Source organism: Anopheles ziemanni, chromosome 2, assembly GCF_943734765.1.
Source record: "Anopheles ziemanni chromosome 2, idAnoZiCoDA_A2_x.2, whole genome shotgun sequence".
In the NCBI taxonomy this organism is placed as follows: Eukaryota; Metazoa; Arthropoda; class Insecta; order Diptera; family Culicidae; genus Anopheles; species Anopheles ziemanni.
Window position 1 is genome coordinate 56,121,697 of NC_080705.1, and position 140,074 is coordinate 56,261,770.

Sequence of the window (140,074 nt, forward strand, 5' to 3'; positions counted from 1 at the left end):
AAGCCTATGGAGGAATCGTGGAGATTTATGACAGATCCATGAAAGATTCATGACGATTCATTAAGGTTTGAAGATTCGAAGGTAAAAAAATCATATGAAAGAATCTAGCCAAAAGATTCTTTAAGCATAACACTAGCTTATTGTAGTACTTTTTCCCCCCTGTTTCAAACATTCACGTTAAAGCACTTTTGCATTTCTCGTCTCATAGACCCTGAAGAAATTTTACTTATAACATTCTTTTATAGAACAAAACAAACAACAACCACAAAGCTCAACTGTCCGCGAGGAAATGCACTAAAAATGTAAATCCCAGCTGGGTGATGATGCAAACTGAGTTAATATTCATGAAACCGGAATTGATCACCCCGTCGGGGATGATTAAATAATTTTCCATGCAAATCGGGCCAGCCGCTGCTAACTGGCGCGATCCTTCCGCGTGGACCGTAGGAAGGGAACGATGAGTTCCTCTCCAAAAGCTCGCACGGATAAACCAACGATCGAATGCGGGCTGCACCATTAATAGACCATCGTACGCAGCGTCTCGTAGCCCCGTTTGTAAATCAGAACGCCATTGCATAACACGGTGTATCGTGTTCGTACGTCATGAGAACCTTTAGTTAGTCGTGGCTGACAAAGTTCGTTACGAGATGCTGGACACACTTACCTATAAGGGCCGTAGAATAGGTTGAAATGCTTTTTCTGATTCTTACTATCGAATCAAATTGTTGAAAGTTGTTTTGTTGAATAATTTCATCCCTACTAACGAAAACACCAACTTCTGAGTCACAACGAATTGTCGCTTGATGTAACAACACGACGAGCGTTTACTCTGCAGCTCCTGTAGAATAATTGCGTGTCACCTCTCGCTCGATGGGGAAACAAGCTTAATCTTCCACTGCTGTTAGGTTTTGTCGATGCAAAATTTATCACGCAAAGGATGGTAGTTAACCTGAAATTATTATTCATTTCACCATCCAACGGTGAATTCGTTGAAAACAATTCATTTCACTTCACACGAGACTACGAGATGAGAAACATTCCAAACAAAAACAAACTTTTTCTTGCACTACGGACACAAGACAAGTTGGAAAAATAATGCTGTTTTTCTTTCAGCCTATTTATCATGAGATAACCGTTGCTAGTCGATAATCGACAGGCTGTTTTGCAAATCCACTCAACCCATTGGATGGGCGTACACTTTTCTTCACCAACTTTTACTTTTTTTACACCAACTTATAACTATTTCTTCATATTTTGTATAATTGAACGTTGGAAAAAAAATCTTAGCAAAAAAACATACTCTATCTCGCGATTCTAGTGAAACTGCGTCACTTATTATTTATGCGACTAATCAACGATGAAGCGAACTCTAGAACTGAAAAAGGTGTGTCGAGTAGTTCCTTTCTAATCATAGCCGTTTTTTTATTTTATACATTTATTGTTTATGTCGTTTCACTTTACACGCCAATAAAACCGAGCCACAGTTGGTCAGTTAGTAATTCTAAACCGCTTGTTATCGTCAGCAGTTTGCATCCATTCATACAGGGAACGCCACATCTCTGCAATGGAATGTGCAGAGTTTCAAGTTCAAGTTTACCGAATGCCAAGGTGCCGCGACATGCGTGTCACGCGAGAAGGTGGTCGGATTTGTAGGTTAATGTCAAGCGCACAACACACGCCTCGACGTTTCGAGCTTTTCACCAACGCAGCACTTATTGCAATTTTCACCCTTTACCGGATAGATAGAAAACGGCCCATCGTAGTCGGATTATTTAGCGCCATCAGGTGACATCGGATGACGACAGAAACGGCACCCACATCCGCGTACACGATCAGTGGTATTGTGGTGTCCACAGCCCGCGACCGACGACGAGGCAATCAACCGACATCAAAACACGGCCAACGAAGCGAGTTTCGCGCGGAAACTAAACTGCCGCTTTTATCAGTCCTAAGCCAACGGACCAGCCCTAGAGAAACACTATCAACGGCAAACTGCACTCGAGAACCAGCCTCTCTATCTGTGTGTTCGTTACGATCACGCTGGGAGTGTGGGGTTCAATGAGTCTAACCAGGCGGATTTCACTAAACACCCACAGGCAAGGGAAAATTATTGATCCATTCAATTATCATGGACTATAGAGGTAATTCTAAATAGTAAAATAAAACTAGCGAGATATATGCACGAAGCGTCAATCCAAAGCCACATCAGGTCGGAATGAGAAAAATAGTCGGAATAGCAGAAATATGTATACATATTGTTGAGAAGGTTTTTAACGTAAACCGATCATCAACACAACAACAGCACGTTCACGAGATACGGAACAGTTGCACGTGGCAGTCGGGTTTTAAATTATAAAATAACGCGACGTTTTCTTTGCCATGTAATAGAAACACATTCTGAGGAAAGGAACTAACACTTTCCATAGCTTATGCTTTGTAGCACATTTTACGTATTGTAAGAGTGTTGTTGAGTTTTTAAAAATTTCAAAGTAGTACTAATAACATTATTGTCTTCTTCTTGGCGCAACGAACAGCTTGGTCATGCCTGCCCGTTAAGGGCTTACTAGAATTTTTCAAACGTTATCAACTGATAGAGTCTATAACGCCTCAGTCTCTCGATCGTGAATAGGCTGAATTGTAATTGCTCGAGCTTAGACAACTAGTAGTACATTGAATTTTTTTATGTATGCCAGTCATCTTTCTACGACTACTATCAAATCAAACAAGCTCTACCCGTCGTAGTCGTCGATCTCGCGCTTGTCCAGTATGGCGCATGGTAGGCACACTGCACTCCTCCTATCCGTTCCCCATGAAACGTTAACTATCGCCGAAGGTCGCACACACTTACTCTGCGGCTTGGCTCGGTAGTCACGGTCATCACCGTCAACGTCATCTCGACATGCATTAGGTGCAACGGGACAGCCTTCAACTTCAAAAACACCCATAGCGCATCCCAGCAAGCTCTCGGGATGAAATGGGGAATCGTAGGAAACAGAAACAGACACTGACGTTTCCTCAAAAATATTAGCCGGTGTTCGAGATGTTGAAAAATTTATCTTCATGTTTCAATTGTGATCAGATCTAATTCCGACCTCGAATGACTTAGTTTGTAACCACAAAATAGCCCACAATCTCATGCAACACCACAACCGCAAACGCTTTACGTTTAGCGGGTTTCCGTAAACATGTCATAGCAAACATTTACTTCCTGTTTTGATAACATTTTCATTTTCTCTCTACAATTGCATCTCGTCGTGCGATGCAGTTTTAGCGCACGCATACACTAACCCTTTCCCACCAATATTCTTCGATAGCGCCCTCGGAACACGTTCTCGCAAGGCCATATCGTTTGAATAGCCCTTGCACGTGTGCTCATAATAATGAAGGTTACGGTTAGATAAAAAAAAACACTCACATACAAATCCACTAGCATTCTACATAGATATCGTACTACAATTACATTGCAGCATTGACCAGTATGCAGCCGCTTATCATTACGGCCACTTATAAACCGTAGGATGCATCATTTGTTCATTGCCATGTGCTCCTTACGACCAATGGCAACGATGGCGGATTGGACCGTTCCCAGCAAGGGTGCTTGACCGGAATGATATAATTCCGTGGAAGCTAATGCAGATGACCTCAAATTGGCTTTAGTTTTCCATTAGCCAAGCATAACTGTTTTTAATTTAAATTTTCTATTGGAGTGGGATTGAATATCTCGTAAAACGGGCAACCAATAAGTAATTCCATTCTCAATTTAAGGTAAGATTAAGGTAAGAAATTTCTTTACCACAAGTCCACAACAATTAAAACTGCTTCATCGTTTGCTAGTGATTGATTCATAGTATTTTATTTAAATTTTCCAGGTAAAATAATTGGGTTATATTAAACACGTATTAGCTAAACTTGTAGACATGGTTTCTGCTCTTTTGCTTCCAATTTTTCGTTCGTGGTGGCGAATCCCGTTCCACCCTGTTGGGAAAAATATAATTCGCTATCAATAAAATGCATGTTATAAGCGATGGGCTAGGAAATTACCCGTTGCAGGGGAATGATATCTGCTTCGGTGAGTTTTTCATTTGTTAGAGGGTGTATCATGTCCTTCTTAATGATCTTTTCGATACACTCCATAGTGACGACATCTCCTCTGAAAGATACATAAATACACAAATATATTACCAAATGTATATTCAATATACGTTATCGTCGATATTGATCGTACGTTGGTTTCAACACCGCACATGGCACGGCGTTGTTCAGGATGTCATGTGTCACGGCGCACATGTATCGGTTTTCCTTCGCTATCAGTGACTTTTTGTCTGATGGATCCTTCACCAGCGTGAACTTCACCTCGATCAGATCCTTCGCTTTCAACGGCTTATTCGAGACGGGACAGTACACTTTACTGTCCGGTTTCTCGATACGGGATACCTTTGCAGCCGGAGCTTGCGAAGGCAACCAGAAGCTGGGAAGTTCCTTTCGCTTGCCGAGCGACACGTTAGAGATCGCTCCACTGGTGCTCGGTTGTTCGGCTGCAATAACATAAAAAGTGAATGAGAGAAACAATTCACGCCTGACCCAAACGTTCGTTGAATGTCGCTGTGGTCCATACCAATCGTGCTTGCAGTGGCAGTACTGACAATGTTCTTTTCGGTACAGATGAACTTGTGTAGTTTCTTCTGCTCTTCTGCGTTAGCTTTGGCGGCCTGATCATCCTCGTCCTGTTTTACCTGCTTCTCGTACTCCTTCATTTTGCGAGTGTATTCATTTTTCTTCGCAATGATGTATGTCAAAATAGCTTCCTTGTCGAAGAGAAAGCCATCTTTACTGCAATGGAAAGAACAATCGTGTTTATTGCCACAAGCCTATACTGCTATGCGTCGGGAACTTACGTTATGACCGGGTTTCGACAGGGCTGCAAAGTAAGCGAACAGCAGTCGAAGCTTTTCACCGAATCTTTACCGATACGGCGTGATGTCGTTCCAAAACCGGAATTCGCTGCATCTTTCTTCTTTTCGTGGTACGTATATACTGCTCCTGCGGTACAATTTCTGGCGTGGCGAGTCATTTTTCAACGATTTTTTAACAAATTTTGCGATCGGGAGCGTAAAACACAGCAGTGCTTCTAGAACTTTGTTTACAAACAGATGTCACTTCACAGCTGGCAGTGCTGCCAAATTTACTGAAATAAAATCAAATAACAATTTAGATCGTATTAGATTCCAAGGGAAGCTTCTACCTTTTTCGCCTGGTTAATCTTTACCTGTGTTACATACGCAAACGTTCAACCAACTTACCCAGGTAGCCCATACAATTTGTATGGGAGATTCTGTTTTCCTGTACTTCAGACCAAATATCTTTTTATTGAAAAGTTCATGATTATGACAATCTGTGCCATTGAAGCCCTAACTGCGGCCGATAATGCGGTAATAGCTGCCTCTTTTCGCCAAACGTAGCTATAGACATGCGATGCAATGCACTCTTTCTAGCACACCGTTTTCTCAGACATTTGGCAGGCATATTTGAATACCCCCAATGGTATGCAATGGATCGAACACTGGATAATTTTACAGTCTTTTCTCAGTTCACTCGGTACCAGTGTTCGATCAATTGCATAACTTTGGGAGTATTCCGATATGCTTGCAAATGCCTGAAGATATGCAGTGTTAGAAAAAGAGCATCGACACTGATTTTTAAAGCCACTTCTGCGGAAAAGAAGCAGCTATTACCGCATTACCCGCCGCAGTTAGGGCTTCAAAGGAAGAAGGCGCGGGCTGGATACTTTAAACGATGCTTTAATGTTTTCAAACCCTTTGTAATGGAGAGAGGAACTTTCTAAATAGCAATGTTACATAAAAAGTGGGAAAAGATAAAGTATTTAAAATGTTATCGATAAACATATAACAGGAACACCTCGTTAAACAATTTTCATCTTCATTGTTGGGAAGAAAACAAACCTGGCAAATCCGATAAAAATTGGGATGGGTTTTTTTGTATGAAGCACTAAAATATTCTTACGGGCCGGATAAAATCATTTGGTGAGCCGGATTTGGCCCGCGGGCCGCACTTTGCCGACCCCTGGAATAGACTGCTATAATCATGGCACATCTTCTCGTGTGCCGAGGCAAACGTTGTAAATGGGGGTTTGCTTTTATGAAGTTTTGTTAGTCAATAGACATTTGTAAAAAAATACACTGATTTAATTTTTCATGAAATACGTTTTTTATAAAAATTGAACATTTCTAAAAAGAATATGGTAGATAAACAAATTATAAAAAAATTGTTAAAAATTGATTTAAAAAATTGTTTTATGTACAAAAGTCATATACATAAAGATCACCATCGCATAATTCCTTCCATTATATACCCGGTTACAAAATAATAATAATAATAATGAGCAGGAAATCATAACCAACACAATTTACACCAGCATTCAGAGAAGGGTCGCCTGGAACAAAGTTACGCTAGCACACCATCTTAAACTGGTCGCGAAATATGAAGAAAGGATTCTTGAGCCTCTTAGAAGGCATACGAACGTATAAGAAAGGGGGAACTGATGCACAAACGAGCAAACATGTACTGCTACCATGTGCTTTTGTGCCATTGCCAGACAATTTCTTTTATTATGCTTTTGCTTTTGTTTGCGAAGCGTTATGCTAGGCGCTTCATCAAATCCTTTTCCATTGTCCATATGATGGCATAGAAAATGCTAAAATTTCTTATTTCTAAATTAATTTTCTTCTGGTCTTTTCACTTCTAAAAAATTTTCTATCAAAAATCCACGTTCAAACGGAAGCTAACCATCAAACCTCCATATAAATCTCAACATTCCAATCCAAAATCTCCAACCATGGGAAAAAAGAGAGTCTTAATAGAAAGAAAAATCCGTCTCCTCATATCAGTCTCATGCTGGATGGCCACTCTTGTCCAGACGGAGAAGAAATAGATGCTTCCGATTTAAATTGAACAACAAAAGCCTGCTCAAATGATAAGAAATGCTCACGACTTGGACCAAGATTGCCCACCGTTTGCACCGCTGCCAAAAAAGAAAAAAAAAAATGCTACAGATTTAATCGGTCAGCATAACTCATTCAACCTTAGTCAATTACCGTTTCCTCCGAGATGATGGACAGATTCAGTCGGAGATGCGGAATACTTCCACCGGCGGGACATTTAACCACGCAAAAAAAAATGTTCGCCGTTGTGAATGAAGAAGTTTTCGCTCTAGAGCAATTTCCTCTCCTGGAATCAGCCTCTTCATATCGCACATGTTCCATCGCGTACCAGAGGGTCGTAAGGCGCAATTGCCGCAGTATCAAGCTGACCCTCACCGGAGGTGGATCGCTCAGCGAGAAGTAAGGCCGTTACCATCGAGCCAATCGACAGATTGATGCCATCTGCCCAACACCGGGAAGTAAGAACCGCTCGGAAGTCAAGCCCTCCGCGGGTTTAGGTACATTAGACGAAATAAAAACCGCTATTATTCCTGCATTACCGAACTGAGGACATTAGTGTAGAAAAAACCAAAACGGACTGTTCGAAGATTATGCCAAACGACGAGGGTTCACATGTCAGCGATCGTTAATGAAAGTGTTATCAGTGCCCAATTTACACGCAAACAATTCGAAGCAAAAACGATCGAAAAATGTTAAATCTTCAATGAAGGCCGATAGGCTCTATCAGTATTTCGGACCTATCACTATTTGATGGAGTACATTATAATGCCCAGCTGCAGTATGGAAATTTCCTGTTTCATAGCTTCTTCTTCAGCGAACAACCATATTTGCGTGTAATGTCAATTCTAGCAGAAGTGCAAATTACATCGAAATTGGAAACCTTGTGTTTGTACTAAAATAAATGAAGTGCAACAGGCATTGACTACTTTCGTATACAGTGTGGTTCTCAATAGGAAATTGATTCCAATCTAATCCCATTAAACCGGGATAGTGCCAACAAAAAGAGTCGGAATACAGTACGAACGGGTGCTTTGCACGTGTTCCTAGCCTACCGGCGGCAATGGCGGACTCCACTTCACTAAAGCCGGCGTTTGATACATTTAAACGATTTCAACTCTACCACCCCGGTCGAATTCAATTACGTTCCTGTCCCTACGCTGTGGTCCGCGGAGTAGCGGGACGGAATAAAATCAATATCAGTGTATGGTTGTCGTCATCGAACTCTCCTCCATCTTGCCGACCGGCAGCCCCGGCCAACGGTGTTATCTTGCTACTAGTCTTGCCAAAAGGCCCCCGGAATGTGACTGATTCAATGCCATAAGCAGGTCAATGTGAACGAACACATGTCACGGATTGACCCGAAGCAAACGCAGGAATGATGGACTATGGCAATTTGGCTGAATTAATGATTACCCAGGCTAACAGTCCTGGCTGTGGTCTGATCGAGCAGGACAAGGCACTCGTCCGTCGCTTATCGTATCCGACAAGAGACGGCAATGCAAATGCCACGAGCCAAAACTCTTAGCACTAACAAGAAACTCGTTAGCACCTTTCTGTTTGCATATGACCATCCTATTTTATTTTCGACTAAAAAGCGTATGAAAGCAGGAAAAATAAATGTTTCTACACAAACTGGCATTGGCCTATTATGAGGTTGACTGGTTGAAGTCCATTCCAAAAGTGTGCCCATGAAGTTTACTTACTGTTGATTCTAATGAAAAAACTAACACTTAGGCTGGAGCCTCACCATATTGGGAGTTACTGGATAAAACGGATTCCTGAAGATCTTCTTTATTGTATGGTTTATGCATTTAACGATTTGAACTCCATTAATGAACGAATTGATATACAATCATTAAGCAATTGTTGTATGATACAACATTTTCTTCCATGGTTCAACGATGTTAAATGAAATGGCTTTACCGAATGACGACATAACACCGCAATGACGAGCGCATTAAGCCCAGACAGACTGAGTATCTGTTAGGCGCTAGGTGTTAGTAGATAGTGCAAACGAACAGGTAGTAGAGTAGGTTGGGTGGGAAAAGTTCTTTGATTATCCATCGGTATACCGTCAAAATCCGTATGAATGGCAAACATGGATAAATTAACACCTTGCGGTCGTTAGGTGTGCCAGTTTTCCCCCGACCATTACTACAAACATAATGGTGTCTTCACCATGCTGAATCGTAATGAAGCTAATCGTGTGGAACATTGCCTAGCGGCTAATAAGTGGACAGATGCAAATACCACGAGGAATGTTGTTGTTGTTGTTGTTGACTGATTGGAAGCGACAAGGAGAGGCAAAACAGGAAAAGCTGATTGATTTGGCCTCAGATTGAATTTGAAGCTATGTTTCACTCTCCAGTCGAACATTAGAGAAGATCATAATTCCGATATTCAAAAAAGTGAACTCTTTTGCGACGGCAAATAAGGTTTTTCTTGTGATTATCAAATCAAAATTGAGTAATGAAAGCGTATAATGTTAAATTTGGTGTCTGTATAGCGGTTCTTCTTCAATAACATGAGTCCTACACCAGCATGCCTCCTACATTCGTTCAGCTGATATAAACAATCCAATGAAGATAAGCACGTGGGCCATTTAACCCTCAAACAATCGATCAAAGCCAATCGCCTATCATCTACGGCATCGACCTCCAAAAATTTGACGTTAAAGATACAGCAATTCGTAGTCCCGGATTGTCCTCAGATAACGCGTTTAAGAAATGTATACGTATTTGAATGGTACAGGAAATCCTTTCAGTGTGCTGGAAACGGAGAGTATTCACCGCATCTAACCCGATAAGAGGGTACTCGAGAGCAGAGAATCTTGGCGATAAGCATTTCAAAAAGGTTTGTTGCCATTGGTTCGATTGGTTATTGGTCCGAACTCGATGCTGCAGCCCGATGCATTCGCTTCCTCTGTGACGCAGTGATGTGGTAGCACGTGGGAAAAGATGATAAGAGGATTCCCTAGGTTAAGGACTCCATTAAGTTAAGGCGTCATCTGGATGTCACTGTTGTCAACGTGTCATCGCTCGGTATTCGTCTCATATACAATGAGTCTACAGACACTCCGAGTGATAGCGGGAGCACATGCACTTTGAATGTGATAACAAACATGCCTCATTGTTCCATTTCTGCAGATCTGCTTCGTGTTTTCCTCTACTGCGGCACGGCACCCCCCACACCGTGGAAGCGATGTACCAGCAGCCATCTGGCATGTGCACGACCGTCTGAGCGAAGTACCCTATTGAAGTAGTTCTGTTTCCGCCCATTGTCCGATAACGTCCACCGCACGGTGAAAGTAATCCATCCCGGAGGACCCAGTGATCCGTTGCCAAAATGACGGCTATAGCGGAACCGAAGGCCGGCGGCTTGAAGCGCGAGATGGGCCTCATGTCGGCCATCAATGTGATCATCAGCGTCATGATCGGCTCGGGCATATTCGTGTCACCCACGGCAGCCCTCAAGTATTCCGGCAGTGTCGGCTTCTGTCTGGTCGTGTGGACCGTTTGCGGTGGCATCTCGCTGCTGGGAGCGCTCTGTTTCGCCGAGCTGGGCACGGTGGTGCCACGGTCCGGCGCCGAGTATGCTTACCTGATCGAGGCGTTCAAAAAGTCACACTCCTTCTGGGGCCCGCTGCCGTCGTTCATCTGCGCCTGGGTGTACGTGATGATTCTGCGGCCGGCCGAAATTGCCGTCATCATCTTGACATTCGCCGAATACTCAATACTTCCCTTCCGGCATTTGCTGGGCCTGGAGAATCTACCGGCGGACGATCTACACCTGCTGATTAAGCTTATCGGCATCCTAGGGTTAGGTAAGCAGTGCATTAACAGATTTGTCTCAGCGACGAGAAGCGCCTCATTAAGCATGGAATAATACAGACCGTTGCCCTCGACCCTAGGCATAATCACGTACATCAATCTCAGCAGCGTGAAGCTGTACGTCACGATCAACAATGTATTTGGGTTCTGCAAAGTGTTCGCATGTCTGGTGGTCATCTTCGGTGGGATCTACCAGTTGGCGATTGGCAACACGGAGAACTTGGCCGGAGGGTTCGAGGGAACCCATAGCAGTCCCGGTTACATTGCGCTCGCCTTCTACAACGGTCTCTGGGCGTACGACGGCTGGTCAAGCGTGACCACCATTACGGAGGAGATCAAGAATCCGGAGGTGTAAGTTTACGACCCGAGGCAAGCCGCTCGAATTCGAGTATAACGCTCTCAATTCATCCACAGTAACATTCCCCGCTCGATCATGATCGCCGTACCGATCATCACCGGGCTGTATGTTTTCATGAACCTCGCCTACATGACCGTTCTCTCGATGGGTGAGATGATCGCCTCGGAGGCGGTCGGAATCGACTTTGGGGATCGCGCACTTGGTTCGTTCTCCTTCCTGATCCCACTCGGGGTAGCGCTGGCTACGTTCGGCTGTGCCCTCAGCATCCAGTTCGGTGTGACACGACTCTGCTACGTCGCCAGCCAGGAGGGTCAGATGTTGGAACCGTTGTCGTACATTCACGTGCGTCGCGCAACGCCGGCTCCAGCCGTTGCCATGCAGGGCGTACTAGCACTCGCCTTCATCCTGGTCGGCAACATCGAGACGTTGATCGAGTTTGCTTCGTTTCTGATCTGGTTCTTCTACGGAGCGGCCGTCGTGGCGCTGCTCGCCCTGCGCCGTTTCCAACCTAACGTGCACCGACCGTACAAAGTGCCACTGATCGTGCCGTACATCACGTTAGCCGTATCCGTCTTTCTGTCGATCGTGCCGGTCGTCAGCGACCCGTCACCCAAGTACCTGTTCGCGGTGGGCTTCATCCTCAGCGGAGTGCTGGTCTACACGCCGTTCGTTTATTACAAAGTGCGGCCCTCGTGGATTAGTAAGTATTTGGCGCGAAAATTGGATTCTGCGGGAGAAGCTTTGTGCAAGACTAAATGTCAATTTCTCTCTCTTCTTTTAGATAAACTAACTTACCTCATTCAAGTGCTCTTCGAAGTTGTGCCTTCTTCCAGTAAAGTAGATTAATGATTTTTTTTTAAATAAAAAGGAAACGTTTTGCAATTGTTGTGATTGTTTTTTCAGGCACATGAAAGAAATATTTTATATTGATATTGAAACTGAAAAGTTGCACAGCGAGAGCTAATAAAACACGACAAAAAAAGAATTCAAAGAAGCAAAAATAAAACTGATTTTAGCAATAACTAATCTAAGAAACAAACTAATAAGTTGCAATAAGTAATAAGGGGAATCTGTTTATCTGATAAAAACACATGGGGGTGAAAAGGGTCTAGTTTCTCAAGATTGGTAATAAATGTACCGGGTTTACCAAGGGATATTTCAATGGTATATTTTGCTCAAATTAAACACCCTTTTATTGCAGGCTAAAACGAACCACACTCCGGTCCAAAGTCCCCAAATGATTCAGGAAAATTGGTCCACGGTACAATCAAGTACATACACATCTAGTGTAAGGTGAAGGAGCTCTAGTTTCATTTAGTTTGACAATGCGAGAGAATCCAATATTCTAATCTATTTTGTTTGAATTACGCTTGTTATTCTCTATGGATTACTAGAAAAATTCACAGTAATTTTAATTAGGTTTTTTTTATTTTTTGTTCAAAATGAAAACGAAATTCGGAGCGTTCTTTCTTTGCGCTCAAACACTGACCCATAAATTGTACGAGAGATACACATTTTAAACACTCTATACACATTAGCCGTTTCCGTTTTGTTTTACTTGGTTTGTATGAGTTCTATACATCACCAATAATGAATTCAAGACATGCACATAGTGGTTGGGTTTAACACTGTGCTTTACATTTTTATCGTTTTCTTTTCTTTTTCTAAAAGTCTCTTAATATGAAACATACAGATAGTAAAACATCTCTACGTATTCTGTATATTGAATAATTTCCTACGCTCTATTTCTTGGATCAGCTTTTTATCGGTTCTTTTCAATTCATTTGTTAGTACCTGCAAAGAGAAAATTTACTGGTGACATACTTTTTCTTATATACACTTTTAAAATCGCCCATGCGCAATTCTTAAATCTGTTTATATAAATTTTTGTTTTGTTAAATTGTGGAATTTGATAAGCTATTCTGCTTTGTGTCTTAAACTAGACAGTATTTCAAATCAGAATCGTGGGAGGGTGGTGAAACGCACAAATGATTTTTTTGTTCTTATCTTCACATTTGTTGCTTTACTGTTCGATTTTCTGTCTACGAACCATTGAGCAGTTATTCTGTTGTAATAAACTTTTTAATAAAGTATAACTAATTTATTGGGTGCGCCGCCCCATAGATCATTTAAATTCTCCATAAAATAAGCCTACGGGAATTGTGCCTAATAACTCATCCTGGCGTCAGACGATTCGCATTATTTGTCAGAAAAGGGGATGGTGGAAGGAGGAATAGTTTGTTACACGAGACCAACGGAACATTTCGAAAGCTTTGCGCCTTCAAACGTTTTCTAAATAAAGCCTGCACATCTAACATCCCACTTCCAATCTAAACTACCCTCTGTTTTCCATTCGCATACGAACCGGGAGTTATAAATAAAGGAATACTCTTACATCAATCATGTGTAGAAGAAAAACAAAACAAAATATATCACGCATATTTGAATCCATGGTGCACTTATTTAGACAGGCGATTTGCATGCGCCAGTGGATGTGATCCATATCCAGGCTGCATCGCTGTTCTAATGCTAGAATGCTGTCCCGCCGAGGCACGCGTGCCACGGTCGTTACCTGTTTTGGTGGATCTCTAAATTAAACGCATCTTAAAATAAAACACGCAGCGGCTAAAAGACAACCTACGTCATAAGAAGTTTGTTAGTTCGAATTGAAGATCGAATGTTTTAGTAATTCTAATGTTTATAATGTGAAACGAGCCTTTCATAGTGGATAGATGTGAATCAATAATATAAAATGAAATGTCTAAATGAAGCTGTTAGCTACGAACATGGAAGGGGCGGCTGGGTGTGTACGACGCTGTGAGCTTAGTTGAGCACAACTTGCGGTGGAGGGTACGCGAAAGCAGGGGTGGCTCCGTTCGCCGCATACTGGTATGCGGCGGCCGCGACAGCTGCTGCCGCTGCCGACGACGTAGGGATTCCACTGCCTGGTTGCGATCTCGCGGCCGTATAGCCGGCGCTACTACCGTACAGATGGGCGGCTTCACTGCCTGCCGACGGTGGTTTGTAGGAGGAAGCGGCCGCTCCGTACGCAGCCGCAGCAGGACCTCCGGCGGACGGGTGCGCTCCCACTAGACCGGCAGCCCCACCCGCATACTTGCCTTGCTGGTGATAGCTGGAGACAAATGCAGCCGCCGCAGCGGCAGCAGCTACCGATGCCGGGGTTACGGGTGCAGAGAAGCGACTCTGTCTCTGGCCGACACCACCAGCCGCACCCGCCGCTCCATTCATGCCAGGTGGTTTTGCTCCACCCATAGCGACCGCCATGCCACCAAGCGACTGGGGCGGCATGCCTGCGCCGTACATCGCCGCCATTCCACGGTTGTCGGCACCGCCGCGTGGAGGACCGTACTTGTCACCACCCTCGACCCGGTTCATGCTGCCATACTTAGGTGCACCGCCGTCAGCACGCTGGCCTCCGAATCGTCCCCCACCGTCATGCCGGGGTCCGCCGCCATACGGACCATCCCGGGGAGGACGGTTTTGCTGTCCACCGAAGCGATTGTTATTGTACCGCTGGCGACCCTTGCCCATGTTCGGCTTGGCAAGCTCAACGAGACGGGGATTAATAACCTGCGAACAATGCGAAAAACGTAAGAAGAAGCAAATCAAAATTAATGCTGTACACTCTAAAATGCAGCCAATCTGAAACAAGAAACATCGTTCATGTGCCGTGCCGTTACTTACCTGATTTGCTTCGCGCAACACGTTGATCAGGTCGTTAGCTTTGTTGGCGTTTGAGTTGGTGAACAGAGTGTAGGCGGTGCCGGTATTATTCGAACGTCCCGTTCGGCCAATCCGGTGCACGTAATCTTCCGAATTCGACGGATAGTCGTAATTGATTACGAACTTTACGTCTTCCACATCTGGAGGCATGTGACACACGGGGAAGCTTGTGTTATTGCTTATTGGTTTCAAGTAGTTTTAATGGTGGAAAGAACGTGGGTTGGTCAAAAGGAGACATTTTCGCCATCTCTCACATACACGAAGAGTAGTGTACAACAACACACAATCGTAAAAGCTGATACTGAGTTCAAAAATAAGTTATTTTATCTCAAACAGAAACTATGGGAGAATCATCAATGGATAACGGAAAAGTGAAGTTTGGGTGGTGAAGGAGGAAAAGAGACTATAGAGGGGTTGGCTGCTCAACCTGCAGTTCATTGTAACTGCCATAGACCAGAGGATGGTATCCTCGAGTCATAAGAGCGCATCAACTGAGGCAAAAGTAAACCACGTATGGGAAAACAAGTTTTTAACGGAAGAATGTAGCAACGTGGGATAACATTATTCTTTTTCTTCAGTCAACATCTCACAAATCATCCATTGCATCTGCACGAACGGGAGTTTGGTTGGTTGGTTGGTGTGCAGAGGACAAACAACGATAAACCACAGATGTTCATAGCACACAGGTTCGATGATAAAATGTACAACAGTACTAGGTAACATCTTATCAAACACCACACGCAGCACTTTCGTTAGGAGAAATCTGAAGTAATCGTAATAGTTTGTTCCTGTCCGCAACCCAACGAAGGTAATTTGAAAAAGTCTTGTATTAATTTTCTTAACAATTTGTCCTTGTAACACCAATCTAATCAACACAATTTTGAAACACTTGGAAGCATGCTAATTGTTATGCTTACTTAGGCGTATCGCATGAGAAAGTAAAATACCATCCAAATGCTTTGAATAATATTTCGTCGTTTCGCACAAGTACACAAAAAACCGATTTCATCCTTTGTACAGTCAAACCAATGGCGGCCAGAAGATCACACTTGTATTGAAATGTAGTTCCTAATCTAATCGCGATTCACTCACGCAAATAAAAACAAAGCTATTGTCTTCTAGGTAATATAAATTGCACAGCATACTTGAAGGTGCTGGACATGTAAGATGATGTTATACAACGCTTTGCGAACAAAACAAGACAGAATACAGGTTCATTATTTTTGAGGTGCATGAAACAATCACATATTGGAGAAGTTACCTGGTGACAGACTTCTGACCGAACTTTAGAACAGAAAATCAATTAGGATAACTTCACTTGACTATTTATTTCCTCTGAAGATAGTATACCGTACTTAGACCGGATTTATTACTTGAAAATAGGTACATTAACGCAGGACAATAGCAACAACGTTTTAATTAAAAATGTTAAAATAACGAACAAATAACTAGTTAAAAGTAGCTAATTGCATCGGTACGAGTACGGAGCTTATTTTGCATATTATAAAATTGCAATTCTTTCCCTATGTCACCATAACCATATCGTAGCATCTTGAAAAGATGTAATTAGAGCTTATCTGGTGAGTGAAGAAATATCCATTAATATAGCAATAAAAATAAATTATAACTAAGGTTTCAGCAGAGTGGCCAGGTTAGTTTTACAAGCGCAATCGAGTCTCTTCCCCGGATCCCCTATCGGACCGCAAATGACACAACGACAACGATAAAGGACGGGTATGAGAAAACCGATATAACGCAACTGAATGAGGGAACCAAAGACAAACATTAATACACGTTCATATGTCCATCGATACCTCAGATGGGGAAGACTAGTGCCATAGCTACACCTCGCTAAAGTTTCCGCAAAATCTACCGACATAATTGCCGACAGACCTTGACACACACACATCGCTGTGTTTCACGCATTAGGAAATGGTAAGTGAGGACGCTATATCATAGATGAGAGTCCATTCCCGACCCTATGAGCTTATGATATATCGAATCTTAAAGCCTAGTGAATTTTAATTTAAAAAAAAGCAAAGCACACTGCTCGCGTTCAACTGCATCCATATTTGTTTCGCCTACTATTTTTAAGGTTTTGGCTACACCATGCACGCGAAGCCGCGTGATAGTATTTTCGGCCCTAAACCGTCATCTAGATGAACCGCCAAGAACCATGCGAATTTAAACGGACTTAATTTTATATTTTTCCTGGTATTCACGATTATGATAAGTAGAAATTATTAATGTTAATTTACCCGAACCTCGCTCCAAATGCTTCCACAGTGCAACTGCATTGAACCAAGCTGAGCGGAACAATGGGAAGTAACTGCAAGAAATATTGTTTAGAGCACCCATAAAAGCATACTTACCTGCTCCAACGATGACGATCGGCGCTCTGGGAGATAGACGCTGTACTGAATACGCGTACTGATTGCTGTAAATCTTACGTTTAAGGGATTGGTATCGTGATTGGGTTGTGAATACAGGAAATACATAAAACCGTATCTTTGGATTTTCTCCTCCTATCCCACTCCTTGGACGGAACAACGAACGGAAACAAATGCTCTAAACAAATACAGAAGAATATCCCTATAAGCAGGTGTGACTTGCCGCGTGCGTGCTTATCTTGTGACACACTCTTCAGCTGCTGCGCCACAACTAAGAGAATCTTTTTGTCACGGAGATAGCACATCATTACATTTTTAAATGTCTGTTTTGGCTCCACCACTTCATTACCTAACCATAATGCACTCTTAATTTTTCCATCATGTTTTGAACGTATCGTAACTACTGCTGTTAAATATAGAGATCTCGGCCAGTTATCAATTGACTGACAAGGTTTGCCATTCGCTTTTTCGCTCATCCAATGTTCGCCTCTCTTTCGATTTGTTTATTTTTTTTGTGGGTTTTTAGCGTTTACAACGCACGTATGCCCATTAGTATTGCGCTTTGTAAGATATTTAGTTGAAGAAGGTGATGCATGACAAACAATTGCAGATGATGTAAGATTGCTAGCGAGAAATAGAGTGGTCCATTGCCAATGCAAGGCGTTGAACGCAGAATAACTATCCCAACAGTACAGATGTATTGTACGAATAATGTAGAACAACAAATTCGGAACGTGTGTTTTGGTGTGAGGTTTGAAACAGAATTTATCAATTACTATTAACAGATCTAACTGGTAAACATGCAGACTGACATCTCGGTGGCCCGGTTCGCAGCATAAGCATCGAAATCGGCAAGGTGATACTATTAATCACTCTTTTAACAGTAACTACTACATAGAGAATGTGTCCCTAATTGAATGCTTACGATCTTACTTGACTTGAAAAGAAATGATTCAACTTTTGCTCAAATAACATCTCAACAACTTCCATTTTAACTGTTGTATCCTGGAAATTAGACAATTGAAACGTTTGGATGTGAGAATTCGATTCCTTCTTAATCGATGCCAAATCCTTCCTTAATCGATGCCAAATCCTTCCTATTTTTTGCTCTAATATGGCTGCATGCGTGCATTCCGGGGCAAACCCTGTATCCAATACAGGACAGCAGACTAGACGTCGGTCTCTACATTTACCATTTGTTATGTTTTGGAGCATCTTTTTTTCTCGCTTTTAACCATTGTTAATTTGTAACGACATATTCTTGGAGGGTGAAAGTAGATCATCGGATACCTGGTGAAATATAATGCCGGTCGTTACCGGAGCGTAAACACTTACCCAAGCCTCGCGCAGCAACGTCCGTGGCCACCAGGATACCCTGGCGCCCGTTGCGGAAGGTGCTAAGCACGTAATCCCGTTCCTGTTGCGATTTGTCCCCATGAATGGCCACCGCACGCCATCCGTTGCGGTTCACAACGCGTGTAATGTCGTCCACGCGACGCTTCGTTTCCACGAAGATGATTGTCTTGGTGTCGGGCTCCGCTGAAATCTCAGTCAGAAGCTTCATCAACTTCTGATCCTTTTCGTAGTCCTCGCACACATCCACAATCTGCAGGATGTTGTGGTTTGCCGACAGGTTCAGCGAGCCGATATTAATCTGTATGTAGTCGGTCAAAAACTCCTCGGCCAGATTGCGCACCTCCTTCGGCCAGGTGGCGGACCACATCAGCACCTGCCGATCGGGACGGATCTGCCCCATAATCTTGCGAATCTGCGGCTCGAATCCCATGTCTAGCATACGATCCGCTTCGTCAAGCACCAAATAGGTGCAGCGGCGCAGATTAGTAATACCACGCTCGAGAAAATCAATCAATCGTCCTGGGGTGGCAATCACAATTTCGGCACCTCGCTCGAGATCCCGAATTTGTGGTCCCTTCGGGGCACCACCAAAAACGCAAGTATTGTTCGCACTGACGCGCGAACCAAAGTCGGTCGCCACTTGCTGGATCTGCTGAGCCAGCTCGCGAGTGGGTGCGAGAATAAGCGCGATCGGTCCATCGCCTCGCCGAATGCTCGTCTGGTGCTGAATGTGCACCAGCGACGGCACAACGTACGCTAGCGTTTTGCCCGAGCCGGTTTGAGCAATTCCCACCATGTCGCGGCCACTCAATGCAATCGGCATGCCCTGGGCCTGGATGGCCGTGGGCTTGCTGAAGCCTTGTCGCTTCAGTTCTTCCATGATGTAGACCGGTAGACCGCCGTCCTCAAAATCTATGCTGGGACGCGGCACCTCACGACCCTTCAGGGTGACCTGGTGCTTGTTCAAATAACCTTCAATCTCCGACGTGGCCATGCCTACAAGCGCAGCGGAGGGTTGGTAAAAATTCTTCTCGAACGGCGTAAGATCCTCCGGTTCCCATTTCAGTGTTCGAAGGTTCTTGCCATTCTGGGACTGACGGTCGAACGATCCCCCGTTGCCTCCACCGTATCCAGCAGCTCCACCCTCACGACGGAATCCACCACCCATCGGACCACCTGGACGGCCACCCTGCATTCCACCACGGCTGTATCCACCGCTTCCAATTTGTGGGCGATTTCCGTACCTGCGCGAACGTGAAAAAGCTAATTAGCAAGAGTCGAACAGTGAAACACAAACTCCAATCATAGTGCGCCGACTCATTCTCAAACAAAAAAATTTCAGCAAGCCAGGTTGCTATGGCATGTTGAAAAAAAAAAAATCAATACATCATAATGCACTTGAACTATTCAGAATTTCTTTTAAATTCTTCTATATGAGGGTTGAAAATAAGAAGTTTCCTTAAAATAGGGAGATATTTCAATACAAATAGCCAATGAAAACTATCGTCCATAATTAGGGTTAGGCAAACGCAAAAGAAACTAGTTTTTTCTATCGCCGCCATCTTGGAAATTACTTTGCGGAGCCCCCACCGAATGATGAAATTTTCAATGCCATTTAAAAAGATGAATAACTCGTTTCGTGCGTGTTGTGTGATGTAAAAAGGTTAAAAAGCTAAGTTACTTACATTATAAACAAGCACTGAAGGTTTCTGTTGCTGATAACGAAGCAAAATCGGGCTAATAAAATTCGTGATGCGATAAGCACGAACTTTCACTTCACAAGTATTGGCTTCGACTGAAAATTTTCAGAACTAGTGTTGCACGAATCGGGATTCCGAAGATTTCAAGATTCATTTCCTTGACGAATTCCAAAGGATCCAAATCTCATTTTTCGTGCAACACTAGATTGGAATCAGTTTTGATGCTCTTTGGATTTGAATCAGTTTTTTTCTGTTTCTGACATAATTTGGTTCAGATTTGATTTGAATCTATTTAAATTTAATATGACCCAATTCAGACTCGAGGTGAGTGAAATAAGTAATGTGGTGAGTCGATATGATTGATGATGATTCAGTTTACTCGAAACGAACGCTGGATAGCGTAGTTTCAGATTCTGACTAAAACCTGATTCACATTTTAACCGTATTTTTATTAAAAGTAAGACTCTACATTGAGAAAGTTATTTGGACACTATTACAAATCACTGTCTCCGGTCATCATGATGCATGTTTCCAAGTTAGTTGGGCTTCATTACGAAATAAAAACGAGCCACACATTTCCGAAGTGAGAACTACGTACAACGCTTATCCTCACTTCGGAAATGTGCGGCTCGTTTTTATTACGGAAAAAGCAAGTTATCAGTTGTGGTTTGATCGGAATTCAAAACTGGATATTCAATTACTAGACCGGCATAGGTTGGTTTACATCGTCTCGCGACTGTTTGATTGAATGGGAATCGGATTTGGCGATTCGAGTGCGTAGTAGGAATTCGAACTTTTCATCACTAGTCTGGACTGAGATTGTTGTGAAACGGTTTTTTACCGTCAATAACCGCAAATAACCGGTTGACGATTTGACATATTTACTAGTGGTGGTTAAAAGATGTGCACTGCCGAATTCATAATTTTTATCTCAGATTGCATAATTCACCAATAAAATCATAATTTTGAAGCTTAAAAATATTCTGAAATCATTTACTACATTCCCGTTTTGTTCGTAATTAAATCTATCATTCCTTTGGATAATTTTCTCGTTTTAGATAGACGGAGTCGGAGTCGATTCGTAAATCCTTTCCTGCGTTTTCACCACTAAACGCTTCGTTTGTAGGTTGTCAAAACACCAACCAACAATTTAGCATGGTGTTGTGAAATTTTCAAAACAAAACAACAGAATTTAGAATCCCCATTTCTAATTTTCTCTTCCAGTTGATAATGTGCAGTATTGTAGAGGATGATTTTGGTGATGATGGCGGAGAGCACGCTATGAAGGAAAACACCCCTCAACTCGAGTTGGCAGGGAACGAGATATGCCGGAAGTGCAATTCAGAACCTGCGGTTTTAAAGCTGAATTTGAAGGATCCACAGTGCCGGCAATGCTTTCTCAACTATGTGCGACACAAATTCCGAGCATCGCTGGGCTCATCGAAGATAGTCCGTCGAGGATCGCGTGTACTTGTGATATATACCGGGACGGCGGAAAATGTTACGCTTCTGGATATGATAAGGTTTGGTTTGGAGCAGGATTCGTTCAAGCAGCTTCGCATAGTGCCGGTGCTGCTTTTTGTGGACGACAGCTTCGTGACCCAAACACCGGAACGAAGGCAAGAACAATTATCGAGGCGGTTAAGCGTTCTAAGGCAATTCAACTTCCCATCATATTACACCACAAGTGGATCCGGAAAGTACATTGAATTGCCACAGAATGATAGCTTTTCCTCAACTGATTTCGACCAGGAGGAAGCACAACTTATACACACTATCAACGCAGTTCGCTCTGTTACATCGAAACAGGATCTTCTACAACAAATACGTATGCAAACGTATAGAAAAATAGCTAAAGAGCTTAGCTGCGCCTACGTGTTTCTATCGGACATTGGAGTCGATTTGGCGAAAACTCTTCTCTCGAACGTGGTGCTGGGACGCGGCTGTACCCTGGCTCAAGACGTTGCCTTTTGTGATGATCGTGATGATACGGTTAAGATCATACGACCAGTACGTGACATCAATCCCGATGAAATCCAAAACTATTTGCAGTACAGCGAAATGAAGTTGGATTATCTTCCGAACGTGGATCATTTTGGAGATAAGCCAAGCCTGCAAAACCTAACCGCTGCGTTCATTGATAACCTACAGCAAAGTTTTCCATCGACCGTCTCAACCGTGTTTCGCACTGGCGATAAACTTGATGCTCCCAAATCATCAGACGGTTCGAATAACCGAATGTTAAACGATAGCTTTCTGGCATTGTTTGACAAAAACCTAACCATACAAGAGCAGGATCATGTTCATGGTAAATGTTGTTTCTGTGGAGCTTTACTCGACTACCGTGGATCGAAAACTTTGTTCGCAACGGAATACTCGCGGCTTGTGTCGTCGAGAATAAATGCTTCCTGTAACCATGATGAAATATTAGAAAAGTCCAAACGGATGGAGGTCGACGCAGAGCGTGCCGTTAATGGCGAGGCGGGAGAGAAGCATGATGATCTAATGAAAAATTTGTGCCACGGTTGTCGTAATATATTTGTAGATATTGACAAATAAATGGAATATTTTCATGCATGCATAGCTGTTTGGTTTAAAATTATGTGAAATAACTTCTGGCCTTCTTGGCAATTCCTCTAATTTGTATTTACTCCTTTGTTGACCGTTGATGTTTGAAGCTTCTCGGATGACAACTCAGATGACAACCGTTTACGTCAGAGACGCATGCCGGGAGAGTGTTTAATTGTAAACAGTACAATGTTGTTTCGAGTTTTCCATCGCAAGCTGCACCGTTCATTACGCCTTCTTGGCACGGACGCTAAAATACCACCAGTATCAAGTGGGAGCGAAAAAGTGAAGGAACTGCTAGACAATGCCGCCACATTCGAAGACATCCAATCTCCAAGCGATGCCAACGATTGGGCAACTCTCCCGTACGTTGCCGGCACATATATCACGCGCGACCAGTCGAAAAAAGCTGTACGGCCAAAGATCGATCCTAGGGAAACGAATGTTATCCTGTTCCCCGGACAAGGTGCCCAGTACGTGGGAATGGGCTCGAAACTACTGAAGTTCCCAGGGGCACGCGATATTTTTGCCCTCGCTAACGAAGTGCTGGGGTACGATCTGCTGAAGATCTGCATCGAAGGCCCCAAGAGTAAGCTCGACCAGACAAAGTACTGCCAACCGGCCGTAATGGTCACATCCCTGGCCGCGTTGGAGCAGCTGCGCGAAGAAAGACCAAATGCGATCGAAAACTGCTTCGCAACGGCCGGCTTCAGTTTAGGGGAGCTGACGGCACTCGTTTTCGCCGGTGCCATTCCCTTCGACAAGGGTCTTCGATTGGTGCAGATTCGCGCGGAAGCGATGCAGCTGGCGAGCCAGCAAACGAAAAGTGGAATGGCCACGGTCCTCTTCGGGGCGGACGGACGTATCGGGGATGCGTGCAAGGAGGCGAAAAATTGGTGCATCGAAAAAGGAATCGAAAATCCAGACTGCCGGGTTGCGAACTATCTCTACCCAGGCTGTAAGGTGTTGGCGGGGAATGAGGAAGCGCTACGGTTTCTGGAAGCGAATGCGAAACGTTTCAACATTCGGCGCCTCAAGCGGTTGCCCGTCAGTGGGGCTTTTCATACCGAACTCATGCAATCGGCTGTGGAACCTTTTGCTACCGCCCTGCGCAAGATTAAGGTGGAGGATCCCATCATCAGCGTGCACTCGAATGTCGATGGTAAGACGTACAAAAATGCTGGTCACATCGTAGGCCAGCTGCCGAAACAGATTGTTCGGCCGGTCAAGTGGGAGCAGTTGCTGCACATTATGTACGAAAGGAAACAGGGGGAGTATTTTCCTCGGACATTCGAATGTGGTCCCGGTAAGGGTCTAAAAGCTATCTTAAAACAGGTTAATGCAAAGGCGTGGGACTCTGCGTTGAATGTGGAAGCGTAGAAGTGTTGTTCTTAAAACGGGGCAATGAAAGTAGAATAAGATGTTAGGCGAATAAATTCTTTAACCAACAAATAATATTTTGCTTCCCGAATGTAAATAAAACTAATCCGAATTTGCATACGAAAGGGATGACTATAAATATTTTCTTTTTTTTTAGATCACATACATCAAATGACAATTCATAACTCACTTATAATTAAATTTAATTATTTTTAGTTTATTTAAGCAAAGTGTGTAAAAGTAATCGAGTTATAATGAATCTCTTATTAGAAAATTTTCATAACAAAACACTACACATGCACATGATTTGAAACGAATCTTTATTATCTATAATGCTATTTTTTGTGTGATTCCTTCTTATTGCTTTGATTGAAAATAGCTATACATGAAGGTTCCACATGGTTATTGGGCCGCCAGCAGAACTATCCTATGACTTTCCGATGCGTGATAAGCGATACAACGTCTCTTAGCAAGCTTATAAGATAATTATCATGAAATATATAATGTGTTCTCAACTAAAGTACAGGAGGGTAACAGTATTAGACTACATTAGGTAACTTTTTCCAAGTAACTGTTGTGTTATTCCATCATGTTATATGTTAGTCTGCTTGTTTGTTTAGAGCTTTGCTATGGGAAAAAGGTTGGATTTTTACATTGATTTAAGGCTGCTACAGTATTTTTCCTCACACCAGGTCGTTTCATTAGGCGTGGCTTCTCTTGATAGCAGTCGATAACCAGCAGGCGAAAAATACCCCCAAGAGTTGGAAAATGGCAATTGCGAACCCAACGGCAATCAAAACTACTGCATTTTTGTGGAAATGATCTTCCAGTTTCATGAGACAGCCATCCTGTAGTGAAATTTATACAAGGTTATTTCCATCCAAGCTCCTCTCCAGTTTGTCTAAGTACCTGATAGTAACGATCCATGAATAGTGGTGGTGCATTTTTGCAATCGTTTGTTTCCGGTTCGATCAGGTCTGGTTTGCAGCAGCTGGCGGGCATAGTTTTGTTGAGGTTGTCGTACCAATCCTTCGGTCCCTGGATACCGCAGCACATCATCTGCTTGTGGACGCTGTCCCAGGCCGCCATGTCAGCACTGTTGTGGCGAGCGATCGATTTGTCCAACTGTTTGCGAAGTGCATCCTGCAGATCGGCCTTGAAAGCGATCGCCGCCACCGCCACGGCCACCTCGATCAAGAACACTATCAACAGGAAGACGGCAAACGCATTCAACAGCTTTGGAGACTCTTTGATTGCGCCATAGCAACCGAGGGAAGCAACCAGAAACACGAAGGATCCAACCACGATCAAGACCACAGGTGGGGCCATTAGGCGGTCCTGCACGAAATGCTGATAGTCGTTGACATCTACCAGCACGATGATGCCTGCCACAAGCAGGATCAGTCCAGAAATCTACATTTGAAAATGCCATGAAGTAAAAGAATTAGTCATTAGATGCCACGGAACATGTAAATGGATGTCTAATCGATCTAAACATGAAGCCCTATAACGCACTTCCGGTCGACCAAACGCCTTTCATTCATTATGCATGGCGCTGACGTGAAGGCCAAAAAGAGCTCTTGTTCGGTAACTTTCGCCGTTCGATTTTTTTTGGAAATAAAGGCTTCAAGCTACAACGTACTTGAAGTACTTGTTAGCGTGGGGTCCTGTTACCTATTAATACGGGCTCCTCGACAAGCCATTATCTATTGATCGTTGTAAATGGACACAAACCTACGATGGCTATTTTACCTTCTAACATCATTCTTTGCACGGTAACGTTAAGGTAATCCTTGTTTCTTGCCTATTTCAGATTATATAATATTGCATTTCAAAGAATTTGATTAAATAAGCAATTCAAAGTGTACAATCATATTTCAATTAATTAATTTGATATAACTTTTCTTTTCAGTTTTATCCAAACGCTAAGTTTTATCCATGTTTAAAGCTGATAAATTAACAAATAAAAGGAAGGTAAGTTTTTCAAGCTCAGTTTAAATAAAGCTAAGCTAAGTAAACTTATTCCATTGAAGCAAAATTTTATGGACGCCGTTCCAGCAAATTAACTCAGAATGAGTATCATAATGCAAATAGAAACAATTGTAAACATTTTCTATCAATATACTTATGCTATCAATTAAATTCTCTAAAATACACTTTCATCGTTTATTTGGTTTATTCTTACTAGTTTATTTCCACAAAGATCGAAAACAAGAATATATCTTTTGATATTATACCAATTTGTTTTATATGATTTGTGTTAGATATGCATTTTATTAAATGTTCTGATACTGTCATTTAACATTTTTTAAATCAATTGCTATAGAACTGAGAGAACCTGATAAACATACACCGTGGGCTCTTGCGACCCGCGTGTTGGCTAACCACGTGTTAATCAATCTCCGTCAAAATAATGGGATATAGCTTTTTGATGAACATTAAAACAAATAAAATAGTTGACTTTGTCACAAACAGCATAACATTTAATTTTGTTTTTTTAACAAAACTTAAGAATGCGATAGGCGATCAATCTTAAAGGTTAGTGAGTGCTAAAGGTTGCCCGGGCGCTGAGGTTACTCATTCTGACCTATTTTATTATCTCATTCACCTACTTTATGCACTTTACGACAATTGAATTGCTAATCGTAACCCCTTTCCTGGTAGGTCGAATGCCATATCACCGCAAAGTGGTAACAAAGCATATTTTTATCAACCACTGAGAATCAAGGACCAATCCCAGCCCGACCATACAATTATACAACATCACTTATTATTGGGGTTTAGCATGCGATAAACAAAATACTTCGGAAAACGGTTATAATATTATTCTGTGCTTTCTTTGAAGCAATGACCCCCACAAACGTACGCACAAACACATAAAATACATAGCCTCGCGTGGTCCTTCACGTTTTTGTAGAACAAACCACATTTGAGAGTCCTCGAGGTTTAAAATTGCGTATGAGAAACACTGGAGCACGTTAAGAACTTACCGCAAAAATTAGATTAAACACAAATAGTAAATATTTGATAGTCTTGGTCCCACAGGAATCCAATCGCTCGCGAATGTTGTCCATCAGCTTGGATTTCATCGTGGAAAGTAGAAAAACGTCTTTAAGAAACTCTTAAAACTTCTTGTAGTTGGTAACTTTCGGACGCAAATCCAAGAACTGGACAGCGATTTAAGAAACTGAAATTTTTATATCCTTTTATCCTTTAATCACTGTACACTGTGAATTCGGTTTGGATACAGGCTTCCTTGCTCGTAAAGGGTGTGATTTTTCCCAGGAGAATGTGCTTTGGCCAACAAATCCTTTCGACCGCCAGAACGATACTGACCCGACGGTGGCCCGTGGTCATTAGAATATAGCTGTTTACTTCGGGCCCTATGTACACTCGGTTCCGTTTGTCCCGAAGGGCCCTACAGCACGCACGTTCCTAGTGGCGTGTGCCACTTTCAACGTGCAAGCACAAAAACACAGCAACGTCAATTACACTGTTGTGGTCAGCTATACTGGGGCGGCTAGCGGGCGACAAAATAGGACCCACACTAATACACACGGAGGGTCCTTATTTACTAGTGACTGTGCTTCCTAACCCCAGCAGGACACCGCGGGTCACACCATCGGATTCGCAGGTGACGAATGAGTTTAAATTTGGGGTCAAAGAACAAGCATTGCTGCAGTGAAGAGCCCAACAACCAACATACATACCTAGGCTCCTAACTCCGAACATAGACATCGACCGCTTTCAGTGGAGTGGCATCTGCGGAAGGAATAATTACTTCGAAACGATGCCTTTTATGCTCACTCATTGAGTTTTGTTGTTGTTTCGGAACAGTTTCTGGACTACACGTGAAGGTCCCAGACCAGCAACCATTCCACACTTTCCAGACACATAAATTATACTCCTTATTGGAAGTGATTCCCGGTGACATTGAATTATATGAAAACTCTTTTTTTCTAACTCTGGAAAACTTGGCCACTCGTTCGTGTCGGTTTCGGTTATTTAAAAAGTAAAAAAAAGATTTTCTGGGCGGTTTCGCTTCCAATTTACATCTGGTGTTCATGAACCCGTTCGAGGTCGAAAGATTTTGTTCAAGATAATCAGATTGCTAAAGGATTATGCAAAATTTGTGTTTGCTTTTCATTTTCAATTTTTTTCGATTTTCAATTAAATTTACTTAATGTAACTAAAGTTATATGTTGCTAGAAAACTGTTTATTGAAATGATATGGAACATTGTATTACTACGAATCTTTCAAGATGATGCAGAATTATTTGGAATAGAGGTCTACAAGGTTTGAGGTTTTTAAGAGTACAAAAAAATATCGATGAAGTTCTGAAATATTTATAAACATCTTTACGAGAGTTAAGACTTATTGTTACTGACCTTGTTTATGGAATTGTTGTGACGAAGTTGTTTAATAGCAAAATTTATACAGAGAAGTGTAATTATACCCAACATCTTTTACTGAAACTTTGTGATAAGTTTAAAATAATGATCTTGTAGGTAATTACCTAAACCAGGAGTTGGCAAAGTCGGGCCCGCCGGCCAAATCCAGCTCGCCAACTGATTTTATCCGGCCCGTTAGAAAATGTTAGTGCTTTGTACAAAAAATCTTAATTTTTATCGGATTAGTTCACGATGTCATCACGATTGATCAATAGCAGTTGGCTTCCTCGTAAACTTTTTATTAGACTTTTTCTAACGTACTTGCATTATTGATCGTTCTTAAATTTTCTAGTCTCGAGACTCACGAGTCCAAAATCCAGCGGCAACACTCGTTTACTTTGCACCTTTGCACAAAATAGCTACATTCAAGGAAAACAGTTTTTATACTCATTACGATATAAAATAAGGCTCGCAATATTGAAATCTTCTCGTAGCTGAGTAATTTTCACTACTGAGAGAACGCCAGTTCAGCCTAAATACTTTAAAATAATTTGAGTACAGAATTAATATCAAGTATATTTAAATAAATTAATCAACAGTACAACGTACCAAAATGTATTTGTTAAAAAAGATCGAAATTCAACGAAAGTATGAAATTATAAAAAAAATGTTTAATATGTCTCTATTCAAAAGGGTTGAGCATTACTTTGAAAACATTTAACCACCATTTAAGGTATGCGGCCCGTGATTTTGGTTTCTTTTTTATCATCTGGCCCTTTTTTTGAAATGTAAATGCCGACCCCTGATCTAAACGTTTATATTCGCCTGATCTTTCTTCTTCTTGGCGTAACGACCTCTTGGTCATGCCTGCCCGTTAAGGGCTTACGAGACTTGTTTCCCTGTTGTACGTGGATAGTCAGTCCTCTCGTACAGGGGAGGGTCCGGTCTCGGTTGGGATTCGAACCCACGCCGTCGAAGTGGCGAGCCCCGACGCTCATGGGCCGATTTTCTAACCGGCGCTACCGCTCGGCTGTCGCGGACCCCCTGATCGCCTGATCTTTATCAAACATGATTTATGGTCTTTTTTCTAGAAGAGCATACATAATATCAATAAAAATGATAATAATGAAAACGGTTGTTAATTTCTGAAATAAGAGAGTTTTGAAGAAATGTGCTTGCAACTGACTTCATTAAAGAGGACATTTAGTATTTTTCTACCTGTAGATTCATGTGTTTAGTATTATCGACGTAAAATTATTAGGGTGTTAAAAAACTATTTTATTTTATTTGTTATTTATTTGTTTATTTATTTATTTATTTATTTATTTATTTATTTATTTATTTATTTATTTATTTGAGTATGGTGGACATTGCCGTATTGTTAGTGCCCCGATGCACTAACTGACTTTTTGTTTTACAGGGAATTTCATCTTTACTGATAATCCAACTTAATCTTAACTTAATTATTTGAATACCAACCAATTTAATCAGGCCCCCGGGTGTATTATAAACCACCCAAGCAGGTACGATATCTGAATCATCGATAGAATAAGAAAGATAAATTGCTTGCTTCCCAGCATAGGGTGTCCTTGAAGTTGAACTACCAACATTGTTGCCATTTGAAACGGCAACTCTGGTGGGTTGCCAGGGACAACAAGGGACGAAGAAACATTCATTATCTGATTTCGTCCAGACGGTTGTCCATTAAATCCTCGACAGTCATCTTACCGCCGACGGTTAGATATTATGATGGCGGAAACCACGGAACCCCAGCGTGGAAGGATATCCTTCCGGAGCTACGGAGTCCAGCGGAAAAACTACTAACACTGGGAGGAGCTTGAAAACTCCTTAGGTAATTCTGGGGTGTACAAACGCTTTGAATGCGAAACAAAAACCAATACCACCCACGGGGTGACCATTGTCTCGAACCATGTGACGCTTGACTTTGACCGGTGAGAGATGGCGGGTAGAACCGCTTTATTTACACAAAAACGCACTTAACAAACTAAAAAATATGTATAAATAAATAGTAACATAACAAAGGTTCACGGCTCGAGGATCGAGTGACCAAGAGGTCACTCAGGATGATGCTAACTGGTTGGTACGAGCGAAAAACCACGTTCCCACGCGAAGAACTACTTAAGGCAGGTGGATTTTTTTTGTGGCGGAAACTAAGGGGGCAACAATTTTCCTCATTTTCGTGAGCTTTGATGTGGCCACCAATTGAAGGGGTATTATGTACAGATTTTCCAAAAACAAAGGATGTGTCGGTATTCCCCGTAACAGAAAAACACTCCTATAGAGCATATAGCGATGAAAAAACTCTTCTAACGTTCGAGAAAACTCTTCTTTCTTACGTCCATGGGCCTTTCGTGCTGGTTCTGGCGATTGAAGTAGAACATGGTGGCCCGCCGGATCTGGGTGGCAAATGAAAAGTGAGAGTTCGGTGAACTTTGCCTCACGCACCAACGGCGGACTCGTCCTAGGCGAAGGTTTTTGTTATTACGCGTCCACTAGAACGGCACGCACCGTCTTAGATTATCGTTGCAAAAAATAGTCCATAATTAATCGATGTTTCACGTACACACCATTTAAGGTAACGCCAGCATGTTTTGTCCCGCCTCTACTAGATTAACATACGCGCTGCCAAAAGCGACATCAACAACGTGAACGCTGGCAACAGGACCTGCTGGCCGCTGCTGCACTCCTCAGCTGGCTCCGCGAAGGGTTCACTAAAAAAATGGACGAAAGGTGTAAGAGTTGGTTAACCAGTTAAATCGTCAAAGTGTGGTCCGATTAATCTTCACAGTGCACACCGAAGCACAACACCGACACAAACACACGTGATTATGAAGCGAATGGACAGGGTTAAGGTACGTATCGATTGTAAGCAACAAGTAATTTCATTGATTCCGGTTTGAAATTATTACTACTAGTAGGTAACTCTCCCCTGAAACAAGGACTTTAGGACAAAAAAGAAACAAGTTTGGATGGTACACTAGGGACAATTGTTACTCGTTATTTTATGATGTTTCATATTGCTTAATTCCTCAAAGCATGTAATTACCTGTCGATAAAGGATCCATTGGGGGGTGCCCATGGCGCAGCGGTAGCGCGAGGAAACACCACGCCACAGGTGTGGGATCGAATCTCGAGTCCGGCACCCCCCGGTATTACGAACGGCTGACCACCGATCTATAATATACCGTCTTTCGGTCACAAAAACTCTCTTCGGAGAGAGGCTTTGTTCCACTAGGGGATGTCGTGCCAACCAAAAAAAAAAAAAAAGGATCCATTGAACTCTCTGGTGTGAAGCGGAATTATAACTATGTCAAACTTATTATTTAATTCAGATACAATCCAAACAATTAGGGCACCTGATGGAGTACGCCATAACAACATTGCTGATGACTTTTATAACTCATGAACCACATTTGCCGGTTAAAGCCGGTTCGAAAAGGTTCCACAAAGTCACATAGAAAACCTTCCAGTCTAGTATGATTAATAGATTTCCTTATTTATCTGTTCGCCTCGACGCCATTAAGCCATTGGACAAGTGACTTCAATTATGTCACCAAGCCTTCAAACTTTAGGTGAACTCGAATCGTTAACCACTGTCCATGTTGCCTTTTCTACCAATGACCTTGGCGCATGCTTGGTTCAAGGAGTTAGCATTAAAAGTGCTTTTGAAACTTGAAGCTCCTCGTAAATATGTTGATCAACTTCCAGGACCAGTTTTTTAAAGCCAACGTTCGACCAAGCAACGTGAGTATTTTTTTTTATTGACGTCTTGCTCGCAAAAAAAAAACAAACTGGTTTACTACGTCTTTGCAATCCGAGCCAGTCGTTACTATTTTCAGGCATAAAAGACGTCCAGTAATTCTCCTCCTGAGTTTAAATAAACGCACATCGTGTAGCGATCGCGGGAAATTTCAGCGGGAGACAATGCACAACACAACCTTATCGACCTTGTCACTTCAAGGATAACCACTTAGTGGTTACTGTGTGATGGGATCATTAATTAAATCGCGAAACAGGATCGTTATGGTGGTGCTCTAGTGATGTTATAGTGCAACATTGCTACGCCGAACGAAAGGCCTTCGGGAAACTTCCTATGCATATTGAATGGTTTTTAGGTGATCTTAAAATCGAGAAAGCAATTTTACCGCTGTGCCGTAACAATGAGGTCGATATTTCTGGATGAATCAAAACAAAATACAAGCATAAAAGTGTTATGTGTAGAGAATTGTACTTGATGTATAGATTTATGGTTATGTTATGGTACGCGGCACCCAACAAAACAACACACATAAGCATAAGAAAACGAAGAAGCGGCGGGTTTTGGCCGATATTTACAGAATTCCGATCACTCCGCAAGCCACACGACCGCCTGCGTTTCCGGTTTTTTGCGAGTCCGGATGGTTGGTCTTTCCTAGATCGTCCACCTCGGCGTGGATGACGATGGCGCGACCGATAACGCTACGGGCTCCATAGAGCGAAACGACCGTGTCCGAGTACGACGTCTTTGCGTTACCGTCCTCGTCCGCAACGATGTTGCCCAGGTCTCCAACGTGACGCACCTGATCGTTCGGGGCACCATGGCTGACCTGTGGGAGAGACAAACAACCATCAAAAGTGAAGGGCAGGTTTCAAATCAAATAAATGTTGCGTCACGAGCCCGAACCATACCTTGTCCGGATTGTAGTGGCCACCGGTGCTGGCACATCCGTCAGTCAGGTCTCCCTTTTCGTGAATGTGGAATCCATGCTTGCCTGGCGTCAGTCTAATAACGTTGATTTCAATGAAGACCGGTTCGGTACAAGAGGACTGCGAGATCGTCACGTTACCAGTGACACCCGTGGAACCCTCCAAGTGGACGATCGCTTTTCTCGGTTGATCCTGCATTAAACGAAGGTAAAAGCATGGTTTGATAACCGGTTTTACTTTGTAAAATAATCACGAATTGTTCAGTAGTCTTAAAGACTTTATGTACGGTGTGAATAATGAAGCCAAAACAAAATTTGGAAAAAAAAGAATTCAATCTAATCAAATGTTACATACAGATCTCCTATAATATCTCTACAGTAATTGATTCGAAAAGTAACTTTTAGCAGAAGTAATGTGTCAGCAAAGGAGATTTCTTTTTTTTTTTGCAGAAAAAGTATGATTATGTCAATTTGTGAATCGTCATTTTGATACCACAAAATCTGCTACCCTGTGCATTTCGTCTCGGCAAGGACATAATTTCACCATGTGCATTAAGCAAACGATTGCACAAATTCCAAACTGTCAGTTGCATAATTCGAGAACGCAAAGAGCAAAACAAAAAGAAGCACGAGGCGTGCATCTAGAGCTACCAGAATGAGTCAAATATTGTACCAAACGTCATCACTTTGGAACCACACACTGGCCACATTTGTTTACACAGGTCGTTAATAGAGCTAAATTGCTGCTGATAACGTCAGGCGCTCCCCCACACGAAACACAGGCCGTTTATCAGCTGTATCACGGGGACAGATTGGCGTGCCGAGATTAGGTTCCCGTGTCTCATACGGGACCGGCAGAGGTTGGGTTGGGTGAGAGGGTCTACCTTCCGCCATCTTCAGTCATCAGTTCAGCTGATTGTTATCTGTCTATGGCATCATCCTTGACGTGTATGTATTTTTCTGTTGCTCCACCATCTCCAGAATATTTTTTTAGGGAGGCAGACAAGCCACTTTGGTGTAGTCTGACCGAAAATTAACTAACTAACGAGAACTTTTGATTTGAAAATGGCCGTAACAGTTCAGCTTTCTCACCTTTGCCAACACGCTGCACAGCACTGCCGATAGAATAATTAGCACCTTCATACTGTTAATGTTTTCACACCTTGCACTAACGCGAATAAGTTACTTAAGCTATACAGCAAGCCTAAAACAAAAATACACTGTAGGGAACCGAGAGCTCCTGAAGTACTTCAACTGAACACCTTCGAATCTCGACCACGAATGAATACAGCCGACAGCGATGCGAGCTTCAACACTGTCTACGCGCTGCCGTGTGGTATAGAGTTAAAATTGAATTTAAATTGTCTCCCAGCAGTAGGAGCAACAGCATCACCACCACTAATTCTGGTTACACTACACACTTGCAGCTAGATTTGCACACAATCGCCGTACTCTGTCTATCTGTCCATCTTGCGCCTCCCGACCTCACGGTGAGACAAGAGCAGATTACTTGGACGTGACTCCGCGATCAGACACTCTAAATCCACCGGTGGTGGAACCTGTCCGCGCCCGGCTGAGCTCGGTAAAACGAGAGCTGTAAGCGCCGCGTATTTTCCAATCTCGAACCGGTCTTCCCACCCGATCACTGGTGCATGCTAGTGGCTCTCCGACACATACCTCCAGGCCTCGGGCAAACTAAGCCTTTTTCCACATGTTCTCGAACTGCGACTGAACTCGTATCCATCATCAATGTCGCAGCGAGCTGTCGGCAGCGGGTCGAAAAAATAACAAGCAGCCAAACATCACACATCGGTTACCTGTCCACATATTGCCATGCCATAGGCACCGGAATTAGATGGTGGACGCGAAGCAACATGCGACATGGAAGCCCTTTTCGTCACAAGAGTGAGAACGTTCGGTCGATTGTGACCACACACATATTTTTACTATAATTGGATAGTCTTCAATGTAGACAGACATCTCTGAAATATGCTTTATGTGGCATCCTGGGTTTCGGGTTACACGGATAGAGGGTAGTCAGTATGGATCGGACTTTGAATAGAGACGGTCGTGTGTGGCGACCGATGCCCGTTGACTCGCGGCGTTTGCGTTGATACAGCAATATACGAGCTTGGTGGATATCACATTGGCGATCCTGCCATGATAACGAAGTGGAAAATTGATAACCGGTAGTGATGAAGAAAGGAGGACGCGTATGTGAGTTTTTGGGAAGAAAGTTGAGTCGGGTTCGGCCCATGACCAACAAAGGGGCATTTGATAATATTTTCGCAGACACCACTGAGTCGGGTTCGGCCCATGGCCAGTGAGCGAGAGTGCGACGGTTGAGTCGGGTTCGGCCCATGACCAACAGGAAGGCAAAATCGGAGACACCACTGAGTCGGGTTCGGCCCATGGCCAGTGAGAAAGAGTGCGACAGTTGAGTCGGGTTCGGCCCATGACCAACAGAAAGGCAAAATCGGAGACACCACTGAGTCGGGTTCGGCCCATGGCCAGTGAGAAAGAGTGCGACAGTTGAGTCGGGTTCGGCCCATGACCAACAGAAAGGCAAAATCGGAGACACCACTGAGTCGGGTTCGGCCCATGGCCAGTGAGAGAGAGTGCGACAGTTGAGTCGGGTTCGGCCCATGACCAACAGAAAGGCAAAATCGGAGACACCACTGAGTCGGGTTCGGCCCATGGCCAGTAAGAGAGAGTGCGACAGTTGAGTCGGGTTCGGCCCATGACCAACAGAGAGGTAATATCGGAGACACCACTGAGTCGGGTTCGGCCCATGGCCAGTGAGAGAGAGAGTACGAAAGTTGAGTCGGGTTCGGCCCATGACCAACAGAGCGGTGCGGTGATCGCGAACGTCACTGAGTCGGGTTCGGCCCATGACCAGTGCAGAAAAGCGTTGAGTTTTGTTTTGTTTTGTTTGTTTTTGTTTTAGACTGCTTGAAGGGCAAACGGTAGCCCATATGCACGAGTAAAGAAACAGGATGAAACATGAATATTAGGCCGGTGGCACGGAACAGCGGTTTGGTATTGGTGAGTAAGGTGAAAATCAAGCTGGTGCTGATTGCCGGTGAAATCAAATAGATGATCACCGGGTGCCCTATGACTCCGCAGTTGGATTCCAATAGCGATGGGGATCCCCGGTTGGTACATTGCGTGCTTGTTCTGAGAGGTTCACATTCCTAATCGACTCCGGGGCCACGGTAAATACCATCACGACCCAGGGGTGGCAAATAATAAGACAAAAGTTCCACACTATTGGCCAGGATTTGACGGTGCATCCAGAAGAGGTATTAAAAGGGTATGCGAATCAAACGGTAACTGTAGCTAGGCTGAAAAAAAAAACAGAATTGGAAGGATGTTTTGGCTGACTATGGGGTTGCATACAACTCATGGCCGCAATCACGTGACAAAAATTCCTCCAGCACAATTGATTGTTTGGTAGAGCAGTGAGGAATCTGCTCCCCAATATTAAGGTTGATTCAGCACGTCCTCAAGACGAGGAGTTGAGGGATCGGGACCAAGTTGCCAAATTTTGACCGTAATGCGAGGGAAGATAGGAAGAGTCATTCAAAGAGAATCCGAGGTCTGAAGGGCGTAGCGGTAGGAAAATAAGACCACCGAAGCGGTACTTTGAACATGGGTGTAGAGAGTAGAGAATTGTGGGAATAGGTAACGCTTTATTTTTGCCAAAGGGAGGATGTGGCATCCTGGGTTTCGGGTTACACGGATAGAGGGTAGTCAGTATGGATCGGACTTTGAATAGAGACGGTCGTGTGTGGCGACCGATGCCCGTTGACTCGCGGCGTTTGCGTTGATACAGCAATATACGAGCTTGGTGGATATCACACTTTACTATTCCCTATCGCTTGTAGGACTAGACACATGATTAATGAAGCTTAAAACATTAATGAACATTGTTCATTTCTTCCAAATTTGTTCTGGATTATAGCGTGTTCTTGAGCACTCCCTGGAAATAGGGACTACCAACGTTCTTTTGATATTTGCACAATGCTCTCTTAAAACTAAATTTGGCAAACTGGTTTTGTCTTGAAAAAAAAAATAAATAAAAAATAAAATGAACAACCTGCCTTGACTTTGTCGAGATCATGTCTGATGACGCAATAGCTGCGCTAAGCTAATCGGTATGCATACATTGTAGAAGCAATCATTAGTAAACACAGCAAAATAGACTCACGATTATCCGCATTGCGAGATACCTACTATTGTTTAAATTTTGCTTTTTGTTTTATCAAATTGCTTAAAGAAACACCGGTTTTTTAAAAGGTGTTTCAATTAAACATTTAACGGATTATATCTAAAATTGTCTTCTAGGCGATGCCACCGTTATTGCAAACTAGGGAGAATTTGCTGTTTTAATTTGATTTATATTAACGCACTTTACTACTGTTACTCGTGACTTACTTCGTGTTTTAGAATAAATACATTTTAAAGGTTTGATATTATATTATATGTTAAATATGAGTTGAAGTATTACGAGGTATAATTGAATTTAATGAAATAAAATTACTTTGCACAGAACTACAGAAATCTTAGAACGGTTCTTTGAAAACAATGCTTTATATGATCAAATGCAGTCGACCGCAATGGTCATTTCAATAATGTTTTACATCATTGGAAACATGTTTAATTATTAGTATGAATCAATTTGTTTTTCTTCATTTTAGTCCATGTTTACTATGCTATGAAATTCAGGGCAAGTAAGAGGTTGCCTACGGCATCTTTTGACCTCCCAATAACATTGACTTTGAGCAGACTTAGGTGAGCCTTTCACACGCACTACTCGTGCTTATAACGTGCTTTAAACACTGTGGAAGGAGCTACCGTGAACGATACTCGTTCGTTCGGAACAAAGGTAATCATTGTTATTTGGTCCTTTTCGGTCCATGTCTGAAACATGCGAAACACTAAGCGATCATTTTTTGTGTCATCGATTTATGACAACTCATAATTTGTCCCGAAGAGCAGTGGAACCTGTAACCCGGTCTGCCGGATCTTTCACACCGATAGCGATGGGACGATAGCGTCCGCAACGTTACACCTATTGGAGGTCCTAGTTCTTGGTAGTTGCGCCTACTACACTAATCGGAACTCGCTGGCTTGCGCTTCCGGTTGGAGGAGCGCACATACCCCCCGCGATGCTTGAACACGGAAACGGCAATGACCTTACGCGAGAGCGTAGTGCGGACGTGCCGGAAAGTAAACCATAAAGGTCATCTAGCGAATGGCGAACGGCAAAATCGCTCTATAACGATCAAAGCTATTAGCATCGAGTTGGCGTCATCGTGGGAGCCTTTGCATAGAAGGCTTGTAACTCTACCCAGAATCTACAAAGCTTATAGTTACCGAATGGGCTGTGCAAACTATCTACGGGTATCTAGCCTGCGAGTGGCAACCGTTGTCCTAATGTGTTGTGCTAGTTTCAGCAGGAAAATGGGGCCATACTACTCCCAACGGGCAAATGACCAATTGTTTGTGTCTCGCGATCAATAAATGTTTTCTAAAGCCAAGCTCGAGAGCGAAAGTTCTAGGTTCGTGCGAAAAACAATAAAAAAGCCGTAAAATCCGACATTCTTGTATACCCACTATGGGTTTTCCAGTATCTTTTTTCAATTTAGGTCATGAGCAATCGGAAAAATGAAGAGTAAAACAGGGAAATATCGTACTAAATGCATGGAATAGATTGGTGAAAACCTTGTATTTGGTATCAAGTAAATACTGACAACACATTCTAATACTCTATTTTATGTTTTTAAAAATATTTCCAACATAGCCCTCAACAGTCTTACGATTTATAAAAGCGGTTCATTGCCAATCACACCGTATCACCGTATTAGAAATCTTAACTCTGATGTTTGTTAATTATACCTTTTGCGGACTTGTTGGGCTCTTGTTTTATTGTTTCGGTATATATCAACAAGATATATTTTAGTCGAACTCATATGGTTATTATAGAGGGTTCGTGGGCGAAAATGCCCATGCTGCAATTAGTTTTTAAGATTTAGGTTAAGAATGTAAGATAAGGAATGTTGAAGAAATTTTCTTATCATAGACTGAAATATCATCACTGAAAAACATTTAGCTGGGGTTTTTCCTTCGTCGTGAGTAATCAAAAGAACAGCCGATAAAAGAGTAAATGAGGCCCCATCCGCCATGTTTTCGATCGTGGCTACACCACCTGCAACACCATATTTTTTTATTTCATTTATTTAATCTTTTCAATTTTAAATCCAATGAGTTTTTGAGAACTGCCGTTGGAGCAACAGACATGCTGTTTGAATTTTGAATATTCAAAATGGCTTATTTTCCGCTTCAGCGCTCTCTAGCGGTCGGTATACCACGTGTTTTGATTTGAAACTAGACGACCGCAACGGCTTTTCATTTGCCGTTGATACAATTAAAGAAAATTCATGTTTGCCAAAATGTCTAGTTTTGCTCCTGGACTATAATTTTCATTAAAGTGGTGCATCTGGTAGTAATTCTAGTAGCTTTTAATTCTTCAGGTAAAAAATTATCGCCGGGAATGCATCAGATTTGAAATAAATTGATTCTCAATCTACCAAACGCGGTGCGAAAATTATTGTTGCGTTTATTGAATCGCAATCGAGAGAGGCGAATATAATCCCTGCGTTGAAAAACGGTAATTCTGCATCAAGACACAATACGATATTGCTTGCTGAACGACTAGTATTTTTGTCTGAGATCATAGATGGAGATTATACCGGTAAAAGAATTTGTTGCATGTTAGGTCCGGCGATGAACGAGCTTATCAAAACGTACCTTTATGCAGATCTACGAGGGGGACATCATTTGAGAACTAAAATTTACTACATAAAACATTAAAGGCGGATTTAAATAACCTTGAACTGTCCTATAAAGAAGAAATGTGCTCCTTAACATCGATACTATCGATCTGGGTATCAGTCCCAGGAGATTGGCAGTCCCCATTTCGTTCTTATATCCCTTGGGACTGGGGCAGACAAAATTAGCTTTCTATGGGTTTTGTTCGCTAGATGCTTGCACCTCGCTGCTCCAAGTGTTTACCACACGTTCTTATAAGTAAAGGTATGGTTTAGTACAGATTTTGTTATTACTTCATACGAAAAACATCTTTATTACACATAGTTACATACATAAATAAGATAGATTATCACACCCGAACGACGCATGTCAGTTATGCTTCGTTTCGCCGGTCATTGTTGGTGGTGGCATAGTTTGCATTCATGTACGCATCGAATCGGGACACGGCACTGGTTGAGCTGCGCGCACTGCGTCGATCGTTGCCGTAGCTTCCACCAGGGAAGCCGCCATCATCCAACCGATCCATCGAAAAAGTGCGCGTGGCTAGCAACGTCCCCACGGCGGATGTCGTCCGCGTGATGTTGCTTTGTGATGGAAACTTCCCAACGCATGTGCACATGGCGCTGGTAGGCAGGACGGTCTTTTCGTTTTCTCGCTGCTCTCCGCTCGTCTCGTTACTGTTGCGGGTCGTCTGATGAAAGCCCGGCGCGCCCGTGATGCGCCCATTGCAATGTGCACAGTATGTAGGTCCTGATGTAGCAGGGATAGCAGCTTGCTGGAGCGTAGCGCTACGACCCATCGATTGCCCTCGACAAGCAGGACAATGTTTGCTGATCATCTCGTAGCTTAGAACGGAGGATGCTGGTGCAGGGGACGTAACTGCATGGCCCTGGGGATTGCTTAGTGCCCTCCTGAGCGACTGGCAGAGACAGACGGTCGGAGGAAACGATCCAGTCGTGGACACTGTTAGCTGCGTTAGGGAAGTTCGGTTGGAGTTGATCGTTTCTTGACTGCTGACGGAAGATCTAAAAAAAAATAAAGTCAAAAATGGTCAGGTAAATCGTAAGAAATTTACACAATTGTTTACAATACTTACACTCCATTGTCCTCCGACGTTGCATTACCATATCCAAGAAGATAGGTATCGATCTCCTGCATCTGATCAAAGTCCAATGAGTTGTAAGATGTCTGCGTCGTTGCAAGTGGTGCAGGGACTTGTCTTTGCATAGACCTATGGTCATCTAAGCTTCCTCCAAACATTTGCCACGGACGCTCTGTCTGGGTTGACTCGTTCCAAGTGACCGTAGGATGCATGTTACTACTTGACGTGATAATGGCATTGCTGTTCGCTAACACAGTGCTAGTGCAAATAATGTTTCCGTTCGAATACTCCGTTGATGTGCTCAAAGTCTGGTTGATAGTAGCTGACATCGGAGTGTTTGTGGACGGTGGTGCAGGTGCTGATGTTAACGTTGATATTTCCACGGGACGTGTGATGACCGAGCACGAAGGCAAGCTGACAACGGTGGTGCTGGGATGGAAACTTATTCCGAGTGTGATCGGGACAGCGTCTTCCGCAATGCTACGCGTGATGCCAGCCGCAACGCTGGCCGCTTGTTGCGCCGCGGTGCAGCTCGCAAAGAATCGAGCATTGCTTTGGTCGTACGTGGGCGGTGGGCTGGAGGTTGGAGCATCGACGCTTTGGCTCGGGCCCGCAGGCGACGCTGGAGTTTCTGTAAACGCCATTCTAAATGTCAAAGCTTACACCACCTGACCGCGGTATCGTTTGGCGTGGCCAAAAAAACTCACCTAGTATACGGGAGCTGATGAGAAAATCACCCCGGTCTGCTGTTTGAGCCCAGTTGGCCAGCCGTAGATCATGATCGTCGATGTCCACGTCCGAATAACGTTCGTACGCATCACTATCGTAGTGGTCGCATTCATCAAACCCATTCCCACCACGGCCCAGCGTATAGCCACTCGTCGAGGGAATGCTGCCCGTCTCGGGAGGAAGTTGAACCTCCAGTATGGGATTATGCACCTCCGATGTGTTGCTCGGTCGGCGTGAGCGCCTCATACGGCTGCGTCTTCCGGACGCCGATGAGGAACGCCGGCGTCGTTTACGCGTCATTTCTTCGTCCATTCCCACCTTGATGATCTCGTCGTAGTTTGGGGGTGCTTCGTACATCGGTGGATCGTCTAGTTCTTCCGGGCCGTGCGTATTGTTGCTGTCTACAAGAATAACACTTACTGAAGATGGATTTCTTGCTATGTTACCCGCACTGGTGAAGGTGGACATCGAACTCACCTAGTAGTTCACTGATCGTTTGCAGCTGACTCTGAAGTTCCCGCTGGTGGCGTGCCCGGCTTCCGGTGCGATAAAGGAGCACTATGAGGGCCGATATAAGCATGATAAGTCCGAGACTGCTGGCAATGAAAATGATGGTGGCGGTACGCAGATCGGGATAGTGGTCCATCTTGGGAAAGTAGTAGTTCGGGGTGTGCGAATACCACCGTCGGTCGATCGGTTCACCGGCCCATTCTTGGACGCAGCTCTCCGGTTCGTCGCTTTCGTCCCCACAGTGATCAAAACCGTCGCAGTGTAGCTGTATGGGAATGCATTTTCGATTCTGGCAGAGAAACTCCGTTCCCATGTAACAGTCTACGATAAGTTTTGAGGAAAAAGATCGATAAGCTGCTATTTCTTTCAAGAAAAATAAAAGGTGATTCTTACCTAAATAGCTAAATCCCGCGTAAACCAACGCAAGGCGCGACAGTTGACCGAATGTTGCCCGAAGATGAACGTAGAAGCCAGACGTCAGAGGAACCACCAAATCTTTCTTCGCAAGCCCCCCATCAACTTTCGTCACACTGAGTACCGTCCCGTCGGAAGTGGTCCCCTGAATGACGGTTAGCATCGAATGGGGACCCAATTTCTCGAAGGTCTCCACCTTCAGCGATAGGTGCGTCTTGAGATGGGCGTACGTGTTCGGGGGCTTTATGAGCCACACACAATCGAACACTCGCGTGTCGTTGGTCCCATCGAGCATCTTCATCATCGTGATCGCTCCGCCGATGTTCTCCACCACGCCGCCACAGTTCGTGTTTGGATGCAGCGACTCTTCCGCGGAGCTGGCAATATTCAGGAAGGATACGAGCGCACGGTAGCCCAACCCCGAGCCCCCGTTAGCGTAGAATCGTATGATCATGGAAGGACCTGTGCTCTGAATGACCGGTGGGCGGAATATTGCCCCCGACACGGCTCCCAAGCGCTGCCCGTTCCAGTCGTAGAATTCCATTGTGGACGTTTTCGCCAACTGGAAGTCACTGAAGATCACATTGATGCGGCACGCTTCGACATTGCAGCTAAGGACGTACTCCTTCCCGAAATCCCTCGGATAGTAGGAAGGAAAGTAGGGGGTAGCGATGATACGGTGGTGCAGATAGTTATTAATACTGGTCACATTGGGGGCGGGTCCGGGATTTGCTTGAATTGTCTCACGATTGCCTGCAGATGGAAAATGAAGCCATGCACAATGATTTCCCTGCGACAAATGAGTAACATTATTCAAACTTACGCTCGGCAACGTAATCCAAGGTGAACGCATGCGAATGATTACTCCAGTACACGAATTTAATCAACACCGAACGGGTTTGCGTTTGGTAGACCACATCGTGGCCACAGTTGCGCCGACCGGTGTATTCCGTCGAATCGAACGGTGGCTCAGTAAATTCCAGATAGTCGCAGCGGCACGGCGGTTCATTGTGAACAGCACACTTGGCCGGAAAGTTCGAGTAGCTGTAGAAAGGATTAAAATTATTACCTCATTTAATCCTGCGCCAATGTGTGGTCCGAGGAAAAAAAGCGAATGATTGTTGATTGGCTTTCTTACCTTAATGAGATTTTGAAGTTGCACGATGGACATGTTACCAGCTCGAGCGTACAAACGTTGGGGGTGGTTTGGTTCACCAACGCCGTTCGAGAGAGCTAAAGGATTAAACACGTATTTGAAAGGGGAATGCATGAGCGCCGGAAATTACTGAGCTAAGAGGCTATCTTAAACGAATAGTTGGTGGGTCAGTTTTCAACCCCATTTTGACGATCTTTCATGGCTCGCATAGGAATTAGATAAAGTACTCATTTGAGCCTGCTTTTGTGAGGATATTCTGCCAAGCAAGAAACCATTTCTTCAGCACATTTCCTGCGATTCTAACTATAAATACCATTGTTACACAGCACGTATCATAAGAGGGTTAGTGCGAGTAAAGAAGCTTATGTACCTTGACCTTTGCCACCGTCTTCTTACTAATTAGCTCCTTTTGTCGTTCATAACATTTCAACAACAGTGGCGCCAAAAGGTCAATTTAGCAAAACTACGCGAATTAGTTTTTGGACGCTAGCCATGTGTCCTTAGAATCTGCGTTTCGTTTCGTTAGTAATTTCACAACAAGTCTTAAGTTTGCGCAGATGTCTAGAATATTCTAGTTTTATGCGCTCTCGTACTGCCTGATTTATGGTTCCGCGTTTACCGGATATGCTCTTTAGTGTTTTGCCTCCTCGTAATCCAATTATCAACCAACCAACTGACTCACCACAATCGATAGGCGACCCGAGAGCGGTAAACACTTACGTAAGGAATGGTCACATTAGTCGCTTGCAGCTGGCCACGATCTCCGAGCTCGAAGTAAACCCGATGGCCATTGTACACCCCGCAAATGTCGTTACTACGGAACACTTTCGGTAGGCATTGCACTGGTGAAATGCAACCGGAGCAGTAAAGAAGTAGCAAACCGATGGGAAAAACCACTGCAGGCAAACACTGAGCGCGCCCAGCCGGATGGCGATACAGCATGCTAGAACTGATGATAGATTTGGCAGTCTTCTACACACTTTCAATGTTTCCGAAACACACTTCCTAAACTTTTACTTTAGTTTAATTTTGTCCACTTAGTAGAGCCTTTCTTTTCGTGTACGTTCCGTTGGAAAGTCGCGATGATACTGATTTTCCGGAGAGCGGTTCGAGCGCTGACAACAGTTTTCCGGAAGCCCCACAACTACAGCGAGTGGGAGAGGGGACATTGGAAGAACATTGAGGACCAGCGTGTTATGCCGCACGCATAGGACATGCTGACTAGCAACAAGCGTGCAGGTTACGTGAATGGTGTTGTGTATGCGGGCTTTTTTATAACTGTTACCCACTGTCTTTTCTATTGTGATTTCTTCCATGCACGGCCGGTAGTTTCGTTCGGCCAGGATCATTGATCCTTATAGTTCTCCCCGGATAGAGTACGCTTGGGTGGGATGGTTATTTGTTTCTTTATGTTCTTTATTTGCGCTATGCGCGAAGAAAAAGGATTAAGTTAGACCATTATTCTTACTTCCATAGAAGGACATGCATTCATGTGGTCATGAAATATACTCTTTTGCATAATAACAATTAGTCTGCTCTATTATTACAACATACTACAACAGAAAAACATTTCGATCCATTTGTTTGCTAAAGCGAATTTATTACGGTTCAAATGTAACGGAAATGACATGACGTAATGTTTCACCTTAGAACTCCATTTTTTTGTCGCTGAGCGCCGCCGCCTTGCCTTTGAATGTCTGCTCCAACTTTCGGAGAAACTCCTCGAAGATTACGGTCCCCTTGAACATGCTCGTTTTTTTGTAGTCCTTAATCCGTGAGCGTGTCTCTTCACCTTCGACTGTGTTTTTTTCGTCGAACGTGTTCACTTCCTTCAGCAGATCGCTGTGCAAACGGAAAGCAGTGCATAAGCAATGAAATTTCACATTATTTCGCATTATTTCAAGTTATGGCATAAGACTTACGTTATCGTTGGCACATCGGTCGGATCGAATTTGAAGGCGATATTGGGATTGAAGGGTATGCAGACCTTCCCTGTTTTCGGGTGCACGCAGAATGGTGATTTCAGCAAGTGGTTAAATCCTTTCGTAACGTTGATGTCGAGGCGCGGGTACGTGAACGCCAGAATGGTTTCCTCGACGACGAACTTGTACCGCCGATAACGATTGTTGCCCGTTACGCGCAGCTCTTCGAAATATGATGTAAACTCCTTCCATACGCGCTTAGAATCGCCCTGTGCCGACTTGAGGCGCTTCTCGAGGTCCGTGCGAGTGGCGGGATCCTGAATGTTGGCCAGCAGTTTCTTTACGCCCTCGGCCGTGCCGAAAATATTCTGATCCACAAGGCATATCTCCTCGAACATTGGTTCGATGATACGGTACGCCCGTTTTACACTCGGATGCATCTCATCGTGGATGATGACGCGCGAAGTTGATCCCTCGCCGCCGGAAATGAGTACATTTAAGTATTGCGCGATCGCTGAACGAGCAGCCGTGTCCAGGTGTCGGGCCGATTTATCCGACACCCAACAATGTATACCACGGCGACCGCTGAATACCCACAGCAAGTGATCAAACCCGAAATCCTCACGCAAAGCTTCGTCCAGTACGCGACACGCAATGGACATAAACTTCCAGCACAGCTGGCATGCATTGGCCTCGTTGCAGCATGTACGAATATCGTCGTAATCTGTCATATCGATATCAAACACGAGTTCGCGCTGGACCGGATGCATGGCAATGCTGCCGCGATGATCTTTCGGGCGTATGTTGTAGACGGCTCCGATGTCAATTTTGAACGGCGCTTTTGTGCATATTTCCCGCTCGAGGTCTTGTTGATTTTCGAACGATTGGTACCGAATGTAGATGTCATCCTGCAGAGTGAACGAAAACTCTCGATTGGAAAATACCGAAACTTCCGCTGTGGAGAAAAGTGTTTTAAATTCACAATTAGCGAACAATTAATGACTGACTCAAGTGCAACGCTCCTTTTTTACTTACAACGTCCGTAAGACATCCATCGATAAAACTGTTTATGGGGAAATAATCGCTTATAGTACAGCGGTAGTAAGTCCTGCAATATATTAGGGTCAAAGCTCGTTTTAGCTTTCGTCTCTTCTAATTCGGGCATGATTTACAAAGCGGGCACACAGATGACGAAAAGAGTCGAGAGACCAAAACACACAAAACTAAAAGCGTCCCACAACTGCAAAGTGAAGCAATTGAAACGAAAACCGAAAGCGCGCCAAATGGTAAATAAACAAATCAATCTAGACAGCTGACCAAGGTGGGTTCTAAGAGAGGTGAGCTCTAAAGCCTGATCGTGGCAGCCATATTGACATTGATTTGTGACAATTGTTCCCTGTTTTGTTTACCAATTATAAATCGCAAAAAAGTTAGCGGAAGTACAGTAGATATCCGACATACACAGTACTCTACATATGTGGATTCGGAGAAACGCGGTTTTCAAAATTTGACAGAAGATTGGGTTTATTACAACGATGTAAATTCCTGAGATGTGCAACCATACGAAAAAATATGCAAATTACACATATGCACAACTTACGTTTTTTATTTGGTTTATTGCAATTTATATTGTTTGAATACGCTTGCATTGCATTCATATTAACGGAAAAAGTAAAATTATTAATATTCTATGATACATGTACACAAAAACTCCATCTCTTGACTCCTAGTATAAGCTATGTGTTTGAGATACGTAAGTCGGATATCGACTGTAGTTTACTCGATTAACCTATCTCTCCCATGGGAAAAAACGTAAACGCATGCGTTTGCGTAAAACTGTGACCACTCAATAAAGCTGTAACCAGGGGTTTACTCCTACTGTTAAATTAACTTAAGTAAGGTCGCAGGATCGCCTACGATAATCTGATGGCTATCGCGAAGCAATCGTGTGCCTCGCACGGTCAAACGGCCAACGCCCTCAATTGAACTTGAAAATTGTTGTAAAATAATGTTGACCACGCGGTTTTTCCACTTTTTCTTTCTTTTTCTTGGCGTAACGACCTCTTGGTCATGCCTGCCCGTTAAGGGTTTACGAGACTTGTTTCCCTGTTGTACGTGGATAGTCAGTCCTCTCGTACAGGGGAGGGTCCGGTCTCGGTTGGGATTCGAACCCACGCCGTCGAGGTGGTGAGCCCCGGCGCTCATGGGCCGATTTTCTAACCGGCGCTACCGCTCGGCTGTCGAGGACCCCCCGAGGGTTTTTCCACATTCTACGCATTACTTGGGTGAAAAATAGCATGATATCAACAGCATGTTCTTCACTATTAAAAATAACACCAACTTTGGAAAATAACAACCCAAGGAGAACCTTGCTGCACTTTCCTACCAAAGGTATACATGCCTACCAAAAAGAACCTGGCTAAGTGTATTTTTGGTAGGCTTTTTTGACATTTACACCTCATAACCTACCAAAGCGTATTACCAATTACCTATTTCGCGAAGATTTTGGCGGAGATCTCCCACCTGTATGTTAGAAGTTTTTTAACACTTTTTCAACCAACTGTCACAACATTGGTGGAGCAAAAAAAGATCTTTGACTCGACATCACTTTGCAGCTGACAGTACAATGCTTGTCAAGCCATTCATCGAACTGTATATCATATTGGAACTGGGTTCGGCATGACGAAAAGTTTGTCCAACGAACCCATAGGTTAAAAATATTGGAAGTAAATCGGAATGCGTGACGTTTGTCAAAAGTCAGCTGTCATAATAAAAGCAGACAGTCGAAAAAATTTGTTAAAATGTCCACAAAAGCAAAGCAATGTTTGATGGTGAAAAGTAATATTTAATGGTAAACTGTTTCTTACGAAAATTCCGTCAACACCTCGGTCTGATTCAAGCCGTCGCTTTAGCTCCTGTCTACATCGTCGGCGTTTCGGATTCTGCATAACCTAAAGCAAGCAATCCAAAACAAACATTCACGCAATCGAACCACTCGTGAGGGTAGGACGGGCAGCAGTTTCGTTGGCGTACGGTGGCCCTGGCACTAAGGAAAGACATACAATTTTGCGACGAACTGGAATCCGTGTGTGGACGGGCAACGCGCTGGAGACATGTACTGCTTGCAATGCCTCATCCCGGTGTTATTGATTCCCAAGCCGACGAATCCGGCGCTCATGCAAACCCACGTCATGTTTATCGTGCTCTACCTGATCGGATTCTTTCTGGAGCGTAAACCCTGCACCATATGCAGCCTAGTATTTGTGATGGCCGTTTTCCTGCTATGCAACAGTGGCAACTGTTTGTTTTGGGGAAATTGCGAGGGTCATACTTGCGAGAATGGCTAAACGGCACCAACCAATTTCCCAGCGGCCACGTTGACGTCGAACGATGATGGACACAGGACAATGAGGCGGTGCTGGCAGAACATAATCGGACGATGGGAAAATGAGCTAGTTAGTTATGATAGTTTTAAACATCTTTTTCTTTTTTCAAACCTTCCCTCCTTTGTTTTGCATTCGATGTGTTCCCGCTGGATTCGAAAGGTATTAATGCCGTTCCGTTTTCCTGGTGGTGACAAACGGTGTGTTTCTTTGATTCTATCAGTTTATTCACAAACGGCCAAAGATTTAGAGAAATGTGTGACTTGCTGATATCAGCGGCTAGTGCGCAATAGGATTAGTAGCAGTTAGATATAGCTGAATCATATTTCCCTCGTTGTAAACCCCCTTTTTCCATGTACTCACTTGGAAAGACACTTTTTGAGAACGCAAAGACTTTTGAAACTAATGCTATAGCGGTTGTGCTGTGCTCGTTTGCGAGTTGAACTGAGACTCCGGGATTGATTGGCTGATAGTGAACTGCTGTTAAATAGAAAACATAAACGTACCACATAAGAAAAGTGATCATAAAAATGTAGCCATCGAAAATATACAGTGTCGAAGCATAAAAAATAAGAAAAAGAACAGGTATGCGGAAGGCAAACAGGAACATGCAGGAGTAGGAGCTTTATCGGGACTCTTCTTTCAACAAAAACACTAAATAACATATGTACCACTAGTCGTTATTCAAGCGTTTGGCTATTCTAAACTACCCAATATTCCCCTTCCTCAACTGTGAGTAGAAGGAAGGTAACATATAACATCTTGCGACACTGTAGTCCGTTCAAAATTGACCGTATCGTAATCGTCCAGCAATCAGCCCAAACAGATTTCCTAGATTAATCGCGTCTACATGCAAACGAACCACTTTGCTCCAAACATCATCCAACCGTGTTTGATGGCACTTGGTGTGATAGTGAAATGAAACAGGAAAACAAACGAAACGTATGAAGGAAAATAAGAAACTATTGCAACCCGCGGTGTATCAAACATAGCGTGCACATGGCGTGCGTATATGCGAAATTAATCAAAATTCAGAACACGTGGGAGTGATCAATCTAAAAGATCGAACGATTAATGTAAATAGTTATGAACATAAATGTAATATTTATTTTTTAAACCACCATAAAACCCTAGGTTAGCGTGTTTAAAACCATTAAAGCAAATGAAAACGTAAACTAATTAATAAAAAAAATTAAAGATAATCGTTCCTGCTGTTCAGCAAATTCCCAGCGTGTTCCAGTAAAAAAAAGGAAAGAAATTGTGTGACCCATTTTTAAATCGTTTGTAACGGATAGCAAACATTTCTTTCAAAATCTTTTCTTTTTAGAATAAAGCTGAATTGTCCCTTGATCAATTAAAATTATTATTGATTTATTATCAGCTTTGCACATACATTTTAGACAATTTGCCCTTTAAAAACAGGAAGCGATCGTTAACATTCGGCGACAAACCTAATGTTCTCCTACAATGAAACACCTTATTAAAAAACAAGGGATGAAATAGGAAAAGTGTGCACTCGGCGGTATTTTCCAGGATGTCGGTGTGTCCAGATAGTTACAAATTTTATTGTAAAAAATGCTGTTCTTCTTTCAGTTGCACTTATTGGTGGAGAAGGTATCGCATCGCTTTCCTCGTCTTTCTGTTGCTGTAAAATCTTTCAATTACACATGGACCAAATATGTGTACTTTAACCCCTTTTCTCTTTCACTTCGTCTCTTCCTTATCACTTAGCGTAGGAAACCTTTCGATATGGTGTGCACAGCTGTTTGTGGTTGTATTAAAACAATCCCGTCGTTACCCTTCCCATGCCTGGTGATTTGGTACCAGTGGGAATTGTGTCAACTGCTACAACATACCATCTGCTATGCATAGTCACTCCAATCCAATGTATATTTACATGCCATCTACGCTTTCCTGGCTGTTGTTCGCCTACGCTATTGAGATTCGTTCATTTTGCCAGACTTTACCTATCTTCCTGGCTCACAGAATGTAAGCCCGCCTACCCATTGAAGCCAGATTCCTGCAGAAGAGGGTCCAACAGTGTCCATTATTGGTGTAGTTATGTTTTGTATTCGTGTGGTAGTTCTGTATTAAAATCACATGTATTCTTTTTTATTTGTTTGCAGGCGGCTGGTGAGCACAGAAACAAAAGAAGAAGAAGAAGAAAACAAGCCCATAGGGCGTTGCGGACAGGAACTTCCGTCCGCCCAGTTTGTACTGATCTAAACCGATCGTGGTTGGACATCTGTAAAATAATAAAACAAGAAGATGGTTGAGCTTTTCGTAACATCATCGATCGTTCGGGGGTTTGTAACAGCCCAAGATCGATACTTACAATGCGGGCGGACAGCATCCTCCTCAGAGGGAGCCGTTTCCACGACCTTGCCAGGAAGGTTGATCGGAGTCAGTAGGCTGCGACCGTAATGGATACGTCCCATCGGGATCATTTCCTGTGATTCCGGCTGATGTGGCTGTTGCTGCTGTGGTTGCTGCGATGGGAGCTGCTGCTGTTCTTGGTCCTCCTGGTGCGCCGTTTCCGGTTCGGTGGGACGTGGTGGCTGCTGCTCCTGGAGTTCGCGCTCATCCGAGTGCGGCGAGGGACCTTCCTGATTCGGGGCGTTACGATACGAATCGGTTTCCTCTTCGCTTTCCTCCGACTCGGCGATACGGGCAATGAGCGAACGCAGCTGCTCGGTGAACTTCTGCGCGGCAAAGTCGGCAACGTTCATCTCGTCCGACGAGGGCATGCCGAACTTCTGCATGGCCATATCGAGTGGCATCTCACGGATCTGTACCTCCTGCGGTTGCGGTGGCTGGGGTTGCTGCGGCTGCTGGGGTAGCTGTTGCTGCGGCTGCTCCGGTTCCGGCTGGCTGCGCATGATCTGTGGCGGCAGGAAGGGGCGCATGATCTCCGGGATTGGGATACGCTGCAGGTGGATGCGGACCTCAGTGCGTGGCGGCATTTCTGGCTGGGGCTGCGGGGGAGATTGCTGGTGCATCTGGGCGGCAATGATCTGAGGCAGCTGCCGGAGGAATGGATGGAAGTTCGGGCGTCCCATTGGTGCGTCCGGGTGCGGTGCCTGCATCATCTGGGCTGGAATCGGAGGAAGCTGCTGTGGCAGCTGCTGGGGCTGCTGGTGGGGCTGAGGCTGATTGTGAGGGTTCATGAAGGGCATACGGAAGAACGTTTGCGGCATCTGACGAATGATCGTCTGGGGCGCTGGGCCCATCTGCTGGGGCAGATGAGTGATTGGACCGAAGGCACGCACTGGCGGAATCGGAATCAACACCTGACGGACGGGTTCAGCCTCTTCATTCCTGTAAGTAGATTAATGTACAAAAGTACACTAGTTAGCAACTTCCTTCATGCATCCCATGAGACGAATTGCTTACTTCAGCTCGTTTCCAGATTCGCAGAAAATGGCAATGCGCTCGCCGGTGACCTTCTGCTGCTTGGGATCGGTGGCCATATCCATTCCGAACGGAAGGCGCATCATTTTGGCGGGAGAATCAACCATTTCCTCCGAACGGCGTCGCTCGACGATGCAGTTCATGCGGGATCTAAGGCAAACACATTAAAGGAAATCAGTAAGGAATGGTTCAGCGGTACCCTGGCATCACAATAGCACATACTTCTGGTTCTCCCGTAGGATGGCGTTTGCCAGGTCGGTCAGATGCAGATCCAGCGGTAACTTAACGTGGATACGATTGTTCATGTCGACCGACTCGTCGCTCTCGCCATCGTTCGACGAATCGTCTTCATCCTCGGAATCGCTCGACTCATCCGAATCTTCCTTGTGCTGCTTGTGGGACTCCTCCTGCTTGTGCTTCTTGGCGTCGTCCCGATCGATCGTCTGGAGGTTGGATTCGTCGGCCGAGAGGTTGTCCTGCATCAAAGCCTGCGCCTTCGGTAGTTCCTGTCGAAAAAGGCAAGCGAGAAAGTTCACGGGGTGAGTAGTTGAATAACATCGCTTTGCTATATTGGGAAGTACAGCTAGGTAACGACTCGCGATTGTTGCACATCGTCTGGTAGTTGTTTGTAAAGGAGCACCATTTTGCCCGGCTGGTTAAGTTAGCGTGATGTAAGAGTACCCCGTGTAAGTGTACGTGCCGCATGAACATCTCACATGCGACATGCTTCCTCGTTACATTGCGTAAAATGTGCTAAGTAAGTCGCTCCAACTTTAAGTTGAATGACTCACTTGAACCTCAACCGATGGCATTGGAGAAAAAACAGCTATAAAGTTTAAACTTTCCATGGATTTTCTAAAGAAATCGACTAGCATCTTAGCGTATTAAAAACGTTTTGAAAGTTGGGTAGATAAAACACCACATAGTCACGCAATTGAAAGCGTGTCTTCGTGGTTTGCATTGGCACTGCAGTACTGGAATGCAGTGCCGATAAAACATCCCAATCGCGTTCTAATTATGGAACGCATGTTGCCACACATTTAGTTAGGATAGATGTACTTAATACCACTTAAGCATCGAAACGTCGTGTACTGGTCGTGAACGTATTGCACAACTCGGTTGGATGATTGAATGCATTAAACAGAGGACAACGGTGCAGGTAGATACATTTCAATGCAGCTAAAGTAAAGGTGTCCATGGGGAGATGAAGATAAAACGATAGCTTTACTTTTAGCATGTCATACGCTACACATCGGATACTAATCTCTTTTGCAGATAGGACCTACATCCAAAAACACTAAAAAGATCACGTGACATAAAAAATGTGTTTGTGTGAGTCTATGAGTTGTTATTTAGTATGTGAAACATGATTACTAACCCATTATTAGATAATGATATTTTTAAAGGTCATTGCGGAAGTAAAATTAATTTTGTTATAGCTATTTTTAAATCTCATTTCTCTTATATTTATTATTAAAATAACAATGTACAAACTCAGTTATTTTTTTATTTAACATGCGTTAATAAATAAATCCAACAGTTTTATGAAAAGTTATATTAGAAAGTTATATTGTAATCGTTAATTGGTATCTGTTTTTGTGTCCGGTAGTCTAACATGAACTTCGGCTCTGCAAGGTCACTTATTCTTCTTATTTTAATAATTAATGTTTTCATTTAGATCATGAAAACTGCTCTTGAGAAGGTGTTCCAGTCATTTTGCGCAGAAAGTGAAATAATCAATAGGAAAATCTCAAAATAGAGATTTCAGTATTTTCATGTTGTAAGTAAAATCACAAGTTGGTTCAACCATTTTCTTCCACACCTCATTCGTACTGCACTTTTTCGAGAAAAGTAAAGAAAAAACATTCTGAGAAGTGGTCTCTAAATGCACGGGGTACATGAATGCGTGTTATGAATCGACCTTTCTTCCAAATTAGAAACAATCCTCATCTCTTACGAACTACTCTAAACACCGTTCGATGAATTTGAAGTGCATAGGAAAAGCCCCCCTCCACCCTCCATGGCGATGATGATGATGGGCTCCATCCATTCAGGAAGGCCCTATCTTGGCCCTGGGGCTGATCGGTTGAACGTACGATGGAAACGATTTTCGTTCATCGATCTACCCTCCTGAGGAGGGCCTTCCCTTGTTTGGTTGTTACTTCATCTGATTGCCAGCAGAAGGATAGATATGCTACTGGAGTCGGTTTCGTGATGGACGCTGGAACGGGAAACCTTTGAACCTCATCAATCCTCCTTTCTCTCCTTCACACACACACACACACACACAAAGCACCATCGAGACGGAGTATTGTGGTTTGAAAAGTGGGAGTCCCCGGTGGGCGCAAGGGAAACAACTGATTGTTGCCGCGGATCCCACTGCACGAGGTTGATAGGCGGCTAGAAGATAGTGAGCAGAAAAAAGTGAAAGTGGTTTTACCACAATCGTGGAAGAGCAGCTCTTCATCTTTTCCCCCCTCGAGTGCCTGCTTTCTTCACACTGGTGCTGTTATTATTTTTTGTTATTAAATCCCTTGCCTCGCTTGTGGATGTGCTCTCTTTTTCCATCTGTAACACAAGCATACACACACAAACATAGATTTGTTCCCTGCCTAAAGTCACTGGAGCGCCCGATTTGTAACCTCGCCAGAGGTAAGTAAATCAGATGATTTCAACCGTACTGCAAGCGACGAACCCGAGTTCGATTTCCGACCGGTTTTGTTTTCGGATGGGATTTGTGTTTTGGGCTTGGGTCCCAAAACGGGTCCGCAGGCAGGCAGTTGCAGCCAACCTTGTTGAAGGGCTTAACAGCCTACGCCACGAAGAGTCTAGTGACCTTTCCACAGTGAAGACGAACGTTGCGCTCAGACGTTGCCAGCAGCGGGATAGCTCTTATGATTCTGATCCTCGCGCTCCCGGGGGGCATCTAAAAACGTTACGTAACGGTACACGTTATTTCCTGGCATCATCTCAACAGCGGGGAGGGTGTAGAATCACTGCACTTAGCTTGCGTTCGATGCGCATTGAGGCTCGGAGGCTGCGGTACACCAAAATAATACGGTTTCACTTTCATCTGGCGGAATAGAAAGTCGAGTTTCGATCGGCGTACGCTAATGTGCGGGAGGGCAATAAACAAGAGAGATCGGCAAAAAAGGAAAAAGCTAAAAAAAAACATACAAACTACATCACTACACCACTTCATGAGTCATGATGTCATTTGGCAGCCGATGTTTTCTCACTTCTCTCGCGGGCTCAGGCAAATCGCTGTTTTCTGATCGTTAACTCGCGCCACCAAAAGTGAGAGGAAACCGCAACGCGACGATTTTGCCACACGGATGAACTTCGCGCCTACATTGTGTGTTTGTACACTTTTCTCAGGGTTTAAGGCTAACGTTCACAGATTTTGCAACCTCTAACACGCTCCAAACGAACGAACTTTGGGAAGACGCTCGTTATTCGTGCATTTGTTCCGCGCGCAATATTTGCGAAACATCTTCACACCATGCTTCTTTCTTTTCTTGTTGTGTGCCGCGAATGGATCGATTTTTGCACGTGCTAATGAGTGAGATAAACAGTGAAAGGCAATTGATCTTCAGTCGTCCGAAAGAGGTTTGACACCATCCCTTAAAGTTGACAAATGTAATTCGTCGCTACCTTTCGCCTTGCGGTCAGTTTTGTTTTGTCGTCGAAGGTGCAGCTTTATTTTTCAGATTCTCATGGACGTGCATGCAGGCCAGCCTCGGGTTAGGGACCGTGAGGTTGTACCCACAGGGGGCGTAAAAAGACAAATTATCATGCAATAACATCTCCCCAGCACAAAAATACGTGCACGGTCGGTTGTTTACAAACTTCCACACAGGACACATGAGTATTTTTTCCCTCACACCAGACAAGGTGACGAGTTGAAGAAAACCGAAAATATAAAAAAAAACAAATAAATAAACAAACCACGGGATCGGACTGTTTGCTTTTTTGGTTCGCATGGGAGGAATGATTCAGCACCAGCTTCGGTGGCGTTACAAAAGTTTCCCTCCTACAGGAAAGGATAGCATGTTGCAGTATCACTCGCGTCGTGCGTGATATTTTGCAAAGCACCCACACACCATCATAACATTTATTTTGGTGAGGGAAGGAAAGCTTTCATTTCGCCAAATTTCTTCCTCCATTTATTAGCTGTTTGTTTGTTTTTTTCCGTACACCACGTTACGTGAACGTTCAAATCCGGTCAGTGGGCAAAACCACAAGTCGCGGTGGTTTCCTTTTACTTTGACTGCGTACTGCACGACATTGTGAAGAAATGAAAATAAAACGATAAAGAAAAACAATAGTCGGAAAGAGCTCGCAATGCACGTAGTGACGCACGTGCGATCGATTGCAGTGTACTTTGCTTATGCAATCACGGGAAAAGGGGCGAACCACCTACACCACACATTGAATAAGTGCATTGGAAAACATCTCGATACGGTCGTTGGCGGTGGATCGTCAGGTCAAAGTGTTTAGCCGACGTTGTGGAACCTATTTTATTGATGACATATCGAAGGAAAAGTTGAACTGTCTTCCATGACTGAACGTTTCGTGGACCTTTCAAGGTACATGTATCCAATTAAACTTTATCAACAAAATTACATACCAAAGCAAAATCACCCCCAGTAACGTTATTGATACGATCGCGATCGCGATCGAGCTGTAGGTAAGAGATGATTGTTAGTTTTTCCTTTCGTCCCCGAGCGCAATTCAACTTTTGTTTTGCTCATCACCGCAATTACAGCGTAGGCGCACTTTCGTTGTTTTCATCGAAAACAAACGGGGGTTGCGCTCACTATCAAAAGGGCAATCGAATGAGGGGGCGTATTTGATGGGGGTGAGATTTCTGTCCGCAACGAAACCACGTCCACGAGGCACAAATTATAGCAAATCAATTGCTCATTGTTTCGTTCGCTCGCCAAACAGGGTCGATAAAGGTGGGATGAAAATGGGGAGGTGGTTGAAGATTCACCTGGGAAGCGAATTCCGTAGAATGCGACGCTACCGTAGGGTGGTTTGGAGGATTGGGTGGCTTCGAAATCGAGTGAAACTACGGGCGAAAGGAATGCACGTTGCTCAGTCGGTCATAAATAGGACAATTTGCAAAGAAAGGAAAAATTAATTATCAAACCAATGGGTGAAAACAAAACTATCTCCGCTGGAGGCCTGCCGCTTGTTCGGTATTGTAAAAGCGATGTATTGCTTCCGGTACATGGAAACCCGTGTCCCAGTTGGTGTTTGTTGCGATCGTACAGTCACGAAGCCGATAGAATGCGTATTTGGAGCGCTTTTCCGTGTTCCGCCCTGCTCGGGTTGAGGCGGGAGGGCACGTTTTAATCATCTCAGGGGATGCATCCGTTCGATGTCACGGTATGCCATTTCCACATTTTTTTCCTAGTTTTATTTATTTCTAGGTTATGCGGCAGCAACTGACTACAGATTGCAGTGGATTAAAAAAAAGTGCGGGGCACGTTTCGTTTGCCATTTTCCCGTGCAGTTTCCTTTTGCCTCCCCTCAACACGCTTATCGCGAGGTGATCGGTGTTTTAATTAACTTTACGATGCGACTCATCAGCTTGCATCGACCTCACCATGTAATGTAGGGTGGGAAGGTAATTTTCTAACTAACAAGGTTTCGGGCGAATAGAGTTGAGAGGGTACAATCGAGTAGAGGAAAAAGTGAAAAAAGGTGGCTTCGGTCAGCTTAAATGCGCCATTTTTCCTGCTATACATTGGAACAGCTGCCAACTGAGAGAATAGTTAAAATTAGCTTCATAGTTTGTGCGGCACTTTGACGCAATAACAAGATCCGTCCAAGATCAGGTATCACTTGCTCCACCGGACGGTTCTTTCCTGCTTTCCATTACGTAACAGATGAAACAAAATAGCTTCTGTTGTAAGAAAATCTAGCAGATATTCATCTCCCATAAAACATACCTCAGCCTCATGAAGGTGACCTATCGGTTGGTTGTACGCCATAGACGACACAGGGAAGCAAACAAATGAAACAAACGCGCTTGTTCTAACATTGAACATCTTGGTAGTCAATGTTTTTATTTTTATATTTGTGGAACTGTGGAAATAACACATACATACAGCATCCAGTGTGTCGATGTCACAGCATTTTTTTTTCGTTTTTATCACACATCGGTGTTAAGGCGATTTGAAGGTTTTTTGTTTGTCTGACTCTTTGGCATTAACAAAAATAAACCCCAACAGAGGCAATCCAGTAGGTTCTAATCAAAACTGGTTTGAGGTGGAATATCGCGATGGCATCGAAGCGAATAAAACCAGAATTTTTGAGATGTTGAGCAATAAACGGAACCAAGTTCGGTGCTGGTTCACTGCCTCGAGGATCTTTTCCAGAGATCGATGAACTTTTCCAGTGTGATCATAAACAGGCTGAGCTGTTTCTTGAAAGAAGATGAACCTGGACTGGTGGTTCTTTTGACTGAATTTCTTCTCGGATTTTCTTCCACAATTAAAAAAAAGCCGTAGTCGTTTACGCTTTCGTTGCATTAATTTAATAGTTCCATGAAAAATTAAAAACGTATCATTCCTCTGTCATTTACGGCTAAATAACCTTTCGTACGGCCTATTAAACTGCTTTTCACCGTGTAACCGCCACCGATTAACGTTGCGAATCGCGTAAGTCACGAACTGTCCTTGATTTTCCAAATGTCATGAGGGGAGGACAAGCTTTATCTTAAACTGGCGATGAGTTTAATACGGAGCTGATGTCGTAAAACGGTACCGAAAAGGGTGTTTATGATGGATGGCCGAACCGGACGGATGCACCTCGTGGGGTGATCACCGTCGTGCGACTATTTGTGTATAATTTGCATCACAAACGGTTCTCCCATTCGTGGGAGTGCTCGACGGTCGACGTAATGCAATGATAGACAGCTTCTTGCCCATTATAGTACGCAAGATGGATGGGTCGGGTTTGTAAGTGCCTTCCTTTCGATGCACTGACGGTACTGAAAGGGCAATTAATAGTGGTCCGCCAGAGGATCGAATCGGTTGTCATTGTTTCGCAAGGGAATTGGCTATAAATCAAAATTCCAATCAGTCCAGCCTATCCGCAACTTGAGTTTTATAATATCGAACCTAGGATACACCATCGGGAGATAGTTCACAGAGATATAAAATTTAAATTGGATGCTAAGCGGCATCTTCCATACGTCGAATGCATTGATAACGATGCAGACAGGAAAATGATCAAGCGCAAACATAATTCCTTTCCTGGTAATTTCACATTTCAATAAATCTCTGGTGCGATGGCAACGTTTAGTAGTTGCCTTATTAATTCAACTCAACCTGTCGGCTTACATAGGTGTAAAAACATGCAAATCCTCAGCCCCGTGGCTCGGTCGGTGCCTTATCGTTATTGATATTGCCCGTGCGGAATAATTGCACCCACTTACAGGAGCAACGAGAACTTAGTACACCTCAAACGAATCCATTTACAAGAGGACTTACCGATTAGCTGGCGTTTGCGGTATCTGCAGTGCACCGTGTGAAACGGTGGAACCCCAGAACCTTGAACTATTCGCATATAAAACTGGTGCGTTGGCACGAACTGAACCTGTGACCGAGTGGTGTGTGAAAAAAAAATACAAAACTTCTACCACAACCGTGCCATAAAGCTGTCGGTCGGCCATAGGCTACGTTCCTGCTTTCATGATCACGTAAGTTCCCGGATGGAAGTTCTCGTCTGAGACGGCTCTAAAGGCCGCTGGAGCCGCCGTTGCCGTTTTGCGGTGGGCACGAAAAACAATCGTAGCCGTGGTGCTTTACGACATTGGCTCTTGGCCTCTCTCCCCCTATTGTTTACTGTAGAGTCAGCGGGTGAAGAAAAGCCTTAAAAACCCTTTTAGCATAGCCACCAAATGCACTAGATGACTCTTGGCCATCGGTGCGATCTGCCATTTGGCTCAGTTTTGTTTTGACGTCACAAATGTTGACGATTTTTTTTTTAGAAACTTCATCGGATAAGAAACTAGCGGGAAACAGATAGGCAGCAAAGTTGTGGCGGATACATTTAGTTGTGTTCGCCGGTTGTCGCTTGTTGTTGCGGTGACAATCCTGCATGTCATGGTCGGATGGACCCTCTGGGCTCGACCGAAGAAGTGTTGAACTTTGTTTAGCGTTTCTAGGTGAGAGGCGCACAAATTACCTTGCACTTTGTAAATAAATAAATGCTTTTTTTTGCAAATAAACAAACGTAGAGATTGCAGCTCCAAGAAAGCATCTAGGCCACTACTCTGAGCAATGAGTCTTCAAGAGTTAACAACATCAGCAAAAAGGCCAAAGCTCGGTCCGGTTTCTTGGATGACGCTTTTTGTTGTGGGTTTCCACACCGCTAAATAGGCGGGCGTGTCGTACGCGTAAGTTGGTTGCTAGAAAAGAGACCGTGACCATTTTCATGGTCCGATAGGCCGTAGTGTAACGCCCAGATAAATATAAATTATTCAATTCAATGACGACCTGGCGTCAAAGTGGCTCTTGTATCGCGAAGGATTTGAGATTGTGGGTTTGTCGACTCTTTGAGTTTTACGATGCTTGTATATGCATGGGAAAGCGATAAATCTTGAGACTAATATTAAAGGGATCTATTATTGTGCAGAACTGGATCCAATCAAGAAATCGTTAGGTGACACTTACCTGCTGCATCGCCTCCAGCATTAGCTCCTTGTTTAGGACTGCATCGAGGGCCTGCATTTGGTCGCAAGACTGCTTGGCCTGCAAATAGGACGAGGCCAGGATGAACGATCCCAGAATGAAGGACGATAGCACCACGGTGATGGCGATGATCTTGGCGATCTTCACCGAATTGGCCTGGCGCACTTTGTAGGCCTGTGAAATGGAAGTAAGCATTAAGAAGCACGTTATTAAGATTATTCAAACGGAAGAAGCACTTCTAATGAATGTAACATGGCGTAATGTAATCCCTTGCGCAGTCTAGCTTACAATTATTAGAACTAAATTGCAGGCAAAGAGAAAGTAATGGGTTAAGATCGAGTGATAACCACAACACAATGTTCATAAAATAATTCCGATCCATTCGACCACTGTGCCGCTTTTCATCACTCCCATCATCAGTCTTTACGAACCGATTGTTGAACAAATTTTAGCAAACTAATAATCATAAAGTTGATTTGATTTGTCACGGCTTCCGGTGGAACTCGCGTGTCCGGGTTGACACGGCCGGAAAACGCACATTTGCATTAAAAGGGAGTAACACGGTTGGCTATGACAATTCCAGTCACGCCCGCGTGACGTCGCCTTTTTCCCTCTCTGTTACTCCCGGATCGCCCTGTCGATCAATCCAAATGGCGTTCCTTCTCCCGATCGGAAGCACTGGAATAACTTTCGATTGATTTGCACAAAGCGAAACAAAAAAAAAACAAACAATGTCACCGAAGGAACCTTAGATCATATGTGGATGCATAATAAAAATATTCTCCACCCATTTGCGTTTCCAGCCGCGGTTTGCGATGGTAAGTCAAATAGTATCGTTTCCATCGGCATAATCTCCTCTCGAATCGTTCGGTTTGGTGAAAGATTATATACTTCATTTATACCAACAACGGCAGTGGGTAAGGACACGACCGGATGCGTGGAGTGGGTCAGAGGGAAAGTCGAGCCATTGCAAAAAAAAAATGAACTAGCGACGGGGAGGTATATAATATATCCCATTTTTTTGCCTTTGAGGTGGGCTGAGTCAACATTGCAAGAGGTTTATTTTGCTTTGCTAACTGACATCATCCGGGTTGAGCAGACTTGAGCGTCACGCGGGAAGAGAAAGGGATTATAAAAATATTTTATACACATTTTGCATTGTTGTTTTTTAAACTATATCCATTAGTTTGGTTACCGGAAGCCCGCAGAGGACTTTCCACCAACCATTCACTTAAGCTGGCGGTTGCATGAAAGTTGCAGTTTTTGGATCGATTTTTATTTGCTTTACTCGTTGGTTTTTATTACTGAACCAATCACCACGCAGCACTCGCGATCGACTTGTCGGGAATGTTCGGTAAGTCTGAAAAAACGATTCCTGTATTTTTGTGTGCACATATGAAATGCAAACGTTAGTAGTCCATTTGCGATTGGAGTTTTCCAGTGCCGCATCAGCTCCAGATTTTAGCGACGTTGAACCGCTCGAGAGAAAGTGAATCACAACATACGCCACACAGAGAATTTACTGGTGACAGCCTGGATTCCAGATATTTCTGCGAAACACGGTTACTACTCAGACATTGGCAAGGAGAAAAACTTATATGAAAGGAAGTGAGCATAATGCTTCTGGTACGCATATGTTTTCATTGGATTTTTTTTTCTTCTAATGTTTTCAGCGTTTAGACGAGATTCATCGAGTTTAAGTCGCGATTCAGAACAATGTTGAAGTATATTATGAGACTGAATATGGTTAGTTTAATTTATTTACTTCTACACTGCCTTTCTTTACTAAAATAGTAGCTTCGTCCAACCATGGTTTATATTAATAGAGTATTTTTGCCACAAGATAGAACTGAGGTGTAATAAGTATGAGTGTAAGTGTAATGAGGTTTAGCTTACTCAATACCATATAAACCGAATTGAATCACTCCTAAATAAAATGGCATCATTTATTCGTGATATTCGTGCACTGCGTAGCTCTTTTCTGCATAGTTTCCCTTGGATAAACAGTTCTCTAAAGCGCATCACCACCAAGATTAATGATATACTGCTTTCGAGTCGTGGCACAAAAGACCCCGATGAACCCTTAGATTTCTCCTTCTTCCCGGAGATTAACGTTGCTCCATCTCGAATCCGCCACAAAGCTTTTCCCAGCTTAACTGACCTGAAAGTGGCGTGCAGATCGGAAGGGTGGATGGGGGATGCACACGACAAAACACCCGGCCGATGGGTAATTAAAAATAAATAAATCATCAAAGCACCCGCTTCGCCGGCGCTGTGGAAACTTCGGGCCTTTGGGTGAAGGTCACGGGAAGAGGATAAACTTTCCCGCATTTCCACGGTGCGGTTGCGGTGAGAACCCGAGACCTTTAACCAACATCCAAGACAAGAAATCACGCCATCTTTCGTTTGTTTTCAATCCTTTAATGCACCGATCGTTATCTAAGCTCGTTGCGAATGACTTGATGGCTCAAGGTATATTAAGGGGCTTTATCAAAATGGTTGGAACTATAATCCGCGTCAACAATGGTGTTGGTTTTACATAGCATAAAGCGACAAATGATGGTATGCCTTTCTAACGGGTTCGTTTGTGGTTCTTCCAGCATACTCTTAGTTCCATGGCCTTATATCGCACAACGGTATGCATTTGTTAGCCAGCAGGGCCTTACAGATCATTAATACTAGATCGTAGCTAAAAATTAACCCAAGACGCACATCGCAACGGCTGAGGCAGCGATATCAATCCGCAAAATTTATCCCAAATCATGCTGACGGGAATGATGTTTCGATTTGATTTTTTCCCCGCCTCGAGTGGAACCTTGATCGTCAAGAGAACGCAGCTGCTTCCAAACAAGTTCTGATTTAGCTCGAGGGCCAAGGGGCAGCCTAAAGCAACCTGGAATCTTTGGTGAAGATTCGTGAAGAACAGGCATCGCCTAGATCGTAGTTCAAGCGAAACGGAGGCTATCATTATTAACTTTGGCTACTCATCATTCATTAGCGCACTGGAGAGGGAAATGACGAGCGAAGTTGTTGTTGAGCTGAAGAGCGGACAGTGATTTACATGCGAATGGAGCGAGCTTGCACTACGATCGTGAATGGGGGAGCTTTTGAACGGCTTGTGTGAAGTTAAAAAAAATAAAAAAATAGAAAAAGCCCGATGAAATCTGTTGGATGTACAGCAAATGAAAAAAACGAGAGACACAATAAACTGTGATCATCACGACCAGCAAATGGCATGGAGAGTACTTTGCGCTAACATCATTAACGTGAGTATGGTAATTTTAGCGTCGATTCGTAGGAAAAGAAAAGAAGGGATGAGGAGGGGGGACGAGCGTAAAAAATACCCCACTGTTTGCTGACATCATCTTCTCTTTTGCCTACCCAAAATAGTTGGCAGATGGCGGTCAATGCGTTTTTTTTCGGACAATTTTCCTATGTTTTTTGTGCACTACCATTAAATTCATCTAAATTAAGTTTAGTTGACTGAAAACTATTACGCGGCATCATTTGAAAATCGGTTCACTCGCCATCGCACTCGCCATCGCGATCGTTACTTTGTTTTTGCCTGCAAAAGTTTATCACTTTTTAACTGGACTCGTTCGCCCTTAATCGCCTTTTTCGCGCGTGGTGAAGTCATATTTGGCATTAGAAATTGTACCCTTCTTTCGTCCTCGAACCGCCTCGCTGGAGTACATCAAACTGCCCTCAAACACACCAACACACACGCGCTAAGCAAAGATTCCTACCGTCACATCGCCCTACCGCACGTTGGCAACGTTATGCAATCTGAAGTGTTACGTCCGCAGCTGAATCGTCCCCTACCCTCTGTTTTATTTTTTCGCTCGGTACGATCACCGAGCAACTCGCGGATTGATTACTCGGCCCCTCACCTCGGCGGGTCAGTTTGGCCCGACGCAGCCCGAGAAAAGAAAAGAGCAAACTCAGAAAGCAGAAGACTACAACGCGCGACTCCACGACGAACTCAACCCGTTTCGGAGTCGAAAAGAAGTTGGAAAATGGTTGGTGCGGACGGATGCATTCGGAAAACTCCAACCGAATTCCGGTGTCGCTGTGTGCATTTTTTCCCCCTTTTCTACACGAATTTAATCCCGCGCCGACAAGCACAAACATGCGTCCTACATGTGGCTTTCGTGATTAGCTACGACAACGTGCAGCTGCGGACATGGGCTTTACTAATTCACGAGAGTCATTTTCCCACCATTTTGCAGATACTGCAATCATGCGCTCATTGTACCGTCGCAGCAGTAGGACAAGACTGGTTCAAAAAAGCTTTGAACAGTAGCTACTAAAGTAGTTGTCTAATGCAGCTACCACAATGGGTAGCGATTGATGTATGAAGGTTTTCGGTTTTTTTTTTCAATCATAAATCCCCCTTCCAGTAGCCTCGGTCGTATTCGAACCGGCGGGAGTCATTATGCCACGGGGCGCCGCTGAGAAAATCATAAATATCTGCTGGACTTTTTCAGCTCGAAGTTATATGTGACGCTCTCTACCGAAAATCAATCAAACGCGGCGAATTCCCAAATCGTATGCATCGTATTGATTTTCTCACCAATGGTTTTTACCAAGAAATCATTAAATCACTACCTCCACGAAAGGAGTGAGTCTCTTTTTTTTCGTGGGGTTTTGTTTAACAAGGCGTTCCGAACATGCACGCGATATCTTCGCGAAACGTTTTTCAAATACCCTTAGGGTGGCGGTACTAGAAGCACACTAACCTACTACGAAACACGGTCAGTTTGAGAGGACCCCTGGGCCGTACCGAGATCCGTCCGTCTGGTCCGCCGTTGGCCATCGACCGATCCCAGATCATACGTCGTCGCGGTATGTGTTCAGTGCGATGCTTGAAATGAAACAAAACGTCAATCAAACACACCGACCCAACCCTTCATTCCGCTCCGTCGGCGTTTTCTCTTTGTTTGCCACTTTTCCACCCCACCGGCGGACTCGTGGCCCACATTAGCAATGAAAAGCGAAATTGAAGACACTTGCGGGACGGACAGACATAATCATTGTTTTGCTGACCACCATGAATCGGCATGGATCGGACGCAACCTGACGGGGGACCATAGCAAAAAGGGGGTCAAATGTTGGCCCTAGTTTGACCGAACGCTTCTGTGACTTCTGTGGTTGGCGATACCGGGCATGAAGATCCTATCGGAATGAGTTGATTTATGTATGGAAAGGGGGAGTTTTCGTGACTTATGATCTCAATCATATAACCATCCCGCCCGGTTCGGACATCGGAACGAAGTGCAAAAATCCCTTAAATCCCTTCTTGTCTCACGTAAGACAACTCTCTCCCTTCCTCTCATCCAACATTTTCCACAACGACGCGTCCATGCCACCTTCGACCAGTCAACCCGAACCGAAACAGGCAAACATGGAGTGGAGTTGGTTGCGTCGCGAGCCCGGGATTGCCCGGAGAAGAAACGCTTCACGGTTGCTTGCGGTTTGATCTGCCGCTGGCGGGCAGAACCGACGTCGGTTACCGTGGCGGGACATGAACCGCGTCTAATCGGTTGTTTAACCGTATCACATCGCACTATTGGTAGAAGTCGATTGTTTCTCGCGCCAGAGTGTTACTTCAATTCAACCAGCGCTCAGCTCTTTTCGGTTGGTTTTCTTCGTTTCGTTCCCTTTGGATGCATGTGAGAAGAAGTTATTTAATCTCGATTTCTTTCTCGCTTCGATACGTCGTTCCCTGGCTGTACGGTACGTTATGCATGGCTGAGAAGAGATGTTAAGCAACCGATTGACTTGAGGCCGGAGCCAAAACATCTGAGTGAAATGTTCAGGGAAACTTTCGCACAAAGCATCAATCAGACAGTTGAAGCAACTGGAAATTGTGCTATAGATTTGAACAGGAAATGCAAATTGCGTCACTAGTCGATTGAAGCAAAATATAGCTTTGTTTTATGAACCATTGTAAACTGTTTATCAAAATCATGATTGTGGTCGCCAAACTAATAGATCTATGTTCGATAAAATGTAGCTTAGTCTGGTGGTAAATATTTTAACGATCGAACTTAGTTTAAAAAAAGAGGCTCCTAATGACAAAATTAATATTTTGACTATTTTGTTTTTTGAAATGCATTCAGTGGTCTGCCAAGAAAGCAACAAGCCTTAAGTTATTGAATGGCGAAAATTCTGCTTCAATATAAAAAGTTATAAATTTCTTATCGCCAATGTAATAGAAATCATTTTAGTTATAAAACGTGGAGTTAGTGTTTATTTTTTGGCTTTAGGCTAGTGTTTATTTTTAACTCGTCTTAATATAAGACATTTCACTAGCATATGCATTTTACTATGGCGAAATTGCTGTAAGCTTGTTGGAAGTAAATAAACCCGATAATATTTGCCTACAATCACAATCAGGTCACTGGATCGTGGACATGTTTTCACTTTTGTCGGTTCGGCGCAACCGCGGAAGAGTAAAATTGTTAAAGTGGTCATTTGCGGCAAAATCCGCCCGGACCGCAGGGAACCGGCCGGAAGTATATTAGCGTTTGTCTGCTTTTATCTGTCAGTATCTCGGCCTCCTCCTCCCCTTTCTCTTCCTCCTCGCGGCCGGTAATTTCTGGTCAACTCACGAACAACAATCAGACAGAGTCAAGCATCGGTTGAGCAGTTGGTTATTTGCTCATCAGCCGCACGAAATGTGGCGTACCCCAACCACCATGGGGACAGAGAGCAGATAGCCCTCATTACATTAATCGCTCGACGATCATTACGGGGAGTCAGAACACCATGAAGGTACCGTACCGTACCGTGCTTCCCCCGTACCGCGGATTCGACGTGCACGCGTGCGTTCTAGAACAATTTCCCCAGTTTGCGGGCCAACAAATTGGCGAAGCTGGCGTAGATAATTTCCGAAAAAGGTACGGAATTATTCTCCCAGTGCTCTCAGGTGCAACATGGCGGCCAGAGTGCGTACTTTCTGGCAGCTTTGGCTAACCCTTTCCATCGGGCCTAATTGCGGCATGCGTTTCACTTGAGATAATCCCAGACAGCTGCTCCGAGAGATTTAATTATTGCGCGCTGTTGTGTTCCGTTTTCCGCAACGTTGAATTTGCAACGTTCTTGCCAGAAACTAATGGCGCAAGCTTAACAAGGTTATGGTTTCTTTTTTAAAGTTGTTGTAATGGAACGCGCATATGATTCCCTTTTTTTCGTACTCCTCAGTTTTCTATCAGGAATCGCAACCCGAGACGGGTGTCAAATTATCCTGTCGACCTTCGGACCACGCTCGATCGTGCCATCCCGGCAGGCGCCGATTAAAGGGGCACGCAAATGATTGTGCAAGAGATTGCGAAAGGAAAAATAAAAAACCTCATCGGTGTGTCGGAAGGCATACGCCGTTTGATGTTTCAATCACCGTTCACCGACCGGAGATCACGATCTGCGAAATGTATGCCGCGTCGGCAACCAGCCATTTTCGAGTGCTGGAAGACGGCTCAATAAATCGCCTCCGGGAATGCACGCTGGCCAATTCGATAGACACGGTTGCACTCGGAATCGATTGCTGATCGAGTGTTCGATCGAGTGCTCTTGGGTCTTCGCCGTGAGCTCGTGCGATGGATCGCAAAACCGGGCGGTTGTGGGTTCATAAATTCTCCGCTCGGACCAACACGAGAAGACACTCGACTCGATCTGCCGTTGGTGGCAGATGATGACGTTCGTGAAGACTGATTACTTCCTGGTGATGTAAATTTCGTGTACTCATGCTGCTGGTCCGGCGAGTTTTGTTCAAGGTTAATGCTATTTTCGACCATCGAGAGTCGTTGGGATATTGAATTCGTGGCAAATTCGATACCTTGCTGTCGTGAGAAGCCTCGAGGTATATGTTTGAAGGCTTTGTTCGAGTTGAGAACTATGTGAACTAATAATGGTGCTAGATCGTTTGAACATTCCTACTTGAGGGGTTCTTAGTGTGCTAATATTTCAAACCATGGTTATTGAAAGAAGTGGCTTTCATGCTAACAACGTATTTGAACCACATGGAGCCCAATTTCTTTCGCTTGGATTTTAGTAAAAATTTTCATTCCATGTTGAAAGCTTGTTTCATGTTGAAAGCATCCGATTTTTCTTAAAGAAACTCTACTCCATGGCTTCAATGTTTCGTTTCTTCCGCCCCCGGCGTGTCGCTGGAACTCCGCCAGTTGTCGCGGGTTTGTCATTTCACTTCCTTGCGTTAGCTAATCTGCTTTCCTTTCCGTATTTAGGTACGAACCTTTTACTTCCCTATTTTGTTCCAGCCTGGCTTGCTGCTGGTGCTGCTATTGCTGGCTCAATTCAAAATGGTAATCAATTACTGTCACCCGACCGAAGCCTTGGAGTAATATTGCTGCTTTTGCCGTTTGCTTCGAAAGAAAGGATCGTAAAGTTTTACTCCGCTTCATCCGCACGGTGATGGCAAAACCGTCGGGATGTACCGTTCGTGGCGGGTTTTGCCTACGACAACTTGCGACAAACGAGCCACTAGCGTGTGGGAGTTTTTCGCAAAACTTTTACTTTACTTTCAATTTGATCCGACTATTTTGTTTCATGGCCTTGGTTTTGTTGTCGACCAGGCTGGAGGGGTTTCGCTTCTCACCCGTTGTCAAACCAAATTTGTAGCGTTACTTTGCCGTCGGCTTTTGCTTGACATTGGATGGAGAGCTATAGAAGCAGATTGGAAGGTATGGCTCCACCGAACGAAAGCCAACGACCCCGGAGGGACAGATTCAATTGCGTCTGCGCCGGAGCGTTTGCAGCGATATTGGTTCGGACGGCAACGCACAGGACTGGGGCTTTTCCTTTTCCGCCTGCGTTCAATTTCGTTCAACCCGATCGGGTCAGCTTTGCGGACACGGTTTGCGGTTAAGTTCCGCCGGCGAAAGCGTTACCCGTTCCTCCGACCGTACCGAATCCGAAACGTCGGCTTGCTCGGGGACCTGATTTCTTGCGCTGTCGCACTTTCCCTCCAAAGGGCTTACGATTGACGACCCGGCGTCTTTACAACGCCACCTCGAGGGGACATGGATTGAATGCGGGTAAGATCGAAGTTATTACCATTAATATCGCTGGTTTTACTTGCATTATTGCTATTGGTATTGCTGCGACCGCACACCATTTTGCAACCGGCGCAAGCGACGCACGCGACAATTATGCGTTACGTTAGCAAATGGCGATCGAAATGGTTTGGCGTGGTTTCGTTCCGCAGGGTACGCTGTTTAGTGCCGACTAACTGACCCCAACGAGATTAGTAAATATTTCCTCCAGGCTTCGGCGGATTTAGTCGCAGGGTGCGTCATTGCGTGCGTACCGTTTTCTTCTGATCTTTACTGTCGCAAAAACACGCACAGTTTAATAAGATTTTACATTTCGAAACCGTCAAACATCGGGCTTCAGTTCAAAAAGGTCCAACGTTGGGTTTGAAATAAAGAAAAACGGCGGCTTTTTGAGGTGTGGCTTAAGGTGTGCTCTGCATCATCCGAGCTGAGTGGAGTGGAGGACAGGAGTGTGTAAATTTTAAAACAAGCATCCGAATGAATCACTATTACTCTTCGGCCATACAGCTAATCACTTCGAACAACACCGTTATGCCCTTGTGTAAAACAAAAAACCCTGTTTCTAACAATGGTCTGTCTTTGAAACGCGATCGATGGTTTCTTCCGTCATAGCTTTTTAAAGATAACCAACCGTCTTTGTTTACAGCCCCTCGCCTCAGTCCTACGGAGCATCACGTACGTGACACCCAACAAACTCACAGGTCACGGTACTTCGTACGCCGTGGAAAACGCTTGTGACATCTTCCACTCTTTGCCATCTGACCGTCGCGTTTGTTTTCTAGCACAGTTCCAGTGGAGACGTGCAAGAGGACCAAAGGCAATTACCTATGTTTGCCTATCTGTCTTCCCTTCCCGCCCTCAGTGACCCGCAACGTTCCGATAGGAAATACCGCCACAAACGTGCGCGACTTGAAGGAAAACACTGCGTTCGGTTTGTTTCCAGCGTGTTGGTCCCGTCACCTTCGGTCGATTTGGAAACCGTTCGTGACTTGGGCGCTCTTCCGCGAGCTTGCGAGAATGATCGTAGCTTGCACATTGTTGCAGCAACGGTTGCCACAAGTGCATCGCTCTAGGCATAAACAAAGCGTCTCTAGATCAAGATGACAACGTTATCGGTCACGCTAATGGGAAAGGAGGGGAAAAACAACGGCGGCCCAACCGTTTCCTCGGTCTCGCGGCCGGCATTAACGGAATGTTGTGTTTTTCTAGTTGGCTTAAATAAAGCTTCCTCCCCGTATTAATTACTAGATAAATGCACATAGCGCCAGAATGGCTGCGATCGAAACGAATCGGGCCCGGAATCGATTCGAATGGCGTCAGAAGGTAAACGTTTGTGTTTCGTTCGGGCTTCAGTTTCCCACCCATTAAACCCTAGGCTCGGAGGTTTCATTTGGTGCGATTCGATTCGCATCTTGCGTGTTGCCGTGTCGGCTGCAGCAGTGAAATGTGGACTGGAAAATATGGATCCCGCCAAGGGGAGGCCTCCCGAACCCCCCCTTTGCCGATGGACAAACTTTGGTTGAGGTAATCTTTTTACGCGATTGGGCAAATTCATCATTAACCAAAGACAGCGTTGGATAAATTTTATTTAAGTTTCTCTCTCTCTCTCTTTCCCTCTCCGCCGTCCGCTCAGTCGAGAGACAACCACCACCAAGTGCGCGTCTTTAACGGCACTGCGGCAGCAATTCAAATCTAGGTCAACATAGAGCGGTAGCATAGAGCATCCTTTTACTTCTTCCCCGGTGGCATTGGACGATTGAAGCGAACGAGAATAAATCGCGAGAACGTTCGCGTGACGCTGGACATGCTGTCCATCTGCAAACCACCTTCCTTTCCGTTCGTCTTGGTAAAGCCTTCGAAGCGGACGCACGGTTTTGGCGACTCGAGCGCGCGATCCATTCAAGTGACATATCGAAGAAATAAACATGTTTCCCAATTAAGCATGCGCCAAGCAAGAGCAGCAAAAGAATCGTGATGACAGAGATGCTTTTCCAAAGACTTCTCAAGCGTGAGGTGCACTCTTTCGAAAGAGTTCGTTTCTCCAGTGGAATTGTATTCGCCTTCGCCTGTTGTGGGTTTTGGGTTTTTTCCGTTTTTGCCGATGCAACACATTCGCAAACCAAATCGAGACCGATTGGATACATTTTGAAGCGTGAGTCGATTGGTTTGTTTGGGAAGGAATTTTAGGGTGCGTTTTAATTTTAACTGCTGCCTTATGATCGCGACTCCCCGGTGTCGGAAGCATGCCGATAGGGAAAAGGCTTTCGTGCGTGAAAGGGATCCAGTTTGATTTAATTAATACAAATGTTTTTATTCCCCTGTTACAAAACTGTGTGTCCGCTCTCCGTCCGTCTGTGTTGGGACCGGTGGTTGTGGTAATTTGAATAGCCAGAGGGTATTCCAGCTTCGGCGGATTTTGAATGAACCGAACATAATAAAACCAATAATGTCCTGCTCGAGTTAAGGTCATTCAACAGAAATAAAATTTATCAAAAAATCTAAAGATTTTCGGTAATATCATTGAGTTTCATGGAGTTTTAATGGATTTGTATAACAATTTACATTTACAAGATTGAGTTCAGCAATAGATTGAAAATTTAAATTTTGATATCGATAGTGATTTAGAAAGAAGTAGTTTTGATGGATATAGTGAAAATTTCCTTTCATACTGTTTTCTCTTTTTATCCAAGTTCCTTTCCATTTCTATATTCCCTATTGTTTTCCTTCCGTTTAAATCTCGTTATGTGTTTGTTTTCCTTCCTTTTCCACTTTTTTACAAGAGAGCCCGCAAGAATCACTCCTGATTAGTTAATCCGAAGGTGTTATGCTCGTTGAGCCTAGTAGGTGCTATTCATATCGAAAGTAAAAAGCTCTTGAAAAACCAACGGAACCGTGGAAAGAAACGAACCAACAGTGGGGGTTCCGCAGCGGAACAATGGGGAAACAGATTAGATAGTCCAGTGCCCACTTCCTGCCCGATTCCTGTCGGATCGAACCAATGTTTTTCTTCTCTTTTAACTACCGACCATAGCACCCAAGTGTGCTCGAAAGTGTCGGTGAGACGGATATTCAATAAACAACAAGAAAATCTCTCTATTCAAAGCAAAACATTCGCCATAGAAAATAGCTTGAAGCTACACTTTTGTTCGCCCGATGGTGGTATCCGCACGAGAGAATCTGTTCGTTTTGCAAACGCCTCGATGGAAAAATTACATAAATTTCAAATCCAAAGTGAATGTGAATGCAAAACGAAGTCGCCCGTTGTTTTGCGATTAACACGCTATAGAGAGACTTCAACGCAACGGTAGCGAGAGAACCCCGCGCTGGCGGTGCATCTTCACCGGTTTGGCCGGGGCCCGTTTGGGATTCGGTTGGAGGAAGGAAGGCCGAACCCCGAACGCATAACAACACAACAATGCGCCTCATAGAGGCCATGGACAATGCCTGCGGGTCAGCGTTAGAAACAATGGCGGCAACAATGGCATCATCGAATAATTCAAGCCAAACACCGTGTGGCTCGTCCCATCGCTTGTGTTAGGTGTTGAATTTTTCACCACCCGCGCAGGGTGGCCTATTCTGAAGCTCCGAAAATAATCACTCGACCATCCACGCCACGTCTCCGGATCCGCAACCCTGCACCGTTTAGGCGTCTCCTCGTGGTGGAGACGCTTTCGCAGTCAAAAACATCCCTCGACCGAGCGCCACGGTTGACTTCCATTTAATAATCCATTTGCTTTCGGAGTCAGTGCGTTTTCAGTTCACCAGCGAGTGGATGTACTGTTTTATTTTTGTTTTTCATTTTTCCGCTCATGCGGCGCTCGTTAATTAGTCCTCTCTATGCATCTGCAGCTGCGTTTGTCACTTGGCGTGCATTAACTAGTTTTGCTTGATGTGGCTGTTTTTTTTTGGATTTCGCCCCGGTCGTTTCCCATACCTTCACCGGCGTTCACAGGCTGGAAACATAAGCATCAGATGCTTAAGGCCGCTCGGGTGTTATGAGCGCCAAGCATGGCGTGTCGGTCTGGTGACGGTATGGGTTGATGGGTTTTATGCTTTCCAGCGTTTTAGCATCGGCAGCCACGAGTAAAGTTAATCGAGCTTTCGAATCGTCGCCTCTGGGAGTTAGAGAGCGCCAGTTATGCTGCACTGACTTAATCTGAAAGCGTTCTGCTTTTCGCACTTGTTCAAGTTAAGTTCAGCTTTGCTGACATTGTTTCCATGGTTTCCCCGCTTAAGTATTTCATGTACACAAAAATCATGAGTCAACTGTTTGTAAATTATCTATTTTCTTTTGTAGCCAACGTGCTGACGCATTTATATTTCACTGTTATATTATCGTTTAGCACAATGAATTTATTTTTTAAGTTTTAAAGATGTTGAAAGTATTCACTTGAATTCCTGTCTCTATTTCTCTTGAAGCAGCGGATTTTTTTTTTTAATTTGAATGCTATGTTAAAGCCATACTCTAATCATTTGGCGTCTTAATTATTTTTATTTTATAGCCTTTTTTATTTATTTTCCCATAATCTTATTTTACTCCAACGATACATTCCTTCATTGTTGCCAAGCTTATAATGTGGTTGAGAAAAACGTCTCCGTAAAACCTTAAACTGTTCATAACAAATCACTGGACCACTTCGAGAGTCAGTATCATCTCCTCGCCGGGGAGCCAGTTAAACGTTCCTAGAATTCTTCTCATACTGCCCGCACGATTTGTGGAACATCATGAGCGTTAAAAGCCCAAAATCGACACCTCTTTTCAGCGGCACAAGACAAACACACTGATTTCGGCTACCCCAAACCACTGCCTCATTATAATTCTCAAGGCCTTCCCCGGCAGTGAGAAGCGAACCATCTTGGCCGTGCATCGTTTCGCATCGCCACCACTCACCAAAATCTCCAGCAGAAGATCCCCCCCGAATCTGTTGTGTTCTGCTGTAGAATGGAACGGTATGGCGACCGGTCTGAAAACGGAGGGGAAAGGATGGTAGGATGCTGTGGAATGTGTCTGCCGTTCTCTGCCGCTGCCTTTTGCGTCGAAGATGTACAGATTTATTGCATTTCGGCTCGCGAAGGCACACCGACGTGCAAGGCAAGTGTGCTCGAACAGACTTCGGTGTTGGAAACTGGAGAATAAGAGGGAAACAAATCGTTCGCGTTGTTGTTTGGATGGCAAGACTCGCTCTCGTAGGCCGGCTTGAACGGCTGGAAACGCTGGATCTACGTTCAAGGTAGACAACTGAGCAAATGAATCAATCGAATCGGTTCGCGCAACCCTCACTGGCGTCCGCCGAGAAAAGGGGAGCCTTGGAAGGGTAGATCACGAGCGGAGTGAGCTGGTGTCACTTAACCGAGAGTGAAAAGATACGGCGTGGATTTGAAGAACTGAACAGTAACAACAACAACAGAAAAAAAACATAAACCTAAGGGATTAAAGTGCTGGCGTGTGAGTGAAAATGGCAGAACCGTGTTGACGGGCAACGAAGTTGACCTTAATAACGTTGCAACGTGGCCCAGGGTACCCCGCCGGAATGGGGTACGCGACAGGCAACCTGGGCAAGCGTCGGGTCGGCCGACTGGTGGCGAAACAATGCAATTAATGTTAACACACTGCTGCTCTTCGCCCTGTGCCCTTTTGCCTACCCTGCCAGCACTACGCACCATGGCTTTTCATGGCTGTGTGCTTTGTGATTTTCCTGTCGGTTTGGTTAATCCAAACGAGAAACAATCACATACCAATCATGCGCCCAAGCTCCGGGTGCAAGTTGGTTTGTTTAGTGTTTAAGCATGCCCAGGTTTCCTCACCGCTTTTTTCAGTAAACTAATTTCCCTCTAGTTTTTCACACACGCTAGAGTCACTGGCGGGTTTGTAATCTTAAGATAAAACAAGTAAGATGACTGCACATAAAAAGGAAAAGCAGAGATCGCTGGGTTTGATCGCGCAAGCAGATTTGGCAGAGAGTCTTCAAAGACACTTACGGGTGGAGCTTCACTAGTGGTGCTGTACACTTCACTTGCGGCGTAATCCTGCTTCATCGTAACGGCCATCGAATCCGGTTCCTTCTCCAGCATGGTGAGGGCGCGTTGCGTTTACTTTCGCTTTCGACTGAGAACTGAAGCTGCCGCACCGAACGGGGATGGGATACACTCTTGGGACTGTCGAGGGAAAACTGGTTCGGAATAAGGAGGAAAGGTTTAAGCCGCGGGTACCGGGTTTTTGACGGGTGGTCGCGACGCAACACCGAACACCGAACAAACGAATGAAATTTCGGACAGTACTGTCTTTAGCGAGGGACGTCCGTACTGCTGAACAGTCGCGAAACGTTTGAATTATTTTGAAACCGTGCGCCAGCATATAATAGCGATCCGCGTTTCGGTGGGGCCTCCCGGAGACCACGACTGTGAGTGTTTGCGTGCTAGTCGCGCATGCGAGCCGGTGTTGGTACGATCCGCGCCGTGGTGGAGCTTTTTATGCATCGTACGCGGCTCAGAAGATCGTTCCCGATCCACACCCTGCGGTTGTTCTTTTTTTTTCTCTCGCGGTTGGAGCAAAATACACACCCTGTGGGGGAAAGGGTATAGCGCCCCCACAGTTTCGCTCGTCCTAAGCAGTACAGATCAATTTTACTATTATTTTATCAGAATTTTTGTAAGAAATTAGTATTAATAATAATAATAATGCAATAAAAAGCCTAAAGAAGTTACAGCAGACAAAATGAAATGTTTCAAAACATATCCCACAATTAAATGACCGATTTTGACCCATTCCAACTTTCTAAATCCTAAATAAATCTTATTAAAAATGTTAGTTACTAACCCATTATATTTTATATTATCAACGAACTACACTGTTTTCACAGTACTTCAACCATTTTTTAATTTTCTTCTTGTTATTATCCTTCTAGCTTTTTTGAATGAAATTACCTCCATTTAAGCCACTTAACAACTTGTTTTCTGTAGGAGGCCTCTCACATTTTTGGAGAGAAGAGTTAGTGTTTCGTTCGTTTTATTGGACAGTGAATCCAAACTGGAGCCTTGAACCCCATGTTTTGTTTAATTATTTAACCATAAGTGAGCTTTTCAGTGGTATTAGAACTATAATATCAGTGTTAACAACATTTATATTTAAATTTTTATTGTGTTTTTTGCTATGCTGCGTCTATATTGATCTTGGGTGTTTGGTTCCTTAACATAACAAAATGTTTGTCATGCAAAATAGTTGTATTGATAAAACTTGTTGTTCTTCAATTGACCTATTCAAAACATACATTCCGAAGATATCCAGAGTTAATTACGTACTTCGCTTTTTCGAATTATTTATTCACTAATCGAATCGTTAATTGTAACGAGAGCCTTTGGTCCCTCACAATCTACATATTTGGTATAAATTCATTAAAAAATTGTAAAATTATGGCGAGAATTATTCAAAGTCGTACAATTAACCAAAATTCCAAGGTGTATTATTTTATGTGCAAACAACTGTCCGGCTTGACGATGACGAAATACGCGAGCAAAACTTGCTTTGTGTGTGCGTGGCCACGGTTGTGTCCGTACGTGTGATGGTTCAGGTGTTTTCATTCGCCCCGATCGGTAAGAAACTGTCTTCGGAAAGCCCCGGAGAGCAACGGGAAGAAGGGCGCTAGAGCCGCGAGCCCGAAGAACGCGTTTTTCCAGTTTCCGCGCAAGTAATCACACTTTCGTTTGCGAACCAAACCGAGGGTGGGTGTGTGCAATCACACAGACCGGAGTTTATGTCTTCTTGTAAGCACCCTTCCCTTCCCACAGTCCGGCATGCAATTTCTCCGGTTCTCTCACTATCTCGTTTCCACCTTCTTTCAATTTCTTATTTCTCTATGGAGAAGAAGTAACAACAATAATGCCACCACCAGGAACTGGTTTGAAGCCCTACTGCACTTGGAAGACTTGCTCTGTCTTGGGGAAGGGTTGCTTCTTGAGCGGAAGTAGAAGAAAACCGATTCGTGCAGGGAAACACCTTTGGTTGGATCGGAGGGTGGGCAAGCCGGCCAGGGTTGGAGTGTGAGACCGAACCTTTCCCTTTCAATGTGAAGTGCTAAACGAGGGCCAAAACAAAAATCCACTGGAGAAAGAGAAACCCGAAAGAAAATGATTGGTAGCGGCGTCGGCGGTAGGGTCTTGGAGCCGGGAAAATGGCTCCAAAAGGGTCTTAAGCTGGTAGTGCTTTAGATTTTCCCTTTGCTACCCACCTTTTGTGGGGATCTTAAGAGGTGGGTTCATGCAGGTTTAGGATATCGCATACATGATCTACATTCTTCTGGACACTTTTACCCACTTTCTTACGGTTTGATGCATCTACGTCAGGGGTCGGCAAAGTGCGGCCCGCGGGCCAAATCCGGCCCGTAAGAATATTTAGGTGCTTCATACTAAAAACCCATTCCAATTTTTATAGGATTTGTTCACGATGTCAGGTTTATTTTCTTCCTAAAAATGAAGATGAAAATTGCTTAACGAGGTGTTCCTGTTATATTTTTATCGATAACATTTTAAATGTTTTATATTTTACCACTTTTTATGCAACTTTGCTATTTAGAAAGTTCCACTCTCCATTACAAAGGGTATTACTTTGAAAATATTTATGCATTGTTTAAAGTATCCGGCCCGCGCCTTCGGTTTCTCTTTAATCATCTGGCCCTTTTGGAAAAACGTGTGCCAATCCCTGATCTATGTGGTGCATTCTTTATTTTGCAACGTAGGAATTCACACGTTGTCGCTATCTGATATGACAAAAGTAGTCAACAATTTAAGATATTTTAGTTTTCGTATCTCTTCTTCTTATTGGCGTAACGACCTTGTTGATCATGCCTGCCCGTTAAGGGCTTACAAGACTTTTTACTCTATGTGTACGTGGTTAGTCAGTCCTCTCGTACAGGAGTTTTCGTATCATTTATCTTAAATTATTTGCTACACATAGACACTTTTGATTAAAAAATGAAAACAGAATGATCTCATTTTCAACTCATAACTGATTTAAAAATTCTCCCCTAATAGAAATGCTAACGACTATCTATTCAATAACTAAATCTCGCTCAACTGCTGTTATATTTTGATTCCATGTGCATTCTGTACATAATAATTCGTTTTGCTATAATTAAACCAAATCAGGTAAACATCTCTGTTTAAATCCTATCCTGAAATCTACCGGGACTTATTGCAAAATAATTTATTTTCAGAAAATGATCCTATTATTATTCAGTCACACTGTAATTTAACGTGCTGTACATTTTTATAGTTTCCCTGTCGATAAAAACCCACGTTACCCGCGATCATAATGCGAGCTGCCGGAAATCCATTTTATTAGTTCATCCCCATGCAGATGCGATAATTGATCGAGTAGCACGATTAATTCCTGCATAATGAGTGACCTCCCCGCCGGCTTCCTCATCATCATTTTCATGTGTTCACAGTGTTCACGATAAGACTAGGAGAAAAAAGGACACCATCAAGCGCGCGCGCGTCTTCCTGTTTGTTGAACGCGCCACCCCATACTGCAGCGTCATTTCTGGGCGCATATGGAGCCTCCGGACGCTTTAACTAATCATGCTTACGTAAATGCCACCGTTGCCTCGAGAATGGGAAGGGCATCTCTCGGAGGCAGGAAGGGTGGGCATGGCATAGCACGATGTTGTCACCTGTGGCAGGCAGCATTACCGGCCGTCCCGGGCTACTTCCTGGCGCGGAAAATGCATATTGCCAGTGCGTGATTATGCCTGCGCCAACATGAGCTGGTGACTTTGAATTCGAAGGAAACCCGGCGTCATAGAGGGATGCAAGCTGAAGGGAATGGTTTTTGTGGGCGACGCGAAAGACCGTTGTTTATAAGGGAATTCAGTTCGTCAAAACATGGCTGTGTGACTCTGTCCGATGTTGGTCACGTTCGTTGGCAAACTGTTTCTTATAAAATTCCTTACATGTTGCCCTAGGACAATTGTCTCGCAAGAACTGTTCACGGTGACTCGCCAGACAAGGTAGAGCAACATGTGTACTACAATGATAACAGTTTAAAGCTTCTTATTGCGTTCAGAAGGAACGTAAAAGAATCAAGAAATATTCTTTTGGCGTCACGTAATGGATCAAAACTGATTTGTTTTTTGAGCGCATCAGTCTTTTTTTTTAATCTTTTTCTTAGGTTACACAATATGTATACAGTGTTTGGCAACAGCGCGACAAGCTTAAAAATTATAAAATAATATTTTTGTTCAACATAATTCAAAATGAAGTCACATTTTGACTAATTCTTAAGATCGACATGTTCTGTAAGGAAAACCGAAAACATCCAAACTGGTTCCAAACTCCAGAATCGCGATTAGTAACACTGTTAGATCAAGGAGCAGAACCACTTACAAATAATTTTATTCTCTCAAACTAACCGAACTGATGTATGTTTTTACTTTACTTTTCATCGAATACGTCGATACATATTGTTCAATACTGTTTAATTTGAATTTTATACATTAGTCAATTCCCATCTAACAAAAGGATTTTCAGATAACTCTTGAGTTTGTTGCATGCGTTATTCAGCATTCATTGTTCATGCTTTGAAACTTGTTAATATTTTTTCACTACATTTGCTCTGTAGTGAAAGCTGCAATGGCGCTGTAGAGACGTATTATTATGTTTGCTTACGGTTTGAACAGCAAAATATGTTTTATATGTTAATGACATTTTTTTTCATAGTGGAATGGTGTTTGTGTTCTAATTTTAGTGAATAACGGGTTTTCTTTCAATTATTCAATACTTGAGCCACTCTGTCTCTTTCTTTTGATGCTTTCGAAGAGTATTTTGTACATTATCATTAATTTAAGAATAATACTCAAGGCTCATAGGAGTGCTTATTTGTGGATTCAACTCTTTACAAAATCGGGTACATAAGGGGCACATTTGAAGAATTAATTGCAAATCATTTTATTAGATATTATCAGCAAGTTGGCAGTAGCAATGTACCGAGAGTTTAAAAGGGCTCAAAGGAGAAACGTTTAGGTTATTCATGTGACAATTATTGTAAGAATGGAAGTTACAAGAAATACCCTTATCTCTGACACTTCAAGAACAATCATAAAACTCCTATTTGAAAGGATTTCTTTTCGATGGGGTTCAGGTCCTATAAGCTTATTCGAGTCAATGTTTCGGAGATTGCTGGTGACCTTTTCAGTAAACGTCTTCAGTGGACTTCTTTCATGGATCTTGTCTCTCTTTTCCTATAACTTATACTTTCTTTACCGAACTCTACCACCAAAATTGGCACCAATGCCATACGGCACTGGGCAAGTGAAAGCAAAAGTTCACCAGCAGTAGCTGAAACGACCAGTACCATAATGACGAAAACGATAATAACGGCCGTCTTTGCCCACGAACGCAAGAGTGCATTCCCATCGACCTGGCCTGGGTTTTGAATTACGCCGGAACCCTAAAGGGGTGGACAAATTGCGGGACTGGTACCCGTCGGTGTCGACTTTCTTCCGTTCCGAGTACCCACTCATTCGATACGGTTCGAGCGGGAGAAACGAATCGAAACCGCCGGTGAGAAATGAAAGCCCCTCGATGGACACTCGAGGGTCGCCAATCTGCGGACATCAAACTGCTGTGCGGGTGCTTGGAAGCTACCCTTGGCGTTGGCCAATAGTGGCTCTTCTCCACTGTATGACTAGTGCTTGTTACGATACGAACCGAATCTCGTTCGACATTGGTTACGATACGATTCGGGATGGGTCGGTAGTCCGTAGTTAAATTAAATTAACCACCAGGCTGGTAATTATGTGCCGCGCTAGTGAGGCATTTACGGTCGAATTTTCCGTCCTCACTGGGTTAGCGTTCGAATGGTAAAGGTGAATTTGATCGTGACACATTTGAACGTCGGTAAAGTTAGCTGGGGAATTGATTTCTGTTTTCCTCATAATTTAAAGTTTTTCAAAACACAAACACATCTTGCCATTGTCGAAAGACTGCTAAGGGACCGATTTAATTGCAGTCCCTTTCGCCATCAGCTAATGTACGGCTAATAGTGCTGTAGCATAAGCAGTGGCTTTAACGAAAAATTTCCATTTCAACGTTCGGCCAATTTTCCTTCCCTAAAACTGGGTGCCACCACACGGTCCACTAGCTGCAAACTGCCATCGCCAGTCGGTCTGACAGTGTCGGCGTTCGATCGGAAAAATGGCCACACGCTCCAAGCGGCGGCATAATGATCCGCATCCAAATAAAAATTGAACGCCAGCATGGCGGCCAAAAATTACCGCACGGATGAATGTTCGCGGGCCAACGAAACACGTGTTAAAAAATTACGCCTTGCACCGTATCGCGGAACTAAGCGCACGGGCACCCGGGCAAGCGTGATGGCGTGAAATGTGGCCATCCGTGTTGGGTGGTTTTTTCCCTTTTCTTCGTTTTCTTTTCAATTCATCACCGGTAACGTGCATACATAAGTAGGTGCTGTTGCATCGATTCGGTTGGAAAAATTGGAAAGGAAAATTGGTGCAATGGAAAGTATGCACCCGGTGCGCCGTGGCTGGGAAATTGAATGATTCGGAAATTGACGAACGGTTGCAGACGGGCGGAAAGTCTCTTCCGCTGGATGCACTTTGATTCCGAAGCAAAACAAAAAGGCGCAAGACGTCCGCCTTATTTTAAGTGATGCAAAATGAACTACCCGCAACAAATCCGCTAAGGACACGAGGCGCTCCATCGTGGGTGGAGCTGAGTCATGGAAACACGTGTGCACAGCTGCTCGTGGCGGTCTCTTTAACCCATCGCGCATCGCTCGTTGTTGATGCAGATGTTATTGATTAGTCTGCGCAGTAACAATCCCGACCAACGCACGTGGTGCGTTTCCAGAGGTGCGTATACTTTGCGTTGAAATTCTGTACAACGTAGCATAATTGATTATCCAGCAGACCAGAAGCTTAAAATGTGTAAGATATAAGATCATAAGCCAAGCTCTGTTTTTGGATCTCAACTTAGCTACAATGTCCGTTGACACACGTTATGTCTTTCTTCTTCTTCTTCTTCAAATACGTTATGTCTTTATAACTGTCGAATCTTATGCAACATAAGATTAGTACATTTGCCATGTATGCCAAGAGATTTAATTTTAATTTAATCACTTATGCTTTCCAATGAATCTTTTTTGAAATTTTTAATTGGAAAATTTATTAGAAGAAAAAGATTCCTAACTAAAGCCTCGCCGACAATATGTTCGTAGCAAATGACAAGCAACCCATTAATCATTTCGCTCGCTGAGTTATTGAAAATTGCGATTTTATTCATGTGGCATGTGGCATGATGATGATATCCAGCAAACAATAGAGTGGCTTTTATTCGAAACAATCCTCCGTCGTTCTTAAAGGCATTATATTTGTTCACGGTGTTAAAGAAAGCAGTAGAGAAAAAAGGGTGTCTAATCCGTGTGCAATTACGATTGTAAATTACGCAAAATAAAAGTTAAAGTAACCCGATGGCGATGGCATCGGGTGGTGATTATGAGCAAATAATGGTGCATTAAAAATAACTCTGGCAAACGAACCGGCATACGCTTTCCGGGCATAGAAATAACACACCAGAAAAGAACTAGAGAAAACATATTTTAGTATTTTCCGATACATTATTACGGAAGCATCGTTCAAACAAGCCGATACTTACCAGTTCTATTCAAATGTTGGTTAATGTACTACGTTCATGTACTACCTCATTAAAAATCCAGGGACAGTGAGGATCCATCCTCAGGGTTCTGATCGAGCCATATCAACAACCGTTTACGACTGATTGAATGACGACGCGTAGGAGTATGTACTTTGCCACGTAAGATGAACGTGTAAAGTCATTATCAACCGACGGAGAAAGCATCAAACGATCATACCGCATGTGTGGGGAATTTTCTTCACCAACCTCGAGTGTTTTCTTTTTTCTTTCGCAACTGATATACGGTCCCATCTCTTGAAACTGCTAATTGAAAATGGAAAAAGAGGAGTAGACAAAAACATATCCTGGGGCACGGGACTTGCCGGACATTGCTCGTTACCTATCCAGTTTGGTTTTTCCTCATGGTGAACATCGGCGTGTGTTGGTGGAGATTGTTCAATTCCATGGGGCGGATTTTGATTTTTTTTTCACTTTCATTTGTATACTGCAGCTAGTAGTCAAGGAGGAGGATAAGCAAATTTGTGCTGTCCAGGTCACTTTCGCCAGTTGACGACATGAACGTCACTAAGGCAGCGTGATCTACGAGGAAACGAAATTTACAAACAATATTACCATGACGGCGCTATGTGCCAACTACGATGGTGAAATGGAAGGTGTGGAAAAGTGTGCCTGTGTTCGTTTAGGGAGCGTTGTAAAAAGATTCTGTTGTTCAACGGTGAAGATGAGCAGCGTTTCATTTCATTTCCTCCCCTTACTCGCGAGTTGTAGACAATGATGCCCACTGACGACAACAACGACGACGAAGACGACAACGAGGTTATATAAGTGTGTCCAGTATCGTGAACTCATCATCTACTCTCGGTGCATCTCAGAGTATCGTATTATTCCCTGGACAGCACCATGATGGATAGTTTTTCCCTGTACGTTTGTCGCTCGTTGAACCCGGAGCCATTTTGGGGGAATTTGATTTCACAGCGCTGGGAAGTGAAAAAGTCTGCTAGATATCCACTTTTGTGTGAATGAAAGGAAGCATTCACTAGGTTTTCCAAATGAAGTAATAAAGTTAGTTAGAAGTTTATACTAAAATCATCAAAAAATGGTTGATCTTATCATCCTTTTGGGGAGGAATAAACTAAAAAAGTTTAATGTCACTAAAATATCTAAAGCAAATAGAGTTTAAGTACGAACTCGTTTGTCATGATGCCAAGATCATGAATGGTAACGTAGCGAATGATTTCCTAATTACATAACACACCATTTTCTTTTCAGCTCTGATGAAAAGTCATTCACATTTCCACCGATGTCCGTTGGCCCCTTTTCGTTTCTCCCGCACCATAACTTCCGATAATCTACCGTCATGTGATGTAGAAGGAAAAAAAATACGGTGCAACTTGTCGGAGCCCAGCTGATGCCGTGCTGTTTGACTGCTCAATTTTTCATTATTTTGCATTTCGTAAGGCCGTTTCGTTTTAAAATCCTTTTCTCCGTTTTGCGGTTGCTGCACACCAGTCGAATCTAAAACGATGGTGATAGATTTACACGCTGCCATGTTTTATCGCTTTATTTCCATGCTTCCCAATTTGTTCTGCCATTTTTCGTTTCTGGTAACATTTCCTGCTCGAACTGGTTGGATATGCGCGGTGGAATGCATTAAAGCATAATCGGAAGTTGAACGATTGCCTCACTGCAGTCCACTTTGCCAGGGTATTTTTTCAATAATTACATTTTATATGGCTTATCAACGGGAGTGTTTTTAAAGCGCAGCGAAAAACAAAAACACAGCGGTAGTAAGGTACAGGTAGGGTTGTTCTTTTTTTTTCCTGGATAAGGAAGAGTATTATCTCTGAGTGTTGTTCTATTAATAATTAGAGGTGAGCTGATATGTTCTGTAATGCATAGAAAATGTGTTACGTAGGGTAATCATTTAATTAGGAATTAATTTTATGGCATCACGTGTAAAATCCTCCAACACGTGATCTACAAAATTCTTCGTCATCCAAGCGAGTGCTCCAGCGCTTTTTGCTATTATGACAGCTCATGACCATCTGTCACGCTGCGAAAATACGCGCGAATAACAATTGTCAAATGTTTTTATGTTCCTCCAAAACTCAAGCTACCATACTAGTGTGGTGGAATTTTAGGCAAAGTTACATACAATCAACAAGTTGTAGGCAGTGAAAATTTAGGTGTAAAGTTCTTCAACACCCTTAAAATGGTTGTGAGAGGTGCGCTGATGTGAATTACCCCATTCGACAAAGGGTTTCGGCGTCCACTTCCATTCTTTTATGAACATAGCTTACGTTGCTGTTGCTCCTCGGTTTTCTAGCTGCAGCTTTGCGTATATGGTCGTTTTTTCGAGGTCCGCAATGAATTAGGTTGCGAACGAAACTTATGATGGCACCGGCAGTGAGCAGCAAGACAGAATCCATTGTGTCGTCATCATCTTCCTCGTCGGTTTCGTCGCTATCGTCTGCTTCGGGAAACACCTTATCGACGCTCTCGAAAGTGGAGCTGGATCGGTTGATTGCGGAGAACATGACTTCGGTGCTGAAATCGTTGAAGAAACGTAAGCACGCAAAAAAACACGCCCGCATTCGACAAGCGGCCGCGGCAGTGGAAGCTGCAACAGTTGACGAGGGGGCGGATACAATGAGCGGGAAGGAAGAAAACCAATCGAAGCAGAAGGAAAAGGTTGCTAAGAGTCAGAAAAAAGGTAAAGGGAACCAGCTTGCATTTGTTTGTACCAGCTCTTAACAAATGTTTATATCCTATTTTCACAGAATTGAATATCGTCAGATGTCGTGTATCGCCCAGAAAAAACAACCAGACTAATGATGATTCCAAAACAAAACCTCAGAAGGAAAGCTTAAAGGAACTACAGCCTAAAACGAAAGAACTCGAAGGCACCGACCAGGGCAACTTAGACCCTCACGATGGGAGTCTTCCGCCACCGGTCGGCGAAAAGAATGGCAAAGAGAACAAAACCATCAATGCCTTCCAGCTCATGATGGGTGCGCGATCGAAAGCCATCGGTTCGAACTCGCCCGGCAGGGAGCTGGATGTGGCTACCGATACAAGCTCTAATCTGCAGATCGCCCGCCAGGAAAAGGCTAAACGAAAGCTACAGCTGCAACAATGGGCCGAGCGTAAGGGTTCCGGTAAACGGAAGATACAAGAGGATGCCGAAGGTGAATACATCGATCATCAGTTGAAAAAGCGAGCGAAAAGAATGAAAAAATTGATCAGCAACATGGCCGCGGAGGAGGAAGATGAGACGAAAGAGGGGGAGGAGGTCGAAGCGGTCCTTGAAAGCACTAAAAATGGCCGTGCTACACCGGAAGTCTCTGTTGTGAGAAAGCAAAGCAACAATCCTGTGACCATGGGGCCAGCAAGGCGATCGTCGCAGTCGAAAAAACCTAAAGACCATCCTTTGGAAAGTGAAAGTGACGGCAAAAAAAGGGCTTCCAAAGTGGTGGAAAAAGAAAACACTGCGGTCATAGACATTGAGGATTCATCTAACGATGAGTTTCTCAAGCATCTGTCATCTCCGAGGAAAAAGAAGGACAGTCTCCTCGGGTATTTTAACAAGGTGTCCCCGGTTGAAGGGAAAAAAGACATTTCGCCAGCTACAGGCTCCCGGAGGAGCGCCAAACCGAGAACCGAAAATGGTGAATCATCGCAGGCCAATACGGCGCCCCCGGAGACGCCACCCTCGGAACTCTCCACCCGTCCACGACGATCGTGTGCGAACCGAATCAAAGATTACGCCTCTTTTGAACGCTTTAGTCCGGAAAAGGAGAAGCAACAAAAGCCAGCAGCATCGAACAAGAAGGTGATCGTCACTCCGCTGAAGATCATCAATGTCCAGTCGCCTAGCGCGATGCAGGTGGTCCGAAGCCCGTCGCTAAGGATGTTTTCCTCCGGTGACGGTCAGTCGGCTGGTACAAACGGAACGAACGGCGATACATCGACGACCGAGTGGCCAACCACACCGAAGAGTGTGAAATTGGCTCCAGTGTTCTCGAGAGCCACGGTCAGCAGTAAGCAGCAACCGGTAATCGATCCAGAAAAGGCACGTGCTCGCCAACTCTTTCTGATGTCCGGCATTCCGGAGAAGATGCGCCAAGAGATGGAGAAACGTGCCGCCTATGAAGAGCACGTGCTGAATGAGTCCCCAGTTTTCCCGCTCGTCAGCCACGTCACTCAGTTGGAGGACCGTTCGGACCAGGATGCAGGTGTGAGATCGAGAGATTTGGGCCGAAGTTGTATAAGAGTGCGCCCGGCACAACCCGATTCGCCGGCAACGAGCAAGGGAACGAAGAGTCGAAAGATTCGGTACGGACTGTTCACCGGTTGCAGTGTGGACGATTATGAGGAAGCGCTGATCAAGTGCATCGAGCTGAATGACCTCGAGACCGACACCGCGTTCGATTACGACCTTCCGGAGATTGAACACGTAAAGGAAATCGTGCGCGATTACAAACAGCGCTACCAACATTTTCCGGTGTTCAAGTGCTACAAACAGTTCCGTACGATCTACCAGGACTACCAGCTGCTAGTAAAGGGGGAGCAAGAGGTCGAATCCATCGAACGATCTAATAAAATATCTTCCCGTAAACAAGGTACGAATGGTTTCAGCAAGAAAAACTCGTCCTCCAGCTTGCTGGACGAGAGTATAGAAATAATCGAACCGTGCTTTCACTGCCGTAACGGAGAACTGCTGTTCACGGAAAAGTATAAACCTCAAAACACGGAACAGATACTGGTTAACTACGTGCCGGCAACGCTGCTGAAGCGATTCCTGTCGCCTTGGCAAGACGAAAGTGCTGGCGGATCGCGACGTACTGGTGGCGCGTTGAACGGCGATCACGACGGAAACGATGTCGATTTTGAGCATTCAAATGGAAGCTCCTCTTCGTTCGGTGGAGCCGGCGAATTGTGTAATCACGTGGTATTGGTCGGTCCACCCGGTAGCGGTAAGACCTGCAATGTGTACGCGGTGGCGAAGGAGATGAACTTTAATGTGCTCGAAATCAACGCCAGCAGCCGGCGGAAGGGGAAGATTATCCTCCAGGAACTGTTGGAGGCCACCCAGAGCCATCTGGTGCGCCAGAAGACGGAACGTTCGAACTCACTCGACGGTTTGCTGGTGTCCCGTCAGAAGGTCACCGCGGTTGGCAAAAAAGGTGGCCTTTTGAACGGTGGTTTCAGCTGCCTCGAACGACGACCATCGTTTAGCGAGACGAATGGCAACGGGTCGAAGAAACTTTCGCTCATACTGATCGAGGACGCGGACATCGTGTTCGAGCAGGACGATGGGTTCCTGGGAGCGATCAATCAACTCGTTGCCACCTCGAAGCGCCCGATCGTGCTGACGACGACAAATCCATCCTGCCCGCACATGGCCCGCTATATGGCGCGCAACAACGTGATCCGATACATCGCACCGGGCATCGCGAACGTGGCAAAGTTCCTCTCGCTTCTGGCGCTCGTCGAGCGGATACCGATCGATCAGCACGACCTCGGACGGCTGTACGCACACAACCGGAAAGATATGCGGAAAACACTGAACGAGCTACAATTTTTCATCCAGAGCGGGGGCGATATGACCCGGTTTCTCACTGGCAACGTGCGGGCAGACGATTCTTCGTACGGCCACGAGCTAAGTGATGAAGCGTCCGATGGGGAGTTGAATGAAACGAGATCGGAAGAGTTGGTCGACCAACAGGTCGACGACGAAACGGGTTCATTTCAACCGGCAAAACGTGCGGGTGGAAAAAAGGTTGGAAAAAGTGTGTCCACTGCCGCGAAACCACCGGTCCAACACACAACACTCTACCAGCTGTTTACGCGCAATCAAAACGAAGAAATGCTCCTTCGGCTTCCGCTCGAATTCGATACGCTTTGGTGTAACATGGAGTTGGTGCTACGGGAGGTGCCGAGGCTGATTGGCCAGGCGGCCGGTACACCCGTGAGCAAAGCGAAGAAAAGGACAAGCCCACCGAAACGGCCCCGACGACGCGATACCATCGGTGCTCAGGTGGCCGGTCCGACCGTTCTTCCGCCGGATGTTGTGTGGTTCGAAGATTTAAGCTTTCTGTACGAAAACATTAGCAGGGCGGAGACGGGCTGGGGCGTCACGCGGCGGAACCGTGTGCGGTATGGCCGTGATCTGCAGGACGAGCAACAGCAGCAGCAGTTGGCCAACGAGATCGGACACGCGCTAGTCGAGGGCTCATGGATCGATTGGTTCAATCGCGCCCGGAACGATGGAACAAAGGCCACGAAGGGAAACTGCAAGGAAGAAGGCGGTAGTGGTGCTGGTGCGGCGGCTAAGTCGTACGACTGTCTTCGGAAGCTAGAACATGAGCAAAGGTAAGCTTTAGCAACACCTTCTTAAGGCTATTTTAAACAATAGCTACTTTCACTGATTGGTGGTAACTTTGGAAATCATAAACCTCAAACCTCCACATGCAAAATCAAATTACCATGGTAACGAATGAATCATTTCATGTCCGCTTAAATGTAATTTTAATTTAATCGCCAACCGTATAACTGCCTGCCTGGATATATTGCTTGTTTGTGGTCCAGACGTTGCTTCACAGTTATCGTTGAGCGAAGTATAATATCTTTAAAATCGGCCAGAAGCTATGGATTAAGTTGCACCACAACAGTTAACTATGTCAATGTTTAAAATGACGTTTTTGGTCTTTTACCCCAAGACATAATAGAATTGATTTCCTTTTTTTCATAGGCAAACGATAGCATCCTACATCGGTGTGAACGGCGTTCGATCGCGAGTGACCACCTGCGACTATGAACCCATGCTACGCCAAATCTGTCGCACCGAGCGCGACCGATCGGCGCAGGAAAGGCGCGGCAGCCGGTTCTATCATTATCTGCGTAATTTCAACACCTGCAACATTAACACGGGTAGCACTTTCTTGAACGCAGCTTCAGGACTTTCGACTCCAGGTGGGACCTTCAGTGTGGATCATTTCGATGCGCTAAGCCATCGATTCGAAGAACATCAGCTACACAAAGAGGGGACGGAGGAGCTAAACAGGAAGAATTAATAAGGGATAATTGAACTGAGGGACATGTTAAATGTTCACTATACAATTAAACATAGAATTAAAGTATAGCTATCGATGAAAAGTGGACGTGTACGATGTTTTTCTGGATCCGTTTTACGACTATTTATTCTAACTGATTCAAATTAAAATGCACCTGTAGTCAATTGTTTTCGAAAGTGTAGTGCAAAAACAAAATTTATACTATTAAACGTCGTAAAATATTTCGAATTCGGCTAAAATTCCGACGATCGATGTCGTCCAAGTCCCAGATAAGTGGAAGGGTAGAATAATGCTGCGAGCGAAAAATTAGCATTTAATTCCGGTAAACATCGAGCTACGGTTAATCAATATGAAGATTGAGGTAATGTTACAAACGGAATATTGGGTTGATTAATTTATTTGCCATCACAGAGACCTACAGAAGTACGTAAGTAATCGACTATGCCACACTACGATTTCCCAGGACTGTAATCATATTTTTCTCGTCATTGGCATAAAAATAGACAAACACTATATTCTATACGACGGGTTGCGTCAAGGGTTAAAATGTACAAGGTCAACGCTAAAAACTGAACGATACACAATGGAAGAAAACACCAGGTTTTGGTCGGCCCGAAGAGAACAATTTTCGGCGAGACCGCTTTGCTCGTCCTCCCGACCGATGTCTGCATATTGCATTTTATCTGATCGTCCAGGATCAATGCTGCACAAGTACTTTGTACGTTGATCAAGGATTAATCTCGTCTATGTCTTAAGTATATTCACAAAAAGAAGCGCGGATCACGGAAGCGGGATCCTTCCTGCAATGCGGATGCCCTTAAAACTGGGGGTTCACCAATTCCTGCTGCTGGTGAGCCGAATGTTCCGATTTGATCAACTTAGTCTGAAACCTATCGCTTCCGTTCAGGTGAAACGTTATGGCACCGCCGCTACTGCCCCCGTCCCCACCGCCACCCGTGTCACCGGCACCGCCTGCTCCACCGCGCATCGGATCACGACGCTTCCGGCTGTCGCGGATCATGTTCTGGCGGGAGTGTTTGATGAAGCTCTGGATGGCGGCGAAAATGGGCTTCTGGTTCGCTTCCGCTTCCTCGGCGCTTTTGCCCAGGTTGAGTGTTTTCGTCAGCAAATCGATTATGCCCAAACTGTTCCCAAACACGTACTTGGTATACTCTGGTGGGGAAAATAAATCCAGGAAGAGAGTGGCATATAGTAGAACAACGTCCGAGAAAGGGAGGCGTACAATACTTACGTCCATTAATGGCCGATTTTCCACTCCAACTGAACTGACAAAGGACCTCGTAGGTGACGAGTGCTTCCATCATTCGCTTGATGTTGCGTTGGAATGGCTGTGAGTTGTGTATTTCCTGGTGTAACCTTATCATCTGCCGGGTGGGAAACATTTAGGTCAGTAAGCGCCAAAGATGATTACAGAATGAAATCTCAAATAGAACAAACAACCGAATTGCAATGGGAACCCCTTAATTCAATTCAATTTTTACGAAACAACATTCTGGCAGGATGTTTTCCTATTCGTTGAAACTTATCGAACCATTCGTTTGTGGGAACAAACTGTTCGGAAATCTTCGTTAATTTTGTGAGGATCTTGCCTTCTGCTAACTATGCTGAGAAACAAGCTTAAAAATTTACTGATATCCTATGGTTTTGCTACTACAGAAAAGCACAAATTAAAAAAAAGGTTATTTTGCCCGAACGTTGGGCACATTTTATGCAGGTGTATCATTACGCTAAATTTATATTTCATGCTACGATTGAAAATTAGTTTTATAAATGCTAAAGAAACTATTGCGAGATCGATTAAAAGGTCTTAGCTTAGGAGCTTTCAAAAGAAATGGTATGATTAAAAAGATTATTATCGTTAAATTTAAGACAGATGTTGATATAAAAAAATGAGTTGGTAATTAAAATGACAAATTATATAAGTTTTGCATCCCTGTGATCTTGGTAAAAATTCTGATATCGTTTAGAAAACCTTATTGTATTTAATATCGCTATTGATTCGGCCAACAATTGTCCGGATGTATAAACAAAATAGCAAGTTAAGATTGTAAGTTGATAAAAAAAACCAAAAGGTAATATGTTTTCAAGTTGGCTCAAAAAGACCCGCAAATTATGCTTTCCCATTTCGAAAATAATTTCTCTAACAAATTGAAGAGCACGGCAAACCCCTGGGTACTTACCATCTGGAGCAGGAACTGCTCGTTGTCGGTGCAGTGGTCGTTTAGATCGAGAAAGTCGCTCACGGTCCTGATCGGTAGTTCCGGGATTTCGGGGAATGCATCGAGCAGTTGATTGCCGTTCATCACACCGGTAATGCTGTGACCGCCGGAGTGGGCAATAGTAAATGGCTGGCTTTGTACCGAACTCGGTGGAGGGGTTGGTGATGGGGATGGTGTGACCGTGACGGATGTTGGTGCAGAAGTCGCCGTCGTCTTGGAATGAGCTATGGCCGGTTCAGTGAACTGATAGTATTGTGTGTTGCCGGAGCGCGATTCCTTTAATGGCACGACCGTTTGTTGCAGTTGCGTGGGTTGTCCTACGGTCGCCACGTGGGTGTAGACGGTGGTCTGCTGTTGGTTCACGGAGTTCTGTTGTGCCGGGGTCGAACTGAGTAGAAGTGTTTTCGGTTGCAAGGAAGATGTGGAAGATGGCGCTGTAATGGCCGTTGACGGAGTGGCCTGTTGTGCGACGACGGTGAGTGAGGTCACGGGAACGATCGATGCGTCCTCGGCTGGGATCGTTTGCGAACCGTTTGTTGCTAGTCGTTGTGCCGGATCGACGTCTTCCTCGAACTTTTCGATCAGCAGCGAAATGATCCTCGTCAGTCCGTCCACCTTCGACTCGACGCGGTTGAGGTTTTGATTGACCAGATGCACCTCACGCTGGAGCGATTTGATCCGCTCCTCGATGATCTGATGGCGAATATCGCTGGCATCCGCCGTCAGCGTAACGCCCGGATCGCCGATCGTCTCTTCCATCCCGCACGCCATTTGCCCTTCGTCCATCACCTCGACCTCCTCGGTCAGCATTGCATCGGGATCGTGTACCTCGGACATACCCTCCTCGGTGAGGGAAATGTCCGGTTCGAGCTTCATCGCTGCCGCGCCGTCGGGAAGATCGTAGTGCTTGAAAAATCGGTCACTATCTCCGGTGGCACAATCTTCCTCCGCCGACGCGAGACTGTTTCCGCCCATCATCGGATGTACCAGTGACGACACCGATGCCTTCCGATGCAGATGTTCCCTTCCGTTGGATACGCGCTGCACCTCTTTCGTCCGCTCCATTCGCCTGTTGCGACACTTGGCGTGCGTTTTTATGTGCTTCATCAGCCGGTACTGTTCGCGGAAGGCCTTCGAGCAGTGCTTGCATTTGAATGGTCGCTCGCCCGTGTGCACCTTCAGGTGGTAGGAGAGGGTGTTCGAACGTGTAAACAACTTGCCGCAGTACGTGCACTGGTAGTTACGATCCGTTTCCAGCTCGTCATTAGCAACCGTACGTTCGGTGGCCATTTCGGTGCCAGCTACTACAGCTGCAATTACAGACGCCACTGCCGAGGCGGCAGGAGTACTTTCAAGTTTTACAACCTCTATTCCCCCGGTTCCGTTCATAAGCGCATTTATCGTTTCCTGCAGCAGTGGATCGTCAGCCGTGCGCATGATCTTGTCATCGCTCGTTGACTCGTCCGCCCCACCGTTGGCCACTTCGGCCGCCTCTTGTCTGTCTTCCCCATCGTCCTCCCCGCGCGCATCATCTTCATCTTCTTCCTCATCATCGTCCTCCTCCTCCTCCTCGTCGTCCTGTTCTTCCTCAGCTGCTGCCGCTGTTGCTTCTCCCTCAACCTCCGTCGGTTGTGGCTGCTGGTTGGAGGGTTTTTCCGAATTACTGCTTGCACTGGAACTATTGCTGCTGTTCGAGCTGCTGCTGCTGCTGTTGCTGCTACTACTACCACTACTACTGTTGCTGTTGCTACTGTTAATGGCAATTTCGGCTACCTCCATCGAATCCACCATCATGCCACTACCGTGGCCATCGTTATCATCGTCCACTGCGGAGCCATCAAAGTCCAGCACGGATTCCTGCGACTCCGAGTGATGGTTCGTTGCGCTGGCAAAATCAATAGCACGCAAATCGCTCCCGTCCTTATCAGTGGGACACTTATCATCATCCTCGTCGGCAATATTGTTGTTGTTATTGCTACCGTTGCTGGTCACGGTGATGGTAACTCCGTTCATCAGTGCCATCGTCACCGGATGATGATGGTGATGGTGGTGGTTGTGATGGATAGGGGAAGAGCCCTCCACGTCTGCCATCCCTGTGTCGCGATCACTGGTGCCTACCAATGCATCCGACGGGTCCATAATGGAACTTTCCAGCGCTGTCGAAGAGGATGCTGCCAATATTTCGGTTGTGCTGTACGACTCCAAGCTGCTGCTGTGTGTGCGAATCCGTGTCATAATATTATGTCCGTGACTTTGCATCCTGTTGTCAACAGGGAGCTTCGTGCATGGAGCACCGTAGATTCATCCCTGTTCTTGTACACTCATTCTAACAGAAAACATTTAACATGTCATCTTCCGCAGCATAATTGCACAATCCAAAAACAAACCGTCCTTGCTGTGATACTGCAGAGTGGGTGATTGTAGTTAGCACCTTCTTTGCAGGACAGAAATACGTAATCTAAACAACAACTTTGTTCAACATAAAAAATCTCTCTGACGATTGCTCCGAGTACGGAACAGGACGGTACGCAGAATCAATGGTTTGATAATGCGTAACTTTGCACTGATAAGACAATGATTTGATAAAAATACACGGACGAAAATTGAACACCTCTTTTCTTCTACGTTTCTGCAAGACGAATTGTGTTTTTTATTAGATTTTTGACATACAGTCTGTTCTCGAGTTACGCGGTTCTCGACTTACGCGGATTCGGCGATACAGTCTGTTCCCGAGTTACGCGGGTTTTGCGTTCCACAGAAATCCGCGTATCTCGAATATTGCTTGACACATAGTTTATATTAGGAGTTAAGAGATCGAGCTATTGTGTACATGTATCATCGAATATTCAAAATTTTTCTTTGTCCATTAATATGAATGCAATGCAAGCGTATTCAAACTACATAAATTGCAACAAACGAAATTAAAAGCGTAAGTTATGCAAATGTGTAATTTACACATTTTTTCGTGTGGTTGTACATCTCAGGAATTTAAATCGATGTAATAAACCCAATCTACTGTCAAATTTTGAAAACCGCGTATCTCCGAATCCGCGTAAGTCGAGAACCGCGTAACTCGAGAACAGACTGTACGCGGTTTTCAAAGTTTGACAGTAGATTGGGTTTATTACATCGATTTAAATTCCTGAGATGTACAACCACACGAATAAATATGTAAATTACACATTTGCATAACTTACGCTTTTTATTTCGTTTGTTGCAATTTATGTTGTTTGAATACGCTTGCATTGCATTCATATTAATGAACAAAGAAAATTTTTGAATATTCTATGATACATGTACACAAGAGCTCGATCTCTTAACTCCTAGTATAAACTATGTGTCAAGCAATATTCGAGATACGCGGAAATTCGAGATACGCGGATTTCTCTGGTCCCCATAATCCGCGTAACTCGGGAACAGACTGTAACTGGAAAGTAGTGTTGGCAGAATCGGGATTCGGAAGATTCAAAGATACCGTGACGAATTCTAAAGGATTGAGTCTCATTTGACAGTTTCGGATCTGATTTAAATCAACTGATTCGCTTGGGATTTGAATCAGATTTGTTTTGTTTGGGACTCAATTCGAGAAAAAATCACGAACCTATTTTAAACAAATACAATAGAACTTAGTGACAATGATTCAGACCAGGACCTGATTTACAGTTTTACCGGAATTTTGTTAAAAATATAACTCTACATGATTCAACCTATTGCTCTAGATTGGTTGTTACATTCAGCTGATTGTTCTTTGTAAATGAACGGTGAACCTAGTAGTTCCACGAATAATCAACGGAAATTCAATTCAAAAGTTTAATTTGCATCGTTTTAAACTCAACACGTTGCTCGCTTAAAATATTGTTGACGCAATGAGCGCATAAAATCACCAAACTGTGATTCAATCACAAGAATTCAGCTGTGGGAAGCTGGGAGGAAATGCTCTCGCTACAATTTGTGTTTATGCGTTAGGTTGAAAGAATTGTATATTTGTCTGGTAAATCAACGTATTATTTTCAATCAGCGTTCAGTCCGGTCAAATATTCATAAAATAAAAACTATTATTTCTATAAACATTAATTCCACCTTAAAAGATAAGCAACGACGTGGAATGCTGATTGTTTATCTATGGGCTAAATGTGTGTAACGAAGCCGGTTCATTATCTCTTACCGAGGCGTTCGCCGTTAGGGAGCACGTATATCACTCGTCCCTTGTATAATCAACGCACGCCTACGAGATTATTCTTATCAGATCGGTTGAGGTGATCTATAAAAGTGCAGTCTCTGTACGAGTGAACATTAATTGGAATTTAGGTCTTTGCCCACTGATTGTTCACAAAATCATGCCTGGTGAGCTGAAAGAGTACACCCTGGCGGAGGTGGCCATGCATAACGGAAAGGGAGGAACTCCCACGTGGATAGTGATAAGGGATAACGTGTACGATGTTACCAGCTATATGGAAGACCACCCGGGAGGCAGTGAGTTGATCACCGAGTGGGCTGGCAAGGATGGTACGAAGGACTTTGACGACTTTGGCCATTCGTCGGATGCGATGCGAATTCTCAGAACGCTGCAAGTTGGTGTGTTGGTACAGGTATGTAAACAGAATGCTAGACCAAATGAAATGTGAAATAAGTAGGTAGTTTCTACTGAATCTTTTACAGTGCGATCAGGCAAAGAATCGCCTAGCCAGTGGCCAAAAGAGTGTTTCCTATGCGGAGTCGGAAGAAAATCTCGTTGAGAAGAAACGAAGCAAACGTCGGAAGTTTATTCTTTGCGGTTAACGCAACGTAAAGTTTTAGATTTAAAAAGAGCGTCACATACTGTTGCCTTTTAAAGTATTTCTCATCATATCAGCCCACCTAGCCTAAAAAAAGTGATATAATATTATTATATATTATTAATAAATATATACCGCTCGTTCAAGTAACGTATGAATTATAAATATTGATAAAATCTCCGTACAGTATACCCATTGTAAACATGAGAAAAGAAAAATATATCAACCATCCATTGTGCAGGCTCCCCAAATGCCGGGACAGGTAAAAATATCGAAAGCTATCTTTTCAAAGTTTCAATCATCCTAACATACTTTTCACCAACCGGAAGCGCCTCGAGGAGTTGCTGTGGTTGGAATTAAGCAGGACGGACCTATCGAGATTATCGATTGATGGTTAGGGGAGTTGCCTGCCGTTGTGTGGTGGCAGGGTTGCTACCAGGTTTTTCTGCATTTCTTATGTGCTTTTTCCTTCGTTTTTATAACAACAATGGTTCGAAAACAGAACAGGATAGGCATTAAAAAACCCTCCCCACCAAGCGCACCACCAAAGCCGCAACCTGCCTGGCATGTTGTCGCAGTAATGGGGGGGTTTTCCTTCGCAGCAGAATTTTGTTGACATGTCCTGAAGGCGTGGATGATGGAGGTTTTTAGTCTGAGGTATTCTTCTTTTCGTAGAGTTTGCAACAAAAAATACCGCATGCTTAAAATGTTAGCCTACTTTCGAGGTTACATGTGAACATTCTCGAGGATCTACAAGGTAAGAATAAATTTGATACACTCTCGAAAAATGTATGCCCTTTATTCATCATAACATTTTTAACTCTCGACTTAAAAGTGGACGCAATATGTTTTAAACTGTATATGGTTGTTGATGTCTACGGAAATATTCTCGGTCCCCTAAACAATAGATTAGAGATACGTTATCTCGTTTGAAGTTTAAATAAAAACTCCTTCCAAATCCGTATACGGCTTTCATAATCGATACGGCACGAAACCACAACAGGAAAACGCTACCTATCCGTCCATCTCTGGTTCGAACCGAGCAAAACGAAGTAGTAGCAAACAAGCCCACGTTGGACGGTATCAGTTTTTCCAACCGTTGCCTTAAGCAGGCGCGCTTCACACGTCGTTGGACCCGAATGCCTTTTCGGTTGGCTGGTGCGGATGTTAGGGGTTGTGTGCAAAAGTTCACATGGCTCCCGGCCCCCCGAAAGGTGAAGTGGCCACATAAATCATTAAAAAACTTTGCTCCCCTCCATGCATCGTCGTTACTTGTCAGCTCCTTACGGGCGGGTGCAGTTGGCCGAGGTCGCACAACACACACGGTACACGTTTCCGCCTTTCCGAGCTGCAACCAAGCCCGATGCAACCAAGCTGCTGACAGCATCGCATGGGTGGAGGGCAAAAGTTTTAGCTTTAGTGTCTTACATGGTTTTGAAAGCGAGTGGAACAACTTTTTTTTCTCACTTCCTTCTGCAGCGGCCTTCAGCGGCGACTGGCTAACAACGTCGGCCACCTTCGTAGGTGTTCCCAAGGGGAATGCAGTTTTTCTTTCCCGACCCAGCGAGTTAGCTTAGGGGGGGGCTCAAGCCAAGCCGGGTCGGATTGTTTCGAGGAGATTTTCCCCTTGCTACAGCCGGGTGGGCAACAAAAAGGGAAGGAAAAATGGATGGACTTATCGAACCGCTGGCCAAAAACCGCTCGTTGGATGAGCACTCCGGCCCGGTTGGGAGAGGCGGGCTGCGGGGACGGGACTTTAAAGTAAATGTAACGAATAAAAAAGGAACCGGCTCCTATCAGATCCTGCTCGGGAACTGATGGTGACAAGCTGTGAGTGTAAAATAGGAAAGTTTTAACGAGATTTCGTTCGTTCGAGGCTCTTAGTGTCAATTCAAATAAGTTCGATACCTGCTCAATCGGGTCCGTCTGTGCAGCATATGTGGTGTTATGTGCCATGCAGACTGCACTCGCTCTGCCATCGATCCTGTGGAGTTGAAAACTTTACCTCAACGGGTATTACGATGTACCTAGCTGAAATTGTGCTTGTTAAGAAGAATATCGAAGCCAGACGAATTGTAGAAACTATACTCGGAAAAGGATTCGGCACAGAGCGTCGATAGAAGCTAATGAATCGAAAATGTGTTGATTAGCAATGCTTCAAGATTTCGTCTTGGTCTTGGGTGCCGTTTTCGCTGCTTGGATTTTCTATCTTTATAGTGTTCATTATGGGAAAAATTTGAGCCATCCGAAACTGTACCCGATAGCTCGTTTCCACATCATTTTATTTATGGGGATTGATTCGACAGAAAGAGAACCCAATAACGGAATCGGAAGGAGAAAAAACCGTACCTACTAAATACGTCATCGTTTCTCGAAGGATTCAATTTCTCCTGATTTCATCCCGGCAAGGGGTGCTTCATTTCGGAAACCCCATTCGCCTGGCATTCGTTCATTATTGATTTAAACTCAATACCTTTTCGATGATTTCAGCCTCTGAAACTGGCGGGCTGGTGAAGCTAGAGTGAAAAAACCTCCAAGCCGCCGGGGGGCTGGAGCGGGGGTTCGGGAAGGTTGGCAATCGATGGGAAGTCAAATAAATTCTGCGCCAGATGAAAAGCCGTCGCCGGAGAGAAAATTTAATTACGATGATTGATTTCGTGTGACGAGCGAGCGCGGCACGGGAGTTGTTTATGCTAAAAACGTAACCCACTTTTTCCACCCTGCCCCCATCGTTTCGTGTGTTTTTCTCTTAGTTTTTATGTCATTATGGAGTGCCATTTGAGTGAGCGAGAGGGTTTCGCAGGGAGGCAAACGAGGTGGTAGTGGGTAGTAGTTGTGGGTTTCTTGTTCTCCGGTAAGGTGTTTGCTTGCATCGCATCAAATTTATTTACCCCCGGAACGGGTTCGCTGGATGCAGACATCAGATTGAAGTGAATCGAAAAGAGATTACCAGTGTCCTTGGCATTGACGACTTGTTGAAGTGTGTGTGTTTCAGTCGTATGAATATTAAGTATTTAGTGAGTGTCATAAGCATTTGATTTCATACTCTCTAGATTTCATAAACTGGATCGAAATTAAAATGGTATCGGAAGGTCGCACATATTAGTAAAAATTTAATTACGTTGTGACTATTTGAAAAACATGCTATTATTGGTATATCACCCACTTCAAATATTTTTTTCTTGATGGTTATACTAATTGTTGAATACTAGCAAAACTACCTTCTTAAATTTATTTATGAAATAATCCTCGCTTTTAGTGTTTATACCACTTTCACAAAATTGTTTTATTGGTTCTTTAACCCTTGAAAAAATATTTGAAATGTTTTTTGTTGAGATAAAAAGATAGTGATGTTGTTTTTATATTTTACATTTTTTAAATTCGTTCATGAACATTCGTTAATTTGATTTAATAGCTTCATTAGCTATTTTTTTATTAACTACTACAGAGTTGTTGTCCCGCCCGTAGCTTTGAGTACTTTGTTGTTTTCTTTTAGTCCTCGTAAAATAATGGCATGAACATGAATAGAAGCACGTTTTGTATTAAAAAAAAAACTGCATGAAATGAATGATTTATTTTGGTCAGAAAAAGTGTTGAATACTATTAAATTATGCGTGATGTTTTGGCTACAGAACAAATTTTAACATCGATAGCTTTGACGAGTAAGTTTGGTTCTATTTGTCTGCTGTAAATCATTAACATTTAAACCTAGAAAAACCCCTGCGTTTTCATGGAAAATACAAAATAAAAACCCCACCTTAATTAGCTAGTTGTGTTAATCAGTAACAACTGAATATTGGTTTTAAAGTCAGTGCAGCTCAAGAGAAATTAGTTCTGTTTGTGACACAAAAGAAAATGAAGTGCTCGGCGGCCGCTCGCGTCCCGGCTAGGATGTTATCGTCAGTAGCAGTTGTTTGACATATTGAACAGCAGTTGGTGTTTGCACATCACCGCTTACAATCGATGGCGGGACACATCATGCCACGTAAGTGGCGCATGTCAAACGCAGGTCGCATAAATTCACATTAAAAGTAATTAGAATTTACGAAGCTCGCACTTGCGGTAGCATTAGCGGCTGTAGTCCGGAAAAGCACCTTGCAAGGATGGGATTGGGTTACCGCGGTCGTAAACGTTCGCTTCGGAAAGCTCACTGGGGAGACCCAGCATCCATCATGCAGCATGCAGGTAAATGGAGCTTTTGCGCAAGGGATACGATTAAGTTATGGCAGGTCCTTTCTGGTTAGCACCTTAGGCTAACGCTGTAACACAATTTTTCGCGTTTTCTTAAAGGTGTTAAAAAAAAGGTTCGCGAGTTTTGTTACAAAAAAGTCCTTCTAGATCTTTCACACATTACAAAGAACGATCTCGATAAAAACAAACTTTACTTCTACTCACTAACATGCTGCATAAGTCCTTTTTTGTGCAAGAAGATAATCTTCATCAGAAATCCTCTAGGGTTGCGTTAGTCGCGTTAGAGCGACAGAGAAAGCGCACCAAACAAAGAAGTAAAGGTGCAAATGTTGTTTGCATGTATACGCTTTTAATTACCCATTCCGACCTCGGGTACCATTTGCGATGATGAATATTGATAATTTGAGTGCTCGTGCGGTCGCATTTATGGTGCATATTTGCGTTTCTCACGCTGGGAGGCGCGATGGCGGATTGAAAACTTTGGCGCACCGTCCCCGGGAGAAAAGTTGGTGAAATGTGGATATGATAGAAAAACAGCAAACATAAAAATGAAACCATCCAGGTAGGGGAGCTTAGCATGTTGCCGGGCAGTGGGGGGTTATGGCTTCCTATCCTGAAGGGCATATAAATTAACGCAACAAACGAGCGGCACGGGATGTTCATCGCCTGTCGGGTGGAGTGCTGCAAAAGGACTGGGTTTCGAAGCAACAAATGTTCGCTGGGCCTGTTATTAAGAATATTCTGATAAATTGAGAGCATAAAGTATTATGATACGGCACGGGTACATACAAACATACAAAAACAACAAAACATTAAAAAAATCCGTCACATTGGCGGTAAGAAATAAAGGATTCCCAATCTGTTGTTATAGGGAGAAAACACATAATTTGGAAACCTATTTCAACCAATACTAACCTCTCCCTCGATAGTGAAATCCTCAATGACTTTTCACGGTAGCATAGGAAAAATATATCTAAGAAGCTTTTATTATAATTTGTTGATAATATGAATTCCTGCCAGTCCAATAGGCAGGAATACATATTATCAACAAATTAACTTTTGGAATATTTAAGCTGCCAGCAAAACCATCACTTTTACATAAAATTAAACTCAATTTCGTAAACCATATTACCCCTACTTTTCACCAAACTGCATCAGCTGCAACTTCATCATGATAACAGCAGCAGCACGATGACGGTGGATTAGAGCAGCAGCACCGCGATTACAGTAGATTAGAGTACAGCGGGAATAAAAGGGCTTCATGCGCCAAGATTTGTCTCTTTTCAATATCAGAAGTTGGTGTGATAACTAGAAATAAAAAATGATTTATTGTGTAGTTTTGCTTCAAACGAAAACTCCGACAAAATTTATTTCCATATCACTGCCAATAACGCTACTGCTGATGCTTCTTTCCTACATAGATTTATTAATACGCTCGCCAATGCGCACATTAAAGTTCAAGTACTCACCTTATTATGACTCATAAACCGGCCAAATGGAATTAACCCTGCATTGAAAACGCCATATCTTATAACATAGCTTACTTTATTCACACTGAGAAGAATGCGCATGGATATACAATGGAAAGGTTAAGCAAGCGTTCGTACTCTTTTTTAAAACGACTCGATATAATATACGACTCAATCTATGCACTGTTCATACGTCCTTTGGCTATTTAAGAGATTGTCATAAATTGCTCATTCATGTATACGTATACATAAGGCAAATCTGTAATACGGTTCTTAATCGATACCCCAACAAAGACTATACATTGCTCGTACATTGTTTATGTATATATGTATGATTTTGACTCGAATTATACTGTCACAATATACGACTTCGTGTTGTATGGAAATTGAATTTATATGAACCGTCCTGCTTTGCACTAAGTTATGGCATTACTATAATTCAGGGAATGCAACTTACTTTCTCATCATATCGCATGGGAAACTGTTCCTACTCATGTTGTTAGTAAATCTAAATTGAATAATCTTTTTAGATTTTGCCGCATTGTTCATAAAAATTTGTTCGTTTAAAAATTCTCTGAACTCAATTAATGACTGGTAACCGTTGGCATAAGAATCGAGTTTAATAGCTTCATTACATCCCCACTCATCAGATTTCTCAAGAGCAGAGAGTGTTCCGTTCCCAGCAAATGTGCTGACGCCATTCGTTAGCAAGCACAAACACACAAATGGGAAAGTTTTGTGAAGTGAGCTTAAAGTCTCACAATCGGTGATGATAATGGAGGGATCAGAGTGGAACTTAGTGTTTTAAAATATGAGTAATACCGCTAAAGGGATGGAGAAGGTGGCGGGAGGGGGAGGGGGGTGGCGCGAGGAGGGCCGGCGAAGAGATTGTAACTGTATGTTTGAACTGTGGCTTGATAGGAGGCTTCATGGTAAGTTTGAGTGATTTCGAAGGCGCTTGCTGGTGCGGTGCAACCTTTTACGATGATGAAGTTTTACCACCGCCAACACGAACGGATTTCCGTTTAGGTTTCGTTTGTGATAAGAAGAGTTGTATGTGTGAGTGTGTGTGCGTGTGTGCGGTGAGATGTGAGCGTTGTCAAATGCTGCCTTCCGGGGGTGAAGGATTAACAGCTAAGCAAGCATAAGCTAGCGTTCGTGGTTGACTGCAATAAAGCAAATTACCCGGTTGAGGGTGAGTTCTCAGCTGGAATACCATCCAGGATTTGAATTACATGAAATTTAACGAGTATGACAATTCTTGATGTTTTTTATATTACATTCAAAGTGAATTATTCACTGAACGGTAGAGTTAGAAGAACAATGAACAAATTTGATTGCCTGCCCTATGTCGGCTGCATTTTGCGAATTGTTACTGGCGAACAGAAAACCCCCGTTCATCGAATGCATTCGTCACAATTGAATGGACATGGCGTGGAGATGCTCTATTTTTGCAAACCGTTAGGGACGTCGGGGGACGTCCTGTTCCCGGAAACAGTTGTAATTTTCAGTAGCCCTATCACGCTTGTCATCGCGCGCGTTGCACATGCAACAAGACATAAATGTGCAGTCCCGATGCGTGGCATCGAAGGAAAAACTGCGAGCGGAGGGGAAAAAAGGCGGAGGAAATATGATAAAAAGGATGCTGAAGGCAGCTGAACCGAAGCCGAGAAGCATGCTCGCGTTCATTGTCACATTTATTTAATTCTATATTGTTCGAAAACTTTCCACTTCCCGCACGGCACTGCCTGAACGACGTAGAACGTAGGTGGGGGTGTGCATTCGAGAACGTATTTCTACCAGGATCGTTGGTAGTATTGTTGCCAATGAGCATAAAAAAACAGTAGGTGTCGGTGCAACCGATCAGCAGAGCGGTGGCGCTTTCCCACACTTTTTCGATCTTCTAGAGCGAATGTGGGACGAGGAACGTGGCAAAGCGTTGGAAAGGCTCCACCACTAGTTTCCTGTCTGCCTGCCTGTTTGTCTGTCGGTCTGTCTGTCTGTCTACCCGCCTGACGGTTGTGGGCCTGGGTTGCTGGGAAAACCCGTGGGTCGGATGTCCGCTGAATGGCAAGAACGGGAAGAAAGCGAGCTGGTTTCGTGGTCGGCAGCGAGGGTTTGTTGCAATTGAAATGGGAGAAAGTAGCATGAGAGAGTTGTTCGGTGGTAAACTGTCTGAAAATGGGGACATGTTGCTCGTTATCAGTGTTGCCACACAATAAAAAACTCCACTTCCGTGGAAATTTCATTCGGGCGTTCAGTGTTTCCATGCTTCGTCGGGATGGAGCACTACCGATAGTGTATGTGTGTGAACGAAAAGAAATGCAAATGGGTAGCGGGTTTACACAAGCGATGTTACGACGTCGGTCGCTATTGACTGCAGCTAACTGGTAACGTGCGTGAATAGTTGTAATGGGAGACTGTTTTTTTTTTCTGTAGAAATTGAACAAAAGATCAAATCACAAAAACCCTGCAGCAGGGAAGATAAACTATGAAGCTCGTTATGTTTTGGTGTGTTTGTTTCATGGTTTTCTATAGTTCTAGCGATAATTTAGTTTGCACCATTCTGGCTGACAGTAAATTGTATTTTTTATCACTTGTATAGTTTCTATCTTTCAGTTGAGTGAAATTATACTAATCGAACTTCATCAAATATAAAGTATAGTGTTATTGCTAGCAACTATTATCACGACAAAGGTTGAGGTGGAGTACTAACGCTTTGTAAAAAACGTGATGTGAATAGAGACTAGGATGATTTTATTTCCTGATTTGAATATGTTTATTTTTCGGATTAGAATTTTTATTTCTAAACATATAGGGCGTGAAGTTTGGAAGTCTAACGTCTCTTTACCACATAGCAAGCAAGCTGAGAAGACAAATTACGGTTTTAATCACATCGTGGAGTAAAAATATATGCAACGCGTTAAAATGTACTCAATTAATTAAGCGGATATAAATTGAAGTGAGGAGGGTCCACGACAGCCGAGTGGTAGCGCCGGGGCTCACCACCCCGACGGCGTAGGTTCGAATCCCAACCGAGACCGGACCCTCCCTTGTACGAGAGTACTGACTATCCACGTACACATAGGGTAAAAAAGTCTCGTAAGCCCTTAACGGGGCAGGCATAACCAAGAGGTCGTTACGCCAAGAAGAAGAAATTGAAGTGAAAATTGATATATTTTTAATTCAATTCAAATTTTATTCCTGTTTCTCAAATATTTATTTGTTTGGCTCCGCATTATTTCCCAACTATTTACCTCAATAGTAAACCAAACTATTTACCTCACCAGCAAACCGAGCCAAAGCTATTTAAATACTAAATATGTACAATCACATGACACTTCTACGTCATTTTTCTCGATTCCGCAAGCTACCGATAATATCTGTATAATGATGGAGGCGCCTGGTGCTCATCAAAATGCTTTTCTGATGCTCACATATTTGTTTGCCTAGCTTCATATTGTTTCACAACTATCAATCAGAAACCAAACTTCGAATTTAGTTTGATATGTAGTTGATATGTATAATTAAATGACACCTCTACATAATTTCCCCCGATCCCAGAGGATATCTCAAAAATGATGGAGGCGCCTGGTGTTTTATTGGAGCTAAAGCTTTCTGTACATCAGCTGTTCGGTAAAAAGGTTTATAAAAGTCTTATATTCCACTAATTTTTTATAGAAATCTGCCTTGTTACATGTTTGGTTATGTTGGGAAAAAAAGAATAAAACACTGTTTTCTTTCAGTTACAACCAACATTTTTCCAAACTCATTCACATTATTTAATGAACAAGAAAATTTAAGATAAAATGAAATAAATTATAAAAGGATGGATATTTAAATGTGGTTTGATGCCCAAGCAGTTTTGCTTAATGTTTGAAGTAATCTGTTGAACTGTTGTGAAAAGTTCTTACTAAGAGATCGAGTTAGTTATACGATTGCTGAAAGCGTTTATTCCAAAAACACAAATTATTTATATTAAACGCACCACGAAAACTTCATAACACATTTTAAATACTAGGAACACTTCAGCAAAACAGGAACATACTTTAACACATAAAATAAAAAAAAAGAATTAATTTATTATGCCTGCAACTTGTGGGTTAGAAACTTCTCTACGAAAAAACTTAAACTACGAAAAAAGAGAATGAAAAACTCGTGAAACTTTTCATTCCGCAAGATTGTGGTTTGGATATGTATTCTCAGCACATTCACATCATGGACGCTGCACATTTATGTTGCACGATGCATCTCTGTAAGAGGCAGCATTCCCACCATACCACAGTTTCAGTTACAGCCCACCGAAGAGCCGTGCCGCTGTCTGAACGTGTCGAAGACCGTTTACTTAACACCGTTTGTCAACGGTGGCATGCCAGCACGATGAAAAGATGAATCGCCTGCCGCGGGTTTACCGGTTTGGTGGAAAGCCAGCGCAATCGAGCGACAGTTGCGCGTAGTTACGCGTCGGTCGCAACGGGAGAAGCCTGGAAGAAGAGAAACGTGTGCCTAACGGAAGCCAATCATCGGAGTTTTTGTGCCTGATCGACATCGATGATGTTGATACTTCGTCACGAGCGATTTCCGCTGGAAGCCACTCAGGGGTGTATAGAAGGGGAAAAAAACATTGAATTGACTCGTTGTAATATCCACTCACCAGCTGCGGACATTGTAGGACAACGAAGTACCGCGTCAGCGCGTTCATATGCTGCCCGAAAAGCTTTCGGTAGCTTTCGTTGGTGAGCGACCGTAGGAAGCTTTCGAACTTGTGGAAAGGATGGCGACGAATTGGGGAAGGTTACGTTGGGGTTTTGGATCGGGAAAGCGGAGCGGGGATAAGAAGCTTTGGAGCTTCGCTCGTGAATACTTGCAAGAGACGATACGGAGGAGAGAATGCAACTGAGAGAGCGTCAAGGAGAGATAAAGAGTGTCACCGACTTCGTTACGGGTGAGTTCGGCGGCAGCTGGTTTGGCCCTGGCTGACGGCCGGGTTTGGGTGCTTCTCCGTTGACAGTTCGGCCGAGGACATCGTCGCGTGCGGATCGCTGTCTGTCGCGTGTTCGGGAGGTGCTTGCTTTCGGGGCTGCCAGTTGCCAAATCGTGGCGCTAGTGTAGTGCCATCGTTCCGATCCGAGGTAATGAAGCGTTTCGATGGGCATCGTCGGGAGTGTTTCGGGAACAAACACTAGCGCGTTCCACGATGGTGCTGATTGAAAATTTCATCAATTTGCCCGATCGCATCCATATTCAGTGCAAGGTGTTTGCCAGGTGTTGTCCATCCCGAGGAACATCGTAAAAGTGACGGCATCAACTGCACGTCAGCAACGCTCATCCAAAGAGCGCATCCTCCTCCGTATGACCGTTGTCCCCGTGTGCCCATGTTTGTCTGTGTGCTTGTGTGCGTGTTTGTTCCCGTTCATCAATCTTTCAAGGATCATCCAGCGAAAAAGATTGCGTTTTTGCCCTCCACCTCTCGAAATACCCGAAGTGCGTGCTCTTGCAAGAGAGCTTTAATTCGGACGGGAACGGGGTCGTGTCGGTGTCGCATGAGAACGGAAAGGATGTTTGTAGACGTAAGAGAGGGCTCTGCTTGGGACCGATGAGAGTGAGAGAAGAGGGAGAGAGCGCAAGGACCTAGGGAGAAGCTTTGAAATCGAAGGAAACGGCGCGATGTTTCCTTGATTCCGAAAATGCGAACGCTCGCTTGCTTCACTGAGAGCGGTGCGTGTCGGAGCGAGACAGTGAGTGAGTACTGGACGAGTTCGTGGAAGGGTTAGGTGGCGGAGGGCAGCTAAAATGGAAGCAAAAACATAAATATTTAATCGCTGCTGGTTTTCCCGAGATGGGGCAAAGTTTCGCGAGCGCACCAAACAATTGAATATTTGATTCAATTTCCCGACCGAAGGACGACGTTGCGGGATGCGTTGGTCCCCGAAACGGGTGTGCGGTGCGGTGTGGGGACATTAAAAGTAACGTGCGAAAAGGTGCTGCCGCAAGCGGGGGGTTCTGGTTCCTCGCGGCCTGCAGAACGTCACCAGCGGCCCGTGTGTCAACATTGCAAACACGGTTTCTGTGCGCGGCGTTGGTTATTGTCAGTCGAATCCAAAAACGGGGCCGTTCCTCGCACGGTAAATATTTACCAAATTTTCTGGAAGCGAGAACGAGCCACTGCACGCGTCGTCGTGGGAACGGATGGCTTAATTTGTGAGTGAAAGTGTGCCACACCACCATCGTGTTTGGAACTGTGATTCATTCGACAAAAACAAAACCCATCGCCATCGCCATGCGGGTGTGGGAAAAGTGTCAATAAAAATCGAAGCGAAAATCGGGAGCACAGCTCACAATTCGCAATAGGTCAAGGATGAATGGGAAATGGACGGAATTCGCCACAACGGCATTCGAAATGTCGATCGATTGACAACCGGGACGCGTTGGCTAGGAGTGACGAAACGGAGGGAGAGTGTATTTGTGTGAGTGGAGTTGTGAGGAAAGGGGAGGCAGAGAAAGAGAGGGGAAATAAACCTCCATTTGCCCACTCCCGCCAGCGATTGTTTACCATCCGTGATGTGGGTGTCCTCCCAAAGGACTGTCATTATTTTGGGCAAACATGGGCTCAAACATGATCATCCAATTAAGACATCTCATGCTCGAATTACGCCGTGTCGTCATCGTTGGGTCGTAATGCAATTTTCTCCGTCTTTGTTCACTCGCTCGCAACAATCAGCGGTAGGATTTGTGATTTTATGTTGTTTAATTTTACCGCCAGCAAGACGCTTTACTTTTCGCCTGTCTTGCCACAATGAAATCGTTGGGCTGGAATGGAGTGTCATTTTTAATTCGCGGGCATCCATGTGCGTGCGTGTGCGTGTGTGGAGAGGGTATGTAGGTTACGCCGGATGGGTTGTGCTCAATTTGCAAACTCGCACAAGCTCACTCGACAAAAGTGTTTTAAGGTTACATGAGTTTTCCTTCACTGAAGGTCATAAAACAGTCCATTATCCTTCGTGCTGCTGTCATCTCTTTCCTATCGTTGCTTATTCTCTCTCGTTAATATTTTCTGTTTTTTTTTTCGCTCACCCTCTCTCATTGTGAGTCTTTTTTTATTTTTTATCATTTTCTCTTTCTAGTTTCATTCCTCCTCCTTTCACTCACTATCCTTTCTCCGTGGAGGAAAGTAGTTTTCTTCTTTCCACACCTCTAGTATTGTTATTTTTCGGCTTGGGTTTGTCGGAAAACTAAGCTGCTGTCCTTTTTCCACCCTTGTTTTTTTCATCCCCGCTGTTTAACTCGGGCTCAAACATCTGAAACAGACTAAACGGGGGCTTCCGATTCAAATTATAAAGTTTCGCTGCACGTAAGACTTTTTCATATGAACCGTTACAAATGTGATACAAGGAAAATCTGCTCTTAACCATCCATGCAGGTGAGCAAGTAGGCATGTGTTTGTGTGTGTTTCGTTCCGAATCAGCTGCTTTCGGAGGGGCACTTTCGCAGCAGCTCCACGTTATGTAAGCTTTCTACGAAAGCTTTCTTCTCACGACTCGGATGAGTTTTGCTCACGTGGAGAATCGGACAGTTCCGAAGGAGAATTCTTGGTCCTGCTCTCCCAGAGCCTCTCAGCTGTTTCGGCTGCTAAAAATGCTTCACCGCCACTCCACCCTAACAACCGATTCTTCCTCCGTGTCGTTCCACCACGTGCCCGAACGAACGTTGTGCATGAAAAAAAACAAAATAAAGTGAAAAAAACCCTTACACAAACCCTGCATGTGGAACAGAGTAACGAGTCGCGTTCGACACCGTGCAGGCAGCATCCAGCGTGTCGCGCATCGGATGGTTGGTACGTGAGGGTGAAAAAGAGAGTGGTTTCTTTGCTGGTTGGAGAAAATCAAGTACAAACATGAAGAACACGACAGGGGGAAAACTAGATTCAAGTGAGAGAAACCGTTCGCAAAGGGAGTGAACGCACGGGAAGCAAAACGCATCGGATTTTGATGATTATTGTGTGGGTGTATGTGTGTGTGTATCGATGCAGGCTCGATAGGATTGGGAAACTGTCATACCGTCTCGGAAAAGCGGCAGGGACCCACGCGTATCATCCACTCGCCCTGATCGACGAACCTTTGCGATCGCTGCATCGCCTGCTCGACTGGATTATGGTTCATGGACTTGGGCGCGAGAGCTTTTTGTGCGGTCGTGCGTGCGTGCGTGACGTGTCCATTGCGGTACGTGAAAATTGCCACATTCTCTCGCGGAACGTGCCGTTAAGTTTTGTTATGATGATTATCCACAGCCGTGGAAGAGGCGCGTGGCGAGGGCTTTAGCTCTCAATCGACGATAGTTGCTGTGCTTCGACATGTGTTCCGATGAAACGTGTGCAATAAATGTTACACCCAGCGAGCCCAGCGTGCCGACAAGTGCGGTGCAAACGTTGCCAATAATTAAATTATATAGCGCAGGATTCAAGCGTGTTTTGCTAGCGAACCTTCAGTCATCAGAGGGACGTAATGTGTGCTCGTTAAATATTCATCAAAAGGGAAACCAGTATTTGTATAGCTCCTGAATATGGAGTTTCCCAATGCTGTCAGTGTTGGGAATGAAATAGCAGAGTAAATGCATTTGAGTCGAAATATAAAATAATCAAGTATGTAAATTTTCAACGAACCTGTTTTTTTTTTGTGTGTGTGCTGCTTTAGGGAAACATTCGATCAGTAACGAATAACTACGATGTGTGAGAAGCAAGGTACAGTTACCAATGAACCGTGAAAGTGCTGAACAAATTGAAGAAAAAATAATTCAATGATAATATTGTGATTTTTGTTACCAGGAGTAAAATGTGAATGTGTGAAAAGTGCTGAAACATCTTACCAAATTCATACTGTTGTGTTCAACAAGATAAGTTCCTAACTATTCCGACACCGCTAGATGTTTGGATTTTTAATCAGAAAATATTTATTGCAAACGAGTTGTTCCGAACTGTGTTGAAATCAGTTGAAAGGTAATTTGTTTGCTTTCCGCAAATGCTTTCTTTATTCTAATCTTAAGATTCCTTTGAGCTTGAGTGTTTTCGGAGGGTTGGTAAATTCAATTAAGTTTCCTGGATTTCACTGTACCCAATATCGTTCCAGTTGGGGTGCTCACTTGGGAAACTCGTGGCGTAATAATTAATGAGAATAATCGATTCGATGAAGGTTCATCGATATTTGTTTTTCAGCACACGAAGCAAGTATGAAGAAAAAGGTATAAGAAATGTCTAAGGAATAGCGCCAGTAGCTTGCCGGTTCAATGAACGCAAAATGATTTTCGATGCGCTTCAATTATTTCCCATTCGAAAGGTCTTTACGGTAGCCGATGCACCTTCGATGAAAAGTATCGTCCAAGTTGAGACTACCTTCGAAGAAAGGTCCACTTAATTCCCCCCCAGCAAAGTAATTTTCCGGCTCCCCATAAAATGGCCCTTTGACCCTCGGTCCGGTGATGCTCGGTATGCCATTCTTTGCAATAACGTTTCGAAATGGGTTCCAAAAACATAGAACATAAGTATAAAAAAAAACAACTTGGAAGTCTGGTTTATCGTGACTCGTCGAAGAAAATTAACTCAAATATGCAAATTGTGCTTTGGAGAAAAGGAACTTTATTTATCTTCTAAAAATACTTCTACATGAAAAATCTAAGCCAAAGAGTTTTGGCATAGCCCGTTAATGTTTGACACGATCTACAAATTGTTAAATTAGCAAACGGTTGCATATTTCTCATGCAGTCTGATTCCGACTGATACTAAGGGTGAGTAACTTAAAATTTATTCATTTACTGATTTTCGAAAACATAACTTTATGCATTTTGACTGATTGTTTATGATGCTTGCAAATAGAGTAAAGTATTTACTACTATACCCTGCTTCGGGATTAGTCTTGCTGGCGTCTGTATTTCCTTGCTTTATCTCGTAGAAATTACAGCATTTATCCACGCACTTTTGTACCCACGGATGCCATAGTTCATGCAAAACAGCACCGAACGGGGGTCACACGTAAACATGAAAATATGTTAGCGCCAGTGTCGGTTGCCAGTTTGCCACGAAGCAGCACGAATGGTTGCCGAAAGTGAGGGCACCTGCAGGAGCCCGCCAGCAGGACCGTGCGCTGTTTTTTTCTGCCCCTACTGTGCGACTTCCCCCTTAGGAGAGACAAAATATGAGTGAAATTTATGGTCGGTGCGTGAGCGGAGAGATGAATTATAAACGATAGCACGTGGACGCTGCCGGATGCCGCAGCGTACTCGGCGAGCGATGAGCAAGCCCTTTCGCCGCCAAACCATATTCACAAACGAGTAAAGAGGGCAAATTTTTTGCGATGGCAAAATCATAAGAAAACTTCTTCCCAAACGAGCTATCCGTAGAACGAAAAAAAAAGCATCGAATAAACCATCGGAAGCGTGCTTGTCGGAGGGAGGTTTTCCGACGTGGGCAGGGAAGTTTTACTCCGAGGAGGGTTTTTTATTTCCGGCACAAAATATCACCCCGAGTGCTCTCGATCGTCGTCTGTCGAAGGCGGAAGGATGGAATCAATTTTGAAAATTAAAAAAAAAACCGAGCCACAAATATAAAACCAAAATACTCCCACGGCAACGAACGAAGGGTCAAGTGGAGTGCGGGGCCAACTGTGGAATTTATCAAAAAAAGGAAGAAAATTGGAAGCGTGAAGGATTCCACTGGAAAAATACAACCGACGATAGCAAGCGTACAACAGCGGTGCCGTCATCATCGGCATGCCTCGCGACGGTGTCGATGGAACTTGGGAAGGATTATTCATCTCTAGCCACACATACACACACACAAACACACGTTGCCAAAACTGTACGACTAAAGTGAATAAGAAATTTGCCCTTTCCCACCGTGCGCAAGACTTTTTCGGATGGGTTGCATGGGTAGTAGCAGGCAGAATTTATGCAAGTTATGCTCGAGTGCAGTGAAGATGAATTACGATGGGGCCACACGCTCGGTACGTGTGGCGGACACAACAAAAAACGAAAAAAGGAAACCAAACAACATACACACAACCATGGATCACACACGTCGGCGAAGACCACGGTTTAGCAGTTATTCACTAGCAAGATGTATTTTTCCACACTCCGCACCGTTTTTAGATCCTGTTCTTTTTGCCATTTTGGCATTCCGCGCGTACGACTCACAAAAGGAAATATTTCATCGGATGATGGTAATATGATAAGGCTTCTTCGGGGGGAGGTGATGCAAAAAAAACAGGTGAACCATATTTTGCTCCAGCTGTTCGGCTTTGCCGCGACGTGGATTTTGCAATGTGGAGCTGGGAGATTCTGCACGGTGCAGAATATGCTGAACTCGTTAAGCCCATACATTGTACGACACGAGCTATTTTATTTCACAACTCCTGGTAAGCGATATGTTACGCCAATTCAAATCGGAATTAACAATCGTAAATTTTCTATAGAATATTATTTCATCCTTTTCGAAGATTGAAATATGCCGTACGTGAATGAAGTCTAAATTTCCATGAACTCGCATCACGGATTGAATGAGGTTCTTTGGAGGATTATAATAATGTTTTAAAGTTTATGCCAAGCAAAACAATCTGAATCCTGTTTTACGATGCGTTTGAACATTTTTAATCAAATACAAATATTATAAATTGTAAATCTTAAATAATGAAAATCATATACCAAAACAAAATAGACACAGCAGCTCAAGATATTCAAGCTAAAGACGTAAAATAATATAAGTAGGTTGATAAGTTTCAATATCTGAACTCATCTTTTTTTTAGGCACATTAATTTGTCATAGTGGAAACAAGTTTCATAATTTTTGTGTATCTTTGGCAAACAATCTGGATTGACTCCTTAAAAAAATGGTTTTCAGAGCGTAATTTCAAAAGATAAGATAACAATCAAATGTTTCATTAAAAAATAAAGCAATCTGTATAACCCAGTTATGACATTTTGACCACTTGGAACACGCGCAACTCACGTTGGTCCCCAGAGTTAATGAGGTAGCCTCGAGACAGGGACAACTGGGCGTCATGACCATCGCGACTGTTGGCACGAGCAATGAAAGCAAACATTTATTACCAACGAAAATAGGGCTGCAGGCCAGGTCGTCGCAAATGCACTTGGCCCTGGACGTTGGCCCGGTTTTAGGTTCCCTTTTCCGAGCTTCCCCAGCTCAACAGCTTCCTTCCGAACCCCCGATCCGCTGGCAAACGGACGACACACTCCATTGGGAGCGTCACAAACTGGAGCACCCCGGCCAGATCGATGATTAAAAATAGCATCCGGACATCAAAACCGGGTGACTCGATTCGTCCAAGGGCGTTCGGTGGAAGCGCGGGGTGCACGGGAGGGTCAAGGAGATTATCCCGGCAGCCCGGTGGCCCGACGGCCTGATTGACCGGGAGTTGTTTCGCTTTATGTATGATTCAAAGATTTATTTTCCGGTGTTATTGGATTCGAGGATAGATAACACGGTTCGAGGAGAGCTGGTGTTGGTGTGAGAAGGTCGTGCAATCTCGCATGGCTGAAGCAGGCCAGGGAGCTTAACCTACCTTCCCCGTTGTATGTTGTTCTCCCTTCCCGCTTCACGTTTTTCTCTTTTTCGTTCCGTGCAATCGTTTCGATTGAGCGGTCAAAGTGATGGAAAAGTTCATCTTTTCCTGTCCATTTTTCATCCGATTCGTTTTCATGTTTCCGCCTTGCCGAGTGCGCAGCCCACACACACACACCCCGAAAAGTCCGACCGCCTAACCGTACCGGGAAGATATCGCCCCAGCATTGGAAAAATAGGAAAGCTGTTATAGTTGCCCCGCCGGACTCGTACCGGGACGAGCGATTCACTTTGGTCGATTATTCGATTGAAACGGGCGAACTTAAATCGAACGGCGAACAGCGGGCCGGCGCGTTGGTGCGCCAGGCGGAAACCGGAACTCGAAGTTATCCTCGAGGGAAGTCATTCCGCGTTGTGAGCATAAATGGTGCATCGTTTTCCAGCGGGTCCGGTTTCAACGGACGGTCCGGCGTTCGTTCGCTCAAAGCTACAAGCCGGAAGCAGGTTTCGTCAGAATGTTCGCACGATGGAACACGATGAAATGGCCGGTTGTAGGTGCGTGTAGCATCAGTACGGAAACCTTTTTCCCTTTGTCAGAATCACACGGTTGCGGTTGGCTAAATCAGCATTGCGTGCGTGCCACGCGCTCATCGGGTGGACGAGTATGATGAGCTGAAGAGATTGCGCTTTCTCGCAATTGCCCTAACTGAGATACTATCGTTAAGTTTATGTATCGCGGTTGTGATGAAAGATTGCCATCAATGCTTGAGGCATTCTTCGATTGTTTTCCGCGAACTGATGGTGAATAAAATAGATGAGTACATTCTTTCAAAAGGGTTAACGGTTAGTGTTCATAGCTTTATCGCAGGCCATTGAATGATCCTTCAGATGTAATGAGTTTCTTTCAACCACTCGATAATAAACACCTCCATTAACATTTAGTTCGTAAGAAAATTTCGTAAATTGTGCTTCAGATAACGTCTTCTCTGACTTGGTTTGAAATCTGCTGATTATTTAGTTCTGCTGTAAGAATATATTATCTGCTGTTAACCCTTTCCATTTAGCATAAATTGTTACATGACAAGTTTGTTAATTTACTAAATACCATATTTGTTTGAATCTTAAGAACTTTATTCTGACGATCATCGGAGAATGAAAGCAGTATGGAAATTTGAAATAAGTATTGACTTAAAGGGTTTTCAACACACATTTTTTTTCTCATTTTGTTAAAAATAAATGCTTCAATTTTCGAAGCTCTTTTCATATCCATTCTTCATTGATTCATAAGACTATAGTTTTATTTTCGGTTTAACAATCCTACCTTAGTAACATGCGTACGAAAAAAAGTAGTAAAAGTGTGGGTGTAATTTTTTAACTAATTTTTCGGTTTATACAACATTTTGTGATAAACAAAAAAGAAGCTGTATTTTTTTTTCTGCATCATAAACTGATACGAAACGTTAGTTGTGTTTCGCCTACGAACCGGCGGGATGGAACGCGCAAGCAAATGGTTCGACAATGAGGTCAAATCTAATCCACCGCCCTTTCGTTTTATTTTTCTGTTCCATTTTTGCTTTTTCTTTCCTATTTGTGCGCTGTCCGGAGGGCTGTCCGCTTAATGAGTGTGGGTCGCTCGGATTTTTGCTGAAATAAAATGAAGTAGCAAAAATGCCAAAGGAAGTTCTTTATCACGAGCGACTTCCTAGCCCGGCCCATCGGGTACGCTTTAGTGAAAAGACTGCGAAAAGTGGAATATTTTATGCGCCCATCAGCGTTCGGAGGGGTGAGGCCAGGGTCTGGGAATAGTGTAGCATTCCTCCAACTTTTTCGGAGCAACTCGGGGCAAACGGACGGGGGCATAAAAGCCTCAATCGGTCCGCTGACCTTCCTGGGGCTGAACGAAACATGCCGGGGAAAACGGGAAAAAGTCGTTCAATGTTATGATCATAATGGACGGGTCCAGTTTTGTCTTCCGGTCGGAATGCGTCGTGCGACGGGCGAATCACGAAGCGCAAACCAACGGCTGAGACTGCTTTATTTTACCAACGACGAAACCTTCATCTGGGAGGCTTCTGATTCTGCGAGTGGGCGGCAGTTTGGAGAAGATTTGCCATTTTTTTGTTGTTTTCCTTTGCCACAACAATCCCGTCGAGCGGCTCGAGTAAGTAAGTTTCGTTGCTACCCGTTGAAACTGTGCAGCCGAACGGCCGAGGGACCAACAAAACAATCCTCGGAGCGCCGACCGGTCGTCACCGGAAATGGCCGCGCTAAAGACCCGATCTACCGGTTTCGGACCGTGCTTTCCCCCACCGGGCGAACGGTTTGTTGTTATTTCAAACAAACCAACGCACCCGGCTTCATCGTTGGGTGAACTTTTCGGATGGGCAAAGTTAGCCGCCTCCCCTGCGCCATCTCCACGCCTGCAGGACATTTCGTTTCCCCTTTCCCTCACCCTAGCACCCGACGCACTATTGCCCATTGTCCCCGTTGGAAAATGGCTCTTTGCGATGGGTGTGGTGCGGGAGAAACGATTTTACACCAATTAGGACGATTTATTGGGGTCGTTCCCGGAGCCCCAAACCGGGAATGGGGCGGAGATAAGTGACCTTCCGAAGCGGTCAGCCGAGGAGCGCCATCATCAGATAATAAACTTGTTTTTCGGGGGGTTGGTGGTGTGTGTGTCTGTGTGTTTGTGTGTGTGGTTAGTCTATTAACAATACAATCCGCAACCAGAAGATAAAGGAAGGTGTGGCAGATACTACTTTACGGTGGTTTGAAATGACCAGCAAATAATGCACAACATTTCGTGCTTTAAGTGATTGCAAAGCCGCATGTTGAAATTGTAATTCCCTTTCAGGTTAAAGTGAAATTTCCTACCACACCGTTTCAAACTATTTCTTTCACTCGGATTGAAATATTTAATTCCGAAAAATGGATCAGCTTGTCAACTAATCTTCATCAACGAGCCGAGATTGATTCGGATTTAATTAATATTTTTTCCTGAATCTGCTCTAAAACGAGCAATAGTTTACCGCTCGAACTAAAACAAATTTGTGTAAAGCTGGAGACAGATCTCGGAACGCCGCCCTTAGTTTGATCCATTCAGCCTGTCAGCGTGAATCGCAGGTTGAAATCTGTTCGTAGAAATGTGTGCATTTCAATTTCACATACACATATTTTCGTTTGATCTCGCCACTGCTTCGATCGTTTGCGTTCACATGCTTTCGAGCTGGCGACCGGATGCCGGGTTCCCGTCCGGGTAGGCCAGGATTTAACGAATACAAAATTGGACGGATCGTTTTGTGAGTGAAATAAGTAAAAGAAAAGCAAACGGCTCGAGCCGACCGGACCGTCACAGTCAAAGTTCGTGCCCTCCAGGAGATGGCCCGGCAGTTATTTATCGAGGTAAAAGAACAAACAAACATCTGCGGGGCCAGTGTCCAGGCCAGCGTTCGGTCAGCTTGTAACGGCGCCTGATTGAGGCCGTGGGCGCATGGTTTACGGTCGGTTGCGTCAGCTGGAAATACGAACGCCTAGTTCGTCGCAGGCAAGCACGAATCGAAATAAATCGCCATCTGAATCTATACGCCAGGCGGAGTCGATACTGCCTAACGAACCGATCTGCGATTGTTGAATGACGCTTTTTCGGCGAAGCAAGTGAACGGATCACAAAGAGCGAGCCCTTCGGCTCGGTACCGGCTCGCCATGGGAAGTGTTTTTCCAAACAGGGACCCAAAATAAAGGACTTCCACGGTATTGAACGTATGGGGAAATCATTCAGGAGATTTCGAATTCAACCCTAGGACCCCGGGATGGTTGAGCAAGCGACGCGGTGCAATGCCGCTGGCATCGAAAGGAAAACTTTTTGATGTGGTAAACATGTTTATCCGGTCCCAGGTTTGCAAAGGGACGCTGTGCGCTGTTATGGAAGAAGACAGCTGCACGTAAGGAAACAGCTAACCAACGGGCTTTATGGACACGGCACACATGACCCAACGATGGCGGCGACAGATCTCGACAGCTTACCGTTGCAGTCGGATGACAGATTTGCGAAAAGTGACCCATCGTTGGAAGCGCAAGGGAGGAAAAAATCCTAATTCCAAACATCACAGAAATTGAGCCGGCCCGAAAGGCTAACCGTCAGCTTGCCTTTTCCATCCCTTCGGTTTTCATGCTTTTGCTTCCCTTTTGATCCAGCACCGATGGCGAAAGCAGCACTGTCGTTACCTTCCGCCTCTTTGCCACTGAGGTTAGGTGAACGTAACTGATTTCTTAATTAAAAAGTAAGCCGTACCAATGGGCCGTGTTGGTTCATGATGCGGTGGCGTAACATTCTGCGAGTGGGTTGGTGTGTCGTCCGTTGTCAGAGCGAAGCACGTGGAACGTGGATGGAGGCGCCTGGTGGTTGATGTTTACCGAGCGGGGGCCGGATGTTCGGACGAGGGTTGAAGATGGCGCTTTATTTCGACGACTTAGTTCGGAGGCTTCCCCAAGCGTAGTGGTATGGACCGCACGACCATTTGGGACCGGGTAAAGAGGTTAACATTTCATATGCAAATAAACTTATAATTTCCGACATGCCCCGGGTGGGCCGCGGGGAGGGAGGGAGTTTATTGTTATGTGAAATTTGAATTCATGTTCGCTTACAGCGTCTCAACGGTGTACGGTTTGGATGGAAAGAGAGGCTGTGCGTGTGAAGTACGTGAATATTTTTAACCTGCTTTTCCGGACCAGCTGCACGCTCGATAAAAGGTCTTGTGTAGGAAAACGAGCCGTGTGCGGATGTGTGTTGACTGCCGAAAGATTGAACATTAGGAAGGTTTTTGAAACGCCGTGTGTATGCATTTGCTTTCCCTCTCTACAATCTGTAGTGTGAGAGTAAATAAAAATCTAGATTCAAGAACTTTTTCAAACTTTCCACTCGAACGCAGATAGAAATCACAAACGTGTTTTGCCTTCGCTTGTCTCTGCAAACAGCGTTGGTCTCGGGTTTCCACAGCAGACTTTTCTGCCCTGCAAAAAGGAAGACACTTGGTGGAAAACTGAGACAAGCTTTCAATTCAAGCAGCGTCTCGTGTATCCTCCCAACGCTTTGCTTACTTTTTGGCGTCGAAATTCTTTCCGATCGTGGGAGGTAAAATCAATTCAAAAGCTCGGCTTGGGGTTAAAGCGTGCTCTTATGCTGGTGTCAGCGTTATCGTGTTATAAAACGCTAAAATGAAATGCCTGAACTGCTTCCGGTGGTCGTTAGATGAGAAGAATGGCATGGAAATATGTTTTCTTGAACTCATGCGTAACGAAATTATGTTACAAAGGCACAAAGGCTTAAGTCTGCTGGAAGACAATTCATCCGGTTTTGGGAGAAGTTCGTTTGTTACATCCTCTTCGATGGGGTTTATTCCTTATCTCCTTTTACAAAGCAAGATTTTGTTTTCGATTATACCAACACTTTCATATTCACACCAAAACGGAACCCTTCTTAGCAAACGATAATGTGTAAAAGGTATAATAATAGTACGTATCACAGAATTTTTAATTTTTGTCGCATGAGAGAGTACTAATTATCACCTTTGAGGCGTTCATCTGAGAGGATTTAATTAGTAAAATGTTTCCAACAACCTTTTTGTTGATTCTGGGGTGAGTATTTTCTGTTATACGTATGAGTAAGATTGCGTAGTGAAACAGTCCTTTTATCGAATAGATGGGTGCACATGTAAATACGCCCTCTGTTTCGGGTTAGTGCTTGGAAGAAGATGTTGGCCAATTATTTTAATGGTAATCGTGTCCACGCACTAAAAACATCCTATTTCCAAGTGAGTAGACAATTAGGGCGGTGTCATACTTTTACCAGCCTTAGCGTTGATTAAATTGTGTGCGTTATGTGAACATAAGCAATTTTGCAAATGTTTATTTTGAAACAAGTTCGGAGAAACATTCGCCAAAATTAAATCACCATGGAGGTAGTTTTGACTACACTTGATCAGTTAGGTTTGCTCAATTTTGCCGATAACCTGATGGATGTGTGCTTTAATTTGATGTGTTAAAATAATATCACTCGACAAATTGAATGACTTTGGCGCCGCATACAGATAAAAAAAGGGTTAACCACTCCTAGAGCAATGGGCTGAAAAGCTGTACCGTGAAACAAAAAATAAATGTCGCTATTATAGTAGATCTGACGGGCGGGTAATTAATCGAATTCCGTAGTACCATCCATTACCAGCCAGTCGGAGCAGCGCGCGGATTGAGTACCATTTTGTTTTTCACGAGTCGGTAGCTCGCAAACTCGGCAAACTGTAAATTAAGTGCTTACGCCAGCTGCCAATGTCGCTTTTCCGAACGCTCACTCCCGAGTGCAGCAGTTTCGGATCAGCCGAAGGGCCAAAACCCGCCCGGCAAAACCTGATTGACGCAAATTAGAGTGCAATTTCGGTGAAGCTGCACGGGAATGTGCGCCACCACCAGCGTCCCGGTTTCCCTCTGCTCGGGAAAATGCCGTAAGCGGGCAACGATAAACGTCGATGAAGATGAAGTTTGTGAGTTTAGTCGTTTCCATTAGGATTAAATGGACAAGCTGGAAATGGTACAGGTACCGTTTGATCGGGATGATTAATTGGAGTGTGTTTGAAGCTTGGCTGGGTTGTGGGAGTGCTGTTATAACAGTTGCTGGCACTTTGGTTGACAGCAGCTTGCCAGCTTGCGCTGGGCAGGGTTGTCAAGCGGGCTGATCGTACTTTTCGAAAACTCATTTCGCGTATATTAATTCTTTTTTAAGTTGTTTGGTAAACAGACTAAATTGAACAATTTTTATCTACGATAAAACGTAATCGCTACATCATAGAACCAAAATGAGTTGATTGAATTTATTGATGTATTTGATTGCTAAACGCTACGGACGAGTAAAAAGAATCAATCAAAAGTATATTATATTCTTTTCCAACTAACAAACAGAACACGTTCTGCCACAGTGAGGATGAAATATACTGAGTTTCTCTCTATGTTCTTCCACGAAGAAAAAAAAGGAAACCAACGGTTAGCAATCAGTTAATCGATGAATCGTTTTTCTGATTTATTCATCACCACATCGTTGATGAAGTGGGCAACGTTGCGCGTCCAACGATAGACACTTCAACATGCATCAATGCCTGATCCTTCATAAAATCACCATCAGCAAACAAACAAAAACAAAAACGGAACGAAAACGAGTATTTGTTTTATTTTGCAGTGTTGTTGCAGCCGGGAAAAGGATCGAAACGGGCCATTTCCTACCGAAAATTGGAGTGCCGCGAACATGCGATTTTCATTAACCCCCTTGATGAATATGGCATTTTGTTTGTCGTTGATAATAGCGCGAAGGCTTTCATTTAACCACTTTTTTTCTCTGGTTTTATTTTTTAATTACAGCTCATTTGGCTGCGTTCTTCGTCTGGTGTGCGGTGACTCGGCGCCTCATGCAGGATTCATCGATCACCGCTCTTAATTTACGAGCAGAAAGGGATGAGTAAAGTGGTCCATCGCCCGTTAGCCGCCTGAGTCGTCCCGCATGTTCGGTGGACTGTGGTTGATTTTTTAATTAATAAAAACAGCAACCAGGCTTTAGCAGCGGGAGCTTGTTTGTGGTGAAGGAAGGAAGTGCACGTGTGTTTATCGGTATTGGCACGGAAACGATGAAAACGAAATCTTGATGAGTGTATATCAAAAGAGTGACGCGTGTCGATTCTTAGTTCTCCGGAACCCATCGACGCTTCCACTCACGCTTGCCAAACGATAGAAACAACCGTTTAAGTGGTTCATCCAAGCAAGCCTGCATTCCCCCATCAAAGTGTGCCATTCCATTTCAACGAGCCAGGCAAAGTGCAAAAAGAGAACTGCACACTCTTTGTGGCGTCATACGATCCGGACTCGCGCCCGTCTGGATCGGGTTTCCACGGATCGTTTCCGTGAGCCTTGGGCGCAAAGAGAAAGAAAAGCCAACGCCACACTCGACATTGCATTGAGTGTGTTGAGAGTTTTCGCAGGTTTGCGGTGAACTGCCAATCGAGAGGAAAACAGAAAAAAGACAGTCCACCTAACATAAAGGGCACAGAGAAGGAAAAACAGGAGGAAAAACATTAACCACCGAACGGAGCAAGGAAGGATTTCTCACCACGTTCCGTGCCGCTACCCCCGGGGGGATGGAAATCTGATGCTGGGCTTGGGGAGTGAGTGAAAAACTATAACCTTTCAATAGGGATTCTTCCCTCTTAAGGCGAGGTGTGTATAAAGTGTACGCGTGCTCGTAAGCCGTAAAGTGTAAGGTGGAAAGAATTCAATCAAAGTGTTGCAACCGAAGAACCGAGTGGTGGGAAATTCCGTCGCCAGAGAGTCGCTGCGGCCTGGAAAGGGTGAGTGTGTTAGTGAAGCGTTCAAAGTGCCACCGATGCCAATGGGGTAACTAATCCAACGGTAAGAATCCAGAGGCGTTAGTATCCCGACGTCAGGTAAAGGTGAAGGCAAATTCAAAGCAGCTCCAGGACGAACGAGTGTGAGAGTGTGTCCGATACCGTGCGTGGGTCGAATGGGATCTTCTGCTGGGAAAAGTAATCGGCACACGTTCGGCTAGTGGTTAGAGAGTTGGAGGTTGCGGCCTGGTTTAGCAACTTCCGGTCGCTTTCAAGCGCTTTGTGTGTGCGTGTTTTTGTATGTGTGAAGCCCTTTTTCTAACATGTGTGCACCGGCGACGCTTACCGGAGCGGCAAGTGGGTGCACGGGATAATCTATTAAGTGGATTTATTATGGTTTAAATAAAAGGATTATCAAGAAGCACCCAGAAGTCGATGGGCGTCGGAAGAAACGAGTGAGAAAAAGGCGACTGTAGTACCCCGGCACGAACGGAGGCGAAGGAAAAAATCAAGGTAAGTGTGTAACGTGTTCGATTTATCCGGTTACCATTCCTAACCCATACCACCCAACTCCGGAATGTTTTGTCTATACCGAGAAGAGCCACACTTTTACGGTAACATATTCTTCCGACGATACCGGTGGAACACAGTGGGCCAGCACAAGGATTTAGGCGATCGACACGTCGTCTTATGAACCGTTGATACCATTTAAAGATATTTTAATACCTTTTTGTAATGGATAGTAAACTACCAATAAATACTAAACTTTGATGCTGCATTACCTTGCGTTACAAAAGATGGTTAAATAATTGACGTTTGGCCGTAGGCTTGTCAGTTACCAAGTCTCATGATTTTTGTGAAAAGTCATTCCACAAAACGGTAAACTCTATGCCCCCCATACCATCCACACTGTGCGCCTGCAAGATAAACTGTTTCTTCGATGAATAGTACCTCTTCCGGAACACAACATTCAATAAACTTGGTCGATGGGTCGGATGCTCGATCGATGCTATGGAAAGCATCCCCTTGAGCACCCTTCAGATATCCTTAATCTGCCTTGTGCATTAATGCGCGCTCGCTTGGTCGGTTTCCCCGCTTTCAGTTCTCCGGCTGAACTGGAGCATCTTGACTCGCATCGTGACTCGCAATGACGTCACTAAATTGGGTTAAGTTTCGCAACGCCCACACACACACAAAGATGGCGTCATGTTGAACGAACGGAGCGGTGTGTTTGTTTTTTGAAAGTTAACCCATTTTCAACCAAAGTGGACCGTCTTACTATGCACCCTAAACACGAAACGTGTCCCAAAGGCATGCATATTTCCCCACCTGATACGATCTATTAGGTGTGCTATTGTGATGAGCAGCTTATTCAATGTTTTAATGGTTTATTGATGCTGCATAAAAGGGAACCAGGAGAAACGGGAGCTAATGTGTTCGATTTAAAGATGTACCAAAACGTAGCTCGAGATGAACATGGTCAGATAATGTTTTTGTTTAGGCTTCTTTTTCCTCCGGTCGAGACTACCGTTGGGTTTCTTCCGGTTTCCCACGACGTACCTAACCGCGCGGTGTGCAGGTGATAGATCGTGGACAATATTATGGCCATATTTGTCAGGATATTATCATAAACGGTTCAAGCGCCCCATCGCGTGAACGCCTACGTTGAAAGCAGAACATTTGAATTTACTATACCAGTCCGGTTTGACGGTTTGGGGAAAATGGAGAAAATTGTCTTCAGCTTCGCCCTGGTTCGGGCTTGTTACGGCACGGTTCGGCGAGAGCAACAAAATAAAGGAAGCTAGATCATTTCTTCGTGTGGAATGATAGCCCAAGGCCTTTCGTATGTTGTGCTTACCGGTTTTGCGTGTTTGCATTATCTTGCTTCATCTTCCTTCGCCATTTTTGCGTTCAAGTCGAAACGTCGCCTCGTGCTACCTGGAGTTTCAAAAGAAGATGAAACCGTGAAACGTAAGTTAGTGTGGTATGGATATTTCCACCTGACCGTCATGGCATGGCGTTGTCCACGGTTGGTTAGATAAAGATCGTATGTTCAGGTATTACGTCGGCTGTCTAAGTAAACGAGCCAGGTCGAAGCGAGCCCCACCGACACCGCTCGGCCGTGCTTTTACTTATGCTCCTGTTGTGAAGGAAAAAACACGCTTACGTTGTTTCGTTGGCAACGTCGCTTCCAAGGATTCAACGTTCGAGAGCGGTGGACCCTTGAAGAAATACAAAAAAATAAGCTCAACGCATTAGCCAACTTTGTTCCTTCATCTTCGACGTACTGGGAGCTCTGCCCTACCCTCTCTAAAGGTATTTCTTGATGCCATTTGTTATCCTCTCGGCGAGAAGCGGAGCTTGAGCGTAATATTGTTGCCCGCTGCTTCGTTGCTGCACGAAAGCCGCATATATTATATGGAATGGAAAATGAAAGCAACGCTTGTTTGTGCGTTCCATTTTGCGTGCCCCTCCCTTGGGGCTAGTTTCGGGATGTGTGCCGGGTAGGCTTTTGAAATCCTCGCCCCCGCATGCTTCCCATCGCCCCTCGTTTGAAGAACCAAGCCAAAAGTGCGAGGCACTTGCGAGGTAAAGTGAACACAAATTCAATTTATTCTGACTGATGCTACTGATTGGAAAAAGAATAACTCAACTGACGGGATGAAGTACTTAAACTCTCCAAGGCTTTCCCCACCTTGGCGTCCCCTGGGGAGCGAAGGGCGGCCCGGGTGGTTCGTAAAAAATGTCTTCCTTCTCCTATGTTGGTATATTTTTGGCATCGATGGGCACACGGGGTTCTGGTGGAAAATGATTTCATAGCTTTCGGCCGCTCGCTCTCTTCATTTTTGCGCTCCACGGAACGGTCCGAAACGATATACTTCGACCATATCATCGGCACGGCTGATCCGGCACAAATCCGTAGCAACCACTCCGGAGCGGGCAAATTGTTTTCCATTTACGCACCATCTTGCACCATCTTCGATGACGATCGATGTGGGCGAGGAAAGATTTGACTACAATCAGGAATCCTCTAAGCGGCACCATTTTAGCGGTAATAGCCACTTATGCCCAAAAAAGACCAATTTGGGCGATCTATATTGGGCCTCTAGTCTCCCACCGGTCGTGGAAAACTTGTTTCTAGAGCTTCGACCAATAATAGGTTGAACGTTTTCATATTTTCTCCCTAACGTCGTACGAAAACAATTGTATTATTACTTCTTATGAGTAGGGTTGCATCCTAGAAATCATCACATTCGCTAATTCCTATGAGGAAACTATACTTCGTTACACTTCAATCATGATTTTGAGTGCATTTTGTCTATTTTTCGTGTAATTTTCTTTTAAATTCCTTACCATTATGCTTATATTTCAAATAATCTTTTGACCAAAGAAATCAAAGAAAGTCCACTAGGTGATATGTAAAATCAATATTTCGTTTTTCATTTTAGTTCTGTGGCCATTCATATTTTTCATTTAACATACTACGCTTAGGATAAAGGGCTTTGTCTTGTAGCAAAATAAAAGCAAATGATTGATATGATTAAAAGTTGTCAAAATGTCGTTCCTTGGCACCAGAGTTATTTAAATTATTTCCCGTAAAATAATCTGCTTACTAAAGATGTAAATTATTTCGTATGACCCGAAAACATGTTAAAGAGCACACATTTCTCGAATGATTGCACATTTGATCGGGTGTCGCAATCGATCAGCGAGCAAACAATATCCAGGACAGATACTACCCAAAATGGTGTGCAAATCGTGTTTGGCATCCGTGTTTTGACACCTGGTCGACCTAATGTTGTAAACCGGTTCGACACTGACGACCGATCCCATCGCATCAGATTAGAACACATTTGTGACGACCCTGACCCGTAAATATGGCTTCCCCACGACGGTGGTTTTCCTCGGTCGGTGGACCCTTCATGGAGTATCCTCAATTTCCCACGAATTTCTGATTGATCCCACCGATTCCATTGCTGGGAAGGGGAAGGACACGCTTCGGGGGACCGCTCATTTCGGATGTTGTTAGCATAACGATTCACACCGATCGGATGCGTTCTGCAAACCCCCGGAACCGCCGGCAATGTCTGGCCGGACGGCAACAGCACTTTTCACTGCCGCTCGCCCCTGATCGGGCAGCAATGATAAGAAAATTGAAATTGACATCGAACATGACGGAACTGAAATTGGAAAAGCCGACCGCCCCGGCGGCACAACTTTCCACCCTGATCCAATTTGTACGCCAATTTTCGCCCTTTTCGATCCGATTGGCGATGATGTTTCCGAGCCGAGTCCGCTTTTCGGCTTCTCGGGTGAGCTTTGGGCGCTTCGAAAGGGAAATGGCGAGTGAAGTATTGTGTAACAGTCCACGATGAACTCACGTCATGCAGTGTTGGGGTTGGGGTGGAAAATTTCGTCCGTAGCCAGTTCGCTATTTTTCTGTCCGTCCGCAAAATTGGAGCAGGAGACTTGGTCCGCTGGACTCTCGTTTTTAACGTTAACGTATTGTAATGTTGTGGCTGGGAAGCAAAAATGCACGAGAATACACCAACAGACATCGTCCACCCAAGGGGGGAAGAGGGTAAAATTCCTTCAATAACAACCCAAAGCCAAACCGACGAACGATATCAGCGGCAAAAACATGGTCGTAAACATTCGATAGAAAAGCCAACGACCCGTGAATCCTTTGGAGAAACCACGGATATTTGTGGCCACACACCATTGGCCCACTGTAGAGTCGTTGGATTCCGGGTGTTTTTTTTGTGTTCTCCATTACTCCCCTCGTATTTTTCATTCATCACCAGGCTGGTTTTTGTTCGCTGCTCACCAATTCACCAGCTGGTTGAAGCCCTTCATCGGATTTTCCCCATCTTCGCCCGGTTAATGCGTACGCTGGATCGGGGACCTTCATTCACATGTTGAGGCTTTTTATATGGAGTGGAAATTGTTACGTCCGTTTTCCGGGGTTGCCCCGACTCCCGGGGTTGTGGTCGCTATCAGTCGATGCGAGCCTGCTGATGAGTATGGTGCGAGAAGGTTTTCCAGCGCCGGGAATTCGTCCCATTTTCAGTTGGTTGTAGTTGAAGGAGTTCGTTGCGCCCAGTTTGTTACTTCACGCTCGTTACATTTTGTTCGTTCCTTTTTGCAACACTAGCTACTCTTCTCGGGACACATTCCCGCATAGGAAGGTGTTTTTTTGGTCGATGTTGTTGCTACTCCTCCGAAGGGAATGCGCCGCAAGGAGCCAAACGAGGTAGAGCCCTATAAATCAACAGCATCGTAAAGTTGAATTATAGTCGCCTAAATAAATCAGAAGGATTCTGGTTGGCTCTTTTTCAGCTTGAGTTTGTACTCGGCGTTGGGTTTAGCTCCTGGGCTTCTTCCCCCTCTGGTTTGCAGACACACACAAACTCATCCTGAGAAAAAAAACCTTTAGTTTAAAACGAAAGAGATAGAGGTTTTTTTTTTCGTGAAGGAGACGAAGATAAATACGACGTCCACCTGTCGCCAGAAAAATTAACCTAGTCGACTTTTCAGTTTGTTTGCCGAGCTGGAAGCCAATCTGCTGATCTCGGATAGAATTTGATGTTTTTATATTTGATAGCATATTTTGCCGACAAAGTTTTTCACCGTTAGGAGTTTTGCTTTTGGCCGTGACTTTTATTTACTATGTTCATGCCGAATGTCGGTTAGCCTGTGAGCTTTATTTATGGGACGTAATTTACAATGATTTAACATTTTTTTCCCTATCTTTTCCCCGTTTGATGCTTATTTACCTTCACCAGGGTAATTTAGTAACGTTAATTGATGCGTGCAGATTGCCCGAAAGCTTGGCAAGTTTAAGTACTACTTCGAGCTGTATGAGAAAAATTAATCACAGAAATGATGCTCAATTCATTTAATCAAACATAAATGCTTCATTTGGAAAAGTTGCCTACAGCAAACGCAAAAACCCGATGCCATCTGGTCCCATCGCTCCGAGGCATGGGTGTCGTTGCCGTCTATCCGTTTGCATTTGCATATGCTGGGCAACCGAGGCATTGTGAAGCAGTTGATAGCGCTGGTCGTAAAAATACAAGCCCTATCCTTAATCACGGTTCGTCGGTTACTTCAATTCGGTCGGTCGAGAAAACATGCATTATTCTGTACGTGCGGCGCACAGTGCGTCCCGGCTATGGAGAGGTCGACCACGACACATCCTTCGCAGAGGCGGGCATTATATCAAGAAGCAACTCCCACACGCGTCTTCCCATCGCTCCTTGGCCCTTTCGTTGGTCCCCTCCGAAGCCGCTCGCTGCATAATGCGATGTACGTACGATACTTGGGAGGGTCGACAAAGACGCTTGGTTCATGGCCCCGAAGGTTTCTTGATTCCAACTCCCTTCCCCCTTCGCCCTGCCCACCGGTCTTTTTTTCTTAGCGAACCATCCGGAACCGGAGTGAGAAGACGAACCCGACGTTCGCCCCCAAGGCGACGTATGTTATCGAAGAAATTAACGAGAAATATCCGCAAGGGTCGTTCGCAAGGGCTCATTTTATTCTATTAGCATTCTTCCCCGCTAGCCATCCATCACCCCGACTTCCGATGCCCTCCATGCGCCTGTCCATCCATGGGTCGTTCATCGAAATCATGATCGTCTTCGCCATCGTCGTTGTCGTTGTCATCATCAGCGTTATTGGCAGTGTTGTGTCGAACGATGTTTTCCGGAAGCGAACGTGAACGCCCTTTCTTCCCTCCCCCTGGGAGGTGTAGCGATGGTGACAGCCAAAGAAAAAGGATTATGGCTGCGCTGGTGTCGGTGTCCTGGCAACGACCGCCTTTCGATCGATGATTGTCTCCTGCCCGGCCACGGCCCGGGCGGGCTGCGTTTTCCCCGACAGCGAGCGCTCGAGTGGTTTGATTCATTTCCACACGTTATAAGATATCGCCGTTCGACGTCCGGCGCTTCACTTCGACGCCCAAATGGAGCATAATCGTTTAGTTGGCACCCATAAAATTTCGTAAACGAACCATTCCTCCTCTTCTTCTATTTTTGCATCATCATTTTCCTCTTCTTCGGGGTCGTTCGGTGAACACTACTGCGAGAGATGGTTGCCCTCCGCCACGGGCGATAGTTTCATGTTACGAGAAGCCCACGTGACACACGCCGTAGTGAAGGATCCGTTTTCCGTTTGCTTTTCGACAAGACAAACCGTTGTCAGTGTTCGTCTCGCGGCAGTTTACATGCAAAGAGAGCACGGCGAGCATGTAGGCCGGTAGAGGGATCGGGTCTTATGTTGATTCGTTAGAATGGCTCAGCTTCAGCATTGTATTGTTTAAGAACGTTTTCTTTGCATATGCTCGCAGCCGAGGCGATGCCTGTCGACGGTGACATTAGCATCGATAAAAGACGTCGGAGCGGGAGGAGGGGTTTGGGTGTTGGGGCGAAGCTTTTTTGAGTTTGTTCGAGTGCTTCCCCGGGGGGAGTTGCCCTTTTGCTCCAATTTATCATTCCTGCTGCCGGACTACGACGACGACGACGACGATGGTAAATGTCGAATGTTGGGACAAGAAAGTTCTTCCATCCATGTACTAACTGGCTGCTCCGTTTGCTGCAAACTAAGAAACTCCGTTGGCCCTTGTTCAATAATTCAATAGTGAGTGCAATGTGCATCGTACGAAAGGGAAATCCCCCAATAGGGGGCAAGCAGAGCGTGCCGGAGATGAGTAAACACAGCCACCTCTTGCCTCGAGTTCTGGAATCAACTGGCAACTTTCCCGACGTGCTCTCTCACTGTTAACAAAGCATCCGGTCCAATGTTCCGAGCGGGTGTTAGTTTATAGACACTCGTTCGAGACCGGACGGGCTCGGGCAAATCTGGGCCGAGCAAAAAGGCCACTTAATTGTGACCAGATTGATGAAACTCTAACGCAAACTGGCGCCGAGCGGAGGCCGGACCGTTTGTTCGCTCGAGTTGAACCAAGCGACGGCCAAGGATCGTTTGTATCGAGGTGCGATGATTGAATGTCTTCCTGGAAGGGCGGCCATTGCTTGATTGTTGGTAGAAGAAAATTTGCTATTGATGAATTTTATGCTTTGCTTTAACCCGCTCCCTCCCCCTCTCCCACCCACTACCACTCTTCCAATCACTCCTATGACTCTTTCCATCAACAATCGATTGGTTTGGATGGCGCTGCATAAACAGTGTGCATGATTTAATAGACAAATATGATAGATGGTTCACAGGGTGCCAACTCGCAAATGGTGTTCCGAAACTACGGCAAACACATGGAGTTTGTGTACACAACATGCTTTTCCGTGCCAGCTGGTAAATGTTGCAAGCAGTGAAACGCAACGTGGGCGCTTGTATCTCTCGTTATCAAATGATGCAGAGGTATCAAATTTGTTTACACTAAATCCTTCCAAGTGAATTCAAACCAACCCGTTATTGTTTGTTGTTTTCAGCCCAAGCCAACGAGAATGGGCCTGACCTCTTTTAAGCATAATATTGTTTCACCCTAGTATGTTAGTGTTCGTAATGTAAATTAGTTTCGGTAGAGGTACAAATTTCTACAATTACAAATTGAAAACCCTGTCAGAAGTGTAGCAGTCTTATATATAAGAATTTTTGGTGGTTTCTGGTTAGTTTTTGTTGATATTTTTAGATAATTCAGAAGCAAAATCCACATTTGGATCTGTTTGTTCCATCGTGGGTTTTGAAAAAAACCATGGAGCTTATTTTCGATCCACAGTTGAATTCAATATCTTTTGTATTTCCCTTGCGATATTCTAACAGAAACACAAGGTGAAAAAGTGTAAACCTCATTATTCAATGTGTTTTATTACTTCTATGTGGTAGAAGTTAGTATTTTTACCCTGCAGATAAATCCTCCTGATCCTTGGAAAGAAAAGAGATTCTGAAGTTTTACTAATCAGTTATAGTACAGTTATAGTTATTTTCAGTGGTTATAAAAGCTGTATTGATTTTTGTAGTTATAGGGCGAGGGAATGAATATGATGAACGCCAATCTTATTGAAACAAAGTCAAGAAAATATCCCATCCCTGGGAGAATTTTGGAGAATAAACTATAGCTACTATAGCATAACGAATTTGCAACCAAAATATTTCGTACAAATATAATATTGAAATGACTTGGGATGTAACTGTTCAATTTACCACATTTAAATAATCATAAGCTATTTCTTGGTTGTCAGGGTTGCTCATACTAGGCAAATATTTAATAAATTGTAGAATACAATAACATTTTTACTTTGATTTTGAGGTTTATTTTTAATGAATGCACTTTGAAACTGAGTATTATAAAAGTAAAAAGTTGGTTCAATTTTTAATAAAATAGCTGGTTTGACGGATTGGATTGAGCTCGTGAAATGTTTATTCTTTCGCAATATTTCTATAATCTTTAAAAAAAATGTATTTACTTGCCGTTTTATAAGTTAAGCAAATTGATGGAATAAAATTCACAACATTCAGCCACAATATATTTGAATAATGCTTGTATGCGAGTGGAATATGAAATGCAGCTAGTGTTTTGTTCAATTAATCATGCAAAGTTTTGAGAGGCCGTTTCGTTTTTGCTCCCTACCTGTGCATGAATATGTTATGGGTAGTTTCTGTCGAGCGCCGGTAAAAGTTGCACAAGTTTCACTTGCACACATGCGTGGAAAGCCGTCAAGAGCAGCAGCAGCAACACCAACAACACTGGGGATCCATCATTATCCTTTAGCCTGTTCAGTCTTTGGGGGCTTTTGCACCGGTGAGTTGCTTTGGAAAATGCGTAGCAATAAATTTTATCCGAATGAGTTGCTCTTACCGAACCATGAATCCTGTCGCTTTTTCACCCCATCCCCGGGGAAGGCGTGGGACGATACGTGCGTGGATACATTTATAACGTGACCAAGCCACCGTGTCACCTTTGCCAGCGGGCGGGAGCAGTCCCGACCCGACTTACGTGGTAGTGAGTATGATAAATGAAACATTTCAATCGCATTCATCAAGCGGGAAGAAGCAGGTTTTCGGGCAACCGTCGGTTTTTCTTTTTCTTCCATCCGACCGACCGTGACGTGTGCCGGGACTGGAGGGCTGGTTAATGGGTACTGTCCATCGGTTCCAGCGCTCCCTTGGGTTCGGGATTACAAATCACGCTCGGCGCAGATCCGGATGTGCCAGCCATTTGCCACAGAATCATTTTACCCTCGAAGCAACGGTGGGTAGCTCCCGTCACCGAAGCCACTCTCCGGACGTTCTCCTAATGAAGTATAAACGTTCTTGTGAATTGTGTGTCCTGCCCGCGTGGACTTGATGGTACCTCGACTTGAGGCTGGATGTGGCTAATAAAATTGTGATCTACGACCGGAAAATTATTGAAATTTATCCTCTGCGGCTCTCGCCACGGCACGTTTCATCGTGTGAGTTTGCTTTCCTCTTGCATCGAGTGGTAAGCTCTTCTTCTTTAAGCTTTCCCCCTTTGGACGTACGACGGGAGAAAGAATTCGGGAGTGCTCAATGGCCAGTTTTTAGGACCGTTTACGAAAACTGTCTCCATTTGCGCAGCACGGTAGCGTTTTGGGGAAGTTCTGGTGGTAGTATGGTAGTTGTCCTTGTGTACACACTTTGCCGGAGTCCGGAGCGCCCGAGTGAACTGCAATGATTTATTCATGAGAACACATCTTGTGAACCTAAATAAGGAATGCCGAAGCGCGCAAGTGAAAGACCTGCAACACTAAACCTCCCGGGAGACCAAACCCTTCGTCCCTGGTACACAGGGATGTCAGGCACTGGGGTAGTACACGGTTCGTCCACTGCAGTTCTGTATTATTTTGTTCTTCCATTTTTATTAGCTTCCCTGCAAGATGGTAGTGGATTTCTTCGTAACGTGTTCAAAGTGGAAAGGAGAAAATTATACCGAAGGGCAGATAAAGGGTGTGATGGAACTTGTGTAGCGCCATCGCTGGAGATGTGATGAATTTTGGGCGTATTAAAAAAGGCCAAAGACTGACGAGCTCTTCGCGCAAAGGCGACCCACGCGCTTCCGCCGTTTAAGGAGCGGTCAGATGAGCGACCTCCGGAAAATCGCTAATAAGACATAAATTATGTTTCCAATTAAGCACCAGGTCGCATCAAGCAGTCACGAAGGCAAGGTCAGAAGCAGCAGACGTCAGCAGTGCGAGTAGGGTTATCTTTGAAAGTCGGTAAAAATGAAACATCATCATCATCTAATTGTTTGGCGGATGGCAAAAAGAAAAGAGCCACACTGCAGAATGAACCATTTCCTCCGGTTAGGTAAAACAATTTCGATTTGCTGTGGCGATATTTCAAGCTGTTTCGCGTGAATAACGTTCACTTTGACGAGTATTGGCAAATGACGAGGGAATCGTTAGCTTTTCCCATCGGAAATCGAACCGTGTTTCCAATATCGCACCAATGATTTCCTCCGGAAGCAATTTATTTGATGACTTTCGCCATCAACTGTTGGCGACGTATGAATGTTTGATGGTCATTTGGTCAGGCTAGCAAGTAAACGTACCAAAAACCACGGTGAAATGTTTCAAACCACAAAAAAGGCCCGGTACCACGAATTCAGTACAATAGACTGCGAGATACGATCGAGGGGGAGTGAGATCCATTATTCCCACGTGGCTCCAACGTGGACCAGGCGGTGGAAGTTGGCAAGAAAAATGACAATTCTTAAAAAGAATGAACAGTTAAGCACGATATCAAGATGGTCCTTACGTGCGCCCGGATACTCGGTGCCATCAGCGCGCGTTGGCAACAAACCCGGAGCAGAACAGACGCCGAAGTGGCAGCTGCGTAAATTTGGGCCTCCTCGAGCCCCTCAAACCTCACGAACAAAAGGAGTAATAAAACAAATTGAACATCTTAAGCCCTATCGGAGCTAAGCCGGCAGGGATGGCTCCCACATCATTCGGTGGAGTTGGATTGAGGAGGAGGAGAAGGAGGAGGAGGAGGATAGAAGGAGTTTGGGGGGAAGGGGAGAAATAATAAAACACGTCCCATCCTTGGGATCGTGCACCACTCATCCACCGGAGCGACTTGTAGCTCAAGGTTTCGTCAAAAACACGTGACAGGCTATTCCTGTCAAGAGGATTGTTTTAGGCAGTGAGGACAAAACAGAAAAAAATGCTGTAATAAAATGAAGCTGCAGAGCGCTGGAAAACACGAACACGAAGGCCTGGTGACGCCTTGCCGCCTACGAGATAAACGATAAACGGTGAAACAATGGCCAAAGACGCAAGTTGCTCCTGGGTGGCGGCCGCTCCTTGACTTAACGCTCTGGTGCGTACAATATTAAAACAACTTGAAAGTGAATAAAAGTTCGCGGGGGAAAAAGGGCAAAAGCACAAAAAACGAAAGAAGAATAGAACAGCATTACAACGCAACGAGCTGCTCACAACTCCCCGGAGCATGATTTGTGAATATGAAGCGAACCGCTGGGACAGTATCCGGCTTTGATGTTCTAACGATATCATTGCATTCGCGACACAATGTGTCCTGCTTTGTTGTGAAAAATCTCCCAGATGTTTTGCGCCAAATTGTTTCGACAAACTGCTGTAGCCCGTTTCGCTTCGTAATGATCTCCTTTTACCATCGTTTGCCGCGAATGTTTTTGGTGCTAACAGAGAAACTTTTTTCGAAGAGTAGAAACCCAGCGGTGGGGTAAAAGAAAGCTTCGGTACCGCCCGAGTCGTACATTTTAATTCATCTAAGTCGGGGAGCTATTAGTGATGGGCGCTGCGGAACGCACCTACGGCTCCGGAGTCGGCTCTGGATCAACGGTTTTGGAGCCGACCGCGGCCCCAACCAGCAGAGGAACTGTGGCTCAATGAACCACCCAATAAGACTTCATCAATTGTTGTTTAATTTTTCTTTTTGTTTCTTTATTCCAATTTACTTTTACTTTTACGTTTACGGTCCGTAAACACAAAGCCGGACCGAACTAACTAAGCTGTCAAAGGCTCGTTGGGGCATTAGTCCGGAGCCAACTCAGAATACACGATTCCGGAATCGGCTCCGGAATAACGGCTTCGAGCCCTATTCTAAATTAAATGCTTGTAACATTTTAATCTACGATGACTTCATGGCCGTTAGTTCAGCTCCAACAATTCCTGGAGCTGATCGGAGCCGTGTTGCCCATCACTAGTAGCTATACGTGTCAGGTTTACGTGGTCGTCCCTGGTACTGGAACATAAAACTAACCATCGAAATCTGTTTCTGTCAAATTGTCCGGCGGAGAAAAGGACCGTCGGCAGGAAACGAACGGCGCTGGATTAAAATGTTATGTCTCGCCCGGTAGAATGAACTGGATAAGGATTCCCGAGTTCATCTAATCATTGAACAACAACAACAGCAGAAGCAGCAGAGCCACACAAAACCTCTTGTTCGAACCTACCAAAACCCTAAAAAGCCATCAAACCTGCTTTCAGCGAAATGGGAAAAAGGAACACGGGAAAGTAAAACCGGGAAATCGGTCACGTTTTTCCTATGCTTTCTCGGACGGGCCGTGCCCTGCGCCACCTCTTGCATCGGAGCCTCGGAGGTTGCTCCCCATCCTGGCGCACTAATCATAAAGACACCGTTTCACTGATCCACTGATGCTCGCTTGTATTGGCATTCGTTTCTTCGATGGCTTCAATGTTCGAGCGAAACGGAGAGCGCGACGAAAAAGGAGGAAACTGTAGCGGAAGGGTATGATGGTGTCATAAAAATAAATGAAAAACAGAATCGTAAAAAAAGTATATATCACTTCCGCCCCAAGTGCTGTCCAATAAGAGGGGAGAGGGCTCCGGGTAGTGGTTGGTCGTTTGGAAGAGGATCATCGATTTTGAGGTTAGTGGTTTTTGTGGGAGAACTAAAAACAAAGCAAAACAAGAAGGACAAACATGTCCACAATAGGGGCATGAGAGCCGAGGACGAAAGAATTGCTTGGTCTTTACATGTGGCTTCAGGGTAAAGTGGATCCATTTTTCGACTCTTTTCCGGAGCTCCACGACCGTTTCGATACACACGGGATGTCACATTGCTTTATGCTAACTAGAAACCCGGAAAACTCTTTTCGACAATGGGACCATTTTACTGTCATCTAGAAATATGGCCAATGATGTCCATGTTTGTTTTTACGCCCCTATCGTGTTTAGTTTTCTGGATGCCATTTTCAGGTTGGAGTGAATTGTCCCAATTTGGCGCAGTACCGTTCACGGTAGCCAAAATTAACCGCAAACAGTTTAATTCTCCCCAGGGGGAAGTCAACCTGTTTCGCAAAGTTTTACCTTCACTCGGGTATGGCCAGCAATTCATGCATTTGCTTGCTCTCAACTGCATCGGAGATGGGTGAACTCTCGATGGCTTTTTCGTTTCCTGCGACAAGCAGTACAGCACATCCGTCAGCGAGCGTCAACTTTGCTTCCGGAAGGAATTTGCATGATACCATACCGGGTCTTCTCTGCAAACTGGAGTCGTCATGCTTTTCCAAAAGGAAATGGAAACCATCGGCCGTCTATTTCTCGTGGCACAAAAATACGGATAAACTGTGAGATCCCGATGTAGGTTGTTTGCGTTGCAACCGTTCCTATTAAAAAGAAGAAACCCAGTGCGGATGTAAAACGGGAGCAAAAACAAGTGTATCTGATGACATATCATTTCGGTCGGCACAACGCTCGGAAAAAAGCATCAGGTGCCATTGCCAACACCAACTCCTACTTGACATGCACGTTTCAATTCGATCCACTGGGACCGTGTTGTGGTTCACTTCTCGCCGTTTCGGATCCCGAACCGGAGTGGAAATGTGGCGGACAAGCTCGGACCAGCGTGTGGGACGAATGGCATTTCATTACAGAGCTTAGGTTTCGCTGGACCAACTATCGGCACTATTCCTAGCCATCCCGGGAGGCTCTTCAGGGAGGTTTTTTCTTCCGGCCAAAGGTTGGTGAGTTGTGTCCAACCAACGGTGCGGTGTAAATTGAATTGTCCACCCTGTATGACGAGCGCCGCCAGGAAAAAGAAACCCCATGTTATCCCAAATCAAGTTTGGGATGCAGCTGCATTGCCGAAAACGTGTCGTC

General features: G+C 44.3%; 14 protein-coding genes across 15 annotated transcripts; 6 read left to right on the forward strand and 8 right to left on the reverse strand.

Annotated features, from left to right (window-relative positions):
* Positions 1-3,903: 3,903 nt before the first annotated feature.
* On the reverse strand, positions 3,904-5,122 carry LOC131294935 (nitric oxide synthase-interacting protein homolog). The gene is made up of 5 exons (XM_058322990.1): positions 4,896-5,122; positions 4,616-4,830; positions 4,226-4,535; positions 4,042-4,150; positions 3,904-3,975 (listed from the first exon to the last, which is right to left on the reverse strand). The coding sequence occupies exons 1-5, from the start codon at positions 5,069-5,071 to the stop codon at positions 3,904-3,906; spliced, it is 882 nt and encodes a 293-aa protein (XP_058178973.1). The 5' UTR covers positions 5,072-5,122.
* A 5,182-nt stretch (positions 5,123-10,304) lies between these two features.
* Positions 10,305-11,993, forward strand: LOC131281775 (b(0,+)-type amino acid transporter 1-like). The gene is made up of 4 exons (XM_058311124.1): positions 10,305-10,782; positions 10,870-11,140; positions 11,204-11,847; positions 11,929-11,993. Exons 1-4 carry the CDS (start codon positions 10,305-10,307, stop codon positions 11,991-11,993), a joined length of 1,458 nt encoding a protein of 485 aa, XP_058167107.1.
* Positions 11,994-12,350: 357 nt separating this feature from the next.
* On the reverse strand, positions 12,351-20,426 carry LOC131281175 (uncharacterized). The gene is made up of 4 exons (XM_058310435.1): positions 20,323-20,426; positions 18,617-19,881; positions 14,853-15,031; positions 12,351-14,738 (listed from the first exon to the last, which is right to left on the reverse strand). Coding segments are annotated over exons 1-4 (2,214 nt in total). The 5' UTR covers positions 20,325-20,426; the 3' UTR covers positions 12,351-13,970.
* A 1,141-nt stretch (positions 20,427-21,567) lies between these two features.
* On the forward strand, positions 21,568-22,901 carry LOC131280988 (cytoplasmic tRNA 2-thiolation protein 2). Its single transcript, XM_058310241.1, has 2 exons — positions 21,568-22,561; positions 22,628-22,901. Exons 1-2 carry the CDS (start codon positions 21,568-21,570, stop codon positions 22,894-22,896), a joined length of 1,263 nt encoding a protein of 420 aa, XP_058166224.1. The 3' UTR covers positions 22,897-22,901.
* Positions 22,902-23,074: 173 nt separating this feature from the next.
* On the forward strand, positions 23,075-24,348 carry LOC131292057 (probable malonyl-CoA-acyl carrier protein transacylase, mitochondrial). Its single transcript, XM_058320770.1, has one exon. It carries the CDS (start codon positions 23,095-23,097, stop codon positions 24,283-24,285), a length of 1,191 nt encoding a protein of 396 aa, XP_058176753.1. The 5' UTR covers positions 23,075-23,094; the 3' UTR covers positions 24,286-24,348.
* Positions 24,349-24,986: 638 nt separating this feature from the next.
* Positions 24,987-27,374, reverse strand: LOC131281406 (leukocyte surface antigen CD53). Its single transcript, XM_058310735.1, has 3 exons — positions 27,276-27,374; positions 25,195-25,698; positions 24,987-25,133 (listed from the first exon to the last, which is right to left on the reverse strand). Exons 1-3 carry the CDS (start codon positions 27,372-27,374, stop codon positions 24,987-24,989), a joined length of 750 nt encoding a protein of 249 aa, XP_058166718.1.
* Positions 27,375-30,627: 3,253 nt separating this feature from the next.
* On the reverse strand, positions 30,628-34,713 carry LOC131286466 (uncharacterized). Its single transcript, XM_058315428.1, has 4 exons — positions 34,476-34,713; positions 33,367-33,576; positions 33,034-33,284; positions 30,628-31,409 (listed from the first exon to the last, which is right to left on the reverse strand). The coding sequence occupies exons 1-4, from the start codon at positions 34,524-34,526 to the stop codon at positions 31,304-31,306; spliced, it is 618 nt and encodes a 205-aa protein (XP_058171411.1). The 5' UTR covers positions 34,527-34,713; the 3' UTR covers positions 30,628-31,303.
* A 5,877-nt stretch (positions 34,714-40,590) lies between these two features.
* Positions 40,591-45,070, reverse strand: LOC131293914 (uncharacterized). Its single transcript, XM_058321963.1, has 8 exons — positions 44,849-45,070; positions 44,111-44,205; positions 43,796-44,016; positions 42,952-43,725; positions 42,526-42,879; positions 42,027-42,467; positions 41,314-41,950; positions 40,591-41,242 (listed from the first exon to the last, which is right to left on the reverse strand). Exons 1-8 carry the CDS (start codon positions 45,068-45,070, stop codon positions 40,591-40,593), a joined length of 3,396 nt encoding a protein of 1,131 aa, XP_058177946.1.
* Positions 45,071-45,713: 643 nt separating this feature from the next.
* Positions 45,714-47,300, reverse strand: LOC131286959 (DNA primase small subunit). Its single transcript, XM_058315973.1, has 3 exons — positions 47,086-47,300; positions 46,051-47,005; positions 45,714-45,970 (listed from the first exon to the last, which is right to left on the reverse strand). The coding sequence occupies exons 1-3, from the start codon at positions 47,213-47,215 to the stop codon at positions 45,775-45,777; spliced, it is 1,281 nt and encodes a 426-aa protein (XP_058171956.1). The 5' UTR covers positions 47,216-47,300; the 3' UTR covers positions 45,714-45,774.
* Positions 47,301-48,907: 1,607 nt separating this feature from the next.
* On the forward strand, positions 48,908-50,643 carry LOC131290452 (bladder cancer-associated protein). The gene has a single exon (XM_058319604.1). It carries the CDS (start codon positions 49,164-49,166, stop codon positions 49,395-49,397), a length of 234 nt encoding a protein of 77 aa, XP_058175587.1. The 5' UTR covers positions 48,908-49,163; the 3' UTR covers positions 49,398-50,643.
* A 1,012-nt stretch (positions 50,644-51,655) lies between these two features.
* On the reverse strand, positions 51,656-76,698 carry LOC131281256 (putative mediator of RNA polymerase II transcription subunit 26). The gene is made up of 6 exons (XM_058310529.1): positions 76,606-76,698; positions 61,535-61,726; positions 53,067-53,350; positions 52,827-52,994; positions 51,769-52,751; positions 51,656-51,678 (listed from the first exon to the last, which is right to left on the reverse strand). Exons 1-6 carry the CDS (start codon positions 76,696-76,698, stop codon positions 51,656-51,658), a joined length of 1,743 nt encoding a protein of 580 aa, XP_058166512.1.
* Positions 76,699-86,434: 9,736 nt separating this feature from the next.
* Positions 86,435-91,707, forward strand: LOC131293915 (enhanced level of genomic instability 1). The gene is made up of 4 exons (XM_058321964.1): positions 86,435-87,010; positions 87,078-88,848; positions 88,936-90,672; positions 91,052-91,707. Exons 1-4 carry the CDS (start codon positions 86,689-86,691, stop codon positions 91,371-91,373), a joined length of 4,152 nt encoding a protein of 1,383 aa, XP_058177947.1. The 5' UTR covers positions 86,435-86,688; the 3' UTR covers positions 91,374-91,707.
* Positions 91,708-91,717: 10 nt separating this feature from the next.
* LOC131282566 (lateral signaling target protein 2 homolog) lies at positions 91,718-96,038 on the reverse strand. 2 transcript variants are annotated; one of them, XM_058312068.1, is made up of 6 exons: positions 94,943-96,038; positions 94,661-94,870; positions 94,453-94,618; positions 93,575-94,365; positions 92,626-92,758; positions 91,718-92,546 (listed from the first exon to the last, which is right to left on the reverse strand). In XM_058312068.1, exons 1-6 carry the CDS (start codon positions 95,870-95,872, stop codon positions 92,191-92,193), a joined length of 2,586 nt encoding a protein of 861 aa, XP_058168051.1. In that variant the 5' UTR covers positions 95,873-96,038; the 3' UTR covers positions 91,718-92,190. The 2 variants fall into 2 exon arrangements, with proteins under 2 accessions (XP_058168051.1, XP_058168050.1); XM_058312067.1 differs by having other exon boundaries at positions 93,575-96,038.
* Positions 96,039-97,950: 1,912 nt separating this feature from the next.
* Positions 97,951-98,392, forward strand: LOC131282072 (cytochrome b5). The gene is made up of 2 exons (XM_058311462.1): positions 97,951-98,202; positions 98,273-98,392. Exons 1-2 carry the CDS (start codon positions 97,951-97,953, stop codon positions 98,390-98,392), a joined length of 372 nt encoding a protein of 123 aa, XP_058167445.1.
* Positions 98,393-140,074: the final 41,682 nt, after the last annotated feature.

What these genes read in the sequence shown, in the direction of transcription:
- LOC131294935 (XM_058322990.1), bottom strand. Translation starts at nt 5,071, where the DNA reads ATGACTCGCCACGCCAGAAATTGTACCGCAGGAGCAGTATATACGTAC. An exon ending in TGCCACTGCAAGCACGATTG is followed by an intron (nt 4,536 to 4,615) that starts GTATGGACCACA and finishes ATGTTATTGCAG; the next exon opens with CCGAACAACCGAGCACCAGT. An exon ending in ATATCATTCCCCTGCAACGG is followed by an intron (nt 3,976 to 4,041) that starts GTAATTTCCTAG and finishes TTTTCCCAACAG; the next exon opens with GGTGGAACGGGATTCGCCAC.
- LOC131281775 (XM_058311124.1), top strand. Translation starts at nt 10,305, where the DNA reads ATGACGGCTATAGCGGAACCGAAGGCCGGCGGCTTGAAGCGCGAGATG. An exon ending in TATCGGCATCCTAGGGTTAG is followed by an intron (nt 10,783 to 10,869) that starts GTAAGCAGTGCA and finishes CCTCGACCCTAG; the next exon opens with GCATAATCACGTACATCAAT. An exon ending in GAGATCAAGAATCCGGAGGT is followed by an intron (nt 11,141 to 11,203) that starts GTAAGTTTACGA and finishes ATTCATCCACAG; the next exon opens with TAACATTCCCCGCTCGATCA.
- LOC131281175 (XM_058310435.1), bottom strand. An exon ending in CGTTGCTGCGCGAGGCTTGG is followed by an intron (nt 15,032 to 18,616) that starts GTAAGTGTTTAC and finishes ACATGCCTCCAG; the next exon opens with ATGTGGAAGACGTAAAGTTC. An exon ending in TGTTGCGCGAAGCAAATCAG is followed by an intron (nt 14,739 to 14,852) that starts GTAAGTAACGGC and finishes CATTGTTCGCAG; the next exon opens with GTTATTAATCCCCGTCTCGT.
- LOC131280988 (XM_058310241.1), top strand. Translation starts at nt 21,568, where the DNA reads ATGTGCAGTATTGTAGAGGATGATTTTGGTGATGATGGCGGAGAGCAC. An exon ending in TGCTCCCAAATCATCAGACG is followed by an intron (nt 22,562 to 22,627) that starts GTTCGAATAACC and finishes TAACCATACAAG; the next exon opens with AGCAGGATCATGTTCATGGT.
- LOC131292057 (XM_058320770.1), top strand. Translation starts at nt 23,095, where the DNA reads ATGTTGTTTCGAGTTTTCCATCGCAAGCTGCACCGTTCATTACGCCTT.
- LOC131281406 (XM_058310735.1), bottom strand. Translation starts at nt 27,374, where the DNA reads ATGAAATCCAAGCTGATGGACAACATTCGCGAGCGATTGGATTCCTGT. An exon ending in TGTTTAATCTAATTTTTGCG is followed by an intron (nt 25,699 to 27,275) that starts GTAAGTTCTTAA and finishes TTTCAAATGTAG; the next exon opens with ATTTCTGGACTGATCCTGCT. An exon ending in TCATGGATCGTTACTATCAG is followed by an intron (nt 25,134 to 25,194) that starts GTACTTAGACAA and finishes ATTTCACTACAG; the next exon opens with GATGGCTGTCTCATGAAACT.
- LOC131286466 (XM_058315428.1), bottom strand. Translation starts at nt 34,526, where the DNA reads ATGAAGGTGCTAATTATTCTATCGGCAGTGCTGTGCAGCGTGTTGGCA. An exon ending in GCCACTACAATCCGGACAAG is followed by an intron (nt 33,285 to 33,366) that starts GTATGGTTCGGG and finishes TCTCTCCCACAG; the next exon opens with GTCAGCCATGGTGCCCCGAA. An exon ending in TGCGGAGTGATCGGAATTCT is followed by an intron (nt 31,410 to 33,033) that starts GTAAATATCGGC and finishes CCATTTTTTTAG; the next exon opens with TGAACCCTTCGCGGAGCCAG.
- LOC131293914 (XM_058321963.1), bottom strand. Translation starts at nt 45,070, where the DNA reads ATGCTGTATCGCCATCCGGCTGGGCGCGCTCAGTGTTTGCCTGCAGTG. An exon ending in CTAATGTGACCATTCCTTAC is followed by an intron (nt 44,206 to 44,848) that starts GTAAGTGTTTAC and finishes TTAATCCTTTAG; the next exon opens with CTCTCTCGAACGGCGTTGGT. An exon ending in CGCGGGATTTAGCTATTTAG is followed by an intron (nt 42,880 to 42,951) that starts GTAAGAATCACC and finishes AACTTATCGTAG; the next exon opens with ACTGTTACATGGGAACGGAG.
- LOC131286959 (XM_058315973.1), bottom strand. Translation starts at nt 47,215, where the DNA reads ATGCCCGAATTAGAAGAGACGAAAGCTAAAACGAGCTTTGACCCTAAT. An exon ending in ATGGATGTCTTACGGACGTT is followed by an intron (nt 47,006 to 47,085) that starts GTAAGTAAAAAA and finishes TTTTCTCCACAG; the next exon opens with CGGAAGTTTCGGTATTTTCC. An exon ending in ACCGATGTGCCAACGATAAC is followed by an intron (nt 45,971 to 46,050) that starts GTAAGTCTTATG and finishes CCGTTTGCACAG; the next exon opens with CGATCTGCTGAAGGAAGTGA.
- LOC131290452 (XM_058319604.1), top strand. Translation starts at nt 49,164, where the DNA reads ATGTACTGCTTGCAATGCCTCATCCCGGTGTTATTGATTCCCAAGCCG.
- LOC131281256 (XM_058310529.1), bottom strand. Translation starts at nt 76,698, where the DNA reads ATGCTGGAGAAGGAACCGGATTCGATGGCCGTTACGATGAAGCAGGAT. An exon ending in TGCTGGAGGCGATGCAGCAG is followed by an intron (nt 53,351 to 61,534) that starts GTAAGTGTCACC and finishes CTTTTTCGACAG; the next exon opens with GAACTACCGAAGGCGCAGGC. An exon ending in GGATGCTGTCCGCCCGCATT is followed by an intron (nt 51,679 to 51,768) that starts GTAAGTATCGAT and finishes ATTATTTTACAG; the next exon opens with ATGTCCAACCACGATCGGTT.
- LOC131293915 (XM_058321964.1), top strand. Translation starts at nt 86,689, where the DNA reads ATGATGGCACCGGCAGTGAGCAGCAAGACAGAATCCATTGTGTCGTCA. An exon ending in ACGATCTACCAGGACTACCA is followed by an intron (nt 88,849 to 88,935) that starts GCTGCTAGTAAA and finishes GAATGGTTTCAG; the next exon opens with CAAGAAAAACTCGTCCTCCA. An exon ending in AAGCTAGAACATGAGCAAAG is followed by an intron (nt 90,673 to 91,051) that starts GTAAGCTTTAGC and finishes TTTTTTTCATAG; the next exon opens with GCAAACGATAGCATCCTACA.
- LOC131282566 (XM_058312067.1), bottom strand. Translation starts at nt 95,872, where the DNA reads ATGCAAAGTCACGGACATAATATTATGACACGGATTCGCACACACAGC. An exon ending in AGCAGTTCCTGCTCCAGATG is followed by an intron (nt 92,759 to 93,574) that starts GTAAGTACCCAG and finishes CCCACCCGGCAG; the next exon opens with ATGATAAGGTTACACCAGGA. An exon ending in AAAATCGGCCATTAATGGAC is followed by an intron (nt 92,547 to 92,625) that starts GTAAGTATTGTA and finishes TTTCCCCACCAG; the next exon opens with AGTATACCAAGTACGTGTTT.
- LOC131282072 (XM_058311462.1), top strand. Translation starts at nt 97,951, where the DNA reads ATGCCTGGTGAGCTGAAAGAGTACACCCTGGCGGAGGTGGCCATGCAT. An exon ending in AAGTTGGTGTGTTGGTACAG is followed by an intron (nt 98,203 to 98,272) that starts GTATGTAAACAG and finishes AATCTTTTACAG; the next exon opens with TGCGATCAGGCAAAGAATCG.